The sequence below is a fragment of the Perna viridis genome, chromosome 1, assembly GCF_037379345.1.
Source record: "Perna viridis isolate PV_CMFRI_1.1 ecotype Kerala chromosome 1, ASM3737934v1, whole genome shotgun sequence".
NCBI classification, from domain to species: domain Eukaryota; kingdom Metazoa; phylum Mollusca; class Bivalvia; order Mytilida; family Mytilidae; genus Perna; species Perna viridis.
The window spans coordinates 51,426,959-51,571,137 of NC_142445.1; the positions used below are offsets into that span (position 1 = coordinate 51,426,959).

The following is a 144,179-nucleotide window of genomic DNA, read 5'->3' on the forward strand; positions in this document are numbered from 1 at the left end:
TGTTTTACTCAAAACAGAATAAAAAAATATTTGCATTTTAAACAAATATTTGACTAAAGATGTTGAATTAAGAGCAGATAGGTCGGAAATAAAACTTCAACGTTTTTCGTTTTGTTTTTTTTTTTTTTTTTTTTTTTTTTTGTTTGTTTTTTTTTTTTTTTTAAATAGCAATAAATGGTCTTTTCTTCAGGTTACGGTTAAATTTCCAGACAGACATTCTAATAGCTTTGAAATTGGTCCTACTTATCGACCGAATATGGAAGAAAATGATCGAAGTAATTTAGCAATTGATAGGGTGAAGCTGTTATATGTCATTGCATTTTTTAAAAAAAAGTTGCATCATATATCGTGATGACAAAGTGTATTTCATACAATTAGGTCTGACAAATTTTCCTTACAATACTTGTGAAAATAACGTTTCGTTATGAGAACTACTTCATATAATTTATTTTTGGATGGGAATCTTCCATGTATTTGGATTCAATGATTCAATGCAAATGATGAAAAAACTCCTTGAAACAAGTGTACGGCAAAAACAAAAACAAAAACAAAAACAAAAACGGAATTTGCAATATTTATAATCGACTGGTATTTTTTGTGATTCCCAAAATTTCGTTTTTTCCCTAATTACAGGGTATTTTTTCTATATTTTGTGTATGTGGGAACTTAGTGATCTAAGAATAAATTAATATTTTCACTTGTAACAGTTAGATGTAAAACACCTGGATGTTTTTTAAAATACTTTCTATCAGTGTGTTGACGAGTCAGGTTTACAACTAGGTGAAGACATCACATTTAAGGCGAAAGACGGTTATGACATACGGAAAAAAGATAAACAATGCCTAGTCATCATGATGCATCCTGTTGCCTTAAATTTACATTGTAAAATTCATTGTTAACATTTAATGGAAAAATAACAAACTTTTTTTTCATTGTAATATCTATATTTTATCCACAATTTCTTTTATAAACAAGGTACTTATTTACTGATATTACGGTTTATTACTTCCATGTCTGTAATATACATCATCGTTGTTTTCACTTCCTAGAAAAACGCAGCAAAATAGTTGACTGATCCTGCTTTATAAAAGAGTCTGTCAAACAAATGGAAATATTTTGGTCAAAGACGTACAAAGAGAGTATATGGTCTGACAACGTGATTTCTGTATATACTCATCTAGATTGTGGGGTGTAATAGTCGAACAAAGTGATACAAGTATATATATACTCCCCTAGATTGAGAGGTAAAATGGTCTGACAAGGAGATTTATGTATATACTGCCCTAGATTGCGGGGTATAATGGTCTGACAAAGTGATTCCTCTATATACCCCTCTAAATTGTGGGGTGCAATAGTCGGAAAAAGTTATTCAAGTATATATACTCCGATAGATTGTAGGGTAAATGGTCTGGCAACATGATTCCCGTATATACTCCTCTTGATCCCCTAGATTGTCCGGTAAAATGGTCTGACAAAGTGATTCCTGTATATACTCTAAATTGTTGGGTGCAATAGTCGGACAAAGTGATTCAAGAATATAAATACCCATAGATTGTGGGGTATAATGGTCTGACAAGGTGATTCATGTATATACTCCCCTAGATTGTGGGATATAATGGTGATACAAAATGATTCCTGTATATACTCCCTTAGATTGTGGGGTATATTGTCTGACAACCCTAGCTTTAGGATTTAATGGTCTGACATGGAGATTCTTGTTTATACTCCCCTAGATCGTTGAGATTTTATGGTCCGACAAGGTGATTCCTGTATGTACTCTCATAAATTAAGGGTACAATAGTCTTACGTGATTTATGTTCATACTCCCCTAGTTTGCGGGTATAATGGTCTGAAAAAGTTATTCCTGTATATATTCCCCTCGATCCCCTAGATTGTAAGGTATAATGGTCTGACAAGTGATTCTTGTAAATACTCCCCTAGATTGTAGGGTATAATGGTCTGACACAGTGATTCTTGTAAATACTCCCCTAGATTGTAGGGTATGATGGAATGACACAGTGATTCTTGTATATACTCCCATAGATTGTAGGGTATAATGGAATGACAAAGTGGTTCATGTACACACTCACATAGATTGTGGGGCATAATGATCTGACAAGGTGATTCCAGTTTATGCTCATTTAGATTGTGGGTATACTGGTCTGGCAGAGTGATTCGTGTACAAACTCCCCTAGATGGTGATTTTTAATGGTCTGACAAGGTGATTCATGTATATACTCCCTTTGATTTTGGGGTATAATGGTGTGACAAAGTGATTCGTGCATATACTGCCTTAGAACAGTCTAACAACATCTAGCTTTGGAGTACAATTGTCTGACAAGAAGAATCATGTCTACACTACATGCTATTTTATGGTTTGATAAAGAGATTCATATATATACTCCCGTAAATTGTTGGGTATAATTACCTGGGGTTTAATATATATATGAATGTGACGACTATATTCACTACACTGCTCCATCGGAGGATCAAATTGATACAGGGAAGATTCAGGCTCTGAAAAAATCCAAACGATGCTAGAACTGTCAAATTTGCGAAGCAAATTTTTGGTCGTTCCCTCCACTTGACTCGAACTCGTACCGCTGTGACATCTATGGCAACACCGCCTGCACTAAGTCCAGCGCCCTAGACCACTCGGCCAGCTAGGCTATATAAAAAATATAGCTTTCGCTGGCCAGGTCATTCCTCCTTGTAGGATTAATCTAGGGCTGTAACTAAGTACACGATGTATGGTAGTACGGGACAGTTCATCTAGGTGTTATTATGTAGGATAGAGGATCAAATTAATAATGCATGTCACAACAAATCAATATTATACAACGTCTCAGAATGTGACGACTCTATTCGCTACACTGCTCCATCAGATCAAATTGATATGTACTCCCTAGATTGTGGGGTGCAATAGTCTAACAAAGTGATTCACATACATAAACTCCCCTAGATGGTGGAGTATAAACATCTGAAAAGGTGTTTCTTGTTTTTACTCCCAAAGATTGTGGGTAATAATGTACAATATAGGTTTATGATGGCAGGTTTTTTTTTCTTCCAAAAGGCATTTAATAAACGACAACTTAATACCACATCTACAATACGTAACATCTTTTTTCACTCTAATTTTGTAGATTAATTGAAGATGAATTTTGTGAAGAAAAACAATCTGGTTGTCAATATTAAACATATCGTATCAACAGGGAGAACAAGGATGTGTCACAGAATAGGGTATGTAAGTCTCGTCATGTGACACTGTGATTTCACGAGAATGGGTCCGAGTCAACCATTCAAAAGCATAGCGACTTGTCATTTAGAGAGAGCATTGAGTTCAGTGTTGAGGGAAAAACATCTTTTTGTGTAAAAAATATAGATAAAAAATGACAAATATCTATTTCTATATGATAAAAGTATTAAGAAAAAACATAAAATAGAAGATTTTGCATTGTTATACAACGTTTCGAGTACCCGGAAGTAAACAATAAAATGCAGATCGGTCTCCGGTTTTCCACACGTTCTACGTCGTAAATTGGGGTAAAGAAAATGAAACCTATAACTGGGTTAAAAGACCTGGAAAATAACACATAATTAAGACACTTCCAAGAGTAATTAAGGGAACCAAGATTGGAGCAGAAATCAAAAGCATATTCATTTTATATTTCAAGGATAAACACTAAACACTAATAGTTACCCATAACATGAAATAATCAAAATAACACATGCAAATAAACAGAAGTAAATGAGCCTGGATTCCCCTACAAACTAGGATCTTGGACATGGTGCAGGGTAACCATCCTCTGTTTTTCTAAAAATATGTGCCGAGTTCCTATATAAAAATTGCATCAATGGGTAGACAAAAGAGAAAAAGAAACCTATGACATAGTGAACAAAAAGGTTCTCATGGTGCAGAAGGTTACAGCTTCACAATCCATGAGTTCATGAAGAAATCATCCAAAATGTAATTTTAGTTTTTGCAATTTAAAAAAAATCCTGCATCAGTAATATCAAAAGTTAATATAGGGTAAAGATTTACTTGAAAACTCTTCAAGTTTTTTAATCTACCTCTTTTATTTTATTTTTTGCCAGTTTCTAATGTTTGCTTCTGCCATCAGACATTTGTCAAAAAGTTTTAGTTCAAGCTAAGGTATACATTTACTTCTTTACTGTTATTGATTAAAACTATATTATCCTAATAAAAAATTATTATTTTCAAAACTGCAACTAAAACCAAACACACATATATTTCTGTGAGGTGAAAGTTCAGTGTGATTCTGTACTTAATGTCATCCAACACGTTTTAAAATACAACATGTCATTAGGTTTTAACTTGTAACCATTTGTGAAGATATGAACCACCTGCCTTTCAGACATGATTCTCATTTCTAATATTTCATGATTTTTTTAATGCTTTTTCACATGGTTGTCATAGATAAATTATAAAGTTAAGTTAGGGACTTTTCAACAGCCTTTCGTGATAATCATCCTTGAATAAATGAACGTAAAAAAATCATCCTTGAAAGCATGCACATAAAAAAAATGCTGAGCAGTGTTTTATTTTCCTGGTCTTATGAAAAATATGCATTTTTTGTGCATGCATGACTAAATGGTTGCATAGTGTTAACTCTTAAGAATTATAAATTTAGTACTATTTGTTTTGCATTTTTGTTTTGTGTTAGTTCAAATAGTTTTACAAGTACATATTTCATTCATTGACTTTGATTAATAACAAAACAACGACATACCTGTAAATGAAATAAATAATGAAATAATTTATTACTGATTGCATCAGGAATATTAATTCTCTTGTTACATCACTGCCTACCAATATAAGGCACTGGTCCCATGGTCTATATGATGATTCACTGGAAACTCCTTCAATCATAGGTAATTTTTCTGGATATTTTATGAAGGTCATTGTTTATCAAGAGTATGAGCTGAGGAAATGTCACTGTGTCAGCAAACCTTTGCTGATTAAGAAAGCTTCTTGTTCTGGGTCACGCCCAAGAAAATTTCTCAACATGTCACTTGCATCCTGCAAAATAAAATTTACTGAGTATCAGAACTTATTTTATATATTCAATATAACTACTGACCTTTTCCAATAGTTTTGATCAGGGACTATAACTCTTGTCATATTAATATTTTTTTAATTATTTCATATTAACTATAGATTCTTACTAATTATCTAATAGGAAATGTGTAAACATGTCCCGTGTGTGTATTCAAAGGCTCAACAACTTCATTGCAAAAGGAAACATCTTTCAAAAAATAAGGATTAACATTGAGGTAAATCTGTGGTTTTCTTGACCATGATTACATCATTTATATTTTTGAGCCTGCCAAACTCTTAGGAAATACTTTTAAAAATATCATATGACAATCAAACTGGGAGAAAATTGATTGTAAAATGTTGAGTAACCTTCTTGTAACTTTTGCAATTTGTAAAAAAAAAAAAAATACTTCAAGTAACTGTCATTACTGCCTTATGAATCATTGAATTTCTAAGGTATCATCTCTTATAATTTATATCCCCATCACATGCCTTTCACAGCAAATAAGAATATTAATATTTGAACAACTCTAACGCATGTATTAACCAACATCCACTATCCTAGTAGGCTCACATTTAACATTTAGTAATCAATTAATAGACTGAATAGATTATCTTGTTCATTCAACAAATAATAACTGTTTAAATCTATGATTTAAAAGAAAAAAGATAATCTTATCCTCTAGCTAGTTATTATATCAACTGAAATGCCTGGTATTACAGAGCTAACATAGGGAATATTATGATTAGATTCAAATAAATTTAAACAGAAGGTAAAAGTTACCATACTGTAACAACATGATCATAGGTAAAATAACATGAAGACCTAAATTTGCTGTCAAGATTTTTTGTGCTCCTTTTACAAAACATAATATTTTTATGGACACTTTTAGCTGTCAAATTTTAATTAAAGTTGTATTTTCTATTCATTTAATATGACGATAATTTCATTCTGTATTACCACTAACTTCTAAATGACACCTGCCTCATATCTGAACTGAATAATTGCCAAGATAATTGAGAAGTAATTGAATTTTAAACAAAATTACTGGACAAAAAAATCTGTGTGATTGTGAAAAAAATATTTATTCCTAAAAACCTACCAGTAGTGAACCTTGACTTGCAATAAAGTATGCTAAACTCATATCTTGACAATATAGTGTACATTTTACTTACAATAGAGCCACCTGGTTGTAAGATACACTTCCTGTAATCACCACCAACTTTAGGACTCATGATACCTTCTTTCTTAAACCGTGAATAAAACATGTCCATACAAAATACTTCACTCCACTGAAATATAGTAAACATCAATATAACTAAAAATACACAAAGCAAGCTCACAAAGGAATACCCCCACTTCAATTTGAGTATAATGTTAAATATAAAATATGAAAATCCCTTGAGCAGTTGAGGTGGAGTTGCACTTACAATAAATGTGAACGAATGATTAAACAGACAGACAGACATAGTTCACTCTTTATTTTACTACACTAACCCATTGGTTAGACTTTGTTTGAATAACAGAAGAAAATGTGACTGACTTGATATACAATAAACAGTCTTTCTTCACAGTACTATGTACTACAACCTTAGATAAAAATAATTCCAGGAGCAAGAGTGCTTCATATGGAGCTACATTTAACTTGATCAGAAAAACACAATCCCATTAAGTAAAATTTGAAATGTTTACTGCTTATACAAGTGAACCTTGATTCAGAATGTTTTCTTCTTTCTTAAAAAAAAATTTAAGTACATAACTTGTGAATAATTTTTATTACATGTGAATAAATTTATAATTACAGTCATTAAGCATGTTTATTTAAAAGAGCTTCTTTAAGAATGTTATGCAATTACAGTATTGTAAATCAATAGTACTTAGCATCTACTTGAAAGAAATTCTCCATAAAAACACAGTTGATAAAGTAATGAGAAAGACACTCCAATGAGTACTTGACAGAAATATTCTTTTAGAAGTCAAATCATTATTACAAATCACAATATGCAACAGTTTTGACAGAATTAAACGTAGAATTAATGCAGCTTGTCAAGAATTTACAAAAAGATATCCTTCAAAAGCTGTACTTGAGGGTAACGTTGCTACATGTAGTTCAGTATGTCACTGCTTAATACAAGGGTACAAGAACAATTTAAAAATTAGGTGAATAAAAGAAAATGTTATTTTGTAATGAAATACATAAATAATTCAACTGATGTATTGGAAATCCATAGTTTCCCCCCAAAAAAGTTTCTGTGTATGCCAGTACTCATGTACTCTCTATCAAAGCTTTTTGAAGTATCAGTAGTTATGTATCAATTAATGCTTGAAAACATTTGCGCTTTCCAAATATAGATTATTATCTTGTCTTATTTATTACAAAATCCTACAAATAGTTACAGAAATTGAAAAAAAAAAAAACAAAGGGAGGTAATCCAAGAAATCAGCATAACAAATTAATATGAAGGATGTGATGATCAAGATGTTCCTTAAGATTTTTTAAAACAGGAATAATTATGGTACAATTCTGTTCTTCTATACATTGCATGGGAGATACAAAATGCTTTGCAGGCCATAACTTGTTATGACTGCAGAGGTCAAACCCTGAACAGTTGAAGCAAATATGAATTTACACAGCTTTGAATTTTGATTACAATAAGACATTTGACACAGGATAAAAATTTAACAAGAACTGAAATGATCACTTTTTGGTCTTTTTTCCTAAATGGTTCTAGTCAAAACCTGCAAAATTAATCCCAAACTTTGTGTGGGCATATGGCACCTTGTGGTAGAATTTTAAAGGGATCCATTCCTTTTCACTCAAGTTTTCATAAAAAATTAGAAAAACAAAAAAACTGTTGCTCGAACATTTGTGGCCCCTTATACTTACTTGGCTCAAGTCACAACACCAAAAATCAATCCCAGTCTTCCTTCTGTAATATGGCATCTCTTAGTAAAATTTATATGAGATCCATTCACTTATAATCATGTTATTATACAGACAAAAGAAAAATACTTGTTTCAGGCCCCTTTTCTGTCCCAAATTCCTAGACAGGTTCAAGTACATGTATCAACCCAAAAAATCAATCCCAGTCTTCCTTCCTGTTTTCATTTTGTTGCTTGTTCAGCAAATGACTCTATCCAGCATTGAACTATGTTTAGCATATAAGTTAATCCCTTTGTGCAAAAGTATGAATATTTGCGTGACAATAATTTGCAACAGCAGTTTACTCAAGCTGTCCCCGCCAATGTTCTTTCATCCATATAATAAGTCACCATAATTTGATACTTGGTAACCTTATTGAATATTAACATGATTTTGGCCATAATGATTAAAAAATATTCAATGCCTTACCCTATAATCATTAAAACATTTTTAAAAAACTACACTGTGAACTTTTCTGAAAATGTGCTTATTGATTTGCATGTGAATAGTCCATATAATATCAGTTTTGTACGAAAATTGAATAATGGATTTTTGCAAAATAGATGTTTTTATATAAGCAAATAGCTGAAAATTACCTCCCTTTTGTTATTTTGGTAAATTAAAGCCTAGTATTTTTTCTACAAAATAGACAATAAAATTTCATGTTAAATCTGATATATAAATCCTTTTAAAGTGAATTTGACTTAATATTCAGTTATTTATTTCAATATTTATTTTCAAAATGACCCTAAAATACCAGATATGGTTCAGTTTGGCCAATGATTCAGATTACTAAAAATAGCAATATTTTAGTCCTTATTGTTTAAAATCCTCACGGTGAATTTTCTTAAAAATTTTGACATAGGATACACCACAGTTAATGTAATATCATGTAATTATTTAAAGAAAATTGATTTATGGCAAAATTTTTGGGATAGCCCAGGTCTACTACCTAAAGCTACAATTCACAATCATTTACACATGTTAATTGACAAAATTGGTTGACATGAATCTAGGTCAGGCATATAAAAAAATGTTTTTGATTTCAATTCTACCATATTTCTGGAAATTTTATTTAAAGGAAGTAAATATAAATTTATCTTGTGGTTTTATTATATTTTTCAAAAACAATACATAACAAAAATTGTGAAAATAGAGAATACTAGTTTTCACTCAGCAGACATGATTTTAAAAGGCAACAAAAAAAGGAAATTAACAAAATATGAAGTAAAGGTATGATAAAAAAAAAAAAAAAAAAACAGAAACAAAACTGTAAATAACGGATCTGAAAACGTGAAATTATGTTTTAAAGCAGAAGTAAATCTTGTCTGATTAAGATCTAATGAAAAAATGTCTTCATTTCAATGTCAAAAGTCTTGAAAGTTCCAATTTGTATATCAAAGTCAAATTAATGTACAAAAGAAATTATATCAAGATTTCTTTTCAAAATAAACCATTCTTACCATATACCCATAGTACTGAGAATCATAACCTCCAGCTAAATGTCCGAACGATGCTGGCATGTTGGTTCCAGGAGTGGCAGGAAATCCTAAGATATCCTCAGACAACTTGGAAAATATTGCAGCTGTGTCTGCCTTAAAGAATAATCATGTTTAATTACTAATGATTTAATTACAAGCATAACATTCAAGGAGCAATGTACATAATACAAGACTGATTTTTCATGATATCCCCATCAGCCAATTTAAGTCTAGTATATTTTCTATATAAAGTGAAAAAGAGGTAATTCAGAACAATAAAAACATGAAGATGGGTTGATAGGTATACCCCTACTTGTATAGGAAGTTGATATCAGACAGCAGCCAAAACAGATACAACATATGCCCCATCTATATAAAGCCACATACCAACTTATAATTAAGCCGTCAATCTGGAGTCATGATAATCGAGACAAGTTCTGCTGTATGGATGTACAGACAGTGATTCAAATACATGAATATAATTCACTCGTTGAGTGGGCAATGAGTGGGGGTATAAAAGTCGAGACAAGTTCTGATGGATGGATGTACAGACAGTGATTCCATTACATGAATATAATTCACTTGTTGAGGGGGCGACAAGTGGGGGTATATAAGTCGAGACAAGTTCTGATGATGGATGTACAGACAGTGATTCTAATACATGGATATAATTTACTTGTTGAGTGAGGGTATAAAAGGTAGTGAAGACAATGAAGCAGTGAAAGTGACATTTAAAAAAAAAATTCCAATAGTCCAAGTGAGAATGAATATATACAAAACTATAAACTAAGTTACCTCAGGCACTCTGTGAATGGTTTGATCAAATGTGCCCAAAAGGATTTGTCTGAGGTTGAACACTCCAGCATTAGCTTTCCTACTGGCCAGGAGCTTCTCAAGAAGTCCCTCCGGTATAGGAGAACCATCTTTGTAATGTCCAGACATACGGCTCAGAGGTTCTTTCTCCCAACACCAGTTCTCTAACATCTGGGATGGAGCCTCAACAAAGTCTCTTTCTACATGTGTACCGCTGTAAACAAAAAGTAAAAATTCTTAATATAAACAACTCAAAATACCATTATCTTTGCAAAAAAAAAAGGTATGAACAACACAGTCAACAAACATTGAGACTCACCATGGTTACAAGTCTTATTTACATTGTCCGAATGGAATGAACAACTACAACACTACATTTTAAGTTAGAAATCATAACCCCCCCCCACAAAAAAAAAACTAAGAGAATTGTGACCATATTTTTATACGCAACATTCATCTTCTTTTTTATGTCTATGCTCTTTTAAGCAGGAAGTGACCAACAGCAGATCTACCAGTTAATGAAGAATACTTGAGAGTCATTACATCAAAAGGTATCTTTCCACCTAATAAAAGCTTATAAAACAACAAAATTAATGGTCAACATGTCCAAGTCCTGTCAAACTGGAAATTTGGGTCCAAGGATATTGAAAATAAGAAAATGCCTATGACTTACCATTTTGAACCTCTATAACAACACAGTATGGCAGGTTATTTTGACAGGTATAAAGTTTGGCTATTTTTTGGCAAAAATGTTGGCTTTTCCAAGTACTTAACCCAAGAGTAATTTATTTTGTTGCTTTTAAACAGAACACTAAAAATAAAAATGAGCACCCTGGGAAAGTTACCTGCTACATGGTATGAAACATTGTGCTCCATAAAAGCTTAGAAAAAAGCATTAGATGAAAAGATAGAATATGTAATGCAGTATAGACTTCCTGAGTCCTCTTACATGTGTTTATAATACTATACAGCATCATTCAAATCTGTCCATTTAATCAATTTAAGAAGTAAATTTGAATTATTTGGCCTCATGTACATTAAATATAATGCATTAACTTCCTTTTTGATTTAAAGATTAGTTATAAACCATGGAAAAATCATTGACTATTAAAAGTGCAAATATTAACTAGAATTCATATTAGAACATGTATGATCCTTAGTTCTAAATTTTCAACTAATCGTAAGACAATTTGAAAAAAAATTAACTCAAGTAGACATACCAGACAGAAAATATCTATAAAATTCATAAGGTGCAAAATGGCACACGTTTCTTCCATCTGCAAATTCTGCAACAAATCATCAGAGATCAAATGGAAGTGAATTACTTGTAAGATCTATTTATGTGATGGTTGTAGCCAACAAATTCATTCCAAAACCAAACCTTTCAAAGAGCACAACATGATTAACTTACAGAAATGTGGAAATTATGAATTAGAGTATGAGCAGAGAAAAGAAGAAATTCAAAATCTACCATGTCAAGTGCATTGTAAAGAGACTTGTGTTGTTTACACCAATTTGTTCAAGTTGTTAAGCGGAAGACCATTGTGGACACAAATTTCTCAAACTTTTAGAAGTATACTCAAATAATATAAAAGAACCTGATGATCTCAAAAAAAAAAAATTAAACCATCCATTCAGTTTTGTTTATATGGAAGAGGAACATTTATAGGGACTTCTTATGACAGGTAAAACCAACTTTCAGGATATCAAGCAGAAATTTCTTACACTAATAAAGGAAGTTACTTGTATTTTTAACACATGTGGTGATGTCCTGAGAAAATTTGGACTGACAAACAACAAAACTTAAGTGATGCCATTGAAAAAACAAAGATATGTAAAAATAACACCACGGAAAAGGAGAGAAAAGTAGACCAAGCTCTTCAATCAAGCAATGTTTCTGACATATTTAATATTGTCAGGTCTTTGGATAAATCAATACCAAAAAAATGCTCCACACAAGGCATACATTTCTTCCAGTAACTTCAACATATTTATGTATTGATTATTTTTTTTGGTACTTTGCTTAATGTTCAAAACTAACACTGGTTAAGAGTTATCTAACAAATATGAGATTGTAACAAACTTTGTTCATTTTACAAGTGATAAGTTTGGTTATATTTGTGATATGGAGTTATAACTTTTAAAAAAGGTTAAATTATGGAAAAATTAATGTAACAGAAGTTGAAGACATCAAGAGTATAAGTGTTTAATATTGCCAAAATGTCAAATGGAGACCTCCTGATGTCACTTGGACACCATAAACTGAAGTAATATAGCAATGACAAAATAACAAGACTCTTCAAAACTTTTCCCACATTCTATACTTTGGGAATTCATGTGAATGAAAGTGAAAGTAAAGAGACTGAAATATTTGCTTGGTTGTAAGATTCTTATGTTAATAACTTTGAAAATAACTGTAACAGCCAAATTGTTGTTAAAGATACAATAGGAGAAGTCAAGTTAACATGCGACAAAGTCAAACTGAAATATGACATACAGAAGCCGGTAAGGGTAAGAAGCTTATACAAGTTGATATTTTTTGTTGACATTTTAAATGCAGAGTTTGAAGGACAGGTCACGATAATAAATAGTCCAAGGAAAAGAATAGGTAAACCAAGGCCTACCAGACAAAATACAATTTAAACAAAAAAAAAACACTGAAATCTTGCCAAGCCAATATATTGTTGTGTCAGATCCACTTACTGAATATAAAGGGAGAACACGTTGAAATGATTAAATTGGAAATTTATAAATCAGATATCCATACAGCTTAAGAACTGATTCTTAAAACCAAAGTTTATGCTATTAAACTTAAATAAGTAACCAAATATTGGTCCCTTCCTGAGAAAACTCCTTCTAACTGTCACTTTCAAATTCAAAATATATTTAAAAAATGAATTACACTAGATAGTTTTAAACCATACAAATATTTCACATATCTTTAAAAGCATGAAAGTCTGCCTTGTTAAGTAGATTGAAAAAAAATAATGAAATAAAAAACAAACAGTAAGTTCTTTCCATAAAAAACGTGTATAATCCTGCAATTATGAAAACTAAATATTCTTAAGACAGAGACAATTGTATATCATTATACATCCACCACAAAAAGACCACAACAAACTGTAAGGGAGATAACTCAAGTTCAGTTCTTCTCAATGACAATATTGTTTTCTTTTACCAAGTATTTCGAAAATACAAAAATGTATGTCAAACTGAGAGAGGTGTTCAACATATATAAATATGCAACATTTAAATTAGATATAGTGATGTTAATTTAAGAATAAATAGCAGTTAACCTAACCAATCAACTCCATGTAGTAAAATTGGCAGGCATATTTCATTCTACTGACATATTTTTATTTATTCTAATAAAGAACCTCCACACATTGTTTGAACACTTCAATAACAAAATATGCCTGCCAGGCATACAAAGGGTTCATTCCTCTATAATCATAAGCAGGACCTTATTTTTTGTATATTCAGGGGCAGAAACAAGACAATTTGTCCAACTAGTCAAGTGTGCAAGTTTTACCAACACTAAGCCGGCTAAGAGAGAAGCATACATTTAAAAAGAAAAAAAAAACATCCAAAATTAGGTGGCCCAGCTGTGTTTGACTTTGATTTCCCCCATCATGAAATTTTCTTACAAGACAGATATTGTTATGCTTTATTATATAAAAATGCTTCATGCTATAAGTATGTTTAGTTGTTTTATGGAACTTAATATCAAGTTTAATATAGAGTAAGTACTTTCCATAAATGAACAAAGCATTTCTTTTTTCACTAATATATGTATAGTTTCAACATTAGTAACAAATAATTGAAGATGTATGTGCTGTAGTCAACGGGAATCATTGAATATATATTTCATCGAAATTAATATCATTGTTAAATTATATATATAAGTAATTATTTAAAACGTATGACATTTGAACTGCAAATGCATTTACTTATTACATTTCAACCTATTAAATAATACAGCATTTAAAAATTGTTTGTCTTCCAAATTGAGCATGGGATGAAAGCAAAAGGGACAACACTGATTGTGATATGCCATTCTAATTAACTAAAATCATAGGTTCTTTTGAGTTCATTTTTTGGAAGTTCATGACATCGTATTACAATTTAAAAAATAATTGGAGACTATTATTGTTATTTTGCATTCTCTCCATAAAATATCACACCTACAAACATACACTAATTTAAGCAGTGCTTGCTATACATTTAACTTTTTGTATACAGACTTACCTAAATAATGGAAAATCAGCTTGAGCACAGATTTGATGCATAACATGACCAAACTCATGAAAATAAGTTTCAACCTGAAAAAAAAATGTTATGGTAGAAGAAATTTCTGCAAAAGAACACCTGAATATCAGATAATAGTACCATTCATCAAAACCTAAGATCTGAGCATTTTTAAAATTGCAAGCATAAGACAGACATAAAAATTATTTAAATGTATAAGCTGATATGTTTTATACACAAGCGATCGTAGATAATGTCATGCTTTCAACGTTTGAACTTGTTTCTTGTTTACAATTTACATTGTATATATATCAGAAGAAAATAGGAAAGAGGAACAACTCATGTCAAATCTATATACCAAACAATTTACATAACCATTTTATCTTAAGTATAAGATAAGTTAAGAAAACGTAACAAATATTTTAATGTTTAATGTAGTATTTTTATCAAGTCCTCTATGACAGAAAGATGGGATTCAACTAAAAATTGGGGATAAATTACAACTCATCATGTCAAGCTACAAACAACATGTAAGATAGAAAATGTTCTAATGTTCAGCAGAAAAAAACTGTGACGACTTTTCTATATGCAAAGTCACAAATCCCTTTCCAAAAACGTTTCCCTTCAAATGAGTCAACCCTTTTTTTAATTTTTAAAACTCTGTTTTAAGGGCACCAAGAATTCTTAAGACCCCTTCAAGAGTCTGCAATACATAATGACCATTCTTCCAGATTAGTTCTTCACCTCATCATGAGTAAGTAAGGCTGGTTTATCTCCAGTAGGCTTGGTAAAGTTAGCCTCCATAGCTGCTACAGATATCTGTCTGCTCCCATCAGGTCCAATACAACCAGGCTAATAATAGAAATTGAAATATTGATACGGTGTATGAGGATGAAAGTCTGTGTTAGAACCCCAAAAATATAAAGAGTTCATTTTTTTCAAAATAAACATGAATTATCAGATCACAACAAATCATTACTAATCTCAAATTACAAAATTTCATGACCTGAAGCCTTTAAACCCACTTGTACTCCAATAATTGTATATTAGCATGGATATAACACACCTTTTAAATGAAAACATGTGAAGAAACAGATATATCAGGATTAAACTAGTACATGTATATATATTTTTAGAACTTTTCCCCTACATTGTAAAGTGAATGTCATCCTGTTTAGTTTGGTTACATTTTATGAAGACAATCCCTAATTCTCAAATAAAAAATTCATGTCTTCTTTTTTTATTTAGAAAAATAGTGCTCTCAGCTGAAAGTGCACACTTAATTTTTGCAATTTTGAGAAAAATTCTGCATCAGTACTGTTAAAAATTGCAAGTTTTCACTATGTAATTTTGTCTGAATTGAAATTTTTCACAAAAATGAAAACATTGAAAAAAAATTTCTGAATTTACAGTAGTTACTTTGCATCAAAGGGACAGCTAATAATAGGAAAAGATAATAATATAAACAAAATTTGATTTCAATGTCTGTGCTATCCAAATATGTTCTTTCAATCTTTATCAGGATAACAATGTAAGATGTCACACATGTACAATCCTTGGTAAATAAACTTTTTCTCATAGTTTAATATTTGCTTTCAGACAGCAATATAGACAACATAAGTAAATGTTATGTTCTATTTAAGTGTAAGTGTTTGTAAGAATCAGGCAAAATTGGTAAAATCAGAAACATGCATGTCAAAATCCACCAACCAGACTATATGATTTCACTCAAGGATGCTTTCTTTATTTGAAAAGACCATTATCTGATCTCTGCATCACTGGATTTGCTCAGATATTTTCAATGTAATGTTAGAAAAATCAGGTTTTTGACAGTTATCTGCCCTTGAAATGTTCATGTTCAGTACATTTCAATGAAATTATACCTCAATTTACCAACATGATATGGAAAATCTTGTCTTTATTTCCTTGATTCTGATGGTGCAAATAGCCAAATTAAACTTTCAAAATGGTGTTTTTATACCATGTTTCACCAACTGCCTGATTCTTAAAGGGATTGACACTTACTAATTTAATTCAATTAATATATGTAACACCTACCTGTAGACCAAAACAAGCAGCATGTCCATACTTTCCTTCTCTAGGAAACAGATCTAAGTAGAAATATCCTAACAACACACCAGATGCCTTATCTGTTACACTGTACTAAAATTAACACAAATCATTCGATAAAAAATGTCTAAAATTATGTCTCATTAATGATTTCTCCAAAAGCATTGTTATCAATTACAGTACCATTTTGGAAATTTTAGAACTTAGAATGCATATCTACAGATAGTAATGTAAGTGTCTTCTAAGTTTTATAATCAAACGTCCGCCTCCTAATAGAATAGTGTAGGACAAAAAAAAACAATTTTAAAAACATAACTACATTTTTTTTTATTCATTGCCCACATTATTTAGATTTAATACTGTGGAATTAATATGGGAATAAAATTCATTGAGATGATAACAATGAATATCTCACCATGGTAACATCTGGATGGTAAACCTCTGCATCTTTAATTTGTTTAAACTCTAAACTCAGTAACTCCTGAAACATAATAAATAACTCTAAAATGACAACAATTAACAACCAATATGGGTGAAAAATATAATGAAATAGTTTTATAAAAACACAGGTCATCTTCTTTTTAAATTTAGAACAACCTAGGTTAAACATGAAACAATAGTAAAGCTCCTGGTCCAACACATTGGAATTCAAGTTAGAACTAACACAAAGTCATATGGATACTTGAATTTATGAGTTTACATATATAGCAAACCAATGAAAGTAATCATAGTGTTACCACAGTTGATATAAGGATGACTGTTTCTCCAATTATTCTCACATGAAAACAGTCTACTCAACTGACAATCCCATTGAAAAAAAAACAGCCTATGTAAATTGTCGTTGCCATCACTTGGCGTCCGTTGTTGTCATCATCTGTCGTCATCGTCCATTGTCATTAACAATTTTTCAAAACTCTTCTCCTCCAACACTACTTGACCAATTTGAACCAAACTTGGTTTGAATGTTCCTGGGGTATCCTGCATACAACTTATGTGGGGATTTTTTATCTGTCGAAAAACATGGCCACCGTTACTAAAAATAGAACATAGGGGTCAGACAGTAGTTTTTCACATATATCTCAAAAATCGTTAGGTTTAGCTAAATTCTGACATCAACTTAAAGAGTTCAGCATGATGAGATCTATCTGTGGTCAAATTTTCATTTAATCAGTTAAGCCAGTTATTGCCCTTTTTCAACATTTTTTGCTATTTTTTTATGTTATTTCTTTCAAAAATCTTCTCTGTCACTACATGACCAATTTGCATCGAACTTGGTATGAATGTTCCTTGGGGTATTCTGCATAGAAATGTAATGGGAATTTTTGATCTGTCGAAAAACATGGCCACTGTTACTAAAAATAAAACAGGGTCAGACAGTAGTTTTTTTGCATATACTATTCCCAAAACCATTTAGCCAAATTCTTTCAATGGCTGAAATGATCCATATTATTAGGACTACAAAAGTCTTCAGGGAAAAAAGTTGTCAGACGATTCCTTCTAAGAGATATTGCTCTTGAAAAGGGAAAAAATGACAGTTTTTTTTTTTTTAGTTTTCAGGTAATATCTTGAAAACTAAGATAGACAGAAATTCTTCTTAAATTTACTGCCGTTGAAAGACCAGGTGAGCAATTCAGGGTCCTGGGAGCCTCTTGTTCAACATCATGTAACTTTGACCTTTGGCCATACTGACCCCGAAAATCTGTAGGTGCTGTATGCCAACATCCTTCACAAGTAAAGGTTTCATTAAAATCCACAAATTTGTATTTTAGAAAGATGATTATGTTTTAGTATGATGTTCTAAGGTGATTTACATTTATACTTTATAATAGTCAATTTTTGCACATACAGACAAAATTCACATGAGGTTTATTAAACCACTAAAAAAGTCAACTTAATGAATTCCTACGTTACTGAAGGAAGTCCTTAACTTGGAATGACTTCTTATACATGCATTTTTCTAGATTACTGTATTCATCCCATTAATGTAAACCTGGCACCCTCTTTCTTGGCAAAAGAGAGCAACAAAAAAAGTTAGTTTCTGTGTAAAACATGCATTGGAAAGTGAGGAAAAATCACCATATGGAGATGGAAGGATTCCAGTAAATTCCTTGAAATGCATATCCTTTCCTCATTGATCTTTTAAATAAAAGTATATTTTTTTATGTTTCCTCCCATTTGCAGACATTTATTGATTAAAATATTGTGATGTATTGGATCCAACATTTACATCTCTGGTTCTTATGCAAATTAGGTGTTTCACTAAAACAATGCATCAAGATCGAACATTTATAAAAAAAGATGTTTAAATTTGCCAAGATTGTGTATTGATATTTGACATCTGGAAACAATTCATCAAGTGGATTAAAGGACTAGTGACAAATTTTTTCATCTTTGAAATTGATCTTTATTTGATAACTAAATGACAATGGGCCCAAAGACAGGCCGGCACTCCCATTATTGTGTTATTGACACAAAATCTGAAAACTCATTGTTCTTGAGTATACCATACACCCCCTGACTGAAACATGTGTATACCATGCACCCCCTGCCTGAAACATATGTATACCATGCACCCCCTGCTTGAAACATGTGTTTACCATGCACCCCCTGCTTGAAACATGTGTATACCATGCACCCCCCCCCCTGCCTGAAACATGTGTACACCATGCACCCCCTGCTTGAAACATATGTATACCATGCACCCCCTGCTTGAAACATGTGTATACCATGCACCCCCTGACTGAAACATATGTATACCATGCACCCCCTGCCTGAAACAAGGAAAAAATTGAAAAAAAGTGTGCAGAATATGTGGAATAAATATGGTAATACTATAAAAAATTGTAGGAGTATTTCAGTTTTATTTGTTATTGGAACGGAACAATCACTGGAAGGAAGCTACATTTATTTAGAAACGATAATGTGCTCTGCAGGGCACAGTAAAGCTTGATACTGCAAGGAATCTGGATTATGATTCAATATTTATATAGTATGGGTTCCTGACGCAGAATCAATGAGGTCAAAGAATTGAAATTAGATGATTATGGTAAGGTCCAAAAACCAAAATCTAAGAAAATGGTAAAATTAAGAATGTGACTGAATCCCAAGATTTCAACTTTGGATAAAATCAAATAAAGTTTCATTTTGGAACCTTCCTATACCTAAATAGCCAAATTTGAAAAGGGGCTCAAAATAAAAAAATTCAATACATGGTTAGATCAGGAATATCATACAGCCAAGGATTTTAATTTTTGTTGTGATCAAACACAAATTAATTTTGGACCCTGATTTGGACCTAATGAAACCAGGCTAAAAATCAAAACCTGAAATACAGTTAAGATTCAGAATAAAAGAAAACTGAAGAAGGAATTATAGACTCAAATCTTATTGACATTGGTAAACAATTAAACAATTTAAGTATTGGAAAGGTCTTGTGTTTGGACCCTACTTCTTGAGCAGTTTGGGCCATAACCCAATGGTAAATCCAAACCTTCTCTTTGTGGTATTTAACCTTGTGGCACAATTTCATAGGGACTCTCCCCCCCCCCCCTCATTTACTGACTGTTTCATAAGCCAATTGTCTACATTGAACGACAAAGATAATTCAGTTACCTGATAAATATCAAGTAAACCCTTCGTAACCACTTCCATAGGGAAATACTCTTTAAGTTTCTCATGGTCTACTGCATACTTTTTCTCTTCGGCCATGTTCATGTAGTAACGGAAATCCCAGAAGTTTATCTTTTCATCAAACTCATAGCCATACTTCTCACACTATAACAAATAAAGAGTAAAGGATAATGCTACATAAAACAGTACAATTAAAATGTTTTATAGAAAAAAAATCTGCATTGATTATATTCATTTATGGTATTATTTACTTAAATAAAATTGTTTTAATCTCACTTTTTAAATTACGCTACATGTGATAGATTGTTTGCAAAGCATGAATCAAGGAATCCTCAGAAAGACTCATTATGATTCATTTAATACAGAAAAATCATCATTGTTTGAGTATATTAATGATTGTACCTCTTCCTTTTTATATTCAAGGAACAATTTCATCTCTGCCTCCTTTAAAGGTTGTAGTTTCTTTGATAGATCTGTCAAGAATGTTGTAACAGCTTCAGGATTTTTTGCCATTCTCATGTCCAGAACAAATGAAGAATGTGTAGGAAACTCTAACATCTTGGCTTTCTGTTCAAATAAACCATAGTGGATAAAAATATGAGGTTGGACCAAAATTTATTGATTTTTACCATTTATCATATCAAGGAAAAAAATCATAACAAAGATGATGCAGAAAAAAAAACATTCAATTAATCATAGGATGACTTATTTTGGATAACCAAAATATTATCACAAGTGCTTCAGAACAAAAAGTTTTAATGAGTCCACAAAACTTGTTAGATGTGAATGAATAAATCCTCTAGTGATCTTGGCATGATTTATTCACCAAAATAAACACAATAATCCTGTAATATGGTTGTTTTTTTCCCTGGCTTCTCCATTGAAATTTTCAAGCAGATATATATTACTATGTATTAATGTACATTATCTTTCATCTTGAAGACTCACTGATACAAAAAAATACTAACTCGTATCTTATACAAGTATGTTAAATTATTTAAAATATAAAAACAAATTATATTTATAAAGGTACATAGGAAAAATTGCAGCACATGTTTCCATATGCATTAAAACATGGAAACATATGCTGCAATATGTAAAGGACTGGTATGGTAAAAAAATATGTTCTTTGTGCTAATGAAAATACATTCATTCATATGTGAAATCCTTTCGACAACATACAAACACCACATGATTTTTATTTAAATTCTATTTAAATTCTTCAATATAAAACAGCAAAAGTCAGGCCAGTTTTTGATATGATTTTACACAAAATGAATGCAACTTTCTTATATCTAAGGGATGCTATGCCTAAAATTTCTTCTAGATACACAGGTCTGTCTGTAGTCAGATGGAAATTAGAGGTGAGATTAAAGCCATATTTGTCGAAAGGTATTGATGAACCTGAATTGCTTTCCATGAATTATCATACTGTTTATTCGTGGTGGTTCTAAACATATGAAAAACATATGTTGCAATTTTTCCTGTGATATTTGTAAAATAAATATGTCATATATGAACATAAAACCTGAAGCTAGCCATTTGATTTCCTTTGCACAAAACCAACAGAGTTACATTTTTTTTTAAACTCCATCTGATATAGGGTATGTAAGTCTCGTTCTGGTTTCTTTTTCTTTACTGGAATTTCTGATGTAGAACGTATTGAAAAGCAAAGAACGGTCTGCATTTAATTGTTTACTTCTGGGTAGTCGAAACGCTGTATAACAATGCAAAATCTTCTATTTTATGTTTTACCTTTATCCTACCTTTATCATGTAGAAATAGATATTTGTCATTTTTATCGATGTTCTTTACACAAAAAGATGTTTTGCCCTTAACACTGAACTCAACGCTCTCTAAATGACTTATCTCCATTCTTTTGAATGGTAGACTAGGACCCATTCTCGTGAAATCACGGGGTCACATGACGAGACTTACATACCCTATTGATATTAGCAGTGGCTGAGTATCAATGAATATAAAAAACAATATAGAAACCAACCTCATGCCTGAGTTTAACAAGTTCTTCTAAAATTACAGTATTCTCCTTAACACATCTGAAATAATTAAAAAGAGAAGTCATTCATTTAAGCCTTAAGCATTATTGTCAGGAAATTAACACAAAAAGAATCAACAAAGAACAAATAAAAATTAACAATGAAAAATAATGGAGGGGAGCAGTTTTCTAATAGTATTAAAATCATACCCTGAAATTATTATAATCTAAAGTGTGTGTGTAATCCTTGTGGGCAGTAAAATGTTCCAGTGAAAGCTACTTCATTTACCTTCTTCAATGAAACAGCAGAATGTAGGGAATAACAGGTAAGCAAGCTCAAATAATATTTAAATAAAAAGAAAAAATATTTTCATACCTTAATTCGAAACAACTGTTTTATCTCATATTTTTGTTTCACATTTTTTTTAATCCTCACCTTGAATTAAATGCAATTTCTAGTCTTTTTCTAGTGTTTGGATTTCGTGCCTTTTTCATACAGGGAAAGTAGTGAGGATATTTCAGTGATACTTTAAACTTCCCATCATCTGTCTGAAAAATAACATAAACTGGTAATAATGAAACAAAGACCAGCAAAGACATCAGGTCTAGAATGTCTAATTCTTTGTTGGAATAACCAAAAACATATGTTAATCCTTAGAACTTTGTGTTTAAAAAATAAAAATAGGATAGTTAATCGGAAAGAGTGAATAACAAAAATATGATCATATTAAGTGCCAAAGAACATCAAGTTTAACAGTTTGCAATTTTGTCCTACAAGATAAATCTCAAAGTGTTCTTAATACTAATGATTTTAGTTATCATATTTAAATTATATAGATGTGGATTTTCTTAATAAATTTTAACTTTGGCGATTTGAAATTCCAAATCATCGCTGAAAACCAATTGCATGGGAACAGACTGGATACATAGGAATATGTGCTATTGTTTTCTCAATTGACAAAAAAAACAATTTTAAGGAGGTAGACCTAAGGTAAGGGACACAACTCTTACAAATCATTCAAATATTTGTATTCAGTATTTTACAATCTCATTTAAGCATCAAAGTATCTTAGATTTATTTCATTCAGTTTCAAATGAAAGCTTGAAAGGCTTTAGTGAAGTTGAATATGATACAAACATATCACTGATTTAAAGAGCTATGTCCCTTACCTTAGGTCTACCTCCTTAAAAGAACCTGCGACTCATTTCCACATTTATTATAAATACCTTATCCAAGGACTTAACAAAGTCTTCAGGTAAACCATCTGAAATAAAGATTGGGTTTTGTTTCAAAAATATAATATTCACCTCCCTAAGCTTGCAAAGTAAATTCTAGACTATGGCAAGTCTTCAGATATTCATTAATTTTCTTAACATTTAAATTTTATCAACAGTTTTGTCAATAAATAACTGTTTAAGGTTTATAATACTTCAAATTTAACCAAAATAGCAGAGTTCTATCAAGGAATGTAACTCCTGCTTAAACTGTCCATTTGCTATTTTTTTCCAACTATGTTTGTCTGTTTGTTATAATGGTTGGCTTAATTTAACTAAGTAATGTGTTTTTCTTTTGAAATTCCAAACTAAAATATTGGCAGGTTTAATATCACACAAGATGCTTATTTTGACATGCATGGTAATTAAAAAAAATAATAACAAAAAGGTTCACCACAGCATGATATAACTGCAGTGGTTGAACCCTGAACAGTTGGAGCAAGTGTGGACACAATATTAGTTTTTGACACACTTAAGCATAAGGATTTACAATTTATTTTGGACGCATCAAATGGGTTGGACACCATATTGCACAAATTTTTAAATTAAAATAAAATTTTTTGAAATCATACCAAAAATAAATATTTGCTATTTCATGTAAGGAAGGCTAGACCAATCAATGTCTGGACCTGCGTCACACTGCAACTGAGGAAAACACAATGAAAGAAGTGAACTTCAGAACATGATTCCCATAAAAATCAGAGAATCAAAATTTCCTAATAATATGCAAAACTGCATATGGTGTTCTTGTTACATACCAAGTTCTATAAAATTCTGTTGGGTAGTTTTAGAGGAATTGCAATGACAAGCTGATACATGATGATTTTCAGTAAATATCTAAGTTCAAAGGGGCATATATCCCATAAAAATTAGAGCATCAAAATTCCAGATAATATACACAACTACATATGATGTTCTTTCAAAATATTAAGTTTCATGAAATTCAGTTAAGTAGTTTATGAGAAGTTGCAATGACAAGCCGAAACATGACGATTTTTGGTAAATTTCTAAGTTTAAAAGGAAAAACTCCCATAAAAGTTATGGAATAAAAAATGTCCTGATAATATGCACAACAGCATATCACGTTCTTGCTACATATGAAGTTTCAGGAATTTCTGTTGAGCAGTTTCAGATGTGTTGCTATGACAAGCTGATACATGAGGACTTATGGTAAATTTCTAGGTTCAAAGGGGCATAACTCCATTACAAATTAGAGAATCATAATTTCATGATAATATGCACAACGGCATATGGTGTTCTTGCTATACACCAAGTTTCAGGAATTTCTGTTGAGTAGTTTTTAGAGGAGTTGCAATGACAAGCTGAAGTGTTATGGATGGACAGATGGACATACATACATGTACCGGTAATTACAATCATACAAAACCATACCTCAATGCAATTACGCATGTCATCCATATTAAATTGTGTAGAGTAAACTAAGAGTCTTTTTTTATTTGAAAAAAAACTCATTCTGTTTGCTGGCTTCATGACATACATTTAATTTTATTGGCTAATGTGGAAACAAAAAACATGTACCTCACAGTACAATTGTGGCTTCAAAGCCAGTTCATGATCATGCAAATTCTGGTACTGTGACCTAACAAACTGTTAAAAAAAACAGCTTTCTGCTTTGTTGGTTTATATGTATGGCTTCAATTTTTTTTCACACTGAATATACTTTGTATCTTAATATATATGCATGTATATCAAAATATGAGAAGAAAAAAGAACTTCACTAAAGACACTTCTGATACTTCAGTATATATAATTAATCTTTTCCTTTTAATAGGAAGACAAAATACATTTCAACAAAATTTTGCAGCTTTTCTTTCTTCAAATAATTCAAAATTGGACTTTAAGACATTAATTTCAATAAATATGGCTTTTGTCTAATCTTAAGCTGTTTACCCCAAAATCCATCAGCTAGACTGACCACCACTGTCACTAGGTAAAATTCATGTGCAGTATTCACAGTTAAACATTAAAGAAATAACTAACACCTGAATATAGCTGAAATATTGCTGCTCAGACGTTAAACCCCAAAAAACAAACAAATCTTTTATTGAGATAAATATTACTTTTTCTTTAAGCTACAGATGTAAGTACCTAAATATTTTGGACAAAATGAAATCAGCCTGCTGACTGAATGATTGACTGTATCATATATTAATGAAATTGAATTTCTAATATATACCACTACCCCTTACCAAATTTATTACAGCAATATTAATATATGATTGTGCAAAGCAAAGCCTGTGATGCATTGTTCTATTGATTTTGTCTTTTTTAGCAGCACTGGAATAGAAAATTTCAGGCAGCAATATTCTGTTGGAATTTTCATTTTTTCTGTTTTTATTTTTTTTCTGACTCCACTTAATCCGTAATGATTTCTTGTTCAAAATATTCAGTATCTTGATATAACTTCACCACGAGTATCAATAATCATGTTAAAAAGTTATTACTGACATGTCAAGACTGAAACTTTATTTACACATATTGCAGTGGTCAGTACGAATTTGTCTCGATCTTAAGAAATATTCCGTCAAAATGGAGAATTTACTGTTCTGTAATGAATCAGGAACATCAACAAAAAAAAAAACGCTTTGGGTTTTCTACCAAATTATCAACTGAGATAAATTTAACCGAAGTCCAAAGAATCCGCACAACAAATTTGCACGCTTCATAACAAAATGTGAACGGTATAACAAGAATTATTGTAAGCTGAAGTAAAGAATGTTTATTCCGTATCCTGTCTTAAACCTTTGAAACAAAAAGCTGATTAAAATACTTGCTTGTAACTGATAATTCGATAGATTTTGGAAATTTTTACAATTTATTTTCTCGAAACGGGCGTCATTTTTGTTTGATTAGTTATAGAAAAAAGATAACTCTGGTCAAAATACCACTAAAAGATGGAGTACAGTCCCGATCATGGGGGATGTCTGAAAATGAGAGAGCGATTTCACTTCGCTTTTGGTCTTATCTGAGGGCGAAGTGAGCGACTCCAGGGCAACTATTTCGCCTGAATCGCCCAGTAGCGCGAGCCCTGTCTTAGTTGCTGATACTGAGTGAGTACACAAATAATCAGCATTTATTACCCTAGGCTGTATAAATCTGTTTCTTCCTAAAAGAATTTGGTTTACTCATTTTGAAATTATTTTTTATAGAAATTCTTAACTTTTTTTTTTTTTGATAAAAAAATTTGAAGGATGAACATCAAGTGTAAATAACTTTGTAAACTTCTGGTTGTCTGATTTTCAAAAAATGTTGAACAGTTTTTCCACGATTTTTTGGATAGTTTTATTGATTTTTAAATAAATTACGGATGTTAGGATGCAGCTTATCGCCTTATCAAGAACCCTGTGGTTTGTTTTACTCAGTTACCCCTTTATTAATTATAAAATCTGTAACTAGGTTTACAACAATTTCGAAGTTTCAGACACAAAAACATATTAATCTTTCTGTTGCAATCAGTTTGAGATAAGATTTAATTTTTTTTTTTTTTGATTGAATGAACTAGAAGTATAGTTTTACCTAAATCCACTTCTGTAAATTCTAAGATTGTATTTTCTTCATTCAGGTTTTTGCTGAAATCAATACTTAAATCACTCATCTTCTTCTTTATTTCCTTGATTCTGTCTTGCTTTTCCTTTGGTAAATGTAACCCTTGTATAAAAAATAAATAATAACTTTATTTCATAAAGCTCACAATCATGATTACTGTGGTTTCATTCATTTTCGTGGACATAATTTTTTCATGGTTAGAGGAAAAACAACATTTCATGGGATAATTAAATTCACAGTTTGTGGGTCAATAAAATAAAAAGAATCAACGTTTTTCTTTGCATTTCAAGTAAAATATCTCTGAAGCAAAGCTACTTTTGCTCATTATTTCAGGTAAGGCAAAAAAAAAAATTTTGGAAGCATTTAAAGCATTTATACAGTTGAAAGTTGGTTTTTTTTTTTTTTTTTTTTTTTTTTGTGTGGGCACGTTTTACCAAACTGGCATTGAAAATGCATCAGCGCTTTGATTGCTTATGTTATTTTAATTACGAATGAAACATATGTGGTACTTCTGTCAGGGAATCAAATCTGCTGTTTCCATTTTCCAGGTTACAAGTAAATATTCTGGTAAGTAAAAATTCTTGCTAATGAAAACTTGATGCATCATTGCTAGTTGTATGAAAATGGGAAGTGGTAAAACCTGAGTTTACCAAACATTACTTTTACAACAAATGCTATCATTGGAAAGATGAAAAAACCAAGAATACCAAACTACACTCTTACAATTTATTTTTGGTTAACACTGACACTACAGAACACAGGTAGCCTGAGGCTATATGGCACTATAAAACAATTGATATTCTCTTTAATTAAACAATTAAGGGTGACAGGAAACATTCATCCACAGAAATTATTGTTTGTTGGAATCTTTAATTTTGTGGCTTAACTGTACCACTATGAAAATTAGCACCCAACAAATAAAAATGAACCGCAGTATACATTAACAGATGGTAAAAAGTACATTTTTTCTGTATGTTTATTGTGCTTTGATCATATGGATAAAATGTAACAAATTAAACAGAACTATAAGTGCATTCAGTCAACAAGAAAACACTAACATGAAAAAATAAACATTTTTAGTTCATTCACAATATATCAATCAGAATAAAAAACAATATACCATTTCTCTTGCCCAATTTAATCATTCTTTCTAAATATCTCTGTGCCTCTGGCTTCAACTGTCCTGAAAATTTCTTTTCTGTTGCAACCAAGGCGTCAAAGACATCTTGTCTCATGCTAAAAATGAAATGATGAAAGAAGTAAGCCATTTACTTCAACATTTATTTTATATTATTGAGTTATCTCCCTTTAACCATCAACTAAACACACTATCAAAAAGAAGAAATATGCGTGTCAGTCCAATAAATCAGCATAAATTTATCCTACTAGTACTGTGGTGGATAAAGGGGGTACAGATTTTTGTTGGAAAATTTTGTTTCATGTAAAATAAGAGCAAAAATGATCAAATAACAGCCTGGAACCCACCCCATTTTCAAAATTTCTGGATCCATACCTGCCAATACTAGTAAAACAGTTAATTGAATCATATTAATAAAAAGTTTAATTAATAACTTAAAACCTAACACCATGGCTTAGCAGTAATGATTGAGTTATATATATATACAACTCTCTTCTTCTATTGTTAAAAGGGCATAAACAGTGTGAAAGTTTTATAACCTTGTGTTTACCTCATTTCTACATCAAATTCTGACAATTCTTTATCAGCAGCCACACTAGCCTCACGGAGGTCTTTATTGTCTGATACATGTTGTAAGAAGTCTACATTGTTCCTATTCACAGCATACACACAGTCATTGTCAGATAAAGCCTATAAAATTAAAAATATTAAAACACTGAAATCTAACCCATGGACTGCAAGATTTCCTATTCTTGCATTTCCTAGCCATGTTTGATTCTTTTTCACAGTTATAATATATCAATTTTGTGATTACACGGTACTTAGTACAACATTCGGAATGACCTGCTTTCCTTTCTATTTACAAGATGTCATAAAATATTCATTGTGACATCTTACCTCACCCAGTCTATTAAACATGGCTGAAAACATGAATATCCTTGTCTAAAAAGAGAGAAAACTTGTGTAGTTTCTAATCTTTGAAGCAAAGAGTAGAAATCCAATGATAAACATTAAGCTGTCTATCAACACAAATTACTGCTACATTACCACCTACCTTGATAACATTATCATAGGTAATTTGATCTGCAGTCAGTTTCCCTACAGTATCATACACCTGAAGAGATGTCTTCTTCAGATCTTCTACAGTTTTGTTAATCATATCCTGATCCACCTTCCATGTTAATTTTACACCTGGAGTTGAAGCCATTGTGTCTCTTAACTGAAAAAAAATTGTATATATCTTCAAAATAAAAAAACAAATGTATAACTAATTTAAATCATTGTACAGTGTAACATCAGCCTCATATCTTGATCTTCACTAAGAAATCAATGGTAAAGGATAACTATTGACCAAACTATACGACTTCTTATAATTAAACTTCTGGAACAGAGTTATGCTGCAACACAATTGAAGCCATGACTACAAAAGTTTTATGGTTGTCATCATGAACTTGTGGATCATTAGGGTGTATCCATCTGTACCATGAAAACTGATTTGTTCAACATGTCGTACTTTTTCTTTCCTCTTTCATTAACCCCCGACTTGACTTTTTCATGAGCAACTGGGCGGATGTTTCTAGAAAAGCAGAGTACAGGAACAGGAGAACCCTCAAAGTGAAGTCTGTAATATACAGTTCTCAAACATGATATTGATTTCAAGCTAAGTATTGTGACCCATTCACTGCATAACACAGCACATGAATATTTATCTAAATCCTTGTACAGCGTAACATTGATATTATATACAGATGACATATTATCGTTAAACAATCCTAGTTTTGGGAATTTGAAACATCACATCTACCCAAAAAACTTGAGATAAAGGATACAACAGACACTGTAATGTCAGCCTCATACTCTGACCTACTCTTAGAGATTGATGGTAAAGGAAAACTATTGACCAAACTAAACGACTTGATGACTTAGCATTCCAAATTGTCAACTTTCCTTTTCATCTGTTTCATCTTATTTCAATTATAACAAGGTAAAGTTTTCCCTTCCCTAGGCTTGATCACAGGTCCACAGCTCTAGAGAAATTAAAACCACTGGTAGGTGTGGTCAATGTTGATACCATTAAACCACATGCATTTCACAAATTCTTTTTAATTAAACCACAAGAACTTAGATAGTAAAACGTCATTTTCATCCGATTGTGTCTTTAAACAATTCTTTAGAACTTTTGGGAGTCGATTCATTGCATTTTTCATAAGTTAGGCAAATTGAACTGCTTTTCTCTGTCAGATAATTGCAGAGATCGTTAAGATCTTGTTGTATAAATTAAGATCATCTTCCTCCCTCTCTGATCATATTGATCTTTATCAAATTGAATCAAACTCTTGATACTTTCTATATTTTATTAAATGAAAAGTTCTCAAATTTTGTTCATTTAAAAAAAAAAGTAGAAATCAACCAGTTTTTTTAATCATATTGATTTTGCCAACGATGATAATCGTAAATTTGACAGACCCGAGATGTGTTTACACACACATTTCACTCAGGCACATTAAACCCCCGTAAATTACCATCAAAACATTGAAATTACCGTTACAATAAACACATGCGCCAATCATATAGATTTATGACAGGTATAGGTGATTAAAAGACAGGAGTAATTGGAAAATGCAGTGCTGATTTGCAATGCATGATGCAAATTTGAATACACCAAATGAACATGTGGCGCTCGTTTTGAATTCATGGTGCAAGGAAAGTAACACATGCAAAAAGAGGCTGTGGAGAACCCTGGACCCTTGACTTGCTGACAAATGGAATTCTCATTATACATGCATTTGTTTAAAATTGTCTTTCAAGTTTGTTAAACGTGCATTTTGTCTTAGTTCTGAATGTTTTTTAATCGATATTTGTTACATCTGATACGATATCAATACGCTCCCGAAAGGAGCATTTATGGTTGTATTTTCAACTTGGTTCTGTTTACTTATGGCAAGAAAAAGCATCAATATCCTGTTTGTACCTGCATTTTCAGGAGCTGAAAAACAGCATAATGGCAGCTTCATTTGCGTATACTTGTATATGTGCGATTGAGAGCCAAACCAGTCTCAGAAAATATTTGCTAGTTTCGATAATTAAATACAAATCTAAATACAAATCGAATCATAGCTTTTCCAACACAGGATTGGCCTTATAGTCTGCAGTATGGCACCCAGATGTTTATGAAAATTACGTAATCAATATTACCCATAAATCTCGGGTCATAAAAATGGCGAAACGAAAACAAACCAAAATGAAACGAAAATAATTGATATAAGGAGTCGAAACGAATCAATTCTATAACAGCCCTCAAAGTACCTTTTAAAACTAGGTGGTCTTTTGGCCACCAACCTTGAAATTTTTGTGGCCAACACAAATTTTAGGTCGCCAACCAAAATAAATAGGTCGCCAGAAAAAATGTTATCACAAGTTCAAGTACTACCATGTATTTTCATTTCGTCCAGGTCAATCACTTTTTTAATTTTTAGTGTGTTTTTGGTTTTAGTTTTTCATGTTGTCTGGTTTCCAAACTTGTTATGTAACAGTGTCCCTTGATTTTTGAGTTTCAAATAACTGAATCTACAACCTATGTTCGCTTTGTTTAGTTGTTTTCTTTTGTGTTTTGTATATTAACTATCCTCATATGAAAATAAAATGTAATATGCTTTCTGAGAACTTTATTTATTCAAAATGTCTGATGATCATCAATATTTTCTTCATCATTGTCCTTGTTCGTTAAAAAAATTGTCAAAAGTGTTTGTTTTACTTTCTCCGCCATTACGGGGAATTAGAAACAATCGATGACACGCTTGAAATCGTTTTCAAAATACTGGTGACAATTGAGTAACATATGAAAAATACCGGCTCGGACATGATTTTTTCCTTGACTTTTCGGTCGCCAGTCAATATTATTACAAGTCGCCAAATGGCGACTTCAATATTGTTTTCAGTCGCAAAAACGTCATTTAAGTTGCCAATACAACCATTTCACTAGACTAGACTGAGGGCTGTATAAAATGAATCAAATAGTTATAAAAACATAATTAAACTATACAAAATGAAACAGAATGAAGCAAAACTAAATATAATAAGGAAATCTTTTAAGATGTTTCACAAATTATGAGAACTATAATGTTAACCAGTGCCGGACAATTCTACCCAAAGACATTTCGGACCAGGACAACCAATAATTCCTTATGAATGCCGGACATTTCGGCCAATAGACATATCAGACTATGACAATTAGTATAATGCTTTAGAACAAATATATATCATTACAAAATTTATCATACTTGATGGTTATAAGTATAATATATCAAATCAGACCTGACAAAAATTATCAAAGTGTCTGTGCTCCCAGTTTCAGAGTAGCTCATTTACTTTTGTTACTTTGCATTTATTATTTTGGTTACATTATGTTCTTTGTTGTGTGTGTCTGTTTTCCACGTCTAGTCTTTGTCCCTGGATAACTTTCGTTTGAATTCCGCTAGAATCTTGGTTCCTTTCGTAAAGTTATTCGAAGAATAATAACAAACTGCAACAACTGTATGTTCACCTCAAAATTAAGATTATAACGAGATGACTGTGAAAACACACGATAAAATTGACTAAAGTTACTACTTCTTTTTACAGCAGAGAAGACAAGTTTTTGCAATTTCATGTGTCGTACCGGTTCGACTGGAATATTCAACCTTCGTCAGGGCACCAGTTACTGTTTCATCCTATTACCACAAAATGATTCCAATCGACAACCTCGAGTACGGACTCGACAGAAAGTTTCATTTCTGAAATGCATTAATATCTTCTAAAGTATATTTATGAAATGGTCAGATGCGAGAAGATATCAATGACGGTGGTTAAAAAGGCAAAAGGGCAAAAAAGTCACGGTCAATGATGGTGGTTAAAAAAGCAAAAAGGCAAAAAAAAAAGTATATTTATGAAATAGTCAGGTGAGAGGGGATAATATGGTCGATGATGGTGGTTAGAATGGAAAAATTGAAGGAAAATTATGCAGTACTCTTTAATCAAGGAACATTTCTATTTTTTTAACTGGTTTACAAGATAAAACGCCCTACCGTGAATGGACCACAGTATACGTAGCATAACACCAAATCAGTGGCGGATCCAGAGGGGATGCAGGGGGTTGGCACTCTTATGGGAGAGATTTGTCATTTCCATGTGAAAAATTAACCCCAAAAAATGCAAATAAGGTACTCACACTTTTCTTATGAACCCCGGCTGGCACCTACATTACAAGTTCGTTATAAGAAGCAGCTTTTTGAAAAATGTGTAAAGTGGCCCTGGCTATTTCGTATAACATGTTCAAAAATTAGAAATATGAATTTATTTTCGAGTAGATTCAAATCTAAATATTTAGATTTGGTTCGTAACCAAATCATTATTTTGTTTGAAATTATTTGAATCATGGAGTCAGTGGGTCTATTGACGTTAGTGATGTCGCAGTGCCAAAGTAAATTATATAAAATAACTTGGTTTGCTCAAGGAGAATCAACCAAACAGAAAGCTTATTTCAAATCTAATGAAATTATTCGTTTTTCAAATAATTAAAACTTAACCTGAACTACAATCTTGGTTCTACATTAACTGTAATAAATGTAATTCGTTTCTAGGTTTCTGCAGCTAGAAACTTTCCTAATCGAATAGTACACTTCTCGTTTTCATTAATATAAAGTTCATCACCGATTTCTTTTCAGTGCAATCTTTTATGTTCCAATGACTAGCTAGCCTGGCAGTTCCTTACATTCATTTACACTGAAGTAAATACACCAAAATAAGTACATTATATCATAGAAATATAGGATGAAGATCCGTTTTGCAAACCATCACACTTTCACTACAACTGTCAAACTTTACAACTAAAACAAATTAATGCTTTGCAAATTGAAATATACTGGAAACAATATGACTACAATGCTAGATCAGCAATACTGTGTACGCGGTCATATTGTCCATCGACTTTAAGAACATGACCTGTTTTTTAGTAAATCAAAGTGGTGAGGCACTAAGTCAAGGAAGACCTCAAAGTAATAAAAAATATTCATGTAACCAAATTGTATGCTAAATAAACCGATCAAAAAACTTAGTCCTTTTAAAGAATAACCATCTGTTTTAACGCAGTTTGTATTTATACGGTCCGTTTATCAATATATATTTTGGGGTCTTCTTTTGTATTATTGCTTTTGGTATTCCTGGCTGTACAGATACGTTGATGTCCTCAAATTTCCTGATACTTAAATCAGCATTTCATACAAAATATGAATTCCACTGAGAATCACTGACTATCAATATTCGATGAATTTACAAAGTAAGATTGGACCCACACCTTGAAATTTCGGTTTGGAGATGCATATAGTAGAAATGAATCCTGCAGACTGGAGGAAGTTGAGCAAAGGCCCAATCTCAAGGGAGAAATGAGCAAAAAACATTCCCTTGCTTGTGCCCCCTTTGATGTAGATTTTTTTGTAATAAATTAAAACTAAAATTTGTCCTTGTCATTGTTGTCTAGATTAGGCTATGGTATGTACAATAAATGATTACATTTCTCTAGGAATTTTCAGTTCAAACAAGGATAAAAACTCTTGTTGTAAAAATTACTATGTAGTTTAAAGATCAGTAAACTAAAAACAACTTTATAGCTCATAGATTTGAGCAATTTAAGATTCCAATTAATTTGGAAAGTCAATGGTATGTGGTGAATACAGAGAATATGATGTTTTAATCACAAATGCACTTTGAGTATAAACCCATCTTTTTTTCTCTCCAAAACAAAAAAGTTATTAGTGAACCAATACCTCAGGAGTACCACTTTTTATGATGAATCACTATTTGCTGAGTGTTTTATACCTGTCTGCCTTCAATAATATATGTGCATTTCTTTTACCTTTTTTCTGCAAGATTGTTTCACAAATATGTATAAGATTACAATTCAAGTAACTCTTATGTTTCGCATATATATAAGTGCTAATGTTTTTTTTATAGTTTTTCATTAAGAGATGTTGACATATACATTTACAGCTGCTTCATGCTTCACATACATGTACCAGACTTGAGAATCGTGAACTTTGTTTCATGCTTAAATAGTGTCCCAGCACAGAAATGGTCTGTTTTACTTTTGCTTTCTTCTCACTTCACCTAGTGAAACTTCTAAGTGATAACCACTGAAAAGAAATAAAAAAAAAATCATAACAGTGTTTGATATTTGCAAAGTGTTACAATGTAAATTCATGAAAATATACATGTATTTTAACCATATGATATGGAGAAACCTCCTATTTTTGGGAAATATTGTTACATGTACATGTAATTTCGTGCAAATCAGGCAAAAATAAAGGTTGGGTGGTTATAGCAGTACCAGGTATTTACTGGTTTTTAAACCACCTGGTCAATATTCCCAAAGTGATCAATACTGGTCGATTGAAAATTTGCAAACAATATTTCTGTCATTAGTTCCGACAAAATAGTTAATATCATCAGGGGCGTAGCTGCCTATACGCAAATACGCAGTTGCGTACTTTCGGAAAAAGTAACAAAAATAAAAACACACATTTTAAAGATGAAATGAAGGTTATTTATCACATATGCATACCATAAACGTAGTATAGGCTCTGAAAAACTGACTCCAAAATCGTTAAAATTCAGGAGTTTCCCTCAGGGCTTTGCCTTGTCGGACTCACTGGGGGCTTTGAGCGACCCCCCCCCCACCCCCCACCCCAAGACCCCTCGCCGTAATTTTGCGTACAACTAAAACAGGCCTAGCTACGCCCCTGATCATATAATCATTGAAATCTTGCAGTTCTACACGTATCAAATAGCCTTAATATCGTTACAAGCCCGTGTCGTACGTCAAGTAAACATCACATATTTGACATGGAGTGTGATCGGCGGCGGAGCGATATCTTAATGCAAACTTTGCAAGGAGAATAACCCGCGGAGTGTAATTTGGTAGTTATATGTTGAAATGTCTACCTTGGTTACGTAATTGGGTTGCCGTCTATCTCTAAGTCAAGTTCAGTCTATAAATAGACTTCCTTGACAAAAAAAAAAAAAAAAAAAAACGCGCATTAACCTAAAAGATTGTCGAATTTGCAAGAGTAATCAAGGGAACCAAGGTTATAGCGGTAATCAAAAGAATATATTCCAGGGACAAAGGCCAGACATGGAAAACAGACACACACAACAAAGAACATAAAGTAAATAAAATCATACATACAAAGTAACAAAAGTAAATGAGCAACTCGGACTCCACTAAAAACTGGCAGCATGAACCAGGTGCACCGGTAGAGTAAGCGTCCTCTGCTTTTCTAGAAACACCCGCCGAGTTGCTCATAAAAAGTCAAGTCCAGGGTAGACAAACGAGGAAAGGCAAACTATGACCCGTTGAATGAATCAGTTTTCATTGTGCTGATGGATACATCATAACGATCCACGAGTTCATGATGACGACCATAAAACTTCTGTAGTGATAACTTCAATCTTGCAAGGCACTGAGGGTTTGAATAGACTGGATTGTGACCAAGTTATATACCTCAGCCTCAAAATAAAATGGGTCTGATATTTCAAGGGTAGACCTCTTTGCCTGAAGTGGAGCACTAGCTTCAGTTTTAGTGTATATCTGAAATATTTTCCCCATAAAATCACGTGTTATGATTTAAGTACTTCTCTCCCTAAGAATCCGGCAGTGTACATGAAGAAAATAACGTAGAGATTAGATTGCATTATCCAAGTATTTATAATCCATAACCTCCAGAAATAACCACCAAAGTGTTTGTAAACTACCTTTTAAAGATTTAGTTGAAATGCACTATGAAAATACGACAGGGAAAGCATTCCGCACTTTTTCCATATATAAGCAGTCAAAAATATCTACGTCACAGATGCTTCAGGATGAATCTAAATAGCTTTGTTCGGTTGTATCCTAGATTATTGAATATACGCATGCAGAAGGACTCTGCTAAAACATGAACTGACCTACATGTAGTCTGGCTATGCAAGAACATAGGATTGGCATTGCCTGAATAATTTGATTGTCTGTCTTGACCTGAACATTTTTTAGCCTTTCGATCATTTTCAGTTGTACTTTCCATAAAAGACATTTTTATCAATGCGACAGTGCTATATGGCAAGCCAAAGTGGACGAAAATCAATATTTTGTAATATTAAAAAACATTCTTTTTAATATTACAAAATCATTTTTTTAATATTAGAAAAGATATTTTAATATTAGAAATTCATTTTGTAATATTAAAAATTCATGATTTATTAATATTATAAAACATCACACATTTTGTAATATTACAAATTGAATTTGTAATGTTAGAAACATCCTCCCAAGTCAGGGTTTTGAGTCCATCCTCGCTCAAGGGTTTGAGAGAGCAAGGGTGGACTCAAAACCCTGACTGGGGAGGATGTATTAGAGTATGAATTTGTAATATTACAAAATTACTTTGCAATATTGCAAAATCAGTCACATTTTTAATGTTACAAAATGATTTTCTAATATTAAAAAATCGTAACTGAATACGACAAATCCATTTTCTAATATTAGAAAATTAATTTCTATGTAGTTTTTTAATATTAGAAATTCAATCGATTTTTTAATATTAAAAAAGTGTTTTTTATGATAATAGAAATCTAATTTGTAATATTAGAAAATGAATTTGTAATATTGAAAAATCATTTTTTTTAATATCAAAAACCACTTATTTTGTAATATTAGAAAATCACTTTGCAATATTGCAAAATCAGTCACATTTTTTAATGTTACAATATGATTTTCTAATATTAAAAAATCGTTTTTTAATATTAAAAATTCAACTGAATCTTTAATATTAAAAAATGATTTTTTTATATTAAAAAAGTGTTTTGTGATATAAGAAATCTAATTTGTAATATTAGAAATGAATTTGTAATATCAAAAAATATTTTTTTAATATTGGAAAATACTAATTTTTGTCCACTTTGGCTTGCCATATTGCTAAACCTTTTCATTTTTTTTTAAAACAAAAAGTTTTTTTTTTCTACATTAGATCGGATATCCGGGTATATTTATGAGTTTTTCCTTACATCAAGCAAATATTTCCTGAGTTCCGTTACGAAAATATTTCTTCTTTACTTTTTCTTACAGATGATCGATGAGACAAAGGACCCCTACCAGTTCTCTAATTTTATGAGAGTGTAGTTACTACTTTTTGTGAGTTTATACTAGTGTAAGGTGAAACTCTCTTCTAATATTCCTTCTGGTATCACCACGATATGCAGTACGCTGTAAACTTTATATTTAGATTATCCACGGTTTTCATTATTTTCCATATTTAATTTACTTTAAAACTAAAATGACAGGTATATATAATTGAATTCAAATTTGTAAAAAACGCCTCTTATTTATAACCTGTTTAGGTTACTAAATTATCATGCAAACCATTTTTGGTTCTGTGTCCGTTCTAAGCGTCGATCTTTGGTTCCATTCCTAATTTAAGCGAAAAAATACATTTCATGGATCTAAAGTAAGTTACTTCACAAAACTTAAAGAAAAGCTGAAAGGACATGTAAAATGTGTGTTCTTGTTCGACATTAAATTACATGTATATTAATATTAATTGTTTAAGATAAGTAATTTAAAAAAAAAAAAAAAAACTATTTCTATTTCTAGGTACGAAATGCAGCAAAGAGATTGAGTATAAGTGGTTCGTTCATGCATGTTTTTCCAATGAATTACTGTAAGCAAGTTCAGAATTAGTGCTTTCTTCCAGCTTCTTCATGAAGGATTATAACCTTTGAAATCGGGAAATACAACAGTGGAAACATTGAAACATAGTTCCATGCCTCTGAAATAATGGGAACATAACATTTTTTTTTACCAATATGATATTAAGACGGCAAAACGACAATTACAAGGTGTAACTAGCATGGGCTTCCCTATCGTTCCATGCAAAAATACCTCTAATCCTTCATAAACTCTATCAAAGATTTGAGAAAAAACTAGGGAATTGGTCGAATACCTAAATGGGACTCATTTTTAAAAACCCATACTAGTTGAAATTGAAAAAAAAGGACGGCATGCCAAGAAGTCTTGGCAAAATGCGTATAACTGAAACTGTGTGTGCGAATGAGCGCTTTATAATACCGTGACAATTATGTATACAAGTTTTTCGTGCACGTAGTATGTATGAGGGGTTGGTTGACAGCAAAGCAATCTGGCTCTGTGCCTGTAGCAAATACTTCGTGTGTGTTTCTGTATAGAAAGGCCAATCAGCTTCATCTACGCTGTCATAAAAACTAACAAGACACTGCCTTTTATTAGTTCATCAATGAATCAAAATCGACATGGACCACACACGATTATCTGATAGCCCCGTCGTGTCGCTAGACTTAACTGTAATTGTTTTCTAATAAGACGTCTGAAGTATGGTTATTTAGTGAATATCTGGCGTAAATTGTGACAGATCTTGTTAAAACTTATTTTCAAATGTACTTGTTAAAATAATCATATCAAAAGTAAAGATTATTGCAATTTTACAGTTGATAGAATACAAGCATTTTTGTTTCTCACTTGTGATTTTTACTTCGATTATTTATTTGCATAAGTAAATGTTAACGGTATATAGCCACCCAGAATCTTAAGCCAGTGGATTTCAGCATCAACGTGCATCGGTGTTTATAAAAAAGCAATTAAAGTCAAAATTCTTATCTTGTTCCAAACCCATGCTTGTTTATCTATGTAACATGCAGAATGTACTTGCGTTGCAAAGTATTTGTCGTAAGTAAAGTAAAAAAGAGATATTTTATGTCGTAAATGCGACCCTGAAATGTCAGAATAAAATTTCGTCTATTTTGGATATTAGAAGTTACACCCGCAATTGAAATAAGAGGATCAATATATAGACAGACAAAATGCAGACCTGCCTTGTTTCCATAATTTCGTTATCTTGTGTTCTTAATTTCGTATAGGCTGTGTGTATACACCATTTACTATCCATCTATGTACAGCAAATGATAATCTAACAGGGTAGATTCATACATTTTTGTGAGGTAAAATTTTAAGACTTGTAGGAAGTCTACATATTGACTTGTTGGTCGGTAGGAAACAATTTTAGTGCAAGCCATACTCCGCTTTGTTCCACGAAGAAAATAGGTTTCAAACCATGATTTTAAGAAAACTAGCATTCGAATACGATCGTTTTGTACAAATGGATTTAGAATAAACCACCTAAGACACAGCAAGTCGTTGACATTGAACATCGACTTACTGTCAATGCGCCATGCTTTAGGTATATGGAGCGTTATGTACAATGTACGTCGGTACGTCTTTTTCAACTGAAAACTGATTTCTCCCTAGCTTGGAATAATTTGAAAACAAGATAGCAACTTCTACCGTGTTCTACTCTCTTCGTCTCTCATCAAATTTATGTAAGTTGAAATTCGACTATAGTCTTGATTTCATAATAATCTAACATGACAACTTAACTTAAATTTTAGAGGTTGAGGTGCTTGTGTTAACTTGGGATGGATACCATCATATGTTGTATAAATGAGTGCATGCATTGCACTCTCGGGGAACAACTCCACTGTTCATGTTTTACAAAGCATCAAACAGTTTTACTTATACGAAAATTTCCTAGTTCATGAAAAAGTCGTCTACGGAAAAGAAACCTACTTTTATATAAATAAACAGTGTGGACACAGACTGGATACAGACTGATACAAATTTGAACACACATACGTTTTGTCTTGAATGGGTATGTCTAGAAAACTCCATTTATTGATATCAATAATTGAATTATGAATACGTTGGTAAATATCCATTAACATATGTTACTACATATCTACAGACATGAATAAATGGGAAACAAATTCCGCAATGGCTTGCCATAACCACAAAACATGTCATATACATATAACAATGATTCTTTCTTGAAGGTGTACTTACATGGATTTGTTGAACTTGATGTGTCATGTTAAGGACTGCCCATTTCACTTTATGTACTTTAGCTTGGTAAAATTCTGGACTTCCATTTTTTTTAAGATTAACAGAAACCAACAGTATAAATGAAACAATATGGTAATAACAATGGATCTAAAACTATGGTTTGTTTGTCTGTCGTTTTAAAGTTCTTCATCCTTCTGTCAGCTCTTTGAGTGTGGCAGGGAGATTTTCTCTCTATATATTTTCGAAGAAACACTGAAATAAGTCCAAATACCTATTTAATGTAAGTAAATACTCAAGCTCAATTTTAAAACAAGAAATGGCACCTTTAACTACATATCTGAAATCGATGTCTTTCATAATGCAGCCCGGTCAAAACTAGTTTTATGCCGGTGGTTATGCTGAAGGCATGATCCTTATTTTCCTCTAATAAAATTGGTATCTTCTGGCTAGAATCTTTTATCATGATCAAAAAATAACCACATTTAAAAAGAACATATACTTTGGAGAAATGTTGTTGAAGTGTGAATTATGTCCCCTTCATATGATAGTTGAGTAATTCCAAAGTTTTGTTGAAAGATAAAATATAACTATGTTTTTCATGAGGTTGATAATTTCTACTTTCATACTGTGGTATGAGACTAATTGACAGTCTAATTGTTATTAACAAGTGCCAGTAAATTGATAGACTTGTTTAATATTCCATACAAATAAGTTCAATCAGGTTCTAGCTGATTTTGAAAAAAAATGGTTTTGTTTGAGAACACTTTGCAAAACATTCATTTGAGTACTAATCACACAAGTCAGCACATTTACAAACACCACTTGAAATACTGGTATTTTCGTTATTAGTATTTTATCAGCAGGTGGTTGTCACATGTTTCAAGTCTGTCGTCTTTCTATGACTACACACGAAAGAACACTTTACATTATTCAATTAACTTTATTTTTATCAATTTCATGTGATAACGATTCAATCTTCATAGGAAGACCTGAACACAATAACTACCACATATATATCATAATATATATAATATTTATATAAGCCATAAGGCCTATCACAGGCAATTCACCCCTCTGGGGCCTCAGCACCACACCCTATGAGGTAAAACGAATATGATTTGGTAAGGATTTGAGTGTAGTGTCTTCATTGACATGAAAGAAAGAGGTGCCAGAGGGGTTTACATACACAATAATAAATCATAACTGGCAGTGTAACCTCTTTGCACTAGATACAAGTCATGTTTTTTTTTTCACAGGTAAATGAGGTCACCTGGTGTAATTCAATAAAATATAAATTTTTACAGCAATGTCCAAATTAGGTACGTGCAGAATATCATGATCTCCCTCTTATTTAACCATACTGATTTAATGTTTTTTAACTTCACCATTGCAACATAATGAACTGCTCACACAATTTGCATAAATTATTAAGATCCTAGTCTAGATTTTTTAAACTTTTAACAATAAAGCAGTAAAATTAACTCATAAATATCAATTTTGGTAGAAACTGTTATCTTGTGACAATTGCTTTCAGAAAAAAAAAAATCAAACACACAAATCACTAAACCATACAAAACATTTAACAGTACAAAATAACAATACATTTAGTACATAATAAATACATTAAAGCTCTAACACCATTGTCAAATAGTAGCGTTTTTATGCACCAATCAACAGGGCATACAAGGTTTCCAAATGACCAACCTCGTATTTTAGCACTGCAAGTTGTATATTAATAAAAAAATATTTGCATAGTTATCGTACATGTTGGTTCATATAAAAACCATAGAGTATCTTGTAACAAATATGGTAGTTTGTATAGTTTGTCGATCTAAAACTGGTATAAATAATATGATGAATGAAATTCAGCATCTTTACTTCATTTCAAGTAACAACCACAAACTAAACAGGAGATGAAGTTTTGAACGAAAAATAGAGAAGACTTAAATCAGAAAATATTGAAATTTTATCATTTAAAAAGATCCCAGATTGCATGGATTAATTGGGTATTATAATTTCCAATCATTTAACCACAGAAATTCTTGAATTAAAGTGAAATAAAAAAAGTACTATTTTATTCAAAGATTAATAAGGATTTCACTACAACCCTGATAAGAGTTAGGCAGGGGACTAAACTATAACCTTGCCTGAGAAACAGATTATCTTTGGCATTCTCAACAACAGGTTCCAATCCCAACTTATTTAGACATGAACAATTTATACAGTAATGGTAAAACATGACTAAAACATTTTGAATTCCTTGCATGACCATACAAATTTGTTTTTACTGAAAAAATGTAAAATTAAATATCAAATATTTTTCTGCTATTATTTCCTTCCTCCAAGCAGATTATACAATATGATTTAAATCAAATAATAAAGAATAAAAATATTTCAGAGAACAAAACAGAAATGAATTTCTTGTCTTTAATATCACTGTTTTTTGTTTGTTTCTGATGTTGATTAAGAACTTGATTGAACAGTTCAATAGTGTTGATAATTTCCCTTACTGTAATTTGCTCACATCTAAAAAAAATTGAGAAGAAAATTTACCACCATCTACATACAAAAATGTTTAATGATAAGTACATAACAATGAAGGTATACATTTTATACAGCAGTCATCAAAAACTATGACAGGCAGTGTTCATCAATTTGAAACATCAGAAACTGTAGAAAAGAAAAGTGTCTTTGTTTTTTACTATATGGCACTTTAATATTCAATGAGGCTAAGAATACCCTAGATAATTTAACCCTGAGCTTTCCTAGAGTAAATGCAAGCTTGAGGTATGAACATAATGCTGAATGATCTAATACTAATATTACATTGTAATTTCCTCAAAATGATGCTAAGAACAATGTACAACAACGACAACACACAAGTGAGATTTGATCTCTGATAATGTAAATGATGGTAATTATTTAACATGATCTTTGACAATGTAAATGATGGTAAATATTTATCATGACCTTTGACAATGTAAATGATGGTAAAATGATGGTAAATATTTAACATGATCTGACAATGTAAATGATGGTAAAATGATGGTAAATGTTTAACATAATCTCTGACAATGTAAATGATGGTAAATATTTAACATGATCTTTGACAATGTAAATGATGGTAAATATTTATCATGACCTTTGACAATGTAAATGATGGTAAAATGATGGTAAATATTTAACATGATCTGACAATGTAAATGATGGTAAAATGATGGTAAATGTTTAACATAATCTCTGACAATGTAAATGATGGTAAATATTTAACATGATCTTTGACAATGTAAATGATGGTAAACATTTAACAATCAACAAAATTTTAACAATTTTTTTACATCATATCAACATATTTACAATCCATAATAATTAATCTAATTACAATATCTTACAAAACAAGAAATCTGTACATCAGTAACATAAAACAATGCTTAACAGTTAAACAAGAGTTCTTTCCCCTTGTTCAATACAAATAAATACTAAATCACAACTCGGCCCTGATAAGGATGTAGAACAGATCCCGTCAAAGATACCCGTAGTTAGTTGTCCTTTCTGCTGATTGATATACTGAGTTCCTGAGTGAAAACTGGCCTGAAGCCGCCATAAAGAAGTGTCATGGATGATTATACACACTCACACAGGCAGCCATACGCACAACCATAAAATACTGTATAAATAATAAATAGCACCATCTTTTCCTAAGAGAACTAAAGTCTGAAACATCATAAAAAATCTCAATTATTTCATGTCTGTCAACAGATATTCACTGACAATGATTTTGATTTGTTATTTTTTTTTTAAAAGTAAAAATAAGTTATTCTGAATTAAGTGAAAAATAAATATGAAATTATGTGTTAGAACACAGAAATTATACTCATAATTGGAGACTTTTTAATTCAGTGTCTTACCTGCTAGGAAACAGAATCTGAGTCTGAACTGTCCAATTCTTTCCGTCTTTTACTTTTGTAGGCATGATCATGATCTACATTATGTACTGAACCTAAAACAAAGAAAGTTTTTACTCAAACACTTTTTTTTCTGAAAATCTTTAAATCCATTAATTTTCTTTTAAATATACAAGTACTTTTAGCATAACATGATTATCACAACCTATATTTTTAGTGTTTCAATCCAGAAGTATCTCCCCTTACCTGGAATAGGAGTGTGAACTTCAACTTTGACTGTGGCATGAGCTGTTACCCTGGTAACATGTCTTGAAGGAGGAGTAGATGTAACTGATGCTGGTGGTGTACTCTACAAATAAATATAAGTAAATTCATCAAGTTCAGTTTTAAGCTAACAATTATACATGTACCTCATAACCTTATTTAAAAAGCATACTCAAGTAAACATTGAAGATAATATCAAACGTCAATATATTTCTTCTGAACTACACGAATTTTATCATCTATGATTTTATTTTGAATTCTATATCATCCAATTAACAATGACAGAATAGGGTGAGGAATTGGAACCCTTTATATAAAGTTCTGGATTCACTGCTTCTGTATTAAGGTACTTACATGTCTACTATTATTAGCACTTGTCTGAGCTCCACTCATGGGAACTGTGGTTGTCTCTACAACTACTTCTGGTTCTACAACTATCTCATGTGAAGAATACTGTGTTGGTTCTTCAGATATTGTTGTCAAGGAAATATCTGAGGGTATCCTGGGATACGTTCGTCTGCCAGATCTTCTGGGTCCAACAGACTTCTTTTTGGGTTTTGGGGAAGGTTCAGGTGATGGTGTGGGAAGTCTATCACCATCGTCCTTAGGTCGAATCTAGACAAGATAAAGGAATTGAAATGAAACACATTTTAATTGTACATTTTTTGCTCCATTCATAAAAAGGAACATGTGTTCTGTGTCAAAGGCTTTGTGTGAATTTGTGCTATCACCAAGACTTGATTACATCATACAGAGCAGTGAGGTCTTACATGAATCAGCTAAATTGCCATTCATGATACATAACAACAGATTATATTTATGCACTAATTTAGTCCTTTAAAATGACAACTGTTGTTTCTTCTTTATTAATTTTTATATTAGGTCAAGTGTGAATGATAAAATGATGGTTTACCTCCCCTTTAGGTCCAAGTATTGACAAAAGTACAGGAAGTAAGACCAGTCCATTTAACAGCCCTATCACAACCAGAGCAGCCAGGACATTAAAGAAATACCTGTAAGAAAATAAGAAAAAGCATTAAACATAAATCAGAACAGACAGCAAGACACAAAGTAATGGAATCGATGCATGAGGTTAAATAACCTTTGTTCTTTGTATTGATGAAAGGTAAGGTCAAAGAATGTTAACATGACCTCATACCCTAATTTAGACCTTCAATGGTTTAATTCATACCCGCTGAATACTCTGCAGCACTTCAGCCTGTTTATTTATGGTTTATCAACATTCTTCTTCTCAATTTTGCAATTAAATTGTTCATTGAAAAAATAAAGATGTTAGAAGAATTTCAAACATGTAAGCAACTGTAAATGCTTTTTACTGACAGAAATTTTAAACAACCCAACTTATTTAATTAAAATTTTCATCAAAAGATGTTCTTCTTCATTCTGACATTTGCACCCTTCTAACTATGATGAAAATTGTTTCTTTCTTCCTTTACTGAGGTCAACAGCATAAGTAACATGGTTATGTACCTGGGGTTAATGTAGCGAAAACACATCAAATCTACATACAAATGTTTATTCTGGAGGCTACTCAATGAAAGAAAAAATTATTACCCTAATCTCAATCTAGTGTGTCTATATAAATTATTTTTCCCTCTGCAGGCCTCTTCCCATCAGAATTTAGAGGCAACATTTTTAAGACATTAAAAAGTGTGTTAAGAGCCGAGTTCTGACATTGATATAGACCATGAAGCTATCTACTATAAACAGACCACACAGTTGTCTACACAGTATAATATTAAATGCCATCCAAATCCTATCATATCATGGCACATTGCCAAACGCCCTCTATCTGATTGTTGATTAAAATGAATAATTCAACTACAGATTATGAAAATACTTATGATCAGAGGACCACCCTGATCAATGAGCTACTGCATCTAACTAACTTCAAATTACACAGAATAAACATCATTTTGCTGCACATTTTCATTAATTGGTTGTCATCTAGTGAAATCAGTTCAATCAATTGGTTTTACTATAAAATTCAAGGTGTCTAGACCAAAATCTAAATTTTTCCATTTCATATCTGCTATAAAAGCTTTAGTTTACTTTTTATTTTAAACAAGACATAATAAAACTGACAAACTTATTTAACTGATGAAGTTTATGTTTGCACTTCATGTTTAAAATATACTTTTGAAAATGAATAGTGTCATTGTCCCCAAAAATTTGCTTAAAAAACCAGATTTATTCACAAATTTAGTCAATACTTCATGTTCAACAATGTCTGTAAAATCCACTTATCCCACACTTCCTATACAACTTAATATTAAACTTGACATGAAAAAAGGCTCTGACTAATTGGCTTTTAATATGTCCATTATAAATTATGTGTTGGACACAATTAATATTGTAATGTCTGGCAGTACCTTGAGGCATTCCATCACCTGTGGACACTATGTCAAGAACTGACCACCTAGATTTTATTGCTATTTTCATACAGGTGAATATCTCGTAGGCATAAAATATTATGACTGTCTTCATTATAATATTTATGGAAAGACCAGGAAAGACAAGCAATACATTTTCTCATAATATATAGATATGGTTTTTCATACATCTTCTGTATAAAATAAAGACAATACTAAAAGCTTTAACCTAAATTATGCTATTGAGACAATAAAATTAAAAAGAAAATATTACCAGCTATTATTGACAATACCAGATGGTCTTGTCAAACTTGTTCATGATTATTTAGATATACTAAACGGCCATCCTAAGATGAAATATGACTGCATGTAATAACTGAAATGTTTAACCCTGTTCAAATGTCTACTTTAGTAGTAGACATTTGAACAAAATTATTCCCTATGTAAAACTCAAATCAAAAAGCTATCAAAACTCAAATCAAAAGCTATTGGGACTTATTATCCCCAACATAAACAATGAACATTATCAAACAAAGAATCTACCAAAAATCCAGCAATACAGTAATTTTCAAAATAGAAATTAGGAACCAATTTTAATCCAAATTTTGATTTGATTTATGTTGTTTTAAATAGACTTCAATTAGCTTTAATTTTAAAATGTCTTTCATTCAATTTGCATAATCTCCTTTCCATTAAAATTTTATCTGATGCACCAAGCATGGCTCCTAAAACCAGAAAGCCAGATAATATGTGATTTAATTCCATTAATTAAGTATAACTCTGTAGTAATAGAGAAAACATTAATTTAATAATGGAGTAGACCTACAGGTAAAGAAGCCCTATGTTCACCAGGTAAAATAGGATAAGGCATCATCAAAACCATAATGTGTAACTTCTGCAGATGTTGAATAAACAAATTACGTTCCTGATTTGATGAAGAAACTCCCATCTGTTTAGATGTAAAGTAAATTTCTGTTAATTTCATTTCCATTTCAACCTTTCTAAAAAGACAAAGTTTGACTGTGTGTGGTCTTATAAAAGACACTTAACTCTTATGTTAATATAGTCCAGCTAAAAACATTAAAAATTTATATCCACTTGATTTGACTCATAAAGTAAAACAGCAATGGGTTATCAGAAGAATAAGCTAAGTATTTACTGAAGATTGTAAAGTGTTCTTATAAGCTGAATTCACATAAACCCATTTCAAAGGAAAAATCACATGGCAATTTCCAGCAAAACTACTATAGATAGTGTAGAATTCACCATGTAATACCAACTATTGCTGCTCTAAATACACCATGTTAAAGAAGGACATTATTTCAAGAGCAATGAAAAAGTACTTTGAAAAAGTACTGCATAGGCACAATAGGAAGAAGCCTTTTGTCCTTTTTCGACCTATCAAACAAAGTCACAGGTACCATACATGTCTGCTATTAGAAATACAAAGGCAAAGACTTTTTAATGAGGTCAATAAAGCATGATGAATCAGATAAGTAACCCAAAAAAAATCTATAAAAAGTTGACACTACATTGCCCATACAGAAAACTATCAATTGCCTCACCTAAACAAGTCATGGACAAATCATTTGTAAAACATGAAAGTACATAAAAAAGATAAGACTTTTTCAAACAGTAATTATAAAAGATCACTATCCATTCACTTTATATAATCCAATTCAAAGAGTGACTAGCTGAGTCATGACAGAATTTCAGATAAGGTATTTCATATACTGGTGAAAAAAAGTTGGATTACACCAAATTCATTGTGGCCCATTCATAATTCTTTACCAAATCGGGTGTCCATATCAAATACTAGCGCCACCAAGCTTTCCATACTGTTGAAAATATTTGGTATTCATTCTTACAGTAACAAAAATTTTAATTTTAATAAAGTGATGAAAAAAGTATAAAATGAAAAGATGTAACACATGGATTAAGAAATATTTGACAAAATTGTGAGGTTAAGTGGTATAGAGTTTTCATAGCTCTGGAATAAAGCCTTTATGGTTGAGAAGTTTTGTAAAGAGTTTTTGGGTGGTCTATAAGTAATTACTACAGTGAGAAAAACCAAGGACATGTTTGATGTTACATGCTCCACTGACTTCACCACAATCGTGCCTTTGTCCTATGATACTTCCTTCACAATTGATTAGAGCCATAGAGAAAAATTTAATTAATCACATAAGCCTTCAAACATCTTAATAAAGCACTATGATTTCCTAATATGAGATATTATAATACAAGGTGCATTTATTTTTTCCATTTTTCGAATAAAGGGTTGAAACCAAATGCAAATAATACATCTACCTGAAAAGGTGGGCCTTGATCCAGCAAATTACCTGCGATCACTCAATAATGGAAAGGTAAAACTCTGCCCATCATCAAAATTTTATTACACTTGTATTAGGGAGAATAACTTTTTCAATTGAAATTTATTGGATACCAAAATAAAAACGACGTGCAAATATCCAGTAATATGAATATGTAGAAATTAGTAATCCTTTCATTTTAAATTTTATTAAGTGTTGTAAGACCTCACAGATTCAGAAAGAACTCGTCATCTCAAATCTTAAAGTAAAACTTCAGAAATCTGTTGGATTTGACAAGTATTTACTTAAAGCATTACATATTCCTAGCACACTTCTGAAAAGATCACCTTTCCATACTAATCAGATTTAAGAGAAATATAAAACAAATGTTACTATTTGAAAAAGACCACCTTTAAAATAACTAGTAAGCTGTTTGAAACACAGCTCAATCCATTATCTCATGTATAAACATTTACATTTTTAGAGCTAGATAAGATATTTAAAAGGAGGTTAGTTTTTTAATTTGGAAAAAGTGATGTTATTTGAAATTTCGGAAAGTATTTTTTAAAATTTTGTTTCAGGAATAGTCTAACAAAACTAATATATGTGGAAAAGCAAAGCTGAGGAGAGAATGGCCATACTACAATAGGATATATAAAAGTATAGATTACAAAACTTATATTTCATGGTACCTTGAAAAATACACAGGCAGATCAACTTACATCATCGTAAAAATTGATATGCAGTATTCAAGGTCAGAAATTAAAACACCAAGGTTACAGTATTTTCATGTAGGTAAACCTCATTTCATGCTACATTAGACATCTAATGTAAAACTGTGTACCACCCAGAAATACTAAGTTAAATGAGCACCATTAAATATCAGATCTTCCAGTACTCTGGTCATGTTTGCAACTGACTTGTTTCTCTGAATAAATGAAGAACAAATCTTCAATCTCCATAAAACAGTTTCAGATAATGATATGTTGTATGAAATTTGGCTTACTTGATAATGAATTCAAATTCTGCTCCAACTAGCATAATAATTCCCATAAATGTTGATATGGCCCCATGCACAACTGGAGCAAGGGTGTGCTCTAAAGACATGCCCATACGTTTATCTCTGGATCCTATGGAAGTTAAAAATCCCTGAAATGTAAATAACAAATACTTAGTTGTTGTGATAACAAATCTTTATTGAGTCATTTTAATGGCAATTGTGATTAAATGGCCTCTTTCATTTACTACTTATCTGTATTAAATTCCCTTTGGAAAAAATGTAGAGTATTTTTTATATTACTTACCACAGATATATGCACAGTAAATTCCACACCAATACCAGCTGCTATAATAAGAATTACAGCAGGAACAGCACTTAGTTTAATGTCACATAAACCCATAAATCCAAAAAGTTCTATAATCATTATGGTTAAAACCACAACCTGAAAGTAAAAATAAATATACATGTATCAATAATAACATTTTATTTTTCATTATTTTAAGCATTTTACAACTAGTAAATGACTTGGATTTATAATATACTCAAAATGTATAAACCATCTATAAAACAAATTGAGACATGAAGAAAAGGCAAGAAAGCCATAGATATTTGAACTTAGACAGAAAATGAATTTGATGAACGTGTTCTTGAGTATGCTACTTACAATGATACTGGCTAACCATGGATTCATCAACATAATAGTCAGGACAATGAAAGTGACCAGAAGTATACACAGGATCGATAAAGCTAGGTAGAGACGAAGCTTTATGTACTGTTCCCAGAATGTAAATGGTACACCACTAGGGTAGTTTGGTAAACCACGGTCAGTGTAAGTATCACAGATCCCTCTCATTTCCTGTATAAGGGAAAATACAATTTACTACAAATTATCATGTAGAATATAAGCAAATACATGATATTTATTCAACAGATAAATGTTCTGCATGAAGAGGTTATCATAATCAATGCCTGTGAGCATATCTTCGTTCAAAAATATCTATAACACATGTAATAATGTACAAGTATTTTATCAACAACACTGTAATTTTTATCTCAGATAGAACACTTTGTAATCTATGTTTTGTTATCACAAGACAGTTCTACTTTCCATCTACAAAAGCTTTGTAATACATGTAAAAAGTTATCATTTATTAATCTACCACCCAGAACATGAAATGTACCTTTATAGTTTCCAAGATAGCTTCTGTTGTAGACAGATTACTCAAGTAGAAAGGAATCTGTGCATAGATCAATGGCTGAGCCTTTGGTACTGCAAAAATAAGTCACAAAACATTATATCATAAGACTGTGGTAGGATGTCAAAGAGTACATATATGTTTTCTATGTGCTTTAGGATAATGACCTGATCCTAAGAAGAGGTGAAGACGACACAACCAAACCATATCAGTAATACATGTCAAAAGTCACAAAAAACTTTCGTCTACATATAAACTGAAGGATTCTTCAAGTACTGATTCTTAAGCACCAGTTTTAGGTTGAACATAAGTATGTGTAATATCATTCAAGTTGACAATTAACTTACTTTTATGGTCATACATATCATAAGCATCATGAATATAAGCTGTAGGAGCAGGGTGGAAGTCTGCCATTGATGCTGCATACTTCATGGCATCAATAGACACCCAAGCAGTCAAATAGTTGTAGAAAGCTTCAGTGTTAATTATACCATCATCATTCACAAGTTTGTTATGCAAAACCTGAAACCAGACAGAAAGTTTATTATAATTCTATTTTTATTAATCCTATTAATCATGACGTTCAACACCTTGCAAGAATGAAGAAATTGTATCAATGCAGAATATCAGAATTCTAATTAAGTGACTGTCCTTTTCTGAACTTATATCACTTTCACCATCCAGGAATTTTCTTAACTCCCATAAAGTAAATCTTACTAAATACTGTGAGCTACCTCTGTTTCAAATGGAGTTCAATGTTAAATCCAAATCCTTAAGTTAAACTGATGTCCATATGATGCCCAACCTTCTTACAAATTTAAAAAAAAAATCCCTTATGCAGATTAGGAGGAGTTGCACAAGTTTACAAGAATAAAGCATAAATGAGTGGACAGATATGCAGGCAGACAAGGTTATTTCTACATACACCCCAAACATTGTTTAAAATAACAAACCTTAGTTTTGTCAATAGGATTATCTAGATCACCAGTCTGAAGTGTGAGTTTATATCCCAGTATAGCTTTATCAGAAGCATTGTAATACCATCCATCAGTATGGATCCTATTCTCTCCTACCTCCTTCTCAAACACTTGTTGGACATCTACAAAGAATATAAGATAGATTACCATTAACATCTGGATCGTATTGACTAAATACATTTTTGAAAATAGGTTTCACAGCAAAATGACATATATTCTGTATATTATTGTTGGATAAATATGAGAAATTTGTGACTCAATATATGTAAATTGTATGATAATTGGCTACAAACCTTTCAGCCAGTCTCTGAACATGTCCAACCAAAAGTCTGGCATAGAATTATCTTGTTTCTTTATGATATTATCCACAGGATGGAAAGCTCTGTGATAATCTCTTAGTAACTGTTGGTTATTTGGGTAGTCAAAACCATCCTGGAAACAAAACAGAGAAATTGCAACCCTATTATATCAAATAAAAGAAACACAAATGAAATGACACTGTATCATTTACTGCAGTTCTTGCTTAGTTAAAAAAAAGTTCAATAATAATTTTTTTTTATCAATTTGATAACTAAGAACAGTTAAGTTAAATTTTAACCTAATATTAATATTTGTTACCCAAGTAAAGTTAACCTACCTTAGTAACCATATACACATTGTAGAAACCAAAGTATTTAGATTGTGCTTGAAGGAAGTTGTATTCATTGGAGTCTTTAGGTACAACATCAGTCAAATCTAATCCATCCTTAACTTGAGCTGTTCCATATATTCCAATGAACAACAAAACAAGAAATCCTATTACAGTAAAAACCTATAAAATACAATTAAAAAAATTAGAATGTTTAACCAAATGTTTGAGTTTGTTGTATTATGAATAATTAATTAGCTCTTTAAATCTATCAAGCAACAGAGTCTCAACTTTTTAATTCATTATTACATTCAAAATTGATAAATAGAAACTAACCATAAACCATATAATACAGTTGAGTAAGTTTTTACAAAGTCACTTTTTTGAAACAGACCATACTCTAAAAGGTCTAAAACTGTAATTATCATTTTTTGTACTGATCCACTACCATGAGATGGAGCATGATTTTAAAAAGCTGAATTCATTTTGTAATGTTATTCAAACAAAACACATGCCTGTTCTGTTCCAGTACATCCCACTGGTGTAAGTTTACAACACCACATGTTGGTTATGTGTATTACTTTCAGTAAAATAGATCTTCTTGCCAAGAAACAGCAAGTTGAAGAAAAAAAAACCTATATACAAGACCTTCCCTCTGCACTAAGAGGAATTCTGTTACCTACATTGAGGGCAAACCTTTCTCACTTAACTCTGCATTTTTTAACTAACAAAAACTTAAGTAGGTATCTTTTACTAATATCATCTCATTCTAGGTCTAAAAGCTTTTAATCAGAGTGAGTAACTACTTACCTTCACCCATTTCTTTTGTAATAATGGAATATAATGTTCTTTTGCCAGAGATGTAAAGGTTGCTGTAAGACACTTCTTCTGAGCCATGGCAAACGTCTGTCTACATGATAAACCATCTTCTGGGGTCAGACACTGCCTTGATGATGTACTGGTAGCATCTATTGAATAGAATAATTTTTATATTAGTTGAACTGAATAGTAAAATACAGGTAATGATTTTTAATTAGATTAACACAGTTATAGTTTACTAGTTTAGTGTAAGAAACACTTTACTGCTAATTATTGCCTCCAGTTAATTTGAATAGAATCCATCATTTCTGTTAAAAGTTATTCCTATAATCAACTTTATGCAAATTTTACATCTGTCCAAGTAAGACTTGAGGTCATTATTGTTAATAGTGTTCATGCTTTACTGTACTTTTTTATATGTATGACCCCATTTAGATATGTCACTATGGTTCATGGCCTAGATATTACATTAGAGAGACATTAAAAGTACAAAAGTATATTTTGTATCATTACAGAACTCAACAATATAATTATGGGTTCTACACTATGCCACTGTACAACAAAGAAATGGATAATTCCTGTCAGAGTATTTCATTACAAAGGCATTTATTTTATTTGTTATTGTAGAAACAAATCATTTATTACTGCTAATGCACTTCCCAATGTGGTTGGTCATTAAAAATGTAACATGCAAAATTGCACTTATGTGGGAGTCAATTTGTCTACCAATTAAGTGAAGTCTCCATGATGCTTTCAACTTTACTTTAATGATGTTCTTTAGTTTTTGGAATTACATAAGAATAAAAATTGTGATTTACGTTTGTTTTCTTCTACTTTTTGGCAATATTAAGTTTCTTGAAACGAACATACATTTAAAACATTACAAATGGAAATAAAAAAGAAATAATACAACACAATCTTATAATTTGACAATACAATTTACCTACCAGTAGGCATTTGACCTCTAGGAACAAACACACCCTCATGAGGAGCTAGGCTGGTAACAACACCATCAGGTGCTGTCTGGGCTACTGTATTGTGGAGAACTGATGAATTATAGCTTGGAGGGGGGCTGGCACTATACTGTGGAGGACTGTAACTTGGTGGAGGGCTCTGTTCTCTCAACTGATAATCATATCTTGGTTGTAGTTCCATCACCAAGTTTTTAGTATCAGCAAAACTGTAAGATTAATGTCACTATGAGTAAAACATCTTAAACATTTTTTTTAAAGTCATAGAAAATTATCATCTGTACAAATAATCATACCACAATTTTCATTGAAAAAAATCCTGGAATTAATCTTCAAGATAAATACATTAATGTATTTACCTTTGAAAGCAACAGAAGATATCAATTCTCTTGTCATCTTTCCTGTGTAGATCTATACTGCAGATAGCTGGGTAGACTAGAACTATAGAGGCCAGGTTGAACAGAATCAGTATTGCTGCCTGTAATAAACATAAAATTTAATGTTGTGAAATTAAGGACAATCAAATATTAAGAATTGTATGGTATAGTTTCAGCTTATTTTTAATAAAATGATAACATTATTTCATTTAAAATGATGGAATAGCAAAAGGATTTATTTTTTTATAATAAAAGCTCTTTCAAAACCAACAGTTGCAGCTATACCTTTATATTGTTGTAGTTTCACTGCCTGGTTTCGTAAAAAAAATTCTCAAATTGAGATTTTCCTCAAATCCTTGAGCTTTCCGCCCATATTCAATTTCCAGCCCGTTTGAGTTGAGGAAGGATTTGAGGAAATTCTCAATTTGAGATGTTTTATGAAACCGGACCCAGAAATAATATCTATCATATACATATGTGAGAGAAATAGCCTTAGAACAAACCTGTAGAGAAAATGCCCTTAGAGCAGGAATAGGAATGATTGCTGCAGTAAAGAAAGCAAGCATATTGTTGAAGGATGTTATCAGAATGGTAACACCTGTTCTCTTTAAACATTCACCAGTTTGTTCCTACAAAGAAAAACACATTTCAAATGAAACCAATGTATGAATAAGTCACTGAGATAAATAATATCACCAGTAAGATGACACTGTTCAAGATGATGTTTCCACAAGAAACTTAAGGATTGTCTCTGGATTTTTTGGCTTAAAAATGCAATGCAATATATACCAGTCATGAAGAAGAAATGAAGTTTTGTGATAAGTCTGAACACCATTTTAACTTACATTTAATGGAATATTCTTCTTCTCAGCATTTTCAGAGTAGGTATGAGCAATAAGAAACATATCATCTACTCCCAAGCCCAAAGCTAGAAAGGGTATGATCTGTGTAGTGGCAGCATTAAATGGTATCCCCAATACACAACATACACCAAGACCAGCAGCAACAGATAGGGCTACCAACAGAACTCCAGCTATACCAATACCACTCTGAGATTGTACAGCATTGTTCCATTTTAACAGAGAGACACAGGCATAAACAATCTGAAGATAGATAAAATATTTGAAATGATAAAATATTTAACAATCATTCAAATCTGTTTCTACACTGTCTTATGTATAACATCAATATGTACTGTTGACAGATTCCACCTGTTCTTGACAATACCACAGGGGTTTCATGAAGAGAAAAACACATTTTTGTTCCATTAACATTGAAACGACATGCTTCAATTAGAAGAACAGAATTCCTTTTTAAATATATACATTTAACAGTGCAAACTGTAAAGATGACCATATTTACGGTGACTACTACAATACATGAAGTGCATATAAATTGCCAAATTTGAACAGGAAGTTCTTTTTGGATATACAATTATTTCTTATTTAGTGACAACACAGGTGTTCTTTGTTTAAAAAAAATCCAGATTTATTGCTCTAATCTAGTTTTTTTTTTTTTATTTCTATTTTAATGTTGAAAAAATTCTTTCTTCAATTATAAATTTGATCTGCATGTAGTTGTCTCCAATTAAAAAATAGCTGACATTATCAAACAAAAGGTCTTTAGTACAGGAAAGTCTTGCTAGAAACAAATATTTTGGACCAATATGGTAAATATTTCCATGAACTGAAATAACAGATGACTAAATAACTTACCATCAGTATATAACCAAAGGCTACCCTTACTACACTGACTCCAGAGAACTCAGACATAATATCAAACAGGGATGTTGTAGCAAAGCCATAAACAGAATCGGAGGTATTCTGTGTTCCAGACATCTTAGACACAACCTACAAAGTTCAATTTAATTTGTACCTATTTTAAAAAAATATATCTTCCTCAGATTAAAATATAAAGATTTTCCCATTAGTGAAAGTACATAATTTCTCTGTCCTAACTTATAGGTACAGGTATAGTTCACATGACTTTTATGCCTGAAAAAAAAAGTAATTAGCTGGTTACTTTTACTTAACTTCTGTACTCTATAACATGAGACACAAAGTTCTAATATTAGTTATGGATACAATCCTTTGACAATGCCATTTGCAGTTTTCATTACAATATGACAGATTTAAGAGCAAAAATTTGAAAGATTTCATAGACTTGCAAAAATAACATAACTGTTCATGACAGTTTTTGTTCCAGTTTTGAAACATTATACCTGTATAAACAATTTCTTTGAACATGCATCAACTTTTGATCTAAAGCATCTGTGTTTGATAAACTTCAAACAATTAATTGAAACATGTACCTTCCCCAATTCATTTTTATTAAACAGATAGGCTTGGGGGAGAAATGTCTGTTCACCTGTATAAATTTTTCTATGCCATGCATCTAAGAACTGCTTAGCAATTTCTTGGCTTCATTCTAAACTGTGTACTTTAATCTGTGTATGGTGTATTAAGTATACAATTTTTAAACCTAGCAAAAGATTATATTAATGTAAAGTTTACCTTTATGAATTTTCTCTGCCATGCATCTAAGACCTGCTTAGCTTTTTCTTGGTTCCATTCAATACTGTGAACTTTATAATCATCCTGCCAGTACTCATAAAAAGATTTTTCAGCCATTAGTTGAACAACAGACTGCAAGGCTTCAGCTCTGTAAAAATGACCATGGTAATTAAAGATTAGGTTGGGAAAATTGAGGATTTTTTGAAGTTTTCATTATAGAATCTGATGAGTAACGAACAAATTACAATTTAAAATAAATTCTACTTAATAATTATTCTTTATTGTACATGAATCAGGCGCGTAGCTGCCATTAGGCAAAAGCTTTTGCCAATTTTTTTTTTGGAGATAAAATACATCCAGGAGAGGCATAAATGATGCTCTTAAAAGCTGTCTCCGCAGAGCTTCGGGGGGGGGGGGGGGGGGGGCCCTGGACCTGCTGGAGGCCTTAAGCCCCCAGACCCCCTGCCATAATTTTGCCTACACTTCAATTTGGCCTCAGCTACGCACCTGTGAATACTGTAAGGGTTTTTTTAAAGTTTGGACACTTGTATACAATTATCCTACACCAAATGTATTTTAATAAGAATAATCTATTTTACCACCCAGACACAATTCTTTTATCTGTAAAAGACTTAAAAACTTAGGGCTTCAATTTATATCGCTGCATCATACATGCATGAAATTAAGTATCAAATACTAAATAGATTTAAAGCTTTTAAAGATAAACAGTTTCCATTAAAACTCATCATTTAATCTTTGCAGTTCTTCATACCAGAAACTCAAAGTGTATACAGACTTCCACAATAACTGACTACAGAAAGTTGATTTCCATTGAGAATAATGTATAAACTGTGTAGGTCAATATTAAAATAACTCTAGCTACACTATAGAGAGCGTTTCTATAGGATATTCAATGGTTTGCACTTCAGAGAATCTGATGTATGAACTGATTATCTAATGACGAGAAGTCATCATTTATACTGAGTGTCACCATCACAATGGGCGCTCACTACACTTCATGAATCTGATCAATCTAGCTTCTAAGTTAATCAGATACACTCAAATCATTTTCAACTTCACGACCTTCTATAAATGTGTTTTCTCACAAGGATGTGTATACAAAATATTATTATTTACATAATACTGTCATGACTATGTGCAGGGAAAACATCATTAATCTAAATTCAAATAAGATAGGAAACAATAATTCTCAAGTTTTTATTTGCAATACATGCTTTTTCTTTCAGAAGCACTTATACTTCTGGCAAGAAAAATCTTTGTTTTTGTTCCAATCCAAAATTTTTTGCCAAAATAATTGAAATCCTTCACCTACACATCATTGTATGACTTACCGAACAATATGACCAGTTTTATTCTTTTTGGCTCCTCCAACAATTAGATCTTCATGCCAATGCATTATGTTTTCTGCAAAGCCAGAGCATCCATTGGTCAATTCTGCACCAATATCAGGAATCTGAAATCAAATGTCATTTTTTAATGACAAAAGCAATAAATCTTTGGGGGAATTTTTTAAAGGTGTTTAAAATCAATTATTGATGTAGATAGAAAATGTTTCTATAAAAGTGAAGGTTTATTTCTTTCTCATACCAGTTAAGAGATTTAGGTTATAGGCATATCATAGTTTCTTAGACAAACTTAATCCTATTAAAATAGTAAATTCAGAAAAGTAGACCACAAAAAAAGCTCAATCTTTCAAAATTTGACATTTTTAATTTCTAAAACTTGAAAGCATGTAAAATTTCATTCATAAATTTAAAAAGTCAACAAGGCAATGACTTGCAATTTACTTATGTATAAAATCATAAATATATTTCATAAATTGATATTAGTCTCTTTACGAATGACACTTAAATAAGAAATCTTTTATAAAAAATGTATTTCAAATTGTGTTTTTCATAAAACTGGCGCTTTTATCCAACAATTTGTTTCGTCTTTGTTCACCTGCCTATTGTGTTGTAATTTAGATCAGTCAAATTTTTTGGGTGTAAGTTTCGTGATCTGAGTTAGTGATAAAACATAGCTGTAGGTTTGACCATCTTAATTACATCGAGTGAAATTTGAAACCTGAGTCAATAACATCTAAACATTCCTACTGTATAGAATTGTTTAAACTTTTAAAAGAACATGGTGGGTGTTGAATGTACATAAAAAGTCACAATGATCCCTTATAAGCCTAGGGTTGGATCAATGTTCAAAGAACCCAGCAATAAAAAACATGAAATTAAAGCCCCATTGTATATAGTTCCTGTGAGTTTGGTCTATTAAGTGTAGATTCATACAAAGGAAAGGTCTTAATTACAGACAAGATTATTAAACACAATATCATATCAACTGTCTTTTGAGACATTTTTAACTATACTCTGCCCTGTATTCAACATGTTTTAGATAAAGATACACAAATGCTCTACCTGTCTCCATTCCCAATAAGTCAAGGGGTGGTTAAGGTCATTGCATTTATTGCTTTTAGACTAAAAAGTTACCTATTGACAATGATACTAGGCAAGATGTAATGATGGGAAGTTACACAATACTGATCCATCCATGTCTGTTTATGCAAATATTTTCCTCACGACTCCATCAATCTATACTTAGGGTGGTATGACTTTCATATGTCACAGTATTACATTCATTCATTCATTACTAGATTTGTGTATAGTCATTTCAGGTTCACTGGAGAAAGACAAGGTACATTCTTTATCTTATTCACATTACCCATTCCAACCTACCTATGAAATGTCATTTGAATGATACTGAACATATATCTGCTCCCTCTAAATGCAAAGTTATAAGGATTGAAATTGGAAGGAAATCTACTTATCATTTTCCAGTTAAAATAAATGAAAATGGGCATAACATGAGGCATAGATTAGATGCAAGTAATAAAAAAAGAATGTACTTACTGCTCCTGTATGTTTGTTTGGAGCTGTATCTGGACATTGTGTTACAGTAGGGTCCAGACATGGTCTCTGCTGGTAACCTGTTGTTATCCCAGCCTGAAATTGTACATAAAATTGACAAATCGCACTCTACCGATTCAACAGGAAAAAATCAAGTCATACATATTAGCTAGCATCAATTTGGTTCAAGAATATTTATACAAGATTTAAAACATTCCATCATCTATATAATCATAGTACCAATACAAAATAAGGATTTAAGTTTTCACCAGAAAACATGTAAGTACATGTAAAATACAACTAGTTAACAATTATTTAGTGCCTCTGTAAGTATGATAACATTGTCTAATAATGTTACCATCAAAGTGTATATGTGTGATGATATACAGGCAATTAATGAAATTTCCACAGTGCAAAGCTATGAAATGTTGACATACAGGTGACCAAAAAATTTATGTAAGCAATTCAATGTGTGTGGTTGATGGATGATTTGTCAACACATTATGTAACTAAGTGACTTTAAATGTATATAATTTGTCACCCTACAGCATGAAAGACTATCAATAAAAATGCATGAATTCTTAATATTGCCTACACAAAATCTTATTTGAAAAAATAGCCAAATTTTAATAGCCCTATCTTAAGATTATAACAGACCTATTGTTATGGGGATTAATGTCCAACGATGCTCATGGTTCAATTAAAGCAACGAAGTAACCATCTTGAATGGCCAGTGATTTATGCAGTATCCATTAAAGTATCTTTTAAGTTTTATAATAGACAGGTAAGAGCAACAGCCAAACAACTTTTAACAGTATCAGAATCAAACACATGAACCCCTAAAACCTATCTAAAGGTATAAATTGGTGAACAGACTTGACAGACAGTAATGGAATAATGAGCCACAAAACCTACCTCCTTCATCATTTCTTTCATGACATCAACTTTGGGAATTCGGTCATGATGGTGGTTTTCTATGTACTCTATCAGGCTTTCTGGATTCAAACTGTCCCATCTCAGAGGTGGTAAAGGCCTAAAAATAAATGCCAACTCATCATTTTCTATGTAGCACAATAATTCACCAGAAAATCATTGTCAGACCATAAGCTAAATTGAGTTGGCAAGTTCTAAGTCTTAGAATCAAAATGCAATAAAACAGGCTCTACCTGATGGCAGTACAAATTATGTAAGTGCATAAAAGCAATAATAACAACAATTTTTGAGGCAAACCAAATCAGAATATTTCTCGTTAAGTGTTTTTATTCTCAATTTGAAAAATCGCTAATAATAATAAGTCATTTTAATGCTCATGATATGGAAGTTTTTAAATAGATTCTGAGTGATATATAGCAATACACAATATTATTTAAACACCAATAGAATCCATTCAAATCAGTAAATAGAATGTTAGTATGATAGTCAACAATATAAATAAAATGGTTTGCAGCTCAATATGACTGCATTGGATAAAACCTAAACACTAAGAGTATAAACAACTTTACTTAAAATTGATACAAAACTGAATTTTCATTGGGATTGAATTTTTGACACAGCATGAAACGAAGATAATAAAGGTCCACAAGTCTGAACCCTAAATGTTCGGTATGTAACACATTTTCTATTTGTGAGAAAGGTTGTTTTCAGGAAACCAAAAGCCCTAATCAAAATGAAAACTTTTATATGTATATGTACAGTGTTCATTTGGGTGGTAAATGTGTTTTTACTCTATCTATGAAATAGGAATTTAGCATGCACACCTATTATTTTCTATTATCAAAGTAAAATGATTGAATATGATGCTGTGTGATCTTGTATTGTAAGAGCAAGTCTAGTTTTTACAGCCAGATCCATAAAATTCAGTTTACTTTGTAATATATAAAGAATGAAGTAAATGACATCTCAAATATTATTTCTTTTAAATCCCTTATGGATATTTTAGTGATCAGATAACATATTGCTTTATTTATTGGGCTTCAGAAATAAAATGTGATTTAAAAACAGATAATATGCCCTCCTAAAGGTTTAGATTTATGGAAAAATCAAATAAAAATAATAAATATGTATTTCAAAAATAAAAAAAAATTGAGAAGAGAAAATTTTCTCAACTGTACTGACTGAATTGTGTCTTCTTTTTACAGCACAAGTAAAATATGGTAAAATCTTTTTTTCCTTTTAACAAATTTAAACATTCTTTGCATATGTCAGAACTTGAAGCATCATTTTCTTTCTGAATGCCATTCAAACAAGATAATTCACTTCAACTGAAAAGAGTTTTCAACAAAATATGTCAAGGATGTAAATCATACAGAATTCTATAACCAACAAACAAAAAAAAGAAGAAATAATCAACCAAAAAAGTACTTTTGAACCAATGTCAACAATCAAGACTTTGATAAAGAGGTATTTTCTACTGGGATAAACATCAAAGGATAATGTGTCATAATCAGGAATTTATTGGCATAAAACAATAAATCACCTTTCAGTTGAGAAACAACAACAAATGCTTTAAGTCTGACCAAAATGAAATCTGCAGGTGTAGGACCACCCAACTTGTAGTACTTGTTATCACTGAATGCCTACAGCAAAATACATGATATTTCCCTCACTGCTTCCTTGGTTAAAACCATGTTTCATTCATTAAGTACAGTTCAATCTATTTTGCCAGAACTTTGAAGAATCTATGCCTAGATAATCACAGTACTGTAATACAACCTTCGATTTACTACCAAGAAAATATAAACATCAACTCATGATCTGCAAACTCAGTTATCATAATTGCTTCCTGTAGGAAGATCTTTAAAGGTATTCAGAACGAGATCATTTTTTGTAACCTTTACTTTAAATGAAATCAAGGTATTAAAAATTAGCATTTAATGTTTATTTACAGGGAAAACTAAAATGACATGATCATGGACTTTCTATAACTGAAATTTTCTTTTCCAAAATACATCAAGATATGAAGTGCTATATACCAGTACTGAAAATCTGGAAAATATTTGGAACGGTCATATTAACCTGTTTCTTTTTTTTTTTTTTTTTTTTATTCATTCAAACTGTTTTCTGTGTTTTTTGAAGAACTTATTCACAACACTTTAATTTTGATTTATAGGTATGACCAAAAATAAAATTGCTTTGAAAATTTCAAGGTTTATAAGTATCTGAACATAAACCATATATATAGAAAAGCTTACATAAAAATCATAACTTTGATGATGCCTTAATGTAAATATTTTGGGAAACAAACCTGAAATTGAGAAAAAAAACTAAAATTGCTATAGTGCATTTCCTACAATATAATGGAAAACTACTTTACTGAAACATATACACTAAATATACTGCAAGTTTAATCATCTACTTGGAAAATTGCCCTACCAAACCTAAAATCATTTCAATTAAAAATTCCTCAATTTATTTCTCTACCAACAAATTAAAAGTAAGAAGTGTATATTGTTGATCAGGTTTTCATATTGGCAGTCTCTCCCCTCTGACCACCCAGACTGATCACTTACTTGCAACAAAATGTTGGACAGAGAACCAGTAATGTCAATTACAATCTTTCAACTGTTATCGAAAAATATACCTCAGAGAATTGGCATAATTAACCTAGCCAGATAGTTCTCTTAATGTTACATAAGGTGAACAAGCATTCTGCATTTGTATCTCAGTTTTAATCAGAGAATGTTTTATGGAATAATACTCTCTGTGTACTTAGGATCTGTTTTGAAGTGCAATTATTGCCATTTTGATATTAATTTAGTATAATAAAAGTATGTACCGGGAAGGCATACTGACTACAGCTAGCCTCCCACAATGAAGTGTTTGGATTCCTAAGTTAAGGTTAAAAAATCTCTGCAACAAGCACCAGATACCCCAAAAATTAACAAATCTCAATCTCAGTTTACAACTGACCATTCTAAAAAGCACAGCACATACTAATCTCAGAATGTCTTTCATAGCTGAAATATTGCTGCTCGGACGTTAAACCCAAACAAACAAAAAAATATCCCCCTTTTTTCAAACAAAAAACTGTTTCTGTTTCTTGAAAAAATATGGTCTGCTTATGTTGATATACTTACAGTGTGGTCCAAACAGAATGATGTGGGCCTAGAACTTTTGCACCTTCCCAGAAACAGTCCAATGGTGTTATGATCACACATGGTGCAAGCTTTTGTATAATCTGCAAAAAAATGTGTTGTTCATAGTATAAATTGTTCTTCAAAGTAACTAAATGAAGCAGTAAAATCTTTAATCTTATGAAATCAAGAAACAAAAAAAAAATTTGCCCCAAACTGTATGAAGTTTAGCTTAACATGATGGGAGTTGAATATTAGATTTCACTTAATCATGGAATCCCTGATATACAATTAGCATTTGGTGTAATAAGTGTAAAATAAGGCAGTGGGTGTTACTGACAGCATACTTCAAGAAGATACATTCTAATGATTCTGATAACAACTGATTACATACAGCAAAACCTTCATAATCCAAACATTTCACAGAAAATAAATCCGTATGAAAATAGAGTTAAAAAAGGGAAGTGGCAAAAAACATGCTCTGATGGGGAGGCAACTGAATGAATTCTTTCGGACTTTAATCAAAATAAGGTTGTTTATATCACTTTTATTTCAAACCTCTTCAGTCTATCTAAACAGAATATTAAAAGACAGAGAGTTACAATGAAAATTCACATTTTTTTTCAGGAGCAACAATAATTTGAATCCATAGACATTCAGGGGAGATAATTTATTGTTTCTACTCACATTATCTATGATGTTATCTTCAAAGACTGGAAATTCAGCAACATAGCAAATGTCATGAAACTTCCATGTCCTATAAAAGAAAATTAAAAATTGTAAGATTTACCAATATGGACAATGACCAGTATCAATTTTTTTGATGTAAAATTGAATAAAATGTGTATTTTAAGTTACTGTTAACAGATTTTTCATAAGATTATCCATGACATACAAGGCAAAAACTTCAAGGACAAGTAAAATATGATTAAAAGTGAGTAATAAATATAATAGTGTAATGGTTTGTTCATGCAATCTATAATTTGTTCATATAATAGACTTTTTATAGTAATAACTTCATCCGAACAGTACTTACGTCTCAAACATATCTACTTCAATCTCTGTCACTTGCAACAATGTTTCCAAATGTAAAAGTAAAGATTTTTGCGTTAATATATTGGTTCCTTGTTTTGGAGTTTGAATAATAAGCTCACTAGTAGTCCCACTACCAACACCGACTGTTGTTTTTGTATAAGCTAATTCATCTTCTAATCGACCACCCTCTGCAATGGTAAAACATGACACTATGTAAAATAGTTGACATTACAACACTGGTCAGTTAAAACTTTTTAAAAATCTTAGCTATTAAATAATAGAAGAACACATTTGTTAATCTGATAGGACAAGAACATTTCACAATCTTCTCCTTTCTTGAGAAAACTACTTTAAAACCTAAAGATGAACAATGACAACAAATCTCAAATATTATAAAAATATACAACCTTACATTAATTTCTAAAAAAAAAACCCAAATAAACAAAAAACAAAAACAAAACAAAAATAACAAAAAAACCAACTATGTGTTTGTATGACATTTATTGGAAAAAACCTTTAAAATAGTCAAAAATTCAATAAATTAAGCAGATCATATTTCAGTCTTTTCCTTTGTTACTACTACAAGGGAGCTTATCATGGTGAGAAAGATCTTCTCAGAAATGGAAAGTACATTTCAGGTATGAATTTTTTTTCCTTGTGAGAAGCAAGGAAAATTAGTAAAAATATCTAAGTTTTGATAGGTAAATAGAAATGTTGAGATATTTACATTATACAATGTTATACACACAGCATATAACTAATATTTAGTTAGGCAAGAACACAATAGAGGAAATATTATGACAATGACCTCTGTTAGTTTTGGATGACTGCCCCTGTATACCATTGGCTGACATATCTGTCTGTGTGTGGCCCACCAGTTTGATGTAGACATTGTCACATGTTACCATATGTACCATGTACATATTAAGTGCATTTAACACAAATATCTTTTATAGCAAGAATGTTTACTTTACAGTACTTTCACAAAACTTATGTTTGTTTTGTCAGGTGGGATTCTGTAGCAAAGTTTATTTTTTCATGTGAATTTCGAGAAAAGAGATTTTGAAGTAAACCTTAATTTATTGGCACACTTGCTGTTATGTTAAGTTTCCTATCTATCATTCCTATGGCTAAATGGGTTCACAATTTTCTGTTTAACCTAAAAACTGCCCTCTTTCAACTTTCTAACAAACAATAAAGTTTATGTTTTTTTGGAGAAGTGATGTATGAAAACTTTCAAAAATTTTAATTAAATATTTTAAGGGTTAAGTTTAAATAGACATTGTCATGCAAGAAAGCTTCAACCATACAGAAAATATACCATTTCTCAAGGAAAATTTCATTCATTTGCACAACTTAAATTCTCTGTTTAAAGTAAGGCTAATTGATGGATCAAGACACATGCAAAATACACTTTATTCAACTGAACATTTTAAATTTCTTTTTAGGAAAGTTGACAGAGTGTATTGAGGACTGGCAGAATGTTTGGCAGTAATTGGGAATTTGGCATGCAACATATTGAACCAAGTCACTGAACCCATACGATCTCACATCATGTTTTTCCGTCAAACTTCACTCCCCCAATGAATGTCAACTGTTGGGTGGTACTGTCTCTAGGTGGTTTATTTACCATAGATTTTTGAAAATATAAAATGCATTTTTAATAATGAAAAACTTAGTTATAATGAAACAGTCCTTCAATAAGCCAGGTTTTATTCATGGACAGTTTGTGGTCTATCAATAAGATAATTACTAGTTTGAGAAATAAAGTTGAAAAAAAAATCAAGAAAACAATGTTTAATCAATTTCCTTTATATATACAGAAAATATTACAACAGATGCTGCTACTGTCATGCATTTGCAGCAATTTAAGAAATTTTAACAGTACAGGCAATTTTCTATGAAAAATAAAAGTTTATTTCAAAAAACTTTGTCTGAAACCATATCTACTGAGGTAATACATAAGTAAGCAAAAGATCATGGCCTGTGGCCAAAACCTGAAAAGCAAAAAAAATTCTTTTCACATACCACATTTCTGACAGATTGAAATGAAGTGCACAATTTGAAGGTATTTGATCTATCTGCTAATCTCACTGAACATGTCTTGTAGAATGATCTGATTAAAGCTAAAAAAACACCCTGAGAATGTAAGTTCAATGTAATTGTCAAATTGCTATCTCTGAAAGGTACAAGCCAAGTTTATTCCTTCTATGGTGGTCTTAAGCAAAAAACAATGGCTGAAAGAATGTGCTCATTGGAAAAGTAAAAATGGGAACACAAAAAGTTGTCAGAATCATTTCACAAAATAATGTGTAATTCAGTTTCGACAACAACAAAGCAATGGCCATTTACCTATGGATCACTGACCATCATAGCCCATTCCTTTGGAAAATTTCACATAATTTAAGTGAAATGTGTGGCATAGTACATTAATAGTGCCATTGAAAATTTCACAGGGAATGGTTTAAAATATGTACATATCTTATCCTCAAATTTGGTATGAGCAAGATCCCTGTTACAAGCAAAGATACAATAATGTACTGAACAATTTCTAAATCTGTCAGCATAATAAGCCCTAACTAATCTCTAGTTTCATTCTTATGGATGAAATGGATGGAAATTATACAAGTTAGTGACACATGTCAAGAAGAATTATTTGGGGATCACAATACAGGGACAGTCCATCATAAACAACCTTGTGGCCTCTTGTCTCTGGAGGAAAACTATGTTGTAGTTTCTAGTTTATGAGAACATTGCTAAGGAAAGACACTAATATCAATCCCATTTATGTTTGATATATCAATTAGTATATAAAAAATATAAGTTATCTCCCCTTAGTGTGAATTTTTTTGCTTTAAGATAATTTCTAACCCATAGTTTAGACTTGTTTCATTTTAAAGAGACAGGGAATATAACACAATATGAGACAGGCTATGGCTATTGAAACAAAAAATAAATCTACAGATTATTAACTTTTAGACTTCTAGTCAATAAGCAAAACTGGTCTAAAGTTGATTACTATACTATACTGTAACTTATAAATATCATCAACTTTTATAGTATAAGAAGAAAATTGTGTTAACACATAAAATTTACTTGAATATTAGATTAGACATTAACCAAAATTCTTCTCTGATGTACATATAAATTATAAAATATGATGATGAGTGCAGCTACAGCTGATGAGAATCTATTATCTCCAATTTTCTGACATTAGTAATAATAAAAAAAGGTCATACACAAAAGTTATCTAGCAGTGTGTAATGAGAAGTCCAGAGTTTACCCCCTAATGATAATAACAAACTCCAGTACATTTTCTCTCCTGAACTTGGTGTATATCAGCATTAATGGAAAGAATGCATTTACCATAAGTTAAAACCCTTTCTGTCATTTCTCTACAGAATAATTGGTAGAAATTGTTTTTTGGCATTAAACTGCATTTATGTATGATGCATTCTTTCAAAACTTTAGTTTACTAGAACTGCAAAAATTGACATATTTAAAAAATTAACAGATAAAAACATAAGAATTTTGAATATCAACATGTGCCAATGGCATTTTGCTATAAGAACTTCTCAACATTTTCACATATTATGTTGGTTTATTGGTTAACTTTAACTTGTAATTAGCACTGGAAGAGGATGGATACAAGAAGTAGGATATATAATATGAACAACCTCCATAAACCAACTTTGGGTACACAATGTATATTGTAACACTGTACATAAGTCTACTCTAAATATTTTTAAAACAAACTGTTAAAGAAAAATAGCAACTATTGAAACGCAAAAGTGCAATTTATAACATTGAATGAAAACAGAGAAAAAAAAACTTGATTTGAAGTGTGAACAAAGAAATATCTCAAACACCTGATGTAGAGTAACACATACACACATTTGATAAAGGTCTGTTATTTGTTATCGCAAATTAACATAAAGCAAGTTTGTGTTTATGTAATGTTGAACCTTTATAATGTGTAATTACTAAAACCTCACTCTCCATGAATCCTTTAAGCCTATTCAACTCCATGCAAACAATATCTCCCTTTTCATTTAAAGTTAGGGTTTTATTCTAAGGCAAGAAAATTGGTATTCACTATCAAACTTGGTCACACTATAAATGACCCAGGTAGAATAGAAAATATTTGATTCATTCATCCATAAAGGCCCCCATCATCTGAAATTCAAGTACATCTATTTACAAAGATCTGAGAAAGAATCCAGGTCACAAAAACAAAGTATTTATAACATACTTACATCACTTCTGTGCTGTTGTTTATCAGAAATTTGTGAATGAACAGTGGAAAGATTACAAAAAGTGATTACTAAGCACTTCTAATCAAATCGCAATGGTCAATTATACATTTCTACATTTTTTTTTCTATTCTGCTTAAGACTTAATTTGAATTCTTTAGATTTGTTTAATGAATTCCATAATTATATACATCCAGAAAAAAATAAGTCGTATACACGTTATTTTAAAACATAATTGATTTACTGAAAAAAGTATAAAAATCTGCAATTGTGATAGCAATTATCTGGCTGTACATCTCTATTCTGAACTGCTTAAAAATTTAAAACTTGCCAGGAAATTCCTGACTTGTTTTTACTTTTAGAACTATGTGGGATAATGAAGTATGTATATAAAAGTATAGAAAAATATAACTGAAATATAGAATTTACAATTTAATAAATATCCTTAAGTATATCATGTACATGTACTTAGCATCAACAGATATTCAAATAGTTATGAAATAGCTCAAGTTTTGCCTAATTGCAAACTTTTACACAACATATATTTTCATTTTAATATGATAAGAACTCAAACCAGAATCAATATCACTCTGCACATGCCAGAACCATCAAACATTTTATCAAAAAGATGGAAGGAGCTGACTTAGTGTGTACAATAATAAATAATGCACTGAAAATGTTATTATACTGAATACTACTGTATTATTACTATACAAGTTTGAGTTTTATGATTTTATTTTAACTAGAAAAGATGTGTTCATCATAAAACAGTAGTAAAATATTACTATCAGGACAAAATCTTACTCCACATGCTGTTAGCTGTTTTATGTTCCAACCAGATATAGAATTAAATTGCTATGACAGTCCTTACATGTAAAAAGTTCTTTTTGAAAAAAAATTCTGTCCATAAAAAATAGCATTATTAATGCTAGCTATTAAAAGATCTTTTTAGTAATTAAGGAATAATGAGCTGAAGTCAATTTCCATATCAACTGAAATGGAAATAAAAATCTTTTACAGAAGTTCAAGTACATGTATGTTTTTGAATGTTCCCAATGAAAACTTCTGAATTATTATCATAATCAATCTTTAAAGTTTTTCCAAGGACCCTCTTGTTGGTGCCTATCCAGACCTCCCAAGCAAACGTTAATCTCGTTACCTTTAATATCTGATCAAGATTTTCGATAATGCACTATTGTTGTTTTTGGTAATTAATATCTTGCCTTTTTGTTAGCAATCATGTTGAAAAAGGAGTGCCAATCTGATATTACACAAGTGTGTTAGTTATTTGCTTAGAGAATATGCTTACAATGGGTCGATGCCGTCACTGCCTTTGTTTATCGATTTTATCTGGACCAATCTAACGACTTTAATGAGCGGGAATAATCAAAATTATGAACAGTGTGCCGTGATTGTTCAGAAACAACCGTCAACTATCTTTGATGATTTCAGCGTTCCTAATATAACAGACGGGGACCACACACAGTCAAGATCAGATTTCTAGGTCAGGAAACAAGATGGCGGCTTACTTGCTTTACCTTATCAAAGGAATGTTTCGTGAATGAAGGTGCGATTTAATTAAATCTACAGTAGAAAAAAGTGATCTTAGTTATAAAGTTATCTTACCTTCTACCCACAGATCTTCAACATCAGTTTCAAATTTGACCAACTTGAATCCGATGCAACACAAAGACAACAACAGTAATCCCAAAAACAAAACTTTCCCACAATGTAATTGAATAAAACAACCAATACTGAACATATATTTTTGGAGATGCCAGCGTATCCATAACGCACATTTGTTACCATCTGCTTTACCCTGAAAAGACAAAAAAAGTTTATTTTTAAACTAAGCGATGGAGGTGAAAGGTCATGTTTACTTTTAAGTCAAGTTCAGATTCTGAAAAAGTACCACACACAAATGGTGGAGACTGTTGGAACAGAAAAGAGTCAAAGGCAAGCCATATTGAATATTCTAGAAGTTAGTGGTACATGTACGTAAGGTATGTCGTATAAACATCATACAGTTGAACTTCATTACTTTGCGTTATGACAGATGATCTTGCCTGGGGGTAAACGCACACACCGCTTACAATATAAATTCTATATACAAATGTATACTATTTTTACTGATCGAATACTTTTCTTCTAATGTTAAAATTCAGAAGCAAAATCAATTACTTCAATGAGAACTCCCAGAAAGCGAAGAATGAAATGAGGTCATCGAGATGCTTCATTACACATACCTTTTTCACTTGTTTATAAGCAGTTCTAGCATCCACAAAACTAGTCCGAGTCAACAAATCCTCATCAACAAGTGAATTTGCGCCCCTTCTTCGGATATTCATGGTTCCCGTTGATGAAGGGGAATTCACAAAAATAAACTATGTCATTTGAATGAACCCACGTGGAATGCTGTCCGGTTTATATACAAATCAAACGTTGGAATTCACTAAAACACAGTCGAATGTAAAAAGAAACACACAATAACATTTGAATGATTCCTCATAATTCTGTAGTCCTTGCTGAAGTTATAATCCAAACAAATCTTAGAAAGCTCCATACATCCAATATCATTCTTTGCAAACTTCAAGACTCCAGATATTGTGTTAAGCCCCGCCTCTTCTGATGACTGACAAGATGATATCGTAGTAGTCTGTTATCGGATTGGCTAGATTTAAATAGGATTGCTCAAGTAACAGCAGCTTACATTAGTTGCTAAGCAACAGTTAACCGCAGTACGCGGACCTCACAAGACGAAAGAACCACCACGGCGTTAAATAAACGGCATATTTTCTGAAGGAATCTCGTACTTAATTGCTGTATAAGACCAGGCTACAAATGTCACAAGCCACTGAGTTTGTCACACAAAGAGAAATTTGTAGTTTAATGAACTGAATCTTTGCTTACTGAATTATCGTGATTATCTAGCCGACCGGATTTTTACTGAAAAAGCCTTTTCATGAAAGGTCATATTTTCTAATTTGACAAACTGATATTGGCTTTTGTATTGTTGTCTAATACGTTACTTCTGATTCAATTTTACATATTAATGTAGAGATCTTATGTGTACTTCTTTATTACATTAAAACTAATGTAATTAAAATGACAGATGCTAATAAATTACACGTTGGATTGCCATACTACTTGGGCGGGCTGTCACGCTGACGTATTTTTAAATGCCTCACGAAAACAACAAACCCAATTTTTTTGTAGAGATTGATTGTAGAAGACCATATAAAAGTGGAGTGGACCTGTATAAATTCGGGAAATGCAAACATACAAATTACCCTATTTCCACTCTCAATCAATCCTTTCTTTTCGTTACATCACCATAATCTAGGTTACAAAACTTTCCTTTTCACTTATTGTATGGAACCAGAAAAGTAAATCGTCCTGATTTTAACAAAAAAAAAAAAAACAAAAACAAAACAAAACAAAAAAAAAGAAGACATTATTTTAAACAGAGTTTAAAAATCGGTGTCTACTATTTATATCATTTTGATGTAAGCAAGTTCAAAGCCTACATGAAAACGGTTAGAAGTCCCGTACGTACGAGCCAATATTGAAAAGAGAGAAAATGAATACTTAGATGGAAAGACAACATAAAGTGACACACTTGGACAAATAGGAAATACAAGACGGAATCAAAGCCTAAGCAAGCACAACATTCCATTTTTATTTCTAAGGATGGTATATATTCTATTTGCCTTTCAAGTAAGAAGGACCGTAACAAGACAAAAACATAAACAGTCCGTAAAGCTGAAAAGAAACAAATGTTCGAAATGTTTGTATTTAGACATGACAAAAACATCCGCAATCGACAGTAAAAGGTAAACAATAAGACCACATATAGTCTTTATTGAAGGAAAATCCGTATGATCAGAATGAGACATCAAAAAGAAATTACTACAGTTTTCTATTCTTAATCATCTTCCCAAGTCAGGATTTTGAGTCCACCATCGCTACCTTAACCTTCCGAAAACCATTTAGTTCAGAGGAAAATCTGGAAATTTCAGCTTATGGTTATGTGCAATGAGACAACTGCTTCTCAGAAAGTGTAATCAAAGGAAACTAATATTCTAACGGAAACCTAAAGAATCTAATCCGGACACAAAGATCAGATATGGAAAACAGATACACGCAAAGAACATAAAATAACCAAAATAACACGCACAAAGCAACAAAAGCAAATAAGCAACCCGGACTGAAATGTGGATTTCGTTTTTAAGGGTGGTTGGAATGCAATATTATAAGAATAAAATATTACAGATATTTCGTGAAGTTGCCAATCAGTATTCAAATAGGGGCAAAGTGAAACCTTTTAGTCACTTAAAAAAGGCTCCATTAATACATACACATAATCAACATAAGGTGAACCAAACGGACAATCAGCCGAACTGATCAACAAAGCTTTAGACGCAAGTTATATGTTAAGTTTGTAAGGAAAGAGTAAAAGATGTCTACTTTTTAAAGAAACAATACCATTCAACATCTGCATGTATGGTATGATGGCACATTTTATAATGCAAGGACAACATGCCCTATATACTAGTACCCAATTGTGCTGAAGAATGTCTAATGTTAACGTATGGTAAATCTGGCATTTTTCTCCCGAAACTTCCCACGATGAGTACTGCACATCTTCAATTAATTCAATATAACACGACTGTGTAAAGTTCCAAACATCATGTCGGATAAAAAATTTAAGTTTTAGAAGGTGCAAATGAAGGAACATTTTACAAACGAACAGACATACCAAATCATTGGAGCTGCTTTCTAATTTGGCAACAGCGATAAAAATATAACTGACAAATTACTGTTGGCTTTTTGAATCTAAAACAAAGTAACAAGAACAGTTAAGCAGTCAATTAATCTATATTTGGGGTGATAAAAACTTAATGTGGATATTGTGAATAAAGTGAACTGTGCATTGAAATTCGGTTTCTGTTCTCCTTTGCCAGTATAAATGAACTTATATCAGACTTAACCACGGATTTTTCAACCAAAAGGGAGATGTATATAATATGATAAAATACTTAAACACACAATCCTGATTTCGCTATAAATGAACTCAAAATGTCAATCTAAACTATGAAACTATCATTTTCTTCTAGTTAAAACATAAAAAAAGCAAGAAGTGAAAACACTACTATCTCCATATCAATAACAAAAGTACGGTATCTGCATTGTTTGCAGCAGACGACACAGTTAGGAACTATTAGTAATGAAAGGGTGCATGGACCGTTAAAATGAAATACTTTTAGATCATCAACTATGATTGACAAAGGACAAATGAATAAAATGTGCAATGATCGATATCTCAAACGAGTACTGTATAAGGTGTACTTATTTCCCCCCTTTTCACAGTGAACATAACAGTGCGAAAAATAGTACCCGCGAACTTGATTTTTAACACAATACTAACAACGCTTGTAATAACGCTTATCATTTTTGAATCAATAATAAACAAATTAACAGTGTGTGTTATCATATAAGAAGTACGATTGTCGAATAAATAGGAAAAAAATGAAAATACAGGAAAACAATTTATATCATATACAAATGACGTAAGGCAATCCATCTTTTATTTCAGTCATATAGAGAAGAAGTCATGGTGGTTAATAAAGTACAATGAAGCACATGATAGAAAAAAGTAAAAATCAAACAGATTATCTTCTATTCCGTATAATGTCATACCACATTATTCTTAAGTGACGACAAACGAACATCGTCTAGCTTTACGGTAAAGCAAGATGATGTCCATAATACCTTAATGACAAACTCAAAGAAAGAAAAAAAAAACTGTGCAACTGTGGATTCCATGGATTAAATGTTACCACATGAGGACAACATGAAACGAAAGAAAAGGCCTTAACACAGACAGAGGAAATTCTGAATGATCGAACAATTTACTCTGGCGAGCAATGACTAGAACAACTGGTGACCAGAAAAAACGTCCTGAGTTTATATCTAATGTAAATCCCTAAAAAATAAATGAGATTCGATACCACTCAAAGGCAAGAATAGTATACTTGCACCGAAACAGAGTATTGCTTCCCAACTTAACACCTAGTAGAAACCGACCTTACATAATGCCTCAAGCTGGCTTTGCTACAACAGCGAACAAATATTTGCTTACACATACAGGTTTCAGACTTTGCATGAAAGACACGATATTGCCATTTAATCAAAATCGAAAAAAGAAGAAAAAAAGACATTACACTCAAAGAAACAAAAGTAAAGATGAACCCGGACTCCACTAAAAACTTTGAGCATGGACCAAATGAGAAAAATACTAAGACATTACCTAACAAGACAACAACAAAACTATGACAATGATCATAGCCTTAAAATCATGGTTGGCAAACTAGATGACAGACAAACAATCATTAACAAGACACGACCAAAAATGATAATTGAACTCATATAGATTATAGGAAACTTGGCTTAAATTAATCACAGATAATTAGACGGAGAAAAGCATATTCCACATAAAAAAAGACAGAAATAAACTACATAATTCAAGCCCGGATAACCTCAGTGTAATCCTTCATATTGATAGGGAAGAACACTCCGGTTAGTCTTACCCATACATGTATCCATCTATAAGCCAAAACTCCTAAGAGAGCAACAACTAAAGAGACATAAAAAATGCCTTAGTAAATCACCCAGAAGAATGAAATATGCACCAGCAGCAGAGAACCAAACTTAAAACTTATTAAACGAAAAGACGTTAAAGGACCTAATTAAGCATCAAACAAAAAAATGAGAAGGATAGGACATAGTTTTAAAAACCACGCCTGAAAGATAAAAAATAAAAATCATACCCTGTTGTGAGGAGTACAAGTCCAATTTCCACACATAAGGGACCTACCAGAAAAATAGTAGAACAAACCTTGAAGCTACACTAAAACTCGCGTACATCATTTACATCTACAAACACTATACAAACCAACCAGAGATAAAAAATATTTTTTTATTAAGCACTAGATGTCATATGGGAATATTTTAAATCAACCAATTCTTGCAAAGGACTTCAATGCCTGCCACATTGAGATAATTGAACAACGGCAGTCACTTTGAGAAATTTATGAAGGTTGTAACCGAACCTTCACCTCTATGAAGGCTATTCATAAGAACAAATGAACTTTGAACACCATGTCAACTAACATACATGAAAGGCAAGAAAATGATAGTAGCCGGTGTGACTGATGCTATTGGAATTGAAATGCATGTTCGCTAAGACAATAATTATCACCCAGAAGACATGCACTACACCAGATATAATGCAGTTAAAATCACGACATGAAATACCAAGATACACTACAAAATCTACTTGATATACCAAAATTAGCCACGGAAAAGATCCACCAAAGGAAGAACAACATGACACGCATAAATAGATAATAGTATATCACTAGCAATACATGCATGGTAGATAGAGCTTTAAAGATATTGAAATTGAAATACTTCAACCAGCAGCTATTCCACAAGTTCATACGGGGCTAAAGTACCAGACTTAAACAAACGGGTACAATAATTAACATGATCATTTCCTTTCTAAATACAAAAATCACTTATATTGGGAATTCCGATTTGCTGTACACTTGTTTGAAGGAGTAACCTCTAATCGGAAACATTATAATTAAATAAGTGTAACAACAAAGTTATCGAACACTAATCCGACCCATAATCAGGTCATGTCCAAAACAAATCTGACAAAATATATATTACACCACCGGATAGCCGGCACTGCAATGTTCCTGACTTGGTAGAGGCATTTCAAATGAAGTTGCGAAATGGTGAGTTAAATCTAGGTTTTACAGCGCCAAACCTTTCCCTCTTTCATTCCGGCGTAAATATACCGGTGGTGATTCGATAGCATTTGCATGCAATTGTATAATTGATACACCAGTGGTCATTTCAGCATATAGAATAATTTACAATAAGGCAATCATTACTCATTGTTTTAGAAGAAACTGAGTATTTTTCAAACAAGGACTAATACTTGAAAAAGAGTTTGGTAAGAGACATTTCCTCATACCCTAGATCTGTTACGTAGATACTTATTACGTTCAAGGAAATCAGAGTAGTTAGTTTTTTCTCTAGCGTAGCAAATCAACTGTGATATATAAACACCATATGCAGGAGATGAAAGTATAATGCTGTACAGGTAAGGAAACAGTCGTCTCTTTATCATAAATCTTAGTGCTCTGTAACCACTGTTGTCGAATTCGAGATATATGTCCGAAAGATGCAGAACAAGCTGTTTCTGTCGTCTCATTTATCTCGAGCTCTAGTAGATATACTGTAGGTAACCTTTCATCAAAAGAACGGTTGTTAATGGACAGTACATCAATACATCTCTATGTGAAATGAAAGAATTTTATATATTCTTTACGAGATTCTGAAGATATTCCGTTTCGAATGATTGTAAAAACAAGTCGGCTAGGAGAGGAGCACAGTTAGTGTCCAATGGAATGCCAACTTGTAGCTGAAAAATAGCACCTAACAGAATGAACACATTGACTAGATATGTTGCACAGTTATTACTGAACAAGATATATTACAAAATTATCTTATTATTTGAACATTACCCTTCTGCAAATGAACGTCTGTAACATAAACTGCTAATATGTCTCTGGTTGCAGTAGCGGCTATTGAATTTGGATCTGTTGAGCATTGAAACAATTTCGACAAAGTCTCTTATCTATAATTGCTAGACGTTGGTCGTTTAGAATTATCGTTGTGCAATGCGACGGGTCGTGTATATCTCCATAAAAACATACAGGTTCTGTTTTTTTTAAATCATGCTTCTTTTTTTTATAAGATGCTGCGCTTATGGTCTTTGTCTTCGTTTCCGTGGTCATTTGAGTCGAGTATGACACCGAATTCTTCCGTAGTTGTATGTGCTCCCCGTCGACACCGGTATAAATAATATTCACCTCTTTTTAAATATAATTCCGTAATGTGTCTAAATTCCATAAACCCCCACCATTCTGTATTGTAACGTTGATTATTACCTTTCGTGGTAATTTCCTCAGAATTATTGGAATAAGTAATGTTCCGAAAGTATCTGTTGATATTCCTAAACTTCTGATGTAAGTCTCTACTTTATCATGGAAATATCGAAGACTGTAAACAGTATTTTCTGGTTCGGGTAGGTCTATTCAGCACGCATAAAGTTATTAATGATTTTTGGGTTTGTCCATATCATTCTGTAAGAAATCGACTTGCCTCTTGCTAGTTGGCAAACAGAAAATCCATCAATGGTACGTAATGCTTCGTCTGAAAATTGTGCCTTCAACAAGCAGAATTTTTGGACTTCGGTGAGTGAAAGGTTTATATGACGGCGGATTCAAAAGAGTCCCAAAATGACTGCCACATCAATATTTGAACGTAGGAAGATTAAGTTTTGGCAACGTGTAACTAACTACACGTAGTTGACTCAGAAGACGAACAACGTGCTACATTAGAACTTTCTTTTTTTCGTATAATAGAATCTATATCAATCATGTACTCGTATGAATTTTGAATTTCCTCAACGTCTTCGGAAACTGCTTCTACAATTTTTCGTTAATGTTCAGTAGAATATCCTTAGTTAAAGTGCCTCCAAAATAGTGATGATGTCTTCGTTGTGCGTGTCTGACTTCGAAGCCTTTGCGACGTTGAACTTCTTCCACCGTTCCTGTGTCCTTTTTCAATAGCTAGCAACTGTGCAGGTATCACACCTTTGGTCATTGCACAAAAATGTTGTAGCGAAACGGGCGAAAAGGAGAGGAACGAAGTTTTCGTGTTGAATGGTGTACTGCGAATGGATAATATAATATATACATAAATAACGCCAATGTCCTTGTGTTTGTATAGCGTTATATATTCTTGGTTATCCTCTCAACGGAAGTATTAGAATCAAATATAAAGGAAGATCTAAATCCAAAAATCAATTTATACAAGAAGCACTCAAAACCAAAAATATAGAAACAACTGGAATATTCATCTAACATGACTGCATACACCGCAAAGACAATGCTGTAAACGAGAATGCCAAACTTGAAAGCACAACTGAAGAAGACCCAATCTTTTGAAAAGGTGGAAATCATCAACCACGAATGTGAAATAAAGGTCGGTAAAGCGCCTGATCAGTAGTACCAGGTTTTATTGAGAAACATTGAAATACGGGACATTCTGGAGGCCAGAAACATAACTGTGCTATCAATACATTCATAAAGAACCTTGATTACCTTAAATTCTAGAAACGGGATCACACTAAACTTTCTTCAGTACTCCAGAAGACAAAAAAAAACGAAAAAAAAAACGAGATACCTTGAAAATTACCTAGGTACGGAAGTTAATCTAGTTCTCAAAGATAAATATTTATAATAGCTCTTAACACAATAAAAAAATTGCGCAACAATCACTGACATCCACAACATGGTTCCATAGAAAGAAGAAAAACGTCACTAATACTAAACGCCACTTTAATTATAGAGAGAACCGTGAAGCTATGATGAAGGATACCTCCAAAGCACTTACTGCTCTCTCGTCTTGATGCAAATAAGATTTTTGACAAACGATGCAATTAATTCTGGGCAACAATCCAAAGAAATGATAAAAAAAGACAGCCCGGTTAGCAAATAGCAATAAAAACGATGGCCTGTCCTGTCTTGGAAAAGGCATTTCCGACGGAATTGGTGATTAATCCTGGTTTAAACTTCCCGCTTCCATCCAGGTTGATTGTATCCGGTATATTGCAATACAAACAAGCGGCGTAAAAAATAAGTAAACATTAAAGAAGACACATCATTAAATTGATGATATCATGAAATAAATCGTATATGATATTTTAATTGGATCTAGAATATATTTTGATATGGATATCGGAAGAAAAAGTTCCAAGCAGCGTTTTGAAACGAATTTTTTATGGTCCTGGTAAAAAAAATCTGTCTCTCAGACAATAATGGTGCATTGAGAAGTCAGAATAGTGGCTACTAGCTCCGACATACCTATATAACTGAAAAATATCAACACCATACTCAAAAGAAACTGATATTTTACTGCAAATAAAATGAAAATTTACAATCGTCTCGTTTGTCATGTGTATTTTAGTACTGCAATGACTATTGTCGTCGAATTCGATGTAAACAAATAACGCGGAGAATCTGCGTCTGTCTTCAATGTCTAGTTCTGGTGAATAAATTAACGAAAGCCATTGTCGGAATTTGGAATGATGATCGTCAATACATCAGTGTGAAATTATTGAACCGTCTTGCTCTTTTTAAGATTTTGAATGATTTCCAATTCATACGAATAAAGATTCAAATCGGCTAGGAGAGGAGCACATTTAGTGACCATTGGAATGTGGATGATTTGATGAAAAATTGTCCGTCAATAAATAACAAATATGTGGTAAAGTAGAAACCCTTGCATATTGATCACCTGTTGCCCAGTATAGCAGCCTTTGTCTTTTTTGTTCAGTAGTGGTACAATATGTGGAATAGTACGACAAATATATAAGAACACTTGCTGTTGTTTCTTTGTGGACGATTTCTTTTAGACGGGTTTTCAATTTTTCGTGGGTTAAAGTAGTATTTCAAGTTGAAAAGTCAAAGGTTTTATTTGAATAAAAGACGAATCGAATCTTTTAGAATACACATATGATTAAAAACCACTGTGCAAGTAAACAGTTAAACTCTCCTCCATGCTGTATAACTGATAAAAGAACCAATTGTTAGGTTAGTACAGACTTCAGTACTCAAACAATCAGGATCACAGAAGTCTTTCAAATATCAACCCTAAATTTACTGTATGTAAGGGTGGAAGAATTGAACACGCATATTCAATTGAATATCTTCAGGAAAGCCACTTCTTTCGTCCATACCTTAGACATTCCAAATGCAACTGTATTCCATGATACTTACAAGTGGGCTGTAAGTTTTGAAAATTGCTCTTTTGCGCCTCTAAATCTGTATCCAAAGATTAAACTAGCAAACTTGAATAGCACCCAGGCTTGTGTTTTTTAACTAACGTTTAGATTCGGCTGAGGCCTCCAATCACCATATCTGGTCTTCTCTCTTTTTATCCATTTATTTGTTGATTTTATACCGACGAAGCTGAGCTGGAGATGACAAGCTAGGGTCAAGGAGTAATAACTAAGTAGCAGAAAGCAAAAGATTGGTTGTGATTCAGGATAAGGTTTTTTTTCATTTATGGTTTGCGAAGTGGCCTTGTTTCAACATGTGGTTGACCTTCATCAATTCGATTCAGGTACAAAGATTTCTTGACAATTGATCGGCCGTTGTCACATTCCTTCTTTACTTTTGTCTTGAGCTGAATAGTTGATGTATATCTGTAACATTGAAATTATTCAATATTTTGCATAAGGATTTTATTTCCAGCTGGTAGCATAACCTCATTATCTTTTGGTGTCTTGCATTTTCGCAACACGTCATTTTCCCACAGATTCTTCCGAAATCTGTGAACGAAGATACATTTTGTCCGCTGAGACTTGGCCATGAAGAATACAGACTTAGTCCCACATCGGCTAATAAAAACTCCTGATGGCATGAAGTATTTTATTATCATATTGTCGGACCAGTTCTGTAGCAGAAACTGATTGAGCAAAATGACATCTTGTATTCATGTGTGGTAGTGATAAAGTACCTTTAAAACCTTAGGCACCCTAAGAGACAACAAACATCTGCTGTTTTACAGCATAGGAGTACACTGTGGAATCCCGATTCAAAGGTCATAACTATAAATTCTGGCGTATGTATTGTAAGCTCTGACAGAAAAACTTGTTAGATAAGTTTGTAATTCTAGAGGGTCCAAAATAGAAATAATCGTTTATTAAAATACAATAAAGAGGAGTAATGGTTTTTGAAGTCACAATTAGACAAAACAAAGTAACTATTTGTGGCATTACTATTTTCTTGAATACTTTAAATCAAATGTAAGCGTAAGATTTTTAAGGGGGGGGCTAAGATGAAATTTTCATTGAATTCCAGCAAAGCGCCCCCTCCCAAGTCAAATGGATATTATTCCCTAATATTTAATTTGCAAGTTAGATATCTGCACTTAAACAGATATATATTTAACCTATCATTCAAGCATAACCCAATGTTAACCATCTGTGCTGTGCAAGTGAAACGGCTGAATCAATGTCCTTAGTATGACAGTTAATTTTGGGAAATATATCCATAAATTAAATCTTATCGGAGATTTTTGATTTACCCTCTTACAACCTTTTTTAATGCCCCAAGATGTTTATAATCATATGTCCATTTGCAAGATAACCCTGTGACATAGGATTTGTAAACAAAGAAGAGGAAAGATAAGCCTCATTAACCTGGTCATAAAGGTGGGAGGTAGAAGTTATAAAATTACATTGTGTCAAAAGGGAGATAACCAATTATCCTACTGGTAAATAAAATCAAAGCATCGTGAAAATAACAAAAACATGCTGTTAGATATAAACAAAGTGCAGACTAGGTTAATCAAAAACCATTTGAGAGAACAGAATTACCCTCAAAGCTAAAGTGAACTTTGTTTTAGATACGTAAAACCTCCTTTTATACTATTTGATTTTATCCTTCTCATAGCTGAGCACTTATAGCACAATATATCTTGATTTACCTTGAGTATAGGGTTAGAACTAAATCTGAATTGCATGCATTAACAGAACTAACCTTACCTTTACTTTTAACTTCTACTGGCCGTTTCTTTATGTAACATCCATATACACCTGTTGTTTCTTTTTGTTTTTGAATTTTAAATAAGAGTTCTACAAAATGCATGTAAGCATTAAGTTTGTTAACAGATAAGTTTAAATATAAAGCCTAGAATACACCTTATTACTATTTACTGTATTCAAAATTCTATGAGGGGAATTTAGGTATATATTTACAACCCCATCTCTCATTATCCATTGCACACAACCAGTATTCTGATACAACACGGAGCAGTTTGGAAAGACACTATGAATGCAGTGTTATACAGTCAATGTTAATCTAGACACAACTGACCACGGGCAGATCAAACTCTGATCCTTTGAGTCCAGATGAACATTACACCTATATACGCTACATTCATTGTATCTACTACTCACATAATACATTTAACCCCCTATTCAAATAACATTTTATTTGCTTTATCAACATAAAATAATTTAGTAAACTGGAACAAACTATACAGAAAAAAATCTTTGAAGGGTGCAGCTTGATAGTACTGAGGTCAAATCCTCAACAGTTGGGACAAGTATTGACTGAACATTGTAACTTTGTGCAGCTCTGAATTTGGATTATGATTAATTGTGCAACACAGTATGCGATTCAAACCAAAATGAAAGTGGTCGAACATTTGTTTTTTAAAATCAAACAAGAAGAAATAGGTTATTTGTATAAAATGGTTCACAAGGTTCAGAGTAATTGGCAGAGTTAAAACCCTGCACATTTTGGATAAGTATAGACACAACATTCAAACTTGATACAGCTTTTAATTTGGATTGTTATGATAAGAATGAAAATGTCAAAGTAATAAGCAATTTGTACTTAGTTGAAGAAAATGTTTATTTTCAATTCCTTTTGTTCTTCAATAATCTTTCCATCCATCAACACCCTCCTTTTGTGTGTGTGCAACCAATGAGTAAAATTGTTAAATATTGTGAAATGCGTCTTTCATAATTAAAAAGCTATTTCTGTTTGGTTCATTACCCCAAATACCAACCTTCCTTCAGTGCAATGGAACTCTGTTGTAAAATTTTTTGTCAAGATCCATTATCTAATATTAAAGTTAGCAAACAAAACCTACTGTCTACAGATGAACACAACAACAACAAAATACAACTATATCATACCATTATTGACCACATTTTACCTCTTTCTCCATTTTGTTCAACAGAAGTTGTATATTTAAAAGCTATTAAACACCCAATTTCCCTTTCCCCTTTCTGTTCAACAGAAGTTATTAAACACCAGCTTGCCTTTAGGCTTCCTTTTTTTGCCCCTATTCCTGAATAGATATGATTTATCCATCATCTGGACATCAAGGAAATGCTGGTTTTTAGCTCCCCATTCCTTTAAGGCAAAAGTCACAACACCAAAAATCAATTCCATGCTTCCTTTTGTGGTATGGCATGGTGTTATACAATTTCAAAGAGATCCATTATCTTATAATCAAGTTATTGTCTGAACTTCATGGGAAATATACTGGTTTCTGATATCAGCATGATACTTTAATATGACAACTTTTATTGTAGTCATGTGTTCTATGTTTCTAAGATGTCATTTATCCTGAGGTCAATTACTTAGGAAGAAAGATCATCTGTTTTTACATTAATTCTACACTGATTGCCAAGTTTCAATGATTAAAATTTCAACAAACTTTTATGCAATATTCATCATACAAAACTAACTACCAAAGTAGAATTTAACATTGCAAAATTGAAAAAAAAAAAAGAGAACTTACTTCTGATAGATTTATACATCGATAATCATCTTTGATGACAAGAAAGGTTTTTTTCACAGTGCATATTAGTATTTGACAAACAACTACAATATAAGGTTTTATTACCAAACTTATCTCTTGTGTGACATTTTTCAATAAACAGCTTTTATACCAACATAAATAAATAATCAGGAGCGTTACAAATAAACCTAGTACATCAAAGACAACTAAATATAAATTAATTGAACAAAAACACTTCTCTAGCACTGTCTGATCAAGAAAAAGGACGTTCATTGTCATTCTGTCTTTAAATCGTGCACATATCTACTCTGATATTTGCTTGACTTGTGTAAATCTTCCTGAATACAAAAGGTTCAAAGCCAACATATAAAGTCACAAAAACTAAACAAAAAAAAAACAAGAATGTCACTGTTACATAAATGTGTATTGAACTTCATGCAGACAATTTACAGTCTGCACTGAAATGAATGAAAATGGTCAGTGAAAAATGTTGCATCACCAATATGTTAACAATTTAGAGAATAAATTATGTAACATGAAATGTCTAACAATGAAGTGATTTAACTGTACAGGTCATCATCTCCATCATCTTGGAAATTACCTCCACCAGAACCACCCTGATTTGGCTGATTTGATCCACCACTGCCTGGGAAACTACAATAGAAGATTTTTTTAACAGTTTGTTTAAAAACAAAACATCTTTTCTAAAATCTCGTGAAGCTTTATTAACCATGTTTAGTATGTGTTTTTCCAAAAAAAAGTATAATCAGAATCATAACAATTATTAAGTGGCGAAGAAATTATCTTTTCTGCTGACAGTTTAATAAATTTACTGTAAATATTTCAAATCATAACCTCTTATCAAGGAGCATTTATAGATTGACCAAAAAAAATCAATGGTATAGCAAGCATTGAGTGTGACCTATATTATAATAAATTTTTACACATTGTTTTATCGTAACAAGAAACATAGTAGCTAGAAATTTCTAACACAAAACATGTCAAACATTTAAATGAGAAGATTTTATACACAGATTCTCAAAGTTTCAGTTTCAGCAGGGTTGTTCTGCTTAATTTAAGTATCAATCTTTATTAAAATCAGACAGGAGGTGATTAATGCATGTTAAAAACCCATCAAATCCACTCCATATTTCTTTAATATTTAGAATCTATTACAGACCACATAACCAATCATAGTTTTTTTTTTAATTTGGGTGTTTTGCAATTGAGATAAAATTCATATAGATTGTACATCAAATTAGCACCTTGCAAGACTTATCATTCTTGATTTTGTTCAATTTGGTTGATTTTAGTGGGAGATATTGTATGATTTTCTCAAAAGCACAGATCTTAATATGGAAATAACAACTTTCATGTAAAAATATAACACGTAGACTAAAAAAAAGCATTGTTTGTTTGGTGGGTTTTTCTTCACCATAAATCACTTTAATATGGACAATGTTTGAATTTAATATGGACTGGTACTTAATTGTACCCAAGGAACAAATATCTTTAACCTACCACCAAAAGAATTTTTTTGAGTTTCATAATGGATTCTGTTATTGATTTATAGAGTTAATGGACCTTAGCAAAGAATACACTTTGCTTTTCTTGGGGTACAAATATGTTATCCTGGGAAATTCCTCACACAAATGGTAACACAGAAGGAATTCATATATTTACCACACCCAGATAAAAAAAGCTATACTGCATGAAGTACATGTCAATTTACGCTCTTATAGAAATTGAGTAGGGAAAGGAGCAGTTAAGGTTCTCAATACCCAAAAATACATGAAAATTAATCATGAAGTGTTGAAAGATTTAATTGCAAATTTGGAGACTTTGAATCCGTAAAAAATGAGAAAACATAGACTTTTGATAATTCTTTCATTAAAAGGACAACCGAATTGCTTGACGTTGACTTAAATTCAAATATGTTGTCAATTTTGTACTTTTTGGTAACTTTCCAGTCATATTTTTGGCAAGGAAATGGTGTCAACGCTCAAGAAAAAACTTCATATTTAGTTAATATATTCATTATAAGATAGTTGTAAAAATATAATTGTAAAATGATGTATAGCTGTGGCACCATTATGACATTTCAATGAAATGATGCCACAAAATATTTTCCCTAATATTTATCTGATTTACTGTGTGGTTATTAATTTTTATCTTATTGCAACATAGTAGATATTTTTGGGCAATATCCATAGCTAATAATGCCCCTACAATTTTTACAAGCATTTACTGATATCAAAAACACAAAATTATTCAAGTTAGGCCAACTAAAATCAATTATGTGGTACTTAGACCCTCCCTTGAAGGTGCTTCATAACCTATTTATATCACTGATTTCAATAAAATAAAAACACCTCTTTTGTCCTTTTTTTCTCTAGCATTCAACAATATAAGAAACACCATCATGACTTAAAGAGGCAATAAAAGGTCAAAAGAAATATTTCCCTCCTTTATTGGTTAAAATGAAAAATGACTCCAGAACCAATAAACTACATTTGAATGGCCTTAATTGTAACAAAAAAAAGACTAAAAAACTATAATAATGATTTAACCAACCTGAAATTGCCACCAAATCCTCTGCTTTGCTGTAGTGTCTGGGCAAACATTTCATATTTTCTAATGTCATTGTCACTAACAGATCTTCTTGCAAATTTCATTGCCTCTTCAAAATGAGCTCGTGTTATTTCAGGTACCGGATCATAGTCCTCTGTTTCCTAAAATATCATTCATAAATATTAACAACCTGGCAACTTTTCTGCCTAAATTTCATCTTATTATTTGAAATTTTTCATTTGCCTATTTTAAAGCTAAAATATTATCTGAATACCTATATATAGAAAATACAAGTTGTTGTGTCATACTTTATTCATAAGGAGGGCACGAAACTCTGCTTCTATACAGTTTCCAAAGAATTTTCACAAAAATGAGAGGATTAAGGGTACTATCTTAATCCAAAAATATAGAGGGCAAGCTATGAACAACAAAATCTTTTGTCCAGAGTTGTGACTGTACAGAAAACTATTTTTGTATAAAAATCAAAGAGTTCAACAAATTCGCTCTATATTTTCTGCATAAAAATGGGCAATGAAATAAGCTATTTTAGCACAAATTGGCGTAATTTTCTAATTTTCCTTTATTTTCATCTACAATTTTAGTGAAACACATGCATTAGTACACAGTGAAACTGATTTTAACAAAGGCACATATTCAGCTAGTGAATTATGCAATTTTTATGACACTTGAAACACTTACGTTTTCGGGGCTAATTTTGACGTTTTCTGAACAGACTCCTTTGTTCTAGAAATGTTCATTATCATTATCAGATAGTTACCATATCTAAATCAGGATTATTCTGTCTTTCCCGTTCATTACGGATTTCAGCTTCAATAGCCTGTCTGATTGCAAGCTTACATGCACGCTGGCAAATTTCTGTCAAATCTGCACCACTGAAACCTTCTGTTACCTTAGCCAAGTATTCTAAATCTATATCCTATAATAAAATTTGTGGTTTAGGTGATGATCATAAAAAATCAGTTTATAAAACAATTTTAAGATTTTTTAACTTTTATACACTGAACAAGATTTAATAGTCTTTTTCATTTCTTTACTTTCGAAATCTACATGTATCATATTCATGTTGCATGTGCACAGGTGATACCTAAGGGACTTGAGGGTCATCCAAAGAGATAGAAAAAATATAAAAGTCTAGGACTTAGACTGCAATTAATTAAAACCAAAAAAAAATTTGCATAAATATATCATTAATGCTATTCCAACAGTTATGAAGCTGTAATAATAATAATAACTAAAAATGACATTTTTGATCAATTTAATATACTACACATTAAGAAATCAAAACTCTGATGCCTTACCCTTGACACTGGAGATTTTCTCAAATTAGCCTTCAAAATCTGTACACGTGACTTGAGATCTGGTAGCGGAATGTAAATCAGCTGATCAAGACGTCCAGGTCTCAAAATGGCAGGATCAATAATATCAGGTCTGTAATATTAACAAATCAAACCATTTGGTTGAAATAATGCTTTATAAAAGATAGTGACTCACTTTAGAATGTGTACTTATCATATTAAGTAAAAAAATTGTCACACACAAATATTAATCATAATTATACTGAGGTATTGTACATTTGTAGTCATAAGCTTTTCTATTTAAAGACCACAAAAGCATGAAATTCACAGGTTTTATTGATTGCTGAAGCATATGCAGTGCAGCAGAAAAGGGCAGTAATATTTACCTGTTAGTTGCACCAATTATGAAGACATTTTTCTTTGCACTCATACCATCCATTTCTGTCAGAAGCTGATTAATTACTCTATCAGCAGCACCACCTAAAAGTAAAAAGTAAACCCATTAAATAAACTCCATTTGCAAATGATAAGGCAATGAACAGTCTAACCAAATGATTCAGTTTCAGGAAAATGTTAATCAGAGCCCTTTTCAACCTTACTTTATGATAGCTGAATAGAATGCAAACTGAACTCAGGTATTGCCAATAGGAAATATATAGCAAAGCCTAAAGCAAACATTCCCAAAACAATCAATGGACGGTTAGTTAACCTAATCCAAATTCAAAACAGCTAGACCTTGTTGCATCTAACATATTAACAATGGATAGAACTTTTATATTTCTCTGCAGGATATGAAGTTAAGCACTGATAGAATAATAATACATAAAAGAATATCTGCCAACAATATGGTGCTCCCAAAGGTGCAGCTTGATACAAAAAAAGCCTTTAAATCATGATAGTTGGAACAATATGGAGAATATATTCATGCTTTACACATCTCTTATTGTGGTTACTGCTAAAATATTTGACATGACCCAGAATGAATCTGGTAAATAACCTAATTTTTTTTTAATGTTTAGAATTATGGTCTAAACAATTATGAATTCTCAGATTCGGCATAAAAACAAGAATTTAAATAACTTGAATTTTGGGCTCTCTGAACCCTTACTTATAATAACTTCTGTAAATAAAATCTGACTTCACGAAGAAACCCAAGAAGTAAAGATTTTAAATTAAACCCCATTGAATCTAGTATGATATTAAGCAATTTATACTAATTTCTTAAAATACATGTCCCCGGCCACTTTTTTCCATATTAATTCCACCCTTCCTTTTGAAGTACATGTACTGAATATTGAATACCTATTTCATCAAAATTCACTCACTTCTACAAAAATTTAACATTGTAAACTTTTTGTTATAAGCTCTTTTAAGAACAGAACCATAGAAAAGTAAAAATCATGCAAAAATCTTTTTGCAGAGAAAACATGGATGAATATTGTGTACATCAGGCAAAATATTGATGTGAATTTGGAGCTGTCAATGAACTTTTCCTGATGCAACCACATCTAACAAAATGGTGCATCAACGACTTACCTCCATCACCACTGTTTCCACCTCTAGCTTTAGCTATGGAATCTAACTCATCAAAGAACAATACACAAGGGGCAGCTGACCTAGCCTGAAGTTTATATCCATTTAATGTTAGTAATTAGTAGCTTTAGCTTCATTTTGGACAATAGAGAAGAAAGGATAAGACCTTAAGAATTAAACATGGAGTAAATTTCTAAAATGTGGTTTTTTTTTTAGAATATAAAGATTCCAAAATCTTTAGTTTATTAGATGCCATTTGGGTTAGTTAATATATGCAAAATCTCTATTTAAAAAGGAGTTAAGTATTTTTCAAAAACCAATATAGAAAATCCATTTTTCACCTAAGAAAAAATGAACTATGTTGATATTTTGGTCTTATCCTTTCTTCCACCATGCAGCATGAACACATACATGTAGCAACCAGACAAAAGGAATATCAGCACCGTACAGCATGGCTAGTTAACCAAGCTACACACGTACCTCCATCTCCAACATTGCCTCCTCTAGACTTAGCTATGGAGTCTAACTCATCAAAGAACAGGACACAAGGTGCTGCCTGCCTTGCCTGACAAGTTACAACATACAAATTACATAATTTATCAAAAATTATTTAACTAGTTTAATGTGGTTGGTGCCATTGGAGAAGCAGGATATGCTTACCCTTCTTGATAAGATACTTGCACCTGATATCACTCTCAATTTTTTTTTTTTTTGGCGGGGGGGGGGGGAGTTCACATTGCAAGAGCTTTTTCCTTCAACTCAGTTTTTATATGTTATTGTATATTTTCTGTTTGTTACACTGCCTATGTGGATCATCTCTGTTTCCTGTTTTCATGTTTAGGCCAAGTGCTTAGAGTTTGAAATCTGTAAACTGTTGTTCTATTTTTTATGCTTTGATATTTTTAAGCTGATATTTATTTAACGTCATGAAAACATAGTACTACACCTGATCTAAGAAATAGCATTATTTTGTCTTTTTCAAAAATAGTTATGATTAAACTTTTACGAAAAAATATGCTTGGATGACTAAATAGCATTAGCATGTTACAAGAGGACACTTTCCATAATGCATGGCTTTCAATTGTATAATTTATTCACAACAGGTGCTTGTATCATTTGTGAGATAAAAATTAAAGCAGTATTTCTTTACTGAATAAAGTATCATACATTGTACAAATTTTTTCTGTCATAATTTTTTTAAAATATATACCTACTTTCATTTTTAATGATTAAGTTTCATTACTTTAACGTGTAAATTGTTTAAATCTCACACAAGATAAACTTACTTTGTCAAAAATTTCTCTAACATTAGCTTCTGATTCACCAAACCACATAGTAAGTAATTCAGGTCCTTTGATAGATATAAAATTTGCCTGACACTCATTAGCAATGGCCTTTGCCAAAAGAGTTTTACCACAACCAGGTGGTCCATAAAACAATACTCCTTTGGATGGGGTCATACCAAACTTTAAAAACTTTTCTGGATGTTCTACAGGGTACTGAAAAATAAATTCAACAGTAAAGGCAAACAAACATTTTCATTTAAGAATTTCAATATCAATGGTAAAAAAGAAAAGAATATATAATTGCTGTATAAAGTTAAAATATTCACCTGTACGAGTTCTTGTAATTCCTTTTTGACATTTTCTAAACCTCCAACATCATCCCAGGTAACATTTGGTACTTCTACTGATGTTTCTCTCAAAGCACTTGGGTTACTCTTGCTCAAAGCCCACTAAAAATTAAATATTTTTAATTTTTAAGTGCAAGAAATGGTGTAAAAGTTGTCTGTCTTGCTTTCTATAATACACTTAAACATTAAATAAGATAGTAAGATCATGTAAAATTGATTCTATCCTCTCAGATAATTCACTCTTCAAAAACGGCAAAGTGTATACATCTAAGTTTATCATCAAGCCAAATATAGCAAGTGTCTAGTTTGTTGGATATTTTTCACAGGGGAATAGTTTTATTCATATTTTGTTTGATATTCAGGTTACAAGTTACAGAAAAAAATGGTTTATGATGATTTTATATAAACAGTGAGAAAATCCAAGCTACAAATCATCAAGCCTGTAAATACATGTAGATATTTATATCGTCACACCTCATTAATAATTTTTGTTTCATTATTAGGGAGTTTCAATTTTTCTGAGGCTTTAAGTGGCACAAATAAACAAATATTTTTAGACAATGATCACCTGACTTCAAATCATTAACCTTTTCAGTAAACCAAATTTAAGAAACCTCCCAAAAATTCAACTATTTCAGCTACTTTGACATACCTGTTATCCAGAAAGATGATTAGTTTTGCATTCCTAACAACATGAATAGTTATTCTGACAATAATTGTATCATATGCTATAATTTTTGTAGAGACCCTTTGAATAGCCATCCTATTCAACTGGGTGCTTGAATAGTTCTTTGGCACCTAATTTTAAAACTTCATTCCTGCCAAATAAATATAGGGCATTGATGGATTTTTTTTTCAGAGCTTGTAATAAACATGTTCAAGCTGCCTATTTTCGCAGGTGATATCAATGTCTGATAACTTAAGTGAAAACAGATGGTTAAAAATAAAAGTTATTCATCATAAATGTGTGAAATGTGTAAAGATTTGATACTATTACTCAGAAATCTTCAATTCACAAATACTAACCCTGAAGTCTTCCATTGTGACAGCCAAAGCATCCAGTACTTCAGCATCAATAGTTTCATCTTCTAAGTCTATCAAGTCCATTTTTTCTCTTATCTGTTGAAGAGCAGCCTCTGAACATAAAGCTGCTAAATCAGCACCAACATGTCCATGTGTTTCTGATGCCACTTGTTCCAAATCAACATCATCAGATAATTTCATGTTCTTTGTGTGAATTCTAAGAATTTCTAATCTGCCAGTAGCATCTGGTATACCAATATCAACTTCCCTATCAAATCGACCTATAATACAAAAATTTAAGTTAAAGCTTTATAACTACACACCTCAACCAGAATAAATGTTTTGCATCATGCAGCTTGAAATGACCAGTGATAAAACTCTGAACAGTTAGGGCAAGTATGGCTTGATACCGCTTTCAATAATGAGAATATGACCAGAACAGAAGCTCAAGTTACAACTCTCAAAAGCCTTCCTTTTAGTATGGAACTTTATGATACATTTTCAAAGAGATTCATACACTTATACTAAAGTTATTGTCTGGACTTCAGTTTTTCACGACAACACCAACAACAGCAGCATGATACCATTATAAAACTACATTATTTGTGGTCATATAAAAACTCAAATAGAAACTAAACAGATGGATAAAAGGCAGCAAGAACCAAATATTTTTTTACTTAACACCTTGTTGCTAGGGCATAAAATGTTTATAATGGTATACAATAGGTTTTTGCATGTTTTCAAAGATATCATACATGTGCAGAGCTGCCAACGCATTATACATGAGACTAAGTTTTGCTGAAAAACACCTCTAAGTCCATCAGCCATCATTTCTACAAATTTTGCCTAAACATAGATTCCTGACAGTATGCTCATCTCCATGTGGGTATATTATATCCCACAGAGTGTCGTAACAATGCTGCAAGCAGCTTAGAAAATCATTTGACAGATGGACAGACTGACTGCAAACAGACAGGGTGAAAACTATATATTCCCCAAAACTTTGTTTGTGGGTGGTATAATTACAGCATAATGCTAAGTTGTTTTGAGATATTTTTGACCAGCAAGTATTTAACAATTCCTTAATTATGGTTCTTAATTACATGGAAGAATTACTGTAAGATTTATTTGTGCCCTTCAGAGCTTTTTCATGCTTATGTAACATTTAATATACTTAAGTTTTGCAAGTTTACTATTTAATTCCTTCTGATTCCATAAAACTTTAGTGACATACCAAATCTTCTGAGAGCAGCATCTATACTGTTAGGACGATTTGTGGCAGCCATTACAATAACGTGGGATCTCTGTTTTAAACCATCCATAAGTGTCAACAGCTGTGAGACTATTCTCCTTTCTACTTCACCATGAGTCTTTTAAAGAAAATGAATGGTAATTGTAAAAAGCTAACACTTGGTTTCATAATAGCCACAAATGTCTAACTTTTTTCAAAGTTTTTCATGATTAAAAATATCATCTCCAGTTCATTACCATTATTGAAAAAAGAAACGTGCGTAAGTCTGAGTTTCAAGGTTCCTACAACTGAACTCTTGGGATTTTATTACAGCACAAAAGAGAATATCAAGACAAAAGTAATTTTGTAAGATTTATGGCCATGAACAAAACACTACAATTTAAAAATAATATATAAACATACTTTGTTTTTAACAAACTTACAAATTTTTTTTGCCAATGTATTAAAATACATAACTGGATACAACAGTTTTTCTAAAGTCAAGAAATAAGCCTTTTGATTTAATTAGACCCTCTTTTAAATTGTTTTTAGCAACACATTTTTATAACCATTAAATTGTATTTTAAGTATGACTAGGAAACACACACCTTTTCTCTTTTAGGGGCAATGGCATCTAATTCATCAATGAAAATAATGGCTGGAGAATTTTTTTCTGCTTCCTCAAAAGCTTTCCTCAAATTACTTTCAGATTCACCAGCAAGTTTACTCATAATTTCCGGACCTACAATGAGAATATTACTTATTATTATATAGATAGCGGTGATTTACTGTATGTTCCAAGTGTAAACATTTTCAATAATTCACACTGTGAAATAAATTTGGTAATTTCACTCTCGTACTTTCTCTTGCCAACATTCATTAAATCTAGGCGTTCTTTCAGTACTCGTGATAATATTTTGGCTATTCACTCTTTCCAATTAATTATCCTATTATTATTTGGTATATAACAGTGTATAACAGTAACTCCAATAGAATATTTAGCTCACACGCACACATTAATTAGAAAATTATTAGAAAAAAAATGAACCAAGACAATCATGAAGTTAGATTCTTAACGAAACTTACCATTTATGAGAAAGAAGAAAGCCCCAGTTTCATTGGCTACAGCTCTTGCAATAAGTGTTTTACCAGTTCCAGGAGGTCCATACAGCAATATACCTCTGGGTGGCTGAAAAATTACATTTGATACAGAGCAAAGCACTGACTGATCTGAAATAACATTTCATCATACATAACTTTCACGATATAATTTCCTTTGATGACAGGATTACTTTTACCATTTAAGCCAAGTTGGCCAATAACTTTCCTTCAAACAAATGCAGTCATTATTTTTTTTTAATTCCTGCATTTTTATGTTTTGCATGTTCAAGTATTAAAAACTGAAACCATTCTCCCTGATTTATTATCTTTGATTAAAAAGTCAAGAAAAAAATCTCAATTTTTCAGTTATCATATTAAAGGAAAGTGTTAGGCTGTATATTAGGAAAATAAAGAAAATTCTCATCCACCTAAGATTCTTGTTAGCTGATTTGCAATAATACTTTAAACTAACAATACCTTCACACCAATAGCTTTAAATAACTGTGGATGTCTGAGTGGTAATTCAACCATTTCTTTGATCTGTGCTAACTGTTTACGACAACCTCCAATGTCATCATACCCAACTTCATTAAGTGCCTCTTCTTCTTCCTGTTTAAGAATAATTGATTCGTACAATAAATGTGAATAAGATTAACTTCTAAGATATAGTTAAGCAAAAATGTCCCTAGGACAACCTCTTAAAACACACAAATCAAAGAAACGAGAGGTTGCTGTGTAGACTTCAAAATGGAATTTGACTTACCATATTTTGGTGTGTATTATTAGCACATTTTACATAGAAATCATTTCCAGAACATGGGGGTGTGTATTATGCATCAGTATTAAAAGGAAAACACCATGTTATTGTGCAAGTCATAAATATCGAAACTAGTCTTTTAAATGTTCATGAAAATTAAATTGAAACAAAATTATTTCCTTTTTTAATTAATTAATCGCTATTTAAAATTAGGCAATTTGAATTTCCCGTGTCTATGGGCGCCACCATGATCGGTTGAGTTGTGACATCACGAAGTCAGTTGGTAAAGTGAAAGTAAATCTCAAATTTGGGACTTTTCTCCTATAATTTCAACCCAAAATAAACAGAAGAAGAGATTGTGGCACAATATTTAAGCAAATGTCAGACAACATTGATGAAAAACGGGATTTGCTGCCAGAAGACTAGTATGTCATAGGAAAATCTACTTCCAAAGAATTTTCGTGTTGCCGATCAAAAACTTTTAGAATATTCTCTTTTATCATTCCTGCAATCGTAAGCTTGACTAGACAATATGTTTTGGTGATTAGATAAACAGGATCATAGAAATATTTACGGAATATTCTTTGAAGTATACTTATCATAAGTCTAATGTCCATTATTATGTGCATGATGATGACATTTCATAATAACCTTAATCAACTTTTCTTCATAACTAGTCTTATTTAAGTATAACATAATAAATTATTCAATGCTTTCTCACATTTAACATTCCAAATATCATTTAAAATGATTAAAACAAACTAAAACATGTTGCTATTTGAATTTGCAAACTTAAAATAAACTGTTGCTGTCTCCTTATTTCTTCTGAGGCATACCTCTCTTTTCACTGGTTCTCCTTCACAGTGTATAACAGTATCTGGAGCTACAATACAGTATGGACTTGGGTCAGTTTCTATCACTTTGAATTCTACAGCACGCATACCACCTCGGACAATAAATATGTCACCTTTCTTAATAGGTCTGTAAGCCTCCAGAAAGTAAGGTTTCAGGAACACATCAAAGATGTTTCTGCAAAAGATTGAAATTTTTAATTTGAAACCACCAAGTTTTTTTTTTTTGTCTGATAATAATTAAACAATTATAGTACACATTTTCCCTACATTTTGAAAGTTTCATATACTGCCACATGTATGGGGTTGATAGTATGCAATACCCTTCATTTAAATTGAAAAGTAGATGTTTGCCTATCTCTAAGTTTTCAGCACTTCAGCTGATACCGATAAAGATGTTATAAGAGAATATAAACAAGCCAAATTTTCAGTCAACTTATGACCTTCAGTGAACATTAGCACGTGATGTAATTGAATAGGACCACCTCTAATGCTATCGGGTAAGGCAGTAGAGGATCTACAACAGTATACAAATACAGCCACACCAATTTCATCATACAAATTTGAAGTCTAATGGGATGTGGGGACTCTACTACCTTACTTGCTAGTGCATTACTACGTAGATACATAGCATGTACGGCGAGGATCAACATAGAATGTAAATACATTGATGCATATACATAAATAATCAAGTCTAAGCTACACCCCAAATCTAAAATTTGGTCACTCCCTCAATGGGATTCAAACCCCCTTTTTCTACTTTCACATCTGTAATGGCAACACCACCAGCACTAAGTCCAACGCTCTAGATATATCCATTAGATCAAATTGAAATAGAGAAGATAATGGAAGCATAGAAGGGTCTAAAAATTCTGGACAATGTCAGAATTGTGAAATCTGCAAAGCAAATTTTTAGTTGTTCCCTCAGCAGGACTTGAGCTTGTACCAGTATGACATCTCTGGCAACACCACCTGCACAAATACAGCACCATAGATCACTTGGCCAGCTAGGCTATAAAAATATGGCTTTCGCTAGCCCTGTCAATCCTCCTCATAGGTTTAACAATACGCTAGCCCTGTCAATCCTCCTCATAGGTTTAACAATACATCTTTTTAATTTAAATTATCATTAACCCTTCAACTGCCAATATAAATTCTATTGTTTTATTATGTACTGCTGAATAAAAAATGACAATTTTGATCTGGAATGCATACTAAGTTTCATCAAGCATAACTTCAATATTTTTAATCATACACCAATAAAAGTTATATGTATATGTATTGTTAGATTCTCTAGTTTCCATTTCTGTTATTGTTTTGTGTCATTGGCCAACTTTTACCTGTACAGGTGCAAATAAAGGTGAAAATTTAGTTTTTTATAATTTAATGCTAACAATCAAAATAAACTCTGCAACAACACAACATTAGTAAACATAAAACTTCATAAAACAGTTTCACAGTAAGAAAAAATACTTTGAACAATTACAGGTAAGTCCCAGGTAAGCAAAAAACTCGTTAAAGGTGAGTAAAAAGATCGTTAACTCAAAAATAGTAAATTCATAGTTAGAACTATTTTGAAACTTCAGATAAAATTTTCATAATGATAAAATGCTTCAATCAAAACATTCAAATGCTACTAAGTCGAATTCCTCATCATCATCGTTATCAATGAAAAAATTAGCCACTTGTTCATCATCACTCCAATCTACGTCGGCCATTTTGTCGACATTTTCAAAAATTTATTTGCCAGCACTCCACAGTATTGTAGAACTGCCTAATTTTGGTCTTGTAATCTGATGCTTTGTAACATTTATCACTTTAAAAAATTGTCAAGCATCTGTAAATCTATATATCTAGAAATAGCTCAAGCCAAGGCCTTTAGGATGCAGTAAAAATTTTCTGGAAAAAAATTACCCACAGCATATAGGGTTACCAAAGAAACCATGCAAAAGTATGCGAAAATTTGCAAAAAAGTTCATAAAATCAGGTTTAAAAATATCAAATTTCCCGCAAAATATCTGAAATTTTTATTTCAATCCCTGAAACTGTTCAAACTTTTCCCTTCAAAAACCCCTTCCTCATATGGGCATCGCCGGTTAGATTTTGAGCTATTTCACTTTGTAATCCACTTATTAAATTTAGCATGGTAAAAAATTGACTTACTTTCACTTTCACAATGAAGTCAAATTGTCATTGAAAAAAAGCCCCTTCAACATTGAAAATATATAAAACATTGCAAAATACTTTTAAAAGTCCCCTTTTTTCAGAAAATGTTTTATCAACAATAGATTCTTCATTTTTAATCACTATAGCAACCACCGGTTTCCATTTATGTCATTTTTCATCCCTAGCCAAAAGTGCAAAACTAAACTAAACTGTGGAGTGCTGGCTTTACGATTTTTATTTTTCATTGTAAACAGTAAAAACGTCCGAGAAGTACGAATATACTTCAGATTTCAACCAATCAAAACCTCTGTAACAATTATCATACATAATTTTCGGTAAGGGAATTCCCTTTGTTGCTTAGAAACTACGATAAACAAATGGGTCCGAGAAACGACAATTGTTGCGTGTAGCAATGACAAGTCGAATTACCGGAACGACATATGCCGCGTGTAGCAGCCTAAGGGTTAATGATTACAGCATCCGGATAGGATCGGAAACAAATTTTTCCCAGATTTAACAGGACAAAAATCCAGGTTGGGGTTTAGAGTCGATAGGTCGGGTGAAGGAAAACAGACTTATATTTTTTTGCCCTAAGTACTGTTAAATAGTCTGATTTCAAAACACAGTTTTAGAGTTATGCTATTTTTTTTTAAACATTTTCACATATTGTGATTTCCAGATTGAAAGACTGCATTTAAACCTTGTACATTTGCTTAGAAATATCAAATATAGATTAAGTTTGGGTATATTTTCTTGTTCTCCAGGTACGAGGACACAATTAATTTCGTAGTGCATTTCAACAGACCCATCTTGACATATAAAAAAAATTTCACCACTTCAAACTCATTCAAACTTCACCAATATGGAAACATGTATAAAAGCAGATTTCTATAAGAGTGCTAGAAAAATTCACCATCATATTTTATTTTTAGCAACTTTGCTTCGGAGACCCCGTAGACATGAAAAGTGACCACTGCCAAATGTCCTAAATTCTGACCTTCTTTCAAAGGACCAAATCACAACTTCCACATAAAATTACAGAATAAAAAAAAAACCTTGTTAACTTGATCCTTACCCTACAATTCTGCAGTTAGTACTAAGCAATAAAGTTTATGACAGCAAAGAAAAAAATCAGGAAGAAACACACTAAAAAAAAAGGAACTATATTCGTATACAACGAAAAGTCAAGGGGAATTAATTGTGATCTCGTACCTCCAGGAATGCTAGTTGTAACTTTTGCTAACCATGATTTTTGTCATGTGACTTTTGATGTGCATAATATACTACTAATCAAGGCTAGGTACACATTTCATTCATGTCCTATTTTCATTCACATACATAGATATATAGAGGACAGTAAAGTAACTTTCCCATTTACCCCTCCTCTCACCAAAAAGCACAACTTTTTATGTTTTGCATATCAATACTATATGTATTGCTTAGTACTTACCCAGCCAAACCTTCAACTGTATCGTCAATAGGCAGTACATGTATTCTTTTCCCATACTTTACATCTGGGCATGCCTGAATACTAAAATCAGCAGAAGATTTTATCAATAATAGATTAACCTATAAGCAAGGGAAACAGAAAATCTAGGAGACTTTTAATATCATTTTTACACTACACCAAACCTAATAATTTTTCCTACCAAATGTTTGTTTGCTGAGGAACAGGATTTCTGATCTATTTTCATATTATTCATTTCATTCAACAAAGTGAATGAAAAAACAAAACTAGAATTTCAAAAAATGTAAAGGTAGTTATGTAATGGTACATGTAAAATCTAGATTCGAAAAATCCTAATAGTGATTTAAGGTGAAAGTAAATTAGGTTCTTAATAGAGAAATTACAGTTACAATAAACTGTACAACTCTCTCATTTGAGTTGCTTTGTCCCACTAAAATCATACCTATACTTATTTGCATGGGAGAAATCAAAAACATTTAACAAGAATGGAAATGGTGAATATGTCAAAGAGACAACATCCCAACCAGGATGCAAAATGTCTGTTCTAGGCCACCTAAAGGTTCAATGAGCAACAAGGAAACCCTCACAATACAGAGCAGATATTTGTACATACATAAACAAGACACAGCCCTAGCTAAAAACTGAAAATTGCACGTACTTTATGGGTCATATTTACATGTATACAAACTGAAGTACTAACTATTTATATGTATAAATCTCAAGACTGATTGAATTGTAAGCTGAGAGTCATCATATGTATCAGACCATGATGGATTGGAATCATTACACCCTTACTGATTCATAAAAAGAATCATACAAATGATATTACTTAAACTCTAAAAATAATACGTTGATATGGAAGGCATCTTTTTCTTTAAACAAGGTGTTGTGTAACATAACAGATAAACTGTAGTTAAATAGAGATGTAAATACCTAACAACATCTCCTAATCTAACTCGTAAGTTGTTTCTAACACATCTGTTAATTCTGATCTTATCATCTGAGCAAGTGTCATCTGACAAAACAATGCAAACTGTTTCTCTCCTTCTTTTGCCTTTTAAAAGAACTGTGTCACCTCTGAAGAGTTGTAATTCATCCATCTTTCCCTGTATAACATTAACATGAAGTAAATATTTTTTTTTGTGTTTGTGTTTTTTCAACAAGTGTATGCACTAAAACATTTCAGTTTTACATCCAAAGCAAACACAAGCAAAAAACATACTTCCTATATTTTTTTAATAAATATAAGACCTGACTTCTTGTTCTATCCTCAGCTATTTGGTAATGTATCTTTTTTAAAGGAGAAGACCATGTTATTGTGCAAGTCATAAATATCAAAACTAATCTGTTAAATGTTCATGAAAATTAAATTGAAACAAATTAATTTCCTTTTCTTCACTAATTAATCAAGATTTATAAATATGGAATTTGAATTTCCCGTGCCTATGGGCATCACCATGATCAGTTGAGCTGTGACATAACGAAGTCGGTTTGTAAAGTGAAAGTAAATAAGTAATTTATTACAATGTCCGTTGAAATCGCAAATTTGGGACTTTTCCCCTATAATTTCAACAGAAGAAGAGATTGAGGCACAACATGTAAGCAAATATCAGACAACTTTGACGAACAATGGAATTTGCAGGTAGAAGACTAGAGTATTGTTTGAGGAAAATCTTACGGCTACTTCCAAGGAATGTTTGTGTTGCTGTAAAAAAACTTTTAGAATATTTCTCTTTTATCAATCGAGTAATCGTAAGCTTGACAAGACATGTTTCAGTGATTAGATAAACAGGATCGTAGAAATTTTACGAATTTTATTTGTATACATATTATTTGCAGGGTGTGCATCAGTACCAAACTGACTTAGTGACTTCACGAGCCAATCGGAAGCTATCAGTAAAAATCAATTAAGATAGAATCAATCATATAGGAGAGTTCTGCAAGATGGCTATCCACTTATATTTCAAAGATTTCAAACTTTGCATAGCCTTGAGCATTTACGAAAGCGCATTTTGTATTAAAGGTTATTTATTTTCGTTTACGTGGGTATGATTTATCATAAGAGCCTAACTTAATGCAAAGTGGTCTTTCCCTTTAATGTATCTCCAGTAATAAAAAATATTCTGACAGCAATTGTTTCGTAGTAGAATGGAAAGACAACTGCCACACTTCATAATATTCAAAATATAAATATAAATATAAAACGGTTTATTAAGTAAATTATGAACCCACAGGGGACAATTACAAATACCAGTTATGATTATTACAATTATACCAACCTGAGACAGGGAAACAACGGAGTTGTCTTCATTTATAGCTTCTTCTACAAGAAGTCTGTTTGGTCTGTCTTTACGCTTGAGAATAGCAGTCTGCAGATCTTCACTGTAAGTTAAATGGGACAACAGGGAATGATATTATTCATCAGATCGTAAAAAGTGTTCTTTTTTTTTTTAATTTCTACAGACATACATGTAGCATAAATCTCCATCTTAACTGGTCCCTAAGATAGTTCTTACATCTGTTAAAAAAATATAATATACACATTTCAAATTTTTATTTGATGTACATTTGCTATTATTTTGCACAATTTTCAGTAACTATTAAATTGTGTTTAGATTGTTAAAATATTCTCCAAGTATTTTCCAGAAGTAACTACAGGTAGTCATGTCTCATGGTTTCAGTGCTACATTATTTATACAGGTACTTAACCTTTCCATCCTAAACAAATTATTCTGATCAAATAAATATTTGGAACAAGTGGATCAACTTTTATAGTAAGAATGACATAGTAGAATTGAGGATCACTGCTGAAAATATACCAATGACACGTTCCCTTTAAAGAATGGCCAAACAAATGACTTCATATGCTATTTTTAGATCTTTAATAATTTCATAAATTCAACTCCTCAAAAATGAATTTCTGTTTTAATTGTACAAGATGATTAATGACACTTAATTCAAACAATTAATTTCAGATCTACGCGTTACAACAACATTCCGACGGAAATTTCCTCTTATTCTGCCCGGGTGTCCCGAAACTGCAAATAAATAACTTTCGGTTTTACGTAACGAATATTCGGTAAATGAACGAAACAAAGATTAAAAAGATTCAACGATGAACATTTTTAAATAGTAAATAACAAAACCTGCCGACAGATAGTGGTAACTGTGGTAACGAAATGTCAAATAATGGAAACAAAGCTTCGATGACAAAGTGAAATTGAGCAGGAAAAGCCGATTCATTATTTCGGTTAAAAATTATAATTGCAAGTGTAAAGAACAAAACAGAGATTAAGCCAATATTTTCGACATCACTTACTTTGCTCCATCTGCCATTATCTTGTTCTTAAGGGTGAATTATCACAAAATTTATTCAAGTGCGTGCGTGCAAGATATCTTCTGCGTGAAAATGGCGACGTATTGGATTTTATTCTAACATCCGGATACTAACCGGAATTCGTTTCCGGATATTTAAATAACAGCGAGGCTCAGTGGGGGTAGAATATATGCAGAATATATTATAATGAAAAAAAGAACGGATCTACGATGAAATGCAAAAAATACAACGTAAATCCAAAAAAGTAAATAATTTTAATGAACCGTTGCAATTAATCGTTGGGGTTGTGATATACAACATGGAGTGAATGCTAATTCGGCGGTCTAATATTACTTTCGGCAAATGCATGGAATAACCATTTAGTTTAAATTAACCCACCAAAGATAATTTCGTTGAACATATATGAACAATTTAGTTTTTGGACTACACACTAAGTCTATACTTTATCGGTAACACCAAATACTTTGCGTATACATCCAGATGAAGCCAGGGCTGAGTTAATACCAATATGCCTAATGATATACCTCATGCACGCGTTCATAGTTAATGCATTTATTAACATTATTTAATCAGTACAGTAAATTTATGAAGCTGTTTACAAGCATCAGGGAAATTAAAGTTAATTTGAATCTTTTCAGACTATTTGCGAAACTGCAATACATCGAATCCCGAGAAAGTGCGGCTACTTAAGCATGCAGTGAGTAGTAAAATAAACTATAGGATTATTCAAAGATGACACCTCATCTGTAACACTAAAATTCGTTTTTTTTCTTAAGTAACCTTTGTAAAATAAAAAAAAGCAGAAACAGATCGGCAAAGAGTGGTGCACAATTTGTTGCTATATGTATTACATGGATGGTGGAGCATTTGACAATCTTGATATTAAAACCTTCGTATTTTATGCAAATCGACTGCTAAACAAACTAAGATTTATATGGATTCTTATTTTTAGTGTAAAATGGTGTAGTTAGTTATATTATAGTCGATATAAAGTACTACAATACTTATGTTGGAGTTTTTGTATTTAGTATTCAGAAAGATTGTTTCCATCAAAAGTAATCTGTACTTATATATGGTAGCATTAGTTAAGGTTTTGTAATTCTTTGACATCAGAATTTATTCCGGGAAAGATTTTCTATGATTGATAACCTTCAAGTTATCGTATTCCAGTTGGTATGAAGTTATGCTTGCACTGTAGATTCACGATGATTCCGTTGATTTACTACAGACACTGTGAAGTCAACCTCATATCCTGGTCTACTATATGCCCGTTTTTGTATACTCAAACATGTCAATGGTAAAAAAAAACTATCAGAGATCAAAGGAAAACTATTGAACAAACTATACGATAAACTTCATTCCGTATTGTCAACTTTCCTATCCTCTGTGGCAACATCCCTTCTGCACCTGCGTATGGAGTTTTCATATCACAACTCATACGTTATGCCAGAGCTTGTGGTAACTATGCAGACTGTTTTTATCGCGCTAGACTTCTAACAATTAGTCTTCTGGAACAGGGTTATGTTGTTACAATATTTTCCTTTTCTCTTTCGTCTATCCTGTACTTGACTATTTATGAGCAACTCGGCGGGTGTTTCTAGAAAAGCAGAGGACGCTTAACCTACCAGTACACATGGTCTATTCTCCCAGTTTTTATTGGAGTCCGAGTTGCTGATTTACCATTGCTACTTTGTATGTTGCTGATTATTTTGGTTTTCGCTCAAATCTTGGTTATTTGATTACTCTTTCATTGATACGTCATTCTGGTTTTGTTCAAGAAAATAGGAGAGAAAAATGGAAAATATACAGAATACACTAGTTATGCTATTTAATAGTTGTAAAAATTATCACGTGAGCTTGCCATTTTAGCTCATCTGGCTGAATGTCATGTGACCTATTGCCAAAACTTGGCGTCCGTTGTCGTCGTTAACAATTTTCAAAACTTCTCTCCTCTGACACTACTTGACCAATTAATAAACCAAACTTTGCATGAACGTTTCTTCGGGTAACCTCCATAGAATTGACGTGGAATTTTTTACCGTCGAAAAACATGGCCGCCGTTACTGAAAATAGAACTTAGGGGTCAGACAGAAGTTTTTTGGCTGATATATCCGATACCGTTAGGTTTAACCAAATTCTAACAGAGTAAAAGTATTTAGCATGATGAGATCTATCTGTACTCAAATTTTCGTTTTGATATGTGCCATGTTTGAGTAAAATTTTGCCCTTTTTCGACGTTATTTCTCTTTTAAATATTTTCCTTTCAAAAATCTTCTCTTCTGACATTTCCAATTGGATCCCAATTTTGTATGAATATTTCTTATGGTACTCTGCATGGAAATGAAGTAGGTATTTTTCATCCATGAAAAAACATGGCCGCGTTATTAAAATAGAATAAAGGGGTCACACAGATTTTTTAAACAGTTAGGTTTAGCTAATTCTGATAGTGTAAAAGTGTTCAGCATGATTAGGTCTGTCAGAGGTAAAATTTTCGTTTTAATTTGTTCAGCCATGTTTGAGTTGTTGTGCTTATTCGACGTTTTTATTTTGCTCTTTTTAAAGATTTTTCTTTCAAAAATCTTCTCTTCTGACATTTCTTGACCAATGGGGTCTAAATTTGATACGAAAATTCTTTAGGGAATTGTGCATAGAACTGATGTGGAAATTTTTGATCCGGCGAAAATCATGGCCGCCGTTACTGCAAATAGAACAACGGGGTCAGACAGAAGTTCTTCGTATCTTTATCTCTAAAACCGTTAGGTTTAGCCAAATACTGACAGGGTAAAATTGTTTAGCGTGATAAGATCTACATCAAATCAAAACTAGACCAAATAGAACCAAAATCAGTATGAATATTCCCTAGGGTATTCTGCATAGACCTGTTGTGTGTTTTATCCGAAAACATGTCCACTGTTATTTTAAATAGAACAAAGGTGTCATTCAGAGGTTTTTTCTCATGTATCTCCTAAACTGTTAGGTTTTGCCATTTTTATTTTTATCATAATGCCTACGAAAGTCTGAAGGGATTACTGTTGTCGGACGACGTTTGCCTTTGAAGAGCGAAAATGACGTTTTTTAGCAGTTTAATTCAGACAATAACATGATAACTATAGTAGATAGAAAGAAACTCTCAACTGATGAAATGATCCTTATGATAAGTTAGCTTGCAAAGGAAAAAAAATAACCGTCGCAATAATCAACCACAGGCCTTTGTGACAAGGATTTTTTTATCACAAAAATATCATTAAATCATTTTAGTTTGAGTTAATATGTATGTTCTCAGTCTATAGACGAAAAACTTGGCATGGTATAAATAGTATTAAATAGCAAGAGGACATGACTGAGAACTCACATAATAACTCAAGAAAATGATTTAATGACATTTTAGAAAAATATGTGTCCTGGTCCTAAGGGCCTGTGGTTAAATCATTTTTTTTTTCTTTGCAAGCTAACTTACCATCTTTTACCATCGTATGCTTCTTATATTCTGGTTTAAAAAATAAACACGTTTTCGTTTTGCCATTTAATAGCTTTATTCAAAGCCGTCTTTCAAAACCAGTTTTAAAAATAGAGGGGCGATATGATTATGGGTCGACTTTTATTTAAATACGGAATGTCTCGGACGTTTCCCCAATCACAGACAAATTGGTCAAAATGGCAGGAATAAGAGGTGATGACAAATCAGGATCATAATATTCTCCCCAAATCCTAAATATTTTAATTAAGATCTAACTATATTGTCATTTAAAAATATTTGTTTATTATGATATTATATGTAAGTAACTTGGTTTTACGAATTGAATGTTACTGACTAAGATGAGTATTTTCCAATTTTACAGTTTGTAAACAAAAAAAATCATTTCATTTGCAATCTCAATATTCTCAAACTATATCGATGACTCAAACAATTAGCTATTGTGTACTGACAGCAGGCAACACTATGGTTTAGTAATTATATAATTTATTTCATACATATGATCATTAATAATTAAACCACTGTGTTCTGATATTCTAAGTTCAATCTAATGTCTGAATTGTTGCCTTTTTTATAGGCAATGGCTGCTCATCCACACATTCCCAGACAAGGAGCATCTTCAGGCTAATTGTCCACAGATCTGGATTGCATCGAAAACATGGAAACACTTGAATTGTTTCAGATAAAATTGTCGAAATTATCTGCACGACTATTAATGGAATGTTCTTAAAATTTTAGTTTATTGAAAGAAAGATCAGTGTAGGCCTGTATTCAGGAATTTGAAGAGGGGAGTTCTTTAGACTTGCACCATGAGATGTGTATTTTGTCTTAATTCTGAATGATTTTTAATCTATTTTACATTAGATATGATTTAAATTTTATTTGTATCATTTTTTATATAATTGTAAAACACAAATTTCTCACAGTATCCAAATCACTATGTGCACGAAGCATGCCCATCAAGATTTCTTGTGTTATTGACTGAAACCGGATGTGTGGACAATTAGCCTGTAGAGGCTCCCAGTCCATGAAGGCGTGGACAAGCAGTTACTGCCATTTTTATCAGGCTTGAAATCGGGTATAATCTCCCATTTTGGGGCCTATCTCTAATAAAGTTGCTTTTTTAACCCAAAAAGTAATTTCTGTCAACTAATATGATTAATCCAATTCATATATGAACATATATATCAAATTTGATTAAAAAATCATTTTTTTCTTTTTTTTCATAACTCCTTGTCTTCCTGAAAATTACATATTTAGCGTGAGTATAAGTACATTACTTTTTTATATTTTTTTGTCGTCAAAATTTGTTTTTCATATTCACTGAGAGTAAACTAAATGCAAACATAATTGAGAAAAATATCAACAATAAATTGTAAGCAGAAAGAATAGAAAGCAGTGTGCTGATGGTAAATTTATAATGACTTTTAATGTTTAAGGTATTTGGTAACATTTACATGTTATTAATATTAATATCAAGTTTGTTCATTGTATTGTACATATTTAATGTAATTAGGCAAGGAAAGATTTACTTCTACCTGTCTTTTATTTATTTCAGTTTGATAGCAATGGCATTTTCTGCAGCTGTTGGTGTGACATTTTTGGTACTTGGTTGTGCCTTATATGAGTATGTATATTATTGTTATGAACATCAAACAGTACATACAGCTACATATTCAGGCTAATTTCTCTTATTTTTCTAAGAATAACTGTTTTTTTCTAATTATTTTAATATGGATGTAAGTTTATATTCACATTGGAACAAGTGTTAGTTTAACCTTTTCAATGATGCACAGTAAGTATAACATATGGCTGTTACTCATGCATTTTTCAAATATTTTTAGGTGTGAAGTGTACACATAATTTCAAGCTTTCATAGCCTTTTTAGCTCACCTGGCCAAAGGCCATGTGAGCTATTGCCATCACTTGGCATCCATCTTCGTCTGTCGTTGTCGTCCATTGTCGCCGTTAACAATTATACGAAACTCTTCTCCTCTGAAACTAGTTGACTAATTATAACCAAACTTGGTATAAATGTTCCTTGGGGTGTCCTGCATAGAACTGATGTGAGGATTTTTGATTTATCGAAAAAACATGGCCGCTGTTACTAAAAATAGAACATAGGGGTCAGACAGTAGTTTTTCACATATATCTCCTGAACCATTAGGTTCAGCTAAAATCTTACGTGGGTAAAAGTGTTCAGCATGATGAGATTTATCTCTTGTCAAATTTTGGTTTTAATCCATTAAGCCATGTTGAAGTTATTGCCCTTTTTCAGTGATTTATGCTATTTTTAATGTTATTTGTTTCAAAAATCTCCTCTGACACTACTGGTATAAATGTTCCTTGGGGTATACTGCATAGAACTGATGTGGGGATTTTTGATTTGCCAAAACTGTTAGGTTTATCTAAATTCTTTCAATAGCTGAAAGGATCCATGTTATTAGGAGTACAAAACTCTTCAGACTCCTTGTAAGAGTTATTGGCCTTGAAAGGGGAAAAATGACCTTTTTTTTTAATAGTTTTCAGTCAATATCTTGAAAACTATGATATATTAAAAGAAACTTTCAATTGTTAAAAAGATCTTGTGATAAGTCCTACCAAAGACTTCTTGAGTCAAAATTGTTGGACAACTTCTTGTTAAAATTTTTGCCTTTGAAAGGCAAAATTCAACAAGGTGAGCAATTCAGGCTCCTGGGAGCCTCTTGTTTATCTTTGTGGTCAATTGAATTGGTTAAATACTGTCTCCCAAATAAGTGTCTACTCTATCTTCGTTAAGGTACTTCATTCTGTATTTTTTACAACCACAAAGATTTGTGGTCATATAATACATGTAGTATGACCCTGTCATCGTCCAGACACTCAGTATCTAAGAAATAACTTGAATATCAGTTGGTTGCTCTTTATAAAATTGACAAGGTTTCAAACTACAACAGGAAGGTTGGTATTGTTATTGGGGGATATTGCCCCAACTGCTTAATAAAGGGCCAGAAAGAGCCAAAAATAAGCATTTCATAGAATCTTACTATATGACTCCAGAAAAAGCTTAGAATTGTATATGACATGCTGTTCCACAATATTCTGTACAACAATAGAAAGACTTATGGATTTTTGGGGTTAAGACTTGAAACTTGAGAAATTAAGGGCATAAAAGGAGGGGGTCAGAAACATGCATTTTCCTTATGCCCAGACAGTAACTTGACTATTAGTGAATGGATCACTTTGAAATTGTATAATAAGGTGCCATACCATCAAAGGAAGACGTGATTGATTGTTGGGCAGTGACTTGAGCCAAGTATGAATAAGGGACCAGAAACAGGAACCCTTTTTTTTTATTCCTGGATAATGATATAAGTATAAGGGAACGAATCTCTTTGAAAATGTACCACAAGTGCAGTACTATCAAAAGAAGGTTTAGATTGATTTTGAAGGTTTCCGCTTCAACCATTTAGGAATAAGAGGACGAAAAAGTTAACAATTTAAAACTGGTCAAATTCATATCCTGTGTCAAATATGTAATCATAATCAAAATTCAAAGCTGAAACGTTTGAATAAAGTGTCCATGCTTGCCCATACTGTTCAGGGTTCAACCTTTGAGGTCGTACTAGGCTGTTCTGTGAAGCATTTTATTGATTGTCAAATTTTGAGAAATTTCATGCAGACACCAAAGGCAATCATCTGCAAGCTTTTTTTACCAGTACCAGTTGAAAGATGTTATGTTTTTTCAGATTAAGGGTAATTCTGGTGATGTTTTATTTCAGTAACTGGTGGCCTATGTTTGTTTTGATATTCTATTTCCTGTCACCTGTACCTACTGTGATATCTAGAAGAATGTCAGACAGTCTAGACACAGCCAGTAGTGCTTGTGTAGAGTTGGCAATTTTCCTCACCACAGGCATTGTTATATCAGCTGTTGGACTGCCTGTTGTGTTGGCTCATGTTACAGTTGTGAGTACATTAGATATTTTTAGTGTTTTGCTTGTTTTGAGCAAATCAGAATGTATAATCTTGTTTAACTGGTCATTTCTATAAATATAACACAATGAAGTTTAAAGTTTCATACAAGTAATTAAGTCTGCTTTAGCCATTTCATTTGTCTTTTTACTGTCTTACTGAAAGTACCCAGGCAACAATTGTGAAACTTTACTAAATGTATATACCTGAGTTGATGTTTCTTGATAATTTTTTTAAAACATTTTGAGACCAAATGGCAAATGTTCATGATAAGATAATGAAGTGAATAATCAAAATGTGATCATGAGTGCCAAAGAATGTCTTTATTTAATGAGTGTGCAGAACCTTTTCCATACACATTAAATCTTAATGTCTTCTTGGCACGAGTGATTATATTTGAGTTCTTAATGATGTTCGATGACCATTTAATTGTCCTATTTATTATATAGATTTTCTCAATATTTTATGTTCATTTTCAACATGAATTTTAAATTTTATGATCGGTGGATTGATATTCATGTTGTGACGTTTTGGCAGTAGAAAGTCAGAGAATGAAATTACCAAATTTATTGTGTGAATTACCAATTTTTTTTAAACAGGTAACATTTCATAAATTACTGCTTTCTATACAATAATTAAATTTATTATCTTATTAATGTTTTGTTTGACACAGACTTTATTAGGATAACTTTATACTTACCATGTAAGAATTTTTTTTATGAATACAAACATTGATAGATGATATGAAGGTGAACGGTTTAATTGTAGATTGATTGGGGAGCTTGTGGCCTAGTATTAGCTGGCAATATTGTGGTGTTCCTGACAATACTGGGATATTTCTTTGTATTTGGAAATGAAGATCTGGACTATTCATCTTGGTAATGATGTTGGATTTTACTAATAACCAGCATCTGGTTTATGTTTTATACTTAAATAATTTATTGATACAAACAATGTATATGAACAGTTTACCAGTATTTTCATTAGAAATGCATTTGTAAGGAATTTATTTAATGGCTTTGTAAACAGTGTAAATTTCTTACATCTTAAAAGAAGATTTCGAGTCTTGAATTTGATATTTTTGTCTTGTCTCCCTGTTAACTCAATTGCTTTTAATACTCTCTGTCTTATTTTAGGTACATATTGCATCATACCTATAATTTACATTAATTATGTTAAGCTTATGAGGTTTTTGGTCCTGGATTGTGAACAATATTCATAATGATCACTTTTATAGTGCTAGCCATTGGTGCACATACATGTTATTATTTTTTTCTTAACTGTCTTTTTCTTTTTTTTTTAAACATGTAATTATTAATCAGCAAAACTCATACTGTATCATATTAATTTGAAATTGTATATATGTTTGCATGTTATTATATTCCATTTAAGTCATTACCAGCAGTAGTTAGTACTGCTATCTGTAGTAGACTATGTCTTGTCAGGACATTGACATTTTGAGAAGACTAGAAATGAATATACATAACATAATTACCAGTATTTCCATTGGGTCAATCAATTATTTGGGACTTAGAACATTTAAGATAAAAAAAGGTATGACCAAGTTTGATTTAACTTTTTAGCAAGACCCAGAGTGTGCACTATGCTGTCATTATCTAAAACAATCAACTCATTGTAGCAATATAATTGTAAAATATCTATTAACAGTTTTTGCACTAGTTTTACATTCATTGGGCTTTAGGAAGTCTTTCTTTAAAATTAGATACTGTTAAAGATTGCATTTTTGTTTCGAAAACATTTGTAGTGGTTCATCATGCCAGTTTATTTAAATAAATAAACTGAGACAAGATACTGTGATTTGATAGGATTGAAATAGTTATTTGTATCCCTTGAATTATTTTTAATATGACCACAAAAAATGTGCAGTTGTATATTGGTATGGCGTTGTCATCATCAACACTTGGCTTTCGTGTGATAACTTAAGTATTAGTCAGTTTATATAAAATTTTTCAAAAAGGTTTCAAACCAGAAAAGGAAGGTTTGTATTGATTTTGGGGGTTATGACCCCAATCGTTTTAGAATTAGCGGCCAAAAGGGACCTTAAACAAGTATTTTGTGGAATTAAACTATATAACGACGATAATAGCATAGGAATGTCTATGATATTGTTCCACAATATTCTGTACCACAATTGGATTGATTTTTGGGGTGAAAACTTGAACTTTTCAGAAATAAGGGACCAAAAATGGGGACATTTTTCTGATTTCCACACTATAACTTGACTATTAGGGAATGAATCTTTTAGAAATAGCATAATAAGGTGTGATATCACAAAAAGGAAGACTGGAATTGATTTTTGGGGTTGTGACTTTGGCCAAGTAAGAATAAGGGGCCATTTTTCTGGTCTGATTTTGAAAAAAAAATTATTAGATTCCCCATGAAAAAAATCCTTGCTTGCATATTTCAATCAGATGTCTTTGTTATAAGGGGCCAAATGGGACCACACCCAAAAAAACTGACTTTTTATTTTTGGTGCAAGTTTTAATTTTTTTATTGGTATTCCATATGAAAATCCCAGCCTAAATACAATAGCTTTAAAAAGTTTGCTTACCAAATTAACTCTTTTGTTTACTGTTTTTTTTTTAGATGATGAGGTACAAAGTGATCCATGAATGCATCTCGAAGCAGACCTTTATTCTTAAATCAAATTTAAAAATGTTGTGCAATATTGTGTCCAAATGACTTGTTGTCCATAATGAACTGTAGGTCACTATATTTAATGTGTCAAAAACTAATGTTGTGTCCACACCTGCCTCAAGTCAACAGCATTCAACTGGCTGCAGTCATATCATGCTGTGCTTGGCAAAACTTTTTATTCTAGTTTGAAGTAAAAATGCAATTTGCTTCTTTTCAACACTAGTAATTTAAACTCAACTGTTCATAGAAATTGTTCTTTCATTGTGTTCATTTTTTGTCCACTTTTAAATCTGTTATGTAAATAAAAATTATTTAGCTCAGATTAATAGAGATGACCCCAAAATAAACATAAAGGGAAAAACTTTATTTATAGTAAAAAAAAAATGACATTCTTAGTTCATGTATTTTCAAGTTCATTCTTGATACAGATGACAGATTTTCAATATAAGGAAATTCTAAATTACTGATTATCTACTTATTGCATACTTCGTCTGCATTTCATTTCTTTTCATTGAGTAGTTTTTTCCATCAAGGTAATTATCTGTGTACTATAATTAATGTTGTATTTTGACATGAATTATTTTTAGCTCACCTGGCTGTAGGCCATGTGAACTATTGCCATCACTTGGCATCCATCGTCGTTAACAATTTCTTCAAACATCTTCTTTTCTGAAACTATTGAATAGATTTGCATGAAACTTATCTTGACTGTTCCTTAGAGTATCCTGCACATAATGAATGTTTGGATTTTTGATTGGTTAAAAAACATGGCCGCTGTTACTAAAAATGGAACATAGGGGTCAGACAGCAGATTTTTGCATATATCTCCAAAACTGTTAGGTTTAGCCAAATTCTGACAGAATGTAAGTATTCAGCATGATGAGATCTATCTGTGGTCAAATTTTGGTAAAAATCTGTTGACCCATGTTGGAGTTATTGCTCTTTTTGGACATTTTTTTTGGTGCTGTTTTTGATGTTATTACTTTCAAAAATCTTTTTCTCAAAAACTACAAAAAAGAATTCAATGAAATGGTATTTTTAATTTTTAGGGTATCCTTAACAAAAGGACTGTTTGGATTTTTTGATCGGTTAAAAACATGGCCATCATTACTAAAAATAGAACATAGGGGTCAGACAGCAGATTTTTGCATATATCTCCAAAACCGTTAGGTTTAGCCAAATTCTGACATCGGTGAAAGTATTGAGCATAATGAGATCTATCTGTGTTCAAATTTTGGTAAAAATCTGTTGACCCATGTTGGAGTTATTGCCCTTTTTGGGCGGTTTTTGCTGTTTTTTTATGTTATTACTTTCAAAAATCGTCTTCTCAAAAACTACTTTACAGAATTCAATGGAAGTCGGTATTTTTAATTTTTAGGGTATCCTTAACAAAATGACTGTTAAAAAACATGGCTGCCATTACTAGAAATAGAACATAGGGGTCGTACAGTAGTTTTTTGCATTTATATCTCCAAAACCGTTAGGTTTGGCCAATATTTTTCAATTGCTGAAATATCCTTATTATAAGGCCTACAAAAGTCTCCAAGGGATCAAGTTGTGAGACAACTCCATATGAAGGTTATTGTCCTTGAGAAGTGAAAAATGACTTTTCTACAGTTTTCAGCCTATATCTTTAAAACTATGATAGATAGAATGAAACTTTCAATTGCTGAAATGATTCTTATTATAAGGCCTACAAAAGTCTCCAGGGATCAAAGTTGTTAGACGACTCCATATAAGAGCTATTGCCCTTGAAAGGTTGAAAATTACGTTTTTTGCATTTTTCAGTCAGTATCTTGAAAACTATAATAGGTAGAATGAAACTTTCAATTGATGAAATGATCCTCATGATAAGTCCTACCAAAGCCTTCATGAAGTCAAAATTGTCGGACAACTTCTTGTTAGAGTTACTGCCCTTGAAAGGCAAAAATTTAACCAGGTGAACAATTTAGGCTCCTGGGAGCCTCTTGTTTATGAGGCATTTCCATCTATCTTAGTTCCATTCAAATCTTTTTGTTTATTTTGATAAGTTAAGAAGCCTTTTTGTATTGAGCAAATTAAACCTGGATTTTCAAGCATGCTGTGAATATAGGTATTTTAGTGACAGTAAACTTGTCTGTATACCTCAGCTTAATGCAGTGAAAAGGAGTCCAGAACTTTCAAGTCTGACAATATTAATTAAATAATTAAATTGTTTATTCAGTCAAATAATATGAAATGTGGTGTTGGCTTTGTCCAGAAAGGAATGGTATTGTAAGATAATGACAGGCTACTAAAAACAACAATAAGTCTTGCAAAAGATGGTAATGAGATGTAATGTATAGCTTCCTGTAAACATTTTTGACTGCTCTTACGAGACTTGCATGGAATTGAAATGATTTTGTTGAAGACGTTTTTTATGTCTTTGACTTTACTCATTATTCTGGCATTGATGGTATGAGATACACAAGAGATATGTACACACTGTAAAATATCATGATTTACACATGTTAGCAAATCATATTTTAAAAAAGATCGTGTATAGTTTATCCAATATTGTTTGTGTTAGTGCAATTATTATTTTGTGGTTATCATTCATTCCATGTGCCATTTATCAGACCATGAATTGTATATGAATTCACAACATCCAGTGTTTTTAACCCATTTTATAATTGTAATTTATGATACAGAATGTATATACAGCACCATCTCGAGTGTATTTTAATGTAACCGACTTGAACAAATACCAGATAAATATGAAAGATTTTGCAACAATATAGATTAAGATGTGTTAATTTTTTTTTCATTCAAAAAATGAAGTATGTGATGTATTTTGGTCTACCCTTGATTGTTAATTAAGGTAGGGGGTACAAATCTTCAACTTTATGGAAATATTAAACACTTACTAGCTTCAAGATTTTTTTTTAATTCCATAAGTTCCTTTATCCAAAATCTTTATGATAACATGTATATATATAATCTACTACTAGTATTTCTGAATGAAATTTTTATCTTTTTTATAATTTTGTATGTTTATGCTGTAGATATTGTTGTTATATGTATTATTTCATATTTATTGTGGCATCATCTAAAAAAATGTTTGACAGTTTTATCTTTGGTTTACTTATTTTTAAAATTGTATGAAATGCATTACTTCCTAGTAGTAACCCTCTGTGCACCCCTAGAATATCTTTCAGTAAAATATGGCTTATTTGGAATTCTTTGCTTATTTTATCCAAATTAATACTTTTGGGGTTCTTTTGATGAAATGTGGCGATTTTGTAGACAGCATTTATTAAAAAAATGTAAAAAAAAAAATTGGATTTTCGATTTTCCCGGAAAAAGTCGCATAAATTTTACCAACAAGTTATAGCTCAAATAAAGCACCTAAAATTTGGTATCATTCGATAGATAATTTAATTTTCTACAGAAATAAACCATGAAAAACTAATTTCCAAGAAAGAATTTTCAAAAAATGTTAAAAATATTACCCCTACCCCTAGAAAACTGGTCTCAGTATCAAAAAGAATTCTCATTCACAGCAAACCGACACTGAAAAACTCTTATTTTAGGCTTTCATGATTAAGATATTAGTGTACCCAACATATCTGATCAATTCAGGAGCTTAAGATTTTCTTTTTTGGGTTACAATTACTATAAAACTGTAAAAAAGGGAATTTTCAGAATTTCTTCTATATCTTCTGTTAGTTTTTTTTTCTTCAAAATACTAAAGCTTAAACAAGCTTTTTTGTGATACAAAACATTTATATGGTGTCTTAGTTTTTGTATGTTCAAATACAATTATATACAGTAGTAGCTTTCTAATGAGCCCAAGTAATAAATATTTGAACTTTTCCAAATCCAATTAGGTGAAAAAATTGCTACCCCTACCCATGAAAAAGATACTTCAACATGAACCAAAAATTTTTGATCAGGTACAATATACATGTTGGGTACTATTGACTTAATTATTGATGTATCTGTAGGGGGTACCATTCTTTCACCAAAATGGCCTGGAATGGGTTTAATTATGCATAAACCTGTTTGAATATGCAAAAGCTTGTTTGAAGTAGGGTACTTGAAAAAATGCACATTACATGGAAATGAAAGAATATTCCCCTTTTTATGAAAAACTAATAATTGTCATCTTGAAAAAGTAAATAATGGATTTTTGCCACAACAAGTTATAAAAAGTAGCAGAAAATACAAAAAAATTCTACAGTTTATTTTTTGGTGACAAAAAGAATTGTGAATTGGAGGTATAATGGTAGCTGAAAATCATATGTTGTTTGATGATGGGGTGCACAGTGGACCCTCCTAGCCCATGGACTATAGGAAACCAAAATTCATATAACATAACTAAGGTTAAACATGTCTGTCCACAATCCAATGCTATCTCAGGATGCTTTTTTGTATTTTAACAAACATTTTTGGTTAAATGTTTTATCTTCTTGGAATGAAGCTTCCCTTCATTTTATCTAGTTTCCCAAGTTTTATTATCAAGTTATGGGATTTTTTAACACTTAAAAAATGGGGAAATGTGCATACACATACTTATTGCTTCAAAGAAACAGCTCAGTATGTCCAATTGTTGATTTGTATTCCTATTATAAAGTTAAATTTACTTGCTCTGGTGATTAGACCTGATCTAGGTAAGAATCAAATGGTTGGTCCATTTGTCTTTTTTCATATGTTGTAACCACTACTCCTCCTAAACGTTAAAATGGATTGTGAGTGTTAATAGGTAGTTTAGGTTCTATATTGTATTGGTAGATGTGCACAAAGAAATTTCATTTTGTTAAATAAGTAGATATTCTAACTTTTGGTTCTACACGTTAAATTTAGTTACACATAAATTGTGATGCCTCCAAAAGAAGGTAATCCAAGTACATTGTATATTGTTTAACATAGAAAAAAACTTGTAAGCCATATATCCTAGACTGTGCAAGGTGTTAGATTGAAATTTCATGAGAAATTAAGGAATCATATACTGATTAACTGTGAAGGAAACTCAAATTAATAACTCTAGGCTGATGCCTGCAAAGGGAGATAATACAACTAAAAATATTGTTTCTGGTACCTTTGAGGTGCCTTACTCTTACTTGGCTCAAGTCACAACCACAAAAATCAATCACAGTCTTCCTTTTGTGGTATGGCACCTTGTAATTCAATTTCAAAAAGATTCATTCACTACATATAATAGTCAAGTTCTTGTCTCTCTGGACATCAGGAAAATGCATGTTTCTGGCCCCTAATTTCTGAAAAGTTCAAGTCTTTACCCCAAAAGTCAATCCAAGTCAAACCATTGTGGTATAGAATATTGTGGAATAATATCAGACATTCCTATGTTTTTATTGGAGTCAAGTAGTTAAGTTCTATGAAATGCTTGTTATAGCCCCTAATTCTAAAACAGTTGTTGACCATAACCTCAAAATCAATTCCAACCTTCCTTTTGTGCAATCTCATTAAAATTAGATCTCTCACTATATATACACCATCCCATGGTGTAGCGTATATATAGTGAAAGATCTGATTTTAATGAGATTGCCTTTTGTTGTTTGGAACCTTGTTATAACATTTTGTAAAGATAAACTAATACTTAAGTTATTGCAAGGAAACCAAGTGTCTATGGATGATGACAAAAGCTTCATACCAATATATGACCCCAATTTTTTTTTGCGGTCATATAAAAAGTTAAGCATGATATGAAGGAATATGAATATTGTAAGATGCTTGCAATTAAAAATATTTCCAGGTTTATACCTGGTGAATAGAGCTACATCTAAACAGCAAATGAATTTGATATAATTTGATAGGAAGTTTTGGCATCATGTATAGATTTGCATATAGAAAAATTTCTTTAAATCCAATTGGTGCAAAGATAGATAATCCACCTTGAGGGTTTAACATGATTTTAGTGAAGGGTATTCTCCTTGTGAGCTTTGTTCACACTATTTCCAGGTATCTATGAAGTAAAAAAAATTATGCAAACTGCAAAATAAATATACTTATAAAGTAACCCATGAAGAAAAGCATCTTGTAGGGTGTTTGGTACACTGAAACAACTTAACATCAGCCACTGTGTGCATTATTGAAACTCGCATAAATAATTCCAACAATAAATATACAGAAAATACCATCAATTTAAAATGATTCAAATTTTATTTTAAGAAAAACAATTCATAACAGTTATTACAGGCTAATTCAAATGCGTTTGGGCTAATGAATTGTCTAAGCATGTGCATGAGAGTTAAGTCATTCTGTCTAATTTCTACACATAAATTGCCTAAACATTCATTCAAGAATACACATTGATAATATTAATACGACTTTTAATCTTCAATATCATTTATGATACTGCATGATTTCACTGGCTATTGTTACTTGAATTTTTCTGTCCCATTTATTATTTCACATTAGACAAATCATAACACATCATCTAGTTATAATATTTGTATGTACTGGCATAATAACATCAACTGAAACAGAGCAATAATCTGTAAAATTCTTAAATTATATACTACATAGGCATATACCCAGTACAGTGCCAATTAATTTATTTTAAACATACCATGAACACAAAATCATATTTTAAATCACATATCACGGAGCTGTTGTTTGAGAATTTTCTACAAGTTCGGCTACATTATGAAGTCTACAAGCAATATCTCTCTGTAATGGACGTTGTAATGGATGAGCTAGAAGCTGTGACATCTGATCATAGAACCTAGTAGGATTTCTGGCAGCCTCAAATACATAGGACATCCCTTTTTCATCAAAGTCACACAAACTATCAAATATTACCTGTAAGATTGGAATGTATGTATATTTCACGTTTCAAAATATATTTACATCACATTTGATGAGAGTCCCCAATATCTGGTCCTCTTATGAACAAATAAGGCCTTGCTATCAATACTAATGTCCTATTTCATTAACTAGCAACGACTGACAACTGTGCCTCTACAAGACTGATAGCATTTCAAGACCTGTGTCACCGTCATATATTTGTCAACAGTGCATACATAATGTCAATTTATGCATTTACACTAAACAAGTTTTAATTTTATGGAATGGGTTTGAAATTACCTTTAAAGAATGTTCTTACAAAAACTTATACTGCTGAAATAGTGGTTAATAACTTATACTGGTAAAAAATTTGCTAAGTTCAACAAATAAAATTCATATTAAATATTTGTCAAATTTGTCCACATCTTCCATATGTATACATGTATAAACATTGTGCAAACATTCAACATAATAAAAATGTAGGAAATTTGTCAATAATAAGCATTTTCAATATGCTTATAAAACTGTCCAATATTTGAATATTATTGGTTTAATACTTTTTGAGTTCAAAGATTACACAAAGTAAGTACCCCCAAGGCATGAGGGGTCCAGCGACTACTGGATCTACAGTTTGGTGATGCAGGTAAATGTAGAGAATGAAATATACAATAAATTCTTACCTATATGACTTGCATTTAATTCATTAAATAAGTTCAATTTTTCTTTGTAAATATATCTGTTCAAACAAATCTCAAAATTTGGCTGTTTCTTGTTTCCCCATCTCCATTTTATTTTGTGTAATGAACTGATTCCTACTTCAACTTGTTCTTTTCCTAAATATAAATATCTGATTTTTAAGTACCTCACACTTGTTTTCTTCTGATGGTGCCTCATGCACATACATGACATCAACAAAAAAATATGGTGAAGAATCCAGCTGTTTAAATGACTGTCAAAAAAAGATAGAATATTTATATATGTACTCAAAACAAACCTTAAAGAGCAGATATAAATCAACACAAAACTCTCAAAGCAGTGCATTACGCGTAATACTAATATGGTGGATTCGTAGCTTGACACTTGACACTTTATTCTACAGGTTACAGACCACCAATTCAACCAATGAGCATTTGGAACGTACGCAAAAATAGTCCTACGCAGAAATTACCCCTGTTCCTCATAGTGCTGTGAAAAAAGTTCTCATCTTATTTTAAAAATTTAAACAGTTTCTGAAAGGAAAAACATTTCTGTACATTTTATAGGTGCATTTTGCTTCTTGTGATGTCAAGCCTAATCTCCATAATGATTTTTAAATATACCCCTATCTTGTGAAAACACTGGGATTTCCCATGCTATTTATAGACCCTTCACTTCCGGTGACCAGTACTGCACTGCAAGTCTGCTAACCCCACATGCCATTCTGAGGATTGTGAGCTGACATATGTAGAATCATGCTGATATATAGTCATCTGCAGGTTAAAGTTAAGGTAAAGTCCAGAGAAGCCATTGAATATTGTGAAATTAGCATAGAAGCCTATGGGAAATGGAATTAGTGGTTTTTAGCCTACATGGTAAGTCATCTGATGCCCTGGTAAAACAAATTTCTGTTTTGTCTGTGTAAAACTAAACCTTACTTTTTCATAAGCTTAAGAAGTGATTGAAAACTGGTCAACAGACTTGACAAGTAGAATTTAAAGTACATGTATTTAGTGAAGACTACCTGTAACACTATAATCATTTCATGCTACAAAATATTCATGCTTATTATAGGCTAGTAGGAATAATTATTTGCTTGTTAGTTTCAACGGAAAAAACAGACAAAACCACTTGTATTCACATAGAAGCCATATAATCTTTTTTGGAAAAGAAGCCAAGCAGAAGACAGATATATAATGAACTAGTTCAAATATGAAACTTTGATCAATATTAGAACTATTTGAACAATTTTATGTTCAATATCAAATAAATTTGTTAAAGAATGTATTACTACAAGAACACAAGGATGTCTCAAATATTAATTATGATATTATAAAAGGATAGTTTGTTTGTTTGTTTGTTTGTTGGGGTTTAACGTCCGAGCAGCAATATTTCAGCTATATTCAGACGATGAACATGAAATGAAAAAAAAGGATGGGTCACAAGGATAATAGGGTTGACAAATTTTGATTGCCACTGGAAAAAGGGGGGTGGGTGGGTAAGGTCGGGCAATTTAGCCTCCGGTGGCGGAGCGCAAAGGTTCCTACTCCTATCGAATACCACAGCAGGGTTCTTTAACGTGCAAGGAACGTGGCATCTTTCCCAACACGATGCACCACTATGGTTTGCGGTCAGGTTTTCCGTATTATAGCCTGACAACCCCAGCATGCAACACGCCAGGGGTACCCCATTCCACCACCTGGGGCACACATCCCAGTTGCTCTGTGGGCAGAGCGCCTAGTCCCGGCTAGGTTTCTGAGCACTATTTAGTCGCCTTATAGTAAAGGATAGTACCCACATGCAGAGTACCACATTGCACTACAAAGGTCTTGCAATATCTTATATGTTCAGGACAATATTAATGCAATAACCTTTAATGCTATATAAGTAGGTGTTTTAAATAAGCCATTAAAGTTTTGATATCATACTCGGTAAATATTTTGTTAAAACCAGTAAATTCATCATACGGTATTCTTATTGGTTATTTAACAATATACCTCTTTATTGTGGAACTCGATGGGACAATGTGAGCGACCATAGATAAGTAGAACACGAATTATATACTGTGGTGGGACAATGGAAACATCTCCTTCCACAGGTGGTAATTCCAACCTTGTCAATCTGAAATATAGAGCACTATAAATAAGTAAAGATAACTAATGGAAATATATTTAAGAAATAAATCATGGAATCTTCATTTATTCATTGTTTTACTATAGGCTGGCCATTAATGTTGCATTATTTTACCCAAGCAATAGGGGTTAATTATCGACATATATGGCCAGCCCGAAATAAATCAATGTTAAAATGGAGTTTGTGATTTATTTAAATTCTAATAGGACTAGTTTCTTCATTTTTTTAAAGATGCAGCATATGAGTAGCACAAAATGTTGACCTTGATTGAGCAAAATTCTGTTGTGACATCAGTAAATTGGATTAACTTATCAATGACGTCAGATATAAGACATGTATATAACACTGGTCATATGTTTATCAAAGTATTACCATTGCTGAAGTCTAAAGACCTTTGAAGCATATCATATTAGAATCATCTATAATCTCTTAATTTCACTCTTTCTTGTAATATACAATTTAAAACTCAATCCAATAATGTAAGATCAACTTCAATTTACACTGAAGAAATTCAATAATTTTATTTTTAATTGTGACAATATTGTAATAATTAGTTTTATTTTCATCCTGAAAAAACTGGTTACTGATTTTAAAGTTGTCATCATAACTGATGACTAATTTAGATAAATTCATAATAACTGATGACTAATTTAGATAAATATAGGGTATTTGATTATAAAAATGATGATAGTGTGATATTTTTCACTATAGACAGTCATGTGAGATAGCTTTTCACTAGTAGTGTTTCTACTTACAATGTATCGAACAAAGATGAAGCATCAAATGTTTCACAAGATGTTGTTTCTAACAATACTTGATCATCAAAGAATGATAAGATATCCTTGGGATTAGATGAGAAATCTCTTACCTAAAACATCAGATAACCTACATGTTAAAAACTATGAAAAAACATTGTTAATATGTATTGATATGTATATTTATATATACTATGAATTAAGTTATAAGAACAACTGCCAAGACAAGCGAAATCATAACTTGTTTTGAAAAATGTGTCTAATGAGGATTACAAGACAGATGTAAAAGAAGTGTTAAAATGTTGCTATCAGACTTCTAAGGATTACCATTAAGTCTAAAAGAGTCCACTAAGAAACAATTAAACTTAAAAAGGTAACATTAAGATAATGAATCTCATCAAAGTTACATTATCAACTTCCTACCCATCTAGCATTGTTGAGCAGTATAACTAAGGCATACTCATGGGATTTATTTATCCTTGTCTTGCTGTGTAGAAAAAATCCTAAAGCTCTTTTCACAAGCTTCAATGGTGTCCATTTATCTCTACAAAAAAAACAAGGACAGCATTAGCCAATACATCCAACTGGTTCTTTTTCCAAACTGAGGTTATAGGAGCTTGTTGTGGCACATACCTACCAAAGCATATATATATATAATGAAGTATGTACTGGCTTCTCTGACAGGTAGTGTGCTAGCTTACAGTTTCAGGGGTTCATGATTTTACTTCAACAATGTACTGCTGAGAATAAAATGGAGTTCTGCCCTAGTGTTACATAAGCTTAAAGTTAAGGAATTTTGTTTACTTCTCTGAAAAATGCTTTATGTCATCTTTACTACATGTACATAAGTTCTTTATATGTAATGTGTTTTGTAAATAGGGTCTGTGTAATTCCACTGTCACAGTAAAGTTGTCAAATATTAATCTGACTATTTATTGGTCCAAAAATTATACTTATCTTTTTGTAAAATGAAATTTCTTATTTGTAAAACTGGCTTATCTTTTCAAAAATAGTCAGAAGACCTACCCAGCTCTTGATCTAAAAGTAACTTTATCCATCTCTGAGCTTAAATCCACACATATAACCTAAAAAGAAATAATAAGAGTTTCACACAACATAAATGAAATTGGTATTATTGTTTAGTAAAACAAATATATACTTCATCAAGCTAGACCAATCAATGTCTGGACCTGCATCACTGATGATTTTCAGTAAATATCTAAGTTCAAAGGGCATAACTCCCATAAAAATTTGACAATGAAGCCTATTTGTTAGAATTCTAGTGTGATACACAAAGTCTGTGTAGTTTCAGCAAGCTCTGGCATAACGTATGAGTTGTGATATGAACACTCCATACGCAGGTGCTGAAGGGATGTTGCCACAGATGAAAGGAAAGTTGACAATTCTGAAAGAAACGTCATCACATTTGTCGTAAAATTTGGTCAATAGTTTTCCTTTACTATCAATTTCTATGTGTAGGTCAAGATATGAGGCTGACTTCACAGTGTCTGTAGTATCCTTTATGTCAAGTTCTTTGAGGTAGATGCGATGTATCGAATCCCAAAAATTAGGAGTGCTAAAGATAATATGTCATCTATATAGCGGAAACTGAAATTAAAGGATCTAGCTAAGTGATATTCTTTCTTTCAGATCAGATCAGCTATAAAGTCAGCCTCATACGAGTGAAGGAATAGGTCAGCAAGTAGAGGAGCACAATTTGTCCCCATTGGAATGCTGACCGTTTGTTGAAAAACGCGTCCACCACACTGGACAAATATGTTGTTGATTAAAAATTCCAGCATTTTGTAAACATCTTCCTCTGTATAATTCTTCCTTTAAATGCATTCATTCTAAATCTTACTTCTTTCTGTGCAAACAAACAGTTTGCCACTTTCTGAGAAAGAAAAGTGAGAAACTAGATATCTATTTGTTCTTTCAATATATAGAGTGAATGTCACAGTATATACAATGTCTTTAATATTGTTATAATATCTGTTGATATTACTGAACTTAAAAGGATTTTTAAATTGACGGGAAACCATTCAGTCTCAGAAGTACCAAGGCCATCTGCTGAGATTTAATAAAAAATCCTTATTTTCAATCTTCAAACATAGAAGTTTGTACTTGAAAAATCTCTGGAATATCTGTTAAAAAGAACATTTTGAAGACAAAGATTTAAAACAAAAAATAAAGAAGATACACATGTAGCTGTAACTGATTTTGAATTAACTTTCGGGGTTGTTCATGAATAACAAAAGCACCTTAGAAGCATCACCTTGCAATACCTCCTAGATCTTGATGTGCACAATTGTTTGGATATGAGAATTAACCTGGAGGCAGGACAAACTTAACTATTTTTTCTTTGCAGTTGACCCTTGGATATACTAGGGCCTGGTCAGTCACAGTTTCGGCAGGTTTCATTTTGTCATCTTCAAGCAGTTTTTCTACATTATCAACTTTGCTTTGTATCATATCTGTCATTTTAACAGAACCATGTGCCTGCGTCTGTGCCTGTGGTTGAGACAGTGGAGGGTCTTCTATAACATCATATTCATGAATTACGGATGATACAAGTTTTGTCAGATTGTCTGCTTTAATTTCTTTGTTTCCATTGCTAGGATCAGTTGTCTTTTTACTGTTTAGCCAAGAGTCACTCATTCCTTTTGTCTTTAAAATCATAAAAGTAGTAATATTATTGAAAAAAATATTTTATATCGAAACATCTTTTCTGGTTTTTAGTCAGATTATCATTTATAAAAGCAAGATTTTATTCTACCATAAACAATCAATTTCTTATTTATATATATGTAATCTTAATCCTTGTCATAACTTAATGATTTTTATAACTTTAAATGTATTTAGATTTAGGTTGTACTTGATGTAATGAGTGTAGGAGAATAAAATGAAGTAATGTTTTGTACTTGTCAAAAATCATTCCGTTATTCATCTCACTAGTAATACACTGACATGTCAAAATCGCAGATCTTCGCAGTTTTGTATTGCTAATTGTTAATGTAGTGATAATTTTGCCCTTATGGGGACAATTTATAAGGTGTATATACTAAACATGCTGATGCAAAACAATGATTGTTAAGTTGGCGTCACGCACTTGCCTATCGCCTATTTATATAAAAAAAATTACTTCCATCTTGCCTTTCACTTTCACGATACAAGTTTCAGACTGTTTTCAAAAACTTACTAACCTAACACTCAAAATTTAATCTCAACATATTTTTCAATTATTCAGTAAGATTTTAGTTTGACTAAGAGGACCGGTCCTAGTCCTGCTTATCAGTTGTTAATGTTGTTGTTCTGTATATTCCTCAAATGTAAGTCTGTATACTACTTTTTCAAGACCTTGCTTAAATACATGTACATGTACGGGGAAATCTGAAAATACAGGGTAGTATTATAACCAAATTTCCTTTGAGAGTGGGATCCCCAGTCGTTTAGTCAGTGTAACTGCAGTACTCACTGATGCTGTTTTCATCAATTAAGGATGTTACATTGTACTTCTGACTACAAAGGGAGTGGCACATTCCTCAGGTGATGTTATCAGATCCAGTTTCTCTTCATCTGATAAATTTACATTGTCACTGTCAAGAAAAGATGCTGTCAAGTTTTCCACATTGTTCCATAGGAGATATGTCCTTATCTGTTTATGGCCTTGAAATATTGCATTTTACTTGGGTCTGTAACTTATGATATTCATGTACATCTAATGAAAATAAAACAAAATTGTCTTTGCTAAAGTTAAATATCCCTACTTTTTAACAATATTTTATATAAAGAAAACTTTAATTTTTGTAATGGGTTAAAGCTACATGTAGTACCCCAAAGGAGGGGACTGTTAATCCTAACTTCAAGACTTGTTCCCAACCTGTTTGACCACAGGTGCGTAAATTAAATTTTTATCATATCTGCTGCAAAAAGCTCTTAAAATAGGATTACCGTAAGGTTCAACTTAATTTAAAAAAATACCTTATTAGATATTAAACTGTTCTGCAATATTGGTAACATGGTTTTTGACCTGTTCCAACAACATGGGTGTATATCTTGAATCGTCATCATGGTTTTATTCAAAGTAGAAATCAGTAAAAAATCTAAAATTGTAATTAACGCCCTACTAAGAATTCTAGAAGATCCTTCCCAGTGATTGGGATTAGAGGGGATCATGCACCATTTATCACATTCCAGCTGAAAAGGTCCCATCAGAATCAAATGTTTTTATAAAGAATGTTTAAAATTGGCCCATTGAAACATTCTCAAAATTTTAATCCCAACTACTGCCTTTCCATTGATGATTCCTCCTAGTAAAGCCATCCCTTAGTCTATCCCACCCAAAAAGCTTGCTGTTTGTCAAAATGGGTTTGAAGTACTTTCACTAATTGAAAAATTCCTATGTTTTGAGCATTTATTTTAATTTTAGGACTATTCTTTTAAAGATATTTGATAGAAATGTTAAGCTTAGATGTTGAGTCAATGATTTATGAAGCCATAATTGTCCACTGAAAGATGTCAATCTTGCAATCAGTCATCAAATACTGATAAACTTAAAAGTGTAAGAATTTTAAGATATTATGTTAACATCATCATTAATTCTGTATTCTTCCGATGAATCACTAGTTTTTATTTAATTGCTTGTTAATGTTATTATCAGGAGTAAGTGAAACAATCAAAATGATATATATATATTAATAATGGTGGTTTCACATTTTCAGAATTTAAAATGAATGCAGATCAAGAAAATAATAATGAGCCAAGGGTTAGAGGACGCACTGGTCAAAATCCCCTGGTGAATGTGAGAGACCGGCTTTTCCATGCATTGTTTTATCGAGTTGCATTAACTTATGCAAGAGCATTTCCTAAACCAATCCGAAGGATATTGGAGTTCGCCATTTTGCTAAAGGTATGTTAAATTTTTGTATGTTTTAATTTACTTTTGCAGTCTTTTTTGTAATAAAAATTTGTTTTTTAAGTATACTTATGAAAATTTAATATTGTTTGTTGATTACTGTGTGAGTGCATGTATTTTATACCATGATGCATGTGAAATGTCAATACTAACCAAGAAGTCTTCTCTTGGAATCTGTCATCGGTTGCATTGTCATCTGTAGTCCCAAACTTTCATTTGATGAAATGTTACTTTTGATAAGACCTCCAAAGTGTCCCTTGAAAGGCAGAAAATGTTTGAGGTTTTTTTTGCAATTTTTGGCCAGTGTTTTGAAAAATATAAGGGATAAGAAAAAAGTTGCTACTGATGAAATGATTCTTCTGATAAGGCATACAAAAGTCTTCATTCAGTCAAAGTTGTAGAATAACTCCTTGTTAGAGTTACATGTATTGTCCTTGAAAGAATTGAAAATGTTTAGTTTTATATGATCTATCTTTGGTGTAAATTTAAGTAAAATCTGTTTATTTTCTTCATGGAATGGTATCCCCTGAAAATGCACTTTTGACAATTGCTAGTTTCTTTCTGCTATCCAAAAAACCAAAGTTGCTGAATTTGTATGTATTTCACTAATATTTTGATTATAAATACATAATGGTATAAAATGTTAAATATGGCAATACTATCAGTACCAGTGTTCTAGCTAGAATTTGAAAATAGAAGGGTGCAGGAAAGAGGGCACTTTAACATGTAGCATTTTTTTTTTTTCAACGAAAAAGGGACATGGATTTTGTATGTTTGTGTTAAGTCAGTAATTTGTATTCTTATTGCTTACCTGCCAATTTTTGAAAATGAAGGTCGCATCATAATTTGCAAACTGAGTAAATTTGTCTGCATGATTAATATTTGCATGACACCCTTATTGTATTGAAAGACCTTTCTCAGATGACCAAGTGCTTTTAGAATTTTAGCACATATACATGTATATAGAGTTGAGTATGCTGTATATGTATAACTGCAGCCTTCAGATCTCCTATGAAAAAGTTAAGAAATCGGTTTTGATTTGATCAATTGTCACACCGTACAACCACTTTGTATCATTTCGATCAACAGCAGCATGATACGTTCAACATTGTTTGTTTACCTGTGACATGTGCATTATCGTTGGTAAGTAAATCTTTATTATTTACTTTTAATATGAAAGTTATGAATTGGGTTTTGATTGAGAATGATGATTATATGCTATTTTATGAGACTACTATTTCTTTTCTCTTATCATCAGCATTTTCGTAGACTGAACCACTTTTTGTTCAAAAGATCACATCAAACCTTAACGTAATTAACTTCCACTAATTATATTATAAAACTACGTACTTTCCAAATTATCAATGATCATATATATGAAAGTATTATGTGTAACCTTCATTTTGAGGTATGAAACATTATCCTATCTTCAACCGTTTTAGTGTAATTCGCTCTTATATAATGACTTGTGCGAAAAAACTGATACGACCATCGTCCGATATATTTTCCTTTGTGATGCATTCAACAGCAGTGTTATGATACGATCAAAAGCTGTATTGTTAAATGTCAAATCTGTCGTTTTCTGTAAATTTGTGAAGATATTGAATGTTTTGATTGACACGAGTGTTAAGTTTTTGTTTAGTAACAACAGTTTTCTGTACCGTATGTGGCTGGATAGTAGAATTTCTTTGCAAAGAGTATATCTGTGCAACCATCATTTCAAACTTTTTTTTTCTAATTTTCACTGTACTATGAGGCATTGAATGGATTGCTTATTATAAATGTTGATGGGTCTGATCTTCCGAAAATAAAGTGCAATACATCAGCAGATAATGCGATGAACTTTGAGTGAGGGTCAATAATGATAAATGAAAAGGGTGTTAATCATCAGTTCCCCATAATCAGTAATAGTGGTGATCAGCAATGAGCACTTTTTGCCCTTTCTTTCCAAATTCTTCTTTGTATGTTGAAAAATTGGCCAACCATTTAGATGTCTATTTGTTTCGGTTTTATTGGTTTGTTTCTACATTATAGGGAAACAGGATAGCCAGAGAAAATGTGAGGTTTCGGACTGACATGGTGGCAAATGGTGTCAGTCAGGCATGATTTTTGTCAGCAAAAACCTTCAGACTGACACTTTTCAGGAAGGCTGCATAAACCGGTTCAATCCTACCACTGGCTTTTCTACTGCTGGTACCAAGTCTGGCTATGCCGAGGTCCTATAGTTATATATATATATATATATATATATATATATATATATATATATATATATATATATATATATATATATATATCTGTTTGTTGTTTTTTTTACTGGGTGGGTGATGTTTTACTTGGTGTGTTTGGTCATTGTGAGAATTTACTGTCATCTCTTGTTTCCAACACGTATATGTCCCTTGGATAGATAAGAAACTAATTTCTGTCAGACACCGACTCTTAGTATCATTGGCTTAGGATGTGATTGAATACAACCCCTCCCCCCACCCCATCTGTATTTTCTTTATTTTGTTCTATGTACTTTAGACACCATGGAGATTTCAACAATTTATTCCACTGTCATAAATTCAAAGTCCAGTTAAACTTTATTTAAACTCACGGGTTAGCAACATATAATTTTACAGAAATTTCAAGTTGTTATAAAAGGTGGTAAATTTTCAGACAGCTCGATTAGTGACAACTCTGTTCCGGGTCCCAAGAGTCATTTCAAACTATTCAATTCCTTTTCCCTATACTTAATTTCTTTTTCATTATGTTTGACACTTAAATGTTCAATTAGGTAGGAAAACTCATCATAACCATTTTCACAATAGTAGCATATGTAGTTTTCCATGACTCATCCTTGATCTGAAAGGAACGAATAAGACAATTGTAATAAGTATCTGTAAAAGTTAATTTATTACATCTATTACTCAAATTTATTAACGAAGTTGGTCAGGGGCAATTATATCGGGATTGTTCGTCTTAAACTTACAAAAAAGACAGAGAAAATTAAGCCATGCCGAACTTGTTCAGTAAATTTGAGTAATAAATTCTCTTGAAAGATTGTAATACTAATTTATAATTGCTAATATCGTTATATTTTAGTTATTTCAGATCACCGGGTGTAAACATTGTTCTGCATGCGATGAGAGTGAATATTAAAAACTGTTTGACATCTGAACATTTGTCTAATATAATTATAGTTTCCTGTTCACTATCAAAATTTGTATTTATTATCTTTCCTCAACGGCAGTTGATGGTATCATCACTAAACAAATATCTGCTGTTGATTGTATCATGCATTGGACGTTGATCGTATCATGTATTTCACACGAGCGGTAGAATAAGAGTGAATTGCACAAAAACAGTTGGATGTGGAGCAATGTTTCATACATCAAAATAAAGCTTATATATAACGCTTTAAAATTAATCTTGATTGACTAGTAAAAAACTACCTGTTTTGTAATATGGTCGATTGATGTCACCAAGTAGAATTTTGTACAGATTTTTCCGGAAGAAAACAGACCAAAAAACAACAAAAAGGTCAATGATGAATAAAATTAAACGATACATTACTAAAACAACATAAAATCATCATTCTAACTCATAATCCAATTCATAACTTTCATATTAAAAGCAAATAATAAAGATTTACTTACCAATGATAATGCACATGTCACAGGTAAACAATGTTGAACCTGCTGTTGATCGAAATGATGCAAAATGGTTGTATGGTGTGATTGTTGTATGAACAAGATTTGTTATTGATCTTGCAGTGAGGCAGCATCTAATAATGGAGGTGAAATGTTACAAATAGTCAATATTGCTCCAATTAAATATCAAAATCTTAAGTAAGTAAAAGGAATATTATTTCCTTTAACTATTGCAATTACAACTTACAGAAAATGTCCTTTACTGTTGAAGATATAGAAAATTTTTAAAATATTGAAATTATAAGGGAGATAACTGATATCTTGAATAAACAAACATGTGCAACATGCAATTGTTTACACTGGTAGTTCTACAAAATTTAGACCTGTTACCTTGAAAATATTTGTAAAATTAGTTGTGCAGTAGAAATTAATTATTAACCAATGATTGGCTGTCCATGAAATTGTTATAGATCCAATCGGATTCATTTTCTACTTTTCAATCATTATCAGATAACCCTAGTCAGCTGATTGATCACCGATAATTACCTGAGGTTTACCTGAGGGTTAATTACGACAGGATGTAGTTAATGATGGTGACACTTCTTAAATGGCTAGGGGTAATATATTAACAAGAGTGGAAATCTTAAAGGGCCATTCAGATAATTGTAAATGGACACTAAAGTGGTACTCAATAGGGGCAGAGGGGTGCTGCACCCCTCCATTTTGCCCTAGCAAGGACACTGACTTAACAGGTGAGCGATTGAGGCTGCTATGAGCCTCTTGTTAAAAAAATACAATGTATCAGGTTACACTTGTCTGAAGAATACATGTAGCCTTTGACATATTATTGTTTTTGTAGGCATTGGTTGTGCTGAGCATTTTAGTTTACATTCATGTAGTATTTGCAAGGACACCTATCAACTGTCTTTCACATGTCAAGGACTCTTGGCCGAGAGATGGTATTTTACGGGTGGAAATAGTACATAATGCATCAGAAAATTACACTCTGTTAAATTCCTATGAGAAAGAATACACTGACTTTACATTAAGCTTCTTCAACAATCGTACAAAAGATGGGGAATCAGACTTGGGGGAAGTACAACATGAAGGGGATGTAACTGGTGACCTCTCAAATGAGAAGGAAGATAAGGTGGATGAAGAGCTGGGGATTAAAGTAAAAGAAAGAATTAAAGATATTTTAGAAACAAAAAAGAAGTACTCATCTCCAGAACAAACGAAAGATTCTAGTGATGTTACAGACAATTGGACTTACAGTGAGAATTTAAACCTTTTCAAAGATGATCAAACAGAACAAAATGAAAATAATACCATTTATGAGGAACCTGTTGTACAAACTGAATCTACCTCAGTCATTGGATTTACACCTTCTGAAATTGAAATGCTAGCTAAAGTTGGTAAGGTTTCAAAATAACATTTTATTTTTGAAAATACTGTTAAAATGTTCAAATACACATATTTGGTTTTAACACTTACAATGGTAGTTTGTTTGTTTGTTTGTTGGGGTTTAACGTCCGAGCAGCAATATTTCAGCTATATTCAGACAATGAACATGAAATGGATGATAAAATGAACATGAAATGAAAAAAAAGGATGGGTCACAAGGATAATAGGGTCGACAAATTTTGATTGCCACTGGAAAAAGGGGGATGGGTAAGGTCGGGCAATTTAGCCTCCTGTGGCAGAGCGCAAAGGTTCCTACTCCTATCGAATACCACAGCAGGGTTCTTTAACATGCGAGGAACGTGGCATCTCCCAACACGGCGCACCACTATGGTTTGCGGTCAGGTTTTCCGTATTATAGCCTGACAACCCCAGCATGTAACACGCCAGGGGTACCCCATTCCACCAACTGGGGCACACATCCCAGTTGCTCTGTGGGCAGAGCACCTAGCCCCCGGCTAGGTTTCTGAGCACTATTTAGATGCCTTTTACGACAAGCTTAGCGCTGCTGCAGGCCTATTCTTTTAACACCCGGACCTGCACGGGGCCTTACAATGGTAGTTTCATAATAAAGTTTGTCATTTGTCACTTTGCGCATGAATAGCATCACTATGTTAGTACATGTACATTTTTGTAGATCAAAAACTTAAAAGAATTTAGACTAGAATAAACAAATAGTTTTGTAAGTTTTAAAAAAAAACATTAAAAAGAACTTGGTTTAAATATTTTTTGTTTGCTGTACAATGCACATTTTTATGTAAAATATGTGTGTTGTTCATGTACTTTTGTTTGTGTTTCAGTATGGCCAGAGGAAAAATATATAGTAGAGTATGCACTGGAGTACGGCTTTCTTCGTCTTTCTCCTAGAACTAGACAAAAATTAAACATTACAGTAATGTTGGTAACTCTAGGTTAGTGTTTTTAAATAATTTTATGCTAACTTTTAGCAAATGTGTTGCAGATTATGGAGAAAACAAGAATGAAGTTACCAACAGTTTTATTTACCATTTCTTAGCAAATGAACATTAGATTAATAAAAGTTGATGAATTTAAAATGTCTGAAAGACAGAAGCAGTATGCTTTTAAAAAGTAGTTAAATAACTGCCTTTTTGTTTAGTCAATCTATTGAGTTCATGCCCTTTACTCTTATACTTTTGAATGTAATGTAAATCTAGATCCAGAGCAAGATGTATGTTTTGGTGATAGCATCAGTCGATTTCTGTTGGCTGAGTTCCTTGGTTATGATGATATATTGATGTCTAGTATCAAACAGCTGGCTGAACAGGAAGACAATAAAGGTAATTTTTCAAAATTGCAGTCTTTGCCTTCTAAATTTCAGACAACAAGCACCTACCCTTAATTTGAAAATAATTTATTTAGGATACATTGGCTTGGAAGCAAAATTTTTGTAAGCCAGCCAGTACTGGTCCTAATTTCGAAGGCTGAAATTGTTGTAGATTAGCATAATATTTTTTTACTTCCCTTTTTTTAGTTGACATTAAATGGAAGAAAAGCCTAAAGGATACTCTTTGAAAGCATACAACCTAGAAAGTAATATTTTTAAAAGAATCTGACAATAATGCTTAAGTAGCAGTCTTAGTAAGAATCATGCAAATTCTGTAATTTGTGACACACCCGAAAAAAGGCTAAAATATTTTTATTTTTGCTAATAAGTTGTTTTACAGGTCTATTTGATGATATTGTATGATTATTCATTCCAATCTGTCTGCTCTTAAGATAATGCACATTGAAAATTCAACAGTTTCTATTGTATTTTAGTGTCATTTACAGAGTTATCTCTCTTAAATTTGAATTCTACAGTGCATTCTATATAATTTATATCTCTTATGAACAAGAGTTATATGAAAAGCCACATGTTACTGTCTGTTTACTTAGCATTTTAAAGAAAATATCAAAAAAAGAAATATGTAGGCTTTCCAACCATGAATTGCATTTTGTGTGATTCTTAGATGGATTGCTAATTAATTGGTAATGTGCTAATGTTAACCCATATCAACTTAATCAGTTGACCAATTTAGAGTTGACTTGTGTCAATAATTATCTTTAAAACACAGCTATGCTATGTAGATGTATGCCACCATATTGGATATATTTTGTGGTAAACTAGAATATGCGAGTCAAATCATCATTGTAGGTTATCTGAGGAATGTGGTATCTGGAGAACATTACAGATTTGTCAGTATGTGGATGGCCAGAAGTTCTTACCTTGCTGCAGCCTTCATCATGCTTATATTTGTACGTTAACTTTTTTGCATGTATGACACATGCCTATTAACATCTCGAATATAATATAAGGGAAATTTTTACATAAAACAAATTGTGATGTGAAAATTCAATTATTTAGTATTTTTCACAAAAAGGATAGTAATTTTAACCAAAAACCTCCCACAAATCTTTACATTTTTAAGGTGGGAGATTCTAAAATTTTCATTGATTTTGTAGTTGAGAGGGTTAACAGTTATGATGACATATTGAATTTTATTTAAAAATTGATGAATGGAACGAAATGTCAGGTTTACAGTGAGGTATTGTAACAGGGAAACTACAACTTATATCATTTAATTTTTAACTCATTCAGTAAATAAAGGAGAACTTGGTTGATTACTGCCATGTCATAAGTTGGATTTTCCTCTGTGTATTATAGTAGTTGTTATTTTTTTATTTGCCTCTTTATTGTACTTCAACATTTCTGACATTCTGCCTTTTTGACAGGCTAAATAAAACATGGTGTTTCACCCCAAACAGAAAGGGAGTAATAGAAATAAAATGTAGTGAAAGAATATTTTAAAGTTGAGTTACATTTACGGGTAAAATTGCCCCCGTATTTTCTTGAAAACTAAAGTTGAATTGCCTATATAACTTATCTGTACTGCACTTTTTTACCATAATCATTGGTTGAAATAGCTGGTCATCTTAAATTTTACAAAATCAGCAAGTAAATTATTAATTCCATGTAAAAAACAAGTGTCTGTGACTATGTAGACCCATATTATATATTGATATTCTGAAGCATTTTTTTTATCATTTTAACAGAATTCCATAAGGCACCACAACTTTAATTAAATACTTGATTTTGTAGCAAAATTTAGCTACTTTCCCAATTACTTAGTTATTAACTACATTTAACTAGTCATTACTCAACCAGAACCGAACTAAAAAATTCTAATATGGTATTTTTGTTGTACAATATTAAGTCCTTCATGAAAATGCAGGTTGCAGATTGGTAACATTCTATTGCCTTGTTTAGAAAATTCAGTCTAGTAGGGAACATAAATTCAGATAATTAATTTCATTTTCTTTTTTGTTGACAGACTGTTTCAGTGTCTACCTTGCTAAGATATTCTCATCACCAGATCTTCATATTCATAGGTAAGTTCATGTTTTTTTCAAAGATAATTAGTTTTATCTAAAGGAAAACATATAATTTTTTATTGTTCAAACTGATTTTATTTTTTTCCTTAAATTTAGAATAAAGCTGTACTTCTTCAGTTTTGTACAATGATGACATTTTCAGTAATATGATGCTTTTGTTTTTTTGTCTCGCTTGGAATAAGTCGCGAAAGGCGAGACTGAGGTATTGTCTTTCTTTTGTCCATGTTAAGATTTTCATGTTCAGTTTTCTGATTACCGCGTAGGTCAGTTTGATATGAACCACTTATGTTATGTTATTCACATTTGGTATGCAATTTCAGTGGCATCACTATACCACTAATCTGTTTCCATTTCATATGCCACTATGCCACTATCTATTGACTTTGAAATTTCAGATTTCATGTTAAGATTTTCATGTTTAGTTTTCTGGTTAGGTCAGTTTTATATGATCCACTTATGCCCCAGCAGTCACAGTCTATTTACTACCAGATTATCCAGTGATTTTCCAACCCTTATTTTATGTCCAAATTTTGCCCCATTCCCAATGAGAAAAGGGCTCTAAAAATCCCAATTGTTGGTTATAGTATTCCAAATTGTCAATAGACGTCCAGTCGCCTCGAGATGGCGATCATGTTTTTTTTTCTTCTGTATCATACTTTGTTCATTTAACTTTGGATCATCTTTCAGGGTGTTTCGTTAGTTTTCCTTATACTATCAATGCCATGTTGATTGCATTGCAATCTATTCAATTCTATGTCATCGTTGCGCCATCGTTGCACTTGAAGGGAACCAAAAAAAAAATAAAACAGACCAGCCGAAAAATGACCCATACAATATGTCAGTGGAATATTTCTGACTGGGCAATTTAATTGCTGCGCGGCAATGTCTCATACGTTAATTCCAAGTTCTATTTAAAAAAAACTGAGCTCAGCTCATAGTGCTAAATGTTGGAAATTCGATTCATTTGGCTTAAAAAAAATCGACATTAAAGAAAACTTAAATTTTAATATACCATTAAATGGTTCAAATGACAAATGTTTTATAAATGTTTGAAACTAATGAAAAAGGAAAACAATATGCATTATTAAGATGAATTTTTTATGAGAGATGTACATGTACAAACTTTTCTTCAGTCTCTGTTGTATCCATATTGTCTTCCCAAGGAGATCTGCACTCTTCAGTACTGAGGGAACTGTAGTGTTTCTCATTTATGTATCATTTCCCAAATTAGCAATTTTACACACTTTTTTCCCCAATTGCATGGGCCTCGAACCCCTTCCCAAAAACAGTAGGAAAATCACTGTTATCTCTCAGTCTCAGTTCCATATATGCAGTCACTAAACTATACCTGAGGTATCTGTCCACTTTGATGATTGCAATTGGTTGAATTGATGTTATATATTGTCCATATTACAATGTATATAAAATTAGTAACACTGTCACTGTCAATCAAGTTTTAAATAACTGTGTCCATTTGCAACAGGCAAGGCCTATCTCTGTGATAACCTATTAATTTTTTTTTATTTTTTTTTTTAGTTGACTTCCTACAGATGTTGGAGATGAATATCACAATTGCTTTCCCAGCTGCTCCATTATTAACTGTCATACTAGCTTTAGTTGGTAAGACACAAACAATTTATAATAGTATTAATGAAACTGTGATAATTGTGAAATCCACTTACTTCTGACTGTTGATGACAGTTAATTGAGAAATAATTGCAATTGTTGAAATTAAAAGGAAATATTGATTTGAATTTATGACATACAAGCCTGTATCACAGTTTCAAAATGAAAAAATGCTGAATAATTCTAAATGTAATGTCTCAAAATTTTTTAAAAAAATAAACTTTTCTTAGCAATTTCTGTGCTTTTTTTCCATAAGATTTGTCGTTAATTTAAAAATCTGGGTCAACTCATTGCTTTGGTTGGCTGAAAATTTTCAGCTAAATTCTTTGGTCCTAAGACCAGTAGTAATATAATTCTGTTTTTTATGTTTTTTGTTGCGGTATTGTAATTTAATAGAGGGACCTACATGTAGTAATGGTGTGCATCTGTCCATCTGTTATCCATCTGTCACACTTATCTTGAAGATGCAGCTTCTCTGCTGGATGGATTTTGATACAATTTTGTAAAGCACAATATGTAGCTGATCATAATCCACAACCATTTTTATTTGGTGAATTTTATCGTAGTTATGGGACTTGATTTTTTTTCTGCATTGAACACTTTAGAAACATTTTGTGAACACAACTCCTCTGAAACTGCAGGATGGATTTTGTTAAATTTTTGTTGGATTGTATGGCGCAATATGTAGTTGATCATACTTCACTACCATTTTGATTGGTGAATTTTGTTGGAGTAATGGGACTTACTTTCAGCATGTTTCAACAATGGAAGACCATGTAGACACAGCACCTCATAAATAAATTGCTTGAGGGTGTTTTTTTTCATACTTGATTTGATATATTGTTATAAAATATAGAAGTACATACTGCACTGTCATTTTGATTGGCAAATTTTGCTGGAATTATGTGACTTACATTATTTTCTAGCATGTTTTAACAACTCTGAAACCCATATTATTCGCTTACACTTACAAAATCTTAACCATATATATTTAATCCATTACTTCTGAATTATTTTTTCTCTTTCCACTTAAACACAGCATCTTTCTAGTTATATTTTATTAATTAATCTGCCATGGCGGGATATATGGCTACATTGTTAATTGATATCTTTATATATCTTTTTTCATCTGTTGTAGGTATGGAAGCGATTATGTCTGAATTTTTTAATGATACAACTACTGCATTTTACATCATCCTGATTGTATGGATAGCTGACCAATATGATGCTATCTGTTGCCACACTAGCATAAGCAAAAGGCACTGGTTAAGGTGAGTCTGACATGAGTCAACATTGTTTTTTTATATTTAAAAAATAAAATGAATATTTTTTTCACATTTTAAGTAATTTTTCTTTATGAAGTATTGAAGTAATTAGTTTATATCTGTATGTGAAATAATGGTGCATTGTAGTAGGTTGACCATTTAGTACCTAATTATTTAAACCAATGTCTTAGTCAACATGTGATACTTTAGTCTAACTTCAATAAATATGTGAAACTTAGATGATTTCAATAAACCACTTTCCATTTTCAGATTCTTTTATTTATACCACCTGGCATTTTATGCCTATCACTACAGATTTAATGGACAGTACAGCGGACTGGCTTTATTTACTTCCTGGTTATTTATACAGGTTAAGTACTTATATTTAATTGTATCCATTATATACCTGACAGTGATAGAATAAACACTGCAATGAGTATGCTGATTCAAAATCACCCAGTTCAAGGTTTTAGAGGTCATGTCAAAAAGGGGACCCATCTCTTTTATCTGTTATTCCTCCCACACCAGTGAATGGAATTCAACGAAACATTCACAGAGTCTTTATTACATGTTCCCATTGTGCACCTCCTGTTTTAAATTTTGATCCAAATCAAAATGGAGGTTTGAAGATGCATGATATCAAATTGGGGAGTGGGGGTATCAGGTCAGTGAGTATTACTTTTTTACAGTTTTTCAAGTTTTATCAGCAATGACACGGTTTGATGTAGTGTTATCTCAAATTTGCATAGTTCTAATATCAAGGGTTAGCCTAATATTGGTAATGTCATGCAGTATTGCATGATTGAAAAGAATTTGAGTTGCCAATAATTTAAAATATTATATATAACTTGTAGCATTCCATGGTTTATTTCTTCCACCACTATGAATTACCAGCTATATTACAACAAGCCAGAATACAGCAAATTGTGAATAACCAGAATAGTAACCAGGCTAATCAAGACAATCAGACAGATAATCAAGGAGAAGGAGGAAGATTGACTGAAAATAGTGAGCCCCCTGGTCCAGTAAATGGTGAACCACCAGGCCTGGCAAATGGATCTGTTGTACAAAACCAACAGGATTTGGTTTCTCCAGTTTCCAGTAGTGAGGAAACTCCTGGAAGTTCTAGAGCTAGAGAGAATTTTCCAGACTTAACCAATCATATGGCTTCATCAAATGATCAAAGTTCAGATGCTGCTGGTCAGCACAAAGGCAATTCTGAACAAAGCAATGAACAAATAGCTAGCTTAAGTAATGAAAACAATATACCCTCAGAAGCCACTCTGACTAATACTCTGACTTCAGTAGATTCCTCGCCATCATCCACTGTAGATAGAAACTTAGACTCCTCTCACAACCTTAAAATAGCTAATGGGACTACTCCTAAAGTAAACCCAAATATAGACTGCAGTTATCCCAATAGCTCAACTAATGGAAATATAGCTGACAAGAGTATGGCTGAATCAGATCAAAAACCTGTATCTAGTCATGATGTTCAGAATTGTGATAATCCACAAAGGACTTCTCCTTCATGAAACCAGTAAAAGTAATCAGGTTTTTATAAGTAACCAGATTATTTATGGTGCTGGAAACGTGTCTCCACATTATAGTCGGTCAAAATAAAGGCCAAAGAATGTGGTTGGCTGGTGTTTACCAAGCATATCTCTCAGAGTAAAGAATCATGCCATAAAGTGTATCAAATTCTACTGAAGCCAGAACAGTAACATTTGTTAAACCCTTTTAACTGTTTAGGCCAAAGTGATGCAATTTATATGTAGTCTTTCATTTGTGTGAGAAAAATTGAGTTCAGCTTTGTTAATTTAAAAAAAAAAATCGAGTGATAAATTGTTGTGAATTAGCCCAAAACTATGCTACGCATTTATGTAGTTAGCGTTTTACCAAAAAATGCATCTCCTCCTTTTATAATAGAAGTATACTTCATTCAGGTTCTAGCTATGTCACTTTATACTTAGACTAAATGGTGCTTGCTTTTTAATACTTATTTCTTTACACTCTTCATAGGTTAATGGAAAATAAAGGATTAAATACAACTGCAAGAGAAAGTACCGGGTACTCAAAACTTGTGAAGAAATCATTGTCTTTCTCATCATTAAAACTTAATGTGGAAATAAAACTCTAAATCTTTAACTCCAATGAAATACATTTCTACAGCAAGATCATTTTAGTCCTCAAACCAAAATGAGGCTTAACTTTAATCAGGTCC

General features: G+C 31.9%; 6 protein-coding genes across 15 annotated transcripts in view; 2 read left to right on the top strand and 4 right to left on the bottom strand.

Annotated features, from left to right (window-relative positions):
* Positions 1 to 4,748: 4,748 nt before the first annotated feature.
* Positions 4,749 to 32,907, bottom strand: LOC148629262 (thimet oligopeptidase-like). Of its 3 annotated transcripts, none has more exons than XM_088547259.1 (18): positions 32,859 to 32,907; positions 29,256 to 29,420; positions 28,752 to 28,891; positions 28,184 to 28,299; positions 27,034 to 27,165; positions 23,449 to 23,486; positions 22,658 to 22,770; positions 22,228 to 22,282; positions 20,628 to 20,792; positions 20,208 to 20,369; positions 17,011 to 17,076; positions 16,584 to 16,688; positions 15,270 to 15,377; positions 14,526 to 14,599; positions 10,260 to 10,491; positions 9,447 to 9,578; positions 6,236 to 6,352; positions 4,749 to 5,041 (listed from the first exon to the last, which is right to left on the bottom strand). In XM_088547259.1, exons 2-18 carry the CDS (start codon positions 29,406 to 29,408, stop codon positions 4,955 to 4,957), a joined length of 1,995 nt encoding a protein of 664 aa, XP_088403385.1. In that variant the 5' UTR covers positions 29,409 to 29,420; positions 32,859 to 32,907; the 3' UTR covers positions 4,749 to 4,954. The 3 variants fall into 3 exon arrangements, with proteins under 3 accessions (XP_088403385.1, XP_088403370.1, XP_088403378.1); XM_088547244.1 differs by having other exon boundaries at positions 32,745 to 32,889; XM_088547252.1 differs by having other exon boundaries at positions 32,810 to 32,887.
* A 10,790-nt stretch (positions 32,908 to 43,697) lies between these two features.
* On the bottom strand, positions 43,698 to 73,366 carry LOC148629263 (protein patched homolog 1-like). 3 transcript variants are annotated; one of them, XR_015915585.1, is made up of 29 exons: positions 73,016 to 73,366; positions 72,396 to 72,588; positions 66,518 to 66,704; positions 66,169 to 66,238; positions 65,485 to 65,585; positions 62,324 to 62,441; positions 61,412 to 61,504; positions 59,843 to 59,964; positions 58,491 to 58,638; positions 57,693 to 57,827; positions 56,823 to 57,080; positions 56,481 to 56,606; positions 55,960 to 56,078; positions 55,577 to 55,809; positions 54,621 to 54,778; positions 53,820 to 53,993; positions 53,476 to 53,614; positions 53,159 to 53,304; positions 52,553 to 52,727; positions 52,191 to 52,279; positions 51,674 to 51,865; positions 51,314 to 51,451; positions 51,016 to 51,158; positions 46,218 to 46,317; positions 45,659 to 45,919; positions 45,287 to 45,389; positions 45,044 to 45,135; positions 44,278 to 44,849; positions 43,698 to 44,105 (listed from the first exon to the last, which is right to left on the bottom strand). XR_015915585.1 is itself a non-coding variant. In XM_088547274.1 (27 exons), exons 1-26 carry the CDS (start codon positions 72,529 to 72,531, stop codon positions 45,047 to 45,049), a joined length of 3,753 nt encoding a protein of 1,250 aa, XP_088403400.1. In that variant the 5' UTR covers positions 72,532 to 72,654; the 3' UTR covers positions 44,711 to 44,849; positions 45,044 to 45,046. The 3 variants fall into 3 exon arrangements, 2 of the variants coding, with proteins under 2 accessions (XP_088403400.1, XP_088403409.1); XM_088547274.1 differs by lacking the exons at positions 43,698 to 44,105; positions 73,016 to 73,366 and having other exon boundaries at positions 44,711 to 44,849; positions 72,396 to 72,654; XM_088547283.1 differs by lacking the exons at positions 43,698 to 44,105; positions 44,278 to 44,849; positions 45,044 to 45,135; ... (1 more) ...; positions 45,659 to 45,919; positions 46,218 to 46,317 and having other exon boundaries at positions 51,012 to 51,158; positions 73,016 to 73,344.
* A 12,952-nt stretch (positions 73,367 to 86,318) lies between these two features.
* Positions 86,319 to 105,318, bottom strand: LOC148629264 (transitional endoplasmic reticulum ATPase). 4 transcript variants are annotated; one of them, XM_088547299.1, is made up of 18 exons: positions 105,204 to 105,318; positions 104,164 to 104,266; positions 102,818 to 102,990; positions 101,867 to 101,947; positions 98,236 to 98,428; positions 97,120 to 97,251; positions 96,628 to 96,730; positions 96,150 to 96,283; positions 95,545 to 95,680; positions 94,314 to 94,591; positions 93,267 to 93,389; positions 92,941 to 93,153; positions 91,658 to 91,742; positions 90,508 to 90,601; positions 90,125 to 90,254; positions 89,584 to 89,742; positions 88,809 to 88,966; positions 86,319 to 86,888 (listed from the first exon to the last, which is right to left on the bottom strand). In XM_088547299.1, exons 1-18 carry the CDS (start codon positions 105,218 to 105,220, stop codon positions 86,795 to 86,797), a joined length of 2,406 nt encoding a protein of 801 aa, XP_088403425.1. In that variant the 5' UTR covers positions 105,221 to 105,318; the 3' UTR covers positions 86,319 to 86,794. The 4 variants fall into 4 exon arrangements, with proteins under 4 accessions (XP_088403425.1, XP_088403431.1, XP_088403444.1 ...); XM_088547305.1 differs by lacking the exon at positions 91,658 to 91,742 and adding an exon at positions 92,135 to 92,219; XM_088547318.1 differs by lacking the exons at positions 91,658 to 91,742; positions 105,204 to 105,318 and adding exons at positions 92,135 to 92,219; positions 104,594 to 104,759.
* Positions 105,319 to 108,851: 3,533 nt separating this feature from the next.
* On the top strand, positions 108,852 to 118,399 carry LOC148629265 (leptin receptor gene-related protein-like). The gene is made up of 4 exons (XM_088547322.1): positions 108,852 to 108,891; positions 110,255 to 110,323; positions 112,458 to 112,644; positions 113,419 to 118,399. Exons 2-4 carry the CDS (start codon positions 110,265 to 110,267, stop codon positions 113,530 to 113,532), a joined length of 360 nt encoding a protein of 119 aa, XP_088403448.1. The 5' UTR covers positions 108,852 to 108,891; positions 110,255 to 110,264; the 3' UTR covers positions 113,533 to 118,399.
* A 3,031-nt stretch (positions 118,400 to 121,430) lies between these two features.
* On the bottom strand, positions 121,431 to 128,403 carry LOC148629266 (BRISC and BRCA1-A complex member 1-like). 2 transcript variants are annotated; one of them, XM_088547319.1, is made up of 7 exons: positions 128,013 to 128,403; positions 126,687 to 126,745; positions 126,084 to 126,204; positions 125,661 to 125,773; positions 124,770 to 124,893; positions 122,939 to 123,025; positions 121,431 to 122,091 (listed from the first exon to the last, which is right to left on the bottom strand). In XM_088547319.1, the coding sequence occupies exons 1-7, from the start codon at positions 128,337 to 128,339 to the stop codon at positions 121,891 to 121,893; spliced, it is 1,032 nt and encodes a 343-aa protein (XP_088403445.1). In that variant the 5' UTR covers positions 128,340 to 128,403; the 3' UTR covers positions 121,431 to 121,890. The 2 variants fall into 2 exon arrangements, with proteins under 2 accessions (XP_088403445.1, XP_088403446.1); XM_088547320.1 differs by lacking the exons at positions 121,431 to 122,091; positions 122,939 to 123,025 and adding an exon at positions 123,032 to 123,545.
* Positions 128,404 to 128,597: 194 nt separating this feature from the next.
* The window catches only part of LOC148629267 (membralin-like), a 17,724-nt gene continuing 2,142 nt past the window's right edge, over positions 128,598 to 144,179 (top strand). Inside the window, exons 1-12 of one of the 2 annotated variants that reach the window (XM_088547325.1) lie at positions 128,607 to 128,712; positions 129,016 to 129,206; positions 130,382 to 130,569; positions 135,070 to 135,625; positions 136,472 to 136,582; positions 136,847 to 136,969; positions 137,827 to 137,927; positions 139,004 to 139,061; positions 140,601 to 140,684; positions 141,829 to 141,961; positions 142,226 to 142,325; positions 142,810 to 144,179. The exon at positions 142,810 to 144,179 is cut by the window's right edge and continues 2,142 nt beyond it. In XM_088547325.1, coding sequence (XP_088403451.1) covers positions 130,390 to 130,569; positions 135,070 to 135,625; positions 136,472 to 136,582; positions 136,847 to 136,969; positions 137,827 to 137,927; positions 139,004 to 139,061; positions 140,601 to 140,684; positions 141,829 to 141,961; positions 142,226 to 142,325; positions 142,810 to 143,490 — 2,127 coding nt within the window. In that variant the 5' untranslated portion in view covers positions 128,607 to 128,712; positions 129,016 to 129,206; positions 130,382 to 130,389 and the 3' untranslated portion in view covers positions 143,491 to 144,179. Of the gene's footprint in view, positions 128,713 to 129,015; positions 129,207 to 130,381; positions 130,570 to 135,069; positions 135,626 to 136,471; positions 136,583 to 136,846; positions 136,970 to 137,826; positions 137,928 to 139,003; positions 139,062 to 140,600; positions 140,685 to 141,828; positions 141,962 to 142,225; positions 142,326 to 142,809 lie in introns of both variants that reach the window. The other variant, XM_088547324.1, reaches the window with a different exon arrangement.

Excerpts from the sequence above, each read along its gene's own strand:
- LOC148629263 (XM_088547274.1), bottom strand. The coding sequence starts at position 72,531 with ATGTTCAGTATTGGTTGTTTTATTCAATTACATTGTGGGAAAGTTTTG. Across the intron at positions 61,505-62,323 it reads TGAAAGAAATGATGAAGGAG|GCTGGGATAACAACAGGTTA; the intron begins GTAGGTTTTGTG and ends GTACAATTTCAG. Across the intron at positions 53,994-54,620 it reads TACAAAAGAAATGGGTGAAG|GTTTTTACTGTAATAGGATT; the intron begins GTAAGTAGTTAC and ends TGTATTTTATAG.
- LOC148629262 (XM_088547244.1), bottom strand. The coding sequence starts at position 32,849 with ATGAAATTGCAAAAACTTGTCTTCTCTGCTGTAAAAAGAAGTAGTAAC. Across the intron at positions 14,600-15,269 it reads CCTTACTTACTCATGATGAG|GTTGAAACTTATTTTCATGA; the intron begins GTGAAGAACTAA and ends TTTTTTTTTCAG. Across the intron at positions 9,579-10,259 it reads CCATTCACAGAGTGCCTGAG|GCAGACACAGCTGCAATATT; the intron begins GTAACTTAGTTT and ends TTATTCTTTAAG.
- LOC148629266 (XM_088547319.1), bottom strand. The coding sequence starts at position 128,339 with ATGATTTTAAAGACAAAAGGAATGAGTGACTCTTGGCTAAACAGTAAA. Across the intron at positions 126,205-126,686 it reads ACTTTTAGATCAAGAGCTGG|AGATAAATGGACACCATTGA; the intron begins GTAGGTCTTCTG and ends TTTTTTTTGTAG. Across the intron at positions 124,894-125,660 it reads TCATCTTTGTTCGATACATT|ATTGACAAGGTTGGAATTAC; the intron begins GTAAGTAGAAAC and ends TCTATATTTCAG.
- LOC148629264 (XM_088547299.1), bottom strand. Across the intron at positions 96,731-97,119 it reads TTAAAGCTATTGGTGTGAAG|CCACCCAGAGGTATATTGCT; the intron begins GTATTGTTAGTT and ends GTAATTTTTCAG. Across the intron at positions 90,255-90,507 it reads ATAATTGGTGCAACTAACAG|ACCTGATATTATTGATCCTG; the intron begins GTAAATATTACT and ends TTAATATTACAG.
- LOC148629265 (XM_088547322.1), top strand. The coding sequence starts at position 110,265 with ATGGCATTTTCTGCAGCTGTTGGTGTGACATTTTTGGTACTTGGTTGT. Across the intron at positions 110,324-112,457 it reads CTTGGTTGTGCCTTATATGA|TAACTGGTGGCCTATGTTTG; the intron begins GTATGTATATTA and ends GTTTTATTTCAG. Across the intron at positions 112,645-113,418 it reads TGTTGGCTCATGTTACAGTT|ATTGATTGGGGAGCTTGTGG; the intron begins GTGAGTACATTA and ends GTTTAATTGTAG.